The sequence below is a fragment of the Leuciscus leuciscus genome, assembly GCF_965113295.1.
Source record: "Leuciscus leuciscus genome assembly, chromosome: 13".
Classification (NCBI taxonomy): Eukaryota; Metazoa; Chordata; class Actinopteri; order Cypriniformes; family Leuciscidae; genus Leuciscus; species Leuciscus leuciscus.
This window is the reverse complement of record NC_138737.1, coordinates 21,741,769-21,885,947: the sequence shown is the minus strand read 5'-3', so window position 1 is coordinate 21,885,947 and position 144,179 is coordinate 21,741,769. Positions and strand designations below refer to the sequence as shown.

At 38.0% G+C, this 144,179-nt stretch overlaps 1 protein-coding gene and 2 long non-coding RNA genes across 4 annotated transcripts; all 3 read right to left on the bottom strand.

Annotated features, from left to right (window-relative positions):
* Positions 1-25,707: 25,707 nt before the first annotated feature.
* LOC309513242 lies at positions 25,708-27,238 on the bottom strand. Its single transcript, XR_014211377.1, has 4 exons — positions 26,953-27,238; positions 26,791-26,878; positions 26,642-26,712; positions 25,708-26,509 (listed from the first exon to the last, which is right to left on the bottom strand). It is a non-coding gene; the product is annotated as an uncharacterized lncRNA (long non-coding RNA).
* A 7,346-nt stretch (positions 27,239-34,584) lies between these two features.
* On the bottom strand, positions 34,585-35,799 carry LOC309513517. Its single transcript, XR_014211461.1, has 4 exons — positions 35,576-35,799; positions 35,414-35,501; positions 35,265-35,335; positions 34,585-35,132 (listed from the first exon to the last, which is right to left on the bottom strand). It is a non-coding gene; the product is annotated as an uncharacterized lncRNA (long non-coding RNA).
* A 13,868-nt stretch (positions 35,800-49,667) lies between these two features.
* On the bottom strand, positions 49,668-134,935 carry gfra2a (GDNF family receptor alpha 2a). 2 transcript variants are annotated; one of them, XM_082187504.1, is made up of 9 exons: positions 134,387-134,934; positions 132,380-132,685; positions 101,551-101,637; positions 87,373-87,778; positions 68,010-68,119; positions 66,821-66,961; positions 63,326-63,489; positions 53,829-53,873; positions 49,668-52,574 (listed from the first exon to the last, which is right to left on the bottom strand). In XM_082187504.1, exons 1-9 carry the CDS (start codon positions 134,478-134,480, stop codon positions 52,452-52,454), a joined length of 1,476 nt encoding a protein of 491 aa, XP_082043630.1. In that variant the 5' UTR covers positions 134,481-134,934; the 3' UTR covers positions 49,668-52,451. The 2 variants fall into 2 exon arrangements, with proteins under 2 accessions (XP_082043630.1, XP_082043631.1); XM_082187505.1 differs by lacking the exon at positions 53,829-53,873 and having other exon boundaries at positions 134,387-134,935.
* Between the last annotated feature and the right edge of the window lie 9,244 nt (positions 134,936-144,179).

Sequence of the window (144,179 nt, the reverse complement as noted above, 5' to 3'; positions counted from 1 at the left end):
AGTTTATAGTCAAAAAAGTGCTTGGTTTCCTGAGGTTTCTAGTTATGCATGCAGGATTCTGATGGTGTCATTGTTAAGGAAGTTTAATAAAAAACAACAACCTGTAATGGACTTTGCCATCAGCGAAATCAATAAGAGGCGGTGAGAGAGGATTACCACTTTAACATGCATGAAAGAAGGTAGTGAGTGGGAAGACCACAGCAATTTATCAGCAATTAATGACCGGGATTAAAAAGACTCTCCTCTCTGGACTAGAGCAGAAAACATTCAGCCTGCGGCCATCCATTCTCATTAGTGCAAGCAGACACTTCTGCACCACCATCTTTGTTTCTCACATGTCACATGACTGTAGCATGTAGTAAATGTGGTGGTGGCTTCAAAAATGCAAAAATGCAAAAATAAATAAATAAAGATTTTCCAGAATATTTTCACACACAACACATTTGGATTTGTGCTGAATGAGACAGTATGTAAGCCCAAGTTTATTTGTTTAGTGCATTTCCCACAATGTTACTTTAAATAAGTTTTTTAGGCTAGACGTTTAATGTTGTTTAATGAATGACATATCATTTATGTCTGTTTTATACTTATATTTTTTATTCCTGTTCTGAATACTGATAAATGTAAAGGATTTGTCGTGGAGTGATGGGAACTAAAATACATGTTGTGTTTAAAATGTTTGTAAACATATATATATATATAAAATAAAATGTGATTTATACACCAATGCAACTTATTTGTGTTATTTTTTTTTCTCTCAACAATGCAATTTGCAATTTTGACTCGACACTGCAACTTATGGTGCGTTCCTCCTGGGAAGTTTGTATTTATTAGTTGGGAAGTTGTGTTTATGACATCAGGGGCCCTATCTCCCTCCACAGACGCACGTCGGTAAACTGGGAAATGCATTTGCGCTCCCGGGGGCGGTTCAGCGAAAAGAGGAGGCATGTTCCGGCGGCAAACGTTCCCTGATGCTATTTTGCAGGTTTAGAAAACAATTCCGCCACTGACCAGGAAAAGCCTAGTAAATCATTGTTGTGTCCATGAAGATGTGAAAAAATAGGCATAAATCTAGCTTACACATTTACCCAAATTTTTATACGCCTGTTTAACCGAAGCTAAATTGGGTGGGTTTCTCCATCCCCAATGTCACTTCTCTGTGTTTTACGGCCCTGACGAGAACGTCGGTCTCCTCGGCTGTGAACCGCTCCTGGCAAATCCGCCGTTATAATAGCAATCCGCCTTGGAACAAGCGCACCTGCTCTTAAAGGGATACTCCACTTTTTTTGGAAATAGGCTCATTTTACAACTCCCCCAGAGTTAAACAGTTGAGTTTTACCGTTTTCGAATCCATTCAGCTGATCTCCGGGTCTGGCGGTACCACTTTTTAGCATAGCTTAGCATAGATCATTGAATCGGACAGGACCATTAGCATCTCTCTCAAAAAAATGACCAAAGAGTTTCGATATTTTTCCTATTTAAAACTTGTTTGCAGGCGTAATGATATGACACAGCGCCTGAAAATAGTCCCCAGGTAACTTCCAACGTGACCGGGACTAAGTTTGTCTAACCTATTAGACCTATTTTCAGGCGCTGCGTCATATCATTACGCCTGCTGGACTCATGGTACGGCAGCAAAGTTTCTTGATTATTACGCAGGAATGAGAGTATAGTTCCTAGCCATATCAGCCTAGAAAATCGCAACTTTTCATTTTCCGTCGGTCTTAGTACACGATGTAACTACAGAAGAGTCAAGTTTTAAATAGGAAAAATATCGAAACTCTTTGGTCATTTTTTTTTGAGAGAGATGCTAATGGTCCTGTCCGATTCAATGATCTATGCTAAGCTATGCTAAAAGTGGTACCGCCAGACCCGGAGTTCGGCTGAATGGATTCGAAAATGGTAAAACTCAACTGTTTAAGTCTGGGGGAGTTGTAAAATGAGCCTATTTCCAAAAAAAGTGGAGTATCCCTTTAAAGGGAACGTTACGCCCAAACCACACCTATGAATAATGTCGCTACTTCAGACCAACCCATTTTAGATTTGCGTCAGGCGCAAGAGTCATTTATCCCGCCGGTATAATAGCAACAGCGCCCAAGACCCGCCCACAAAGTTACTTGCGTTTCGCGCTTGATACTTGCGTTTCAGATCGTTAAAATAGGGCCCCAGGTGTGTTCAAGTCACTTTCGTCATAGCAAGATGGCGGTTTACCTTCTCTTATTTACTTGTTAAGGCTCTTTAACTCTACTTCAAGAAAATGAAGAGCTAAGAATTTGCATCAGGTTTTTTGTTTTTAATTCAATTATGAATCCACTGTAAACTTTATAGTTAATATTGTTATATTACAATGCTATCATATATTGTCCAGGCAATCGGCTTATTTTATTTTAAATAAAGAAAACCTGACAATGTCATTGCTACAAGTATTGTGGTCCATCATTTTTCTCACTGACACGCCCACAACTCGTAAACTCAACTCTCGTATTTACGACTTTGTGGTGGCGTTCATGTGCGTTCAACTCGTATACAGTCATTACAACATGACCTCAACGCACCATTATTGTCAGATGCTAAATATTTAGAAAAAATAGGCCTATATGTGTGGAAATCAAATTTTCAGGAACAATCCAAGGCATGCCCATGCATACTGAACTATCACAAAATAAAATAAATAAATAAATAAACAAACAACCTGAAAATTGCATAAAACATTAAGTCTTGTTGTTTGTTTAAAGCATAAATCTAGCATAATTTAATGAAGTGTATATTCCCTGGAAACAAGTCTTATAATTTTATACAATTTGTCTTCACAGGAGAGTGTATTTTATTTTTCATGTTGCGATATTTTGACTACAAGACAAAAACAAAGGGGTCATTTGCATTTACACTTGTTTGTATGAGTATGTGGCAAAATTATGGAAAAGCTGTATTCAAAAATACATTTAACTTCTTTAGTTCTTTAGTTTGAAAGTGAGACACAATCTGGCACCTTTCTTTAGCTGAGAGAGAGAGAGAGAGAGAGAATGCACTTGTGTTTGGTTCACCACCTGTGCAGTAATTTGCCAAGAGGCCAACTTCTTCCTGGGAAAGAGGCCAGAATACGGAAACACTGGGTAACAGTCACCAGGTTAGGTCAGAGGAGCTTGTAGTTTGTGAATTCGTTCTTAAAAGGCCACTGGAAGGTCGGACAGGAGAGTGAACTAAGACCTGGAGAAGTGTTAAAGTATTCAAAGCACATGTTGCTTGTACTGCCTCCAAATAAGCTTTTTTGACAGCATTGTACAGTGTTCCCAAAAGGTATTTGGACACCTAAGCTATATTTAAAAATGTATGAATGTCATCGCATTGTATTTAAGCAATATCATATGAGCAAGAGTAATGTGTTTTAAAATATCGGCATGGCTGAAAAGAAACATCCCAGCTAACATGGAATGTTCTCAGAGTTTTGGCTAACATTCAGGCAAGGTTCTCTTAAAGTTATGAACAAACTTTCTTCCAGAAACATTAATAGAACGCTCGTTCAAAGTTATACGGCATTGAACGAAGGTATCAAAACAACAATGTTATTTTTATCATTAATAGAACATTATTATGATTTTTTTTAATTTTTTTTTTTTACTTTAGTCGAATATTTTTAAAACGCTACTATTTACTACTTTTTCCCAGATGATTCAGAGAACAATTCAAAAGTGACGTTCTTGTAATACTTGCAACATGATGAAATACAGAAAACATTCCTTTAATGTTTTCTCTAACATTCACATAAATACAAATAAAAATAAATAAAAAATGTAACATTTAAAGCATTTTAAACATTAGCTGGGATAAAAACAAAATTATATTTGTTTGTTTTAATCAATTCAAATGACTAATCAGAATTAAATGACGCAACCTTGTTTGCTTCCATCTAAAATGTGGTCGGGGAAAAAAAGCACAAGGAGATTTGCCTCCTTCTGCAAACAGTATATAACAAATCATTACCAGAGGTAGCCAGCCAATCAGCTTTCAGAATCACCTTAATGCATCATCAAAAGTGCTTGTGATTTAACTTTCAAAGTGAGTCAAAAGATCGATGATATCCAGGTTGCAGATTAATCAATGATCTCAAAACAAGTGAGACTAAATGACAGATCCATATATAATTTGCCATAATGATGGAGTGGAGTTCCTCTTCAAATAGGTGAGTAGATGTTAGATGGAATGTGGTTTTCCATGTATGAATGTTTATCTGATATATGGCACTGCCCTGCTGCGTGATTTGTTCTGTTGATTTGACAAGTGCTGCATGGTTATCAGTGATATTATATACCTAATGTATTGTCAATTATCCAGACTATTTTAAGATATTAAAGGGATAAAATAATTTGTGTACCTGATAATTATTAGTACATATATAAAAACCAAACCTGCTACAATCTTTTATCAGTTTGATATATCAGTCTCTCTGACAAAGTCCACTAATAGGCTCCCACTGTAATCACAGCTAAATTCATAAAAACAGCATGTTTGTGAGTGTGTAACAATGATTTTATAACCACAGTTCAATAATAATAATAATAATAAAAAAAGGTAATACCAAATAACTTACTTTTTTAGACACAACATTGCCAGTTACTTTATCTGTTTTTCTTATATAGTTCAGAATTCACAGCAGACAGTGGTTCCTTTATAAATTAATCAGAAAAGTGAAGGATTCAATGACTCACTCATAAAGACATGCATTTATTTTGTTCATGAATGAATTGGCATTTTTGAAGGAGTTGTTTGAATGAATGATTCAATGACTTACTCATAAATACCCAGACTTGTGGTCTTGGCCACTTGACAAGAACACAACATGAAGTAAGTGTGTGCAACCGGAAGTAAGTGCACACATCAAGAAGTGTCTAAGACTGTTCCAGGTCTTAAAGATGCCAAAGCTCAGTGCCCTTAAAGCACACTAAAGCCACAGTAAATGTATCACATCATGCATCATGCATCAGTCTACTTGAGTACAACATCATTTTACATTAAACATCTGTACAGGCAGTTCAAATCTTAAACATATATATAATAAAAAGAAACCTATATAACACATAAGAATGTGAATATCTGCTCAATCTGAGCACTGAAACACACAATACACAATAATACAACTGCATGCACCAGGAACAGGAGCCCTATGCAGAATAAATGAAGCTGCTATGAAAAATTGCACTGTGCAAGCTGACATGTGTTTAGCAAGTTCAACGTTGTGTAACACAAAGTCATTTAAAGTGCAGTTCAACAGCAGGGGGGCATATTAACTGGGATCATGGCCAGAGTCTCAAAGTTTATTATTAAGCCACAGGATGTAATTATGGTCATGCAGACCAACAGTGATTGGCCTGACAGCAGGAATCAATAAAATCTCCAGCCTATGAAGTTGCTGATGCTGTGCAGGAGGTTGAAGAACAGGCTTACTCTGGTGTCAGGACACAGACGAGGGATGGTGTCATGTGCTTTGTAACCAGAGACAGCATTTTAAGGTATTATTGTGGTGCAACATACTAACATAATCTTAACTACAATCAAATCCCGTTGAGGCTCCATTGCATAGTGCTATTAGTGTGGTGGGCAGAACTGCTGCCTATTGGGAGCTTCAAGATAGATTAACTTAGTATATAGGGCTCGCTCTGTATCGGTCTGAATGATTCATTTGCATACGAACTGACACTGTTCAAGTTCAACTCATTTGCTAAGCTCTTTTAAAGACCAGCGATGCGTTTCCCGTACTATGATGTAACTCGCTGCTTAACTACCATAGTATGATGCATTGTTGAAGAAATCAACTATCCTACCTAGTCAAGACTGTTTCCCGAAACTGTATTGTTGCAAATTTGTCGTTCAACCACGTTGGTTAATGATGTCACACAGGTAGTGCGTAATAACTTCTTTTAGTGAATACGTTTGAAATCGAATTAATGCTAGATTTTTTTCTATAAATTACAGACATGATATCTGAGGACTAATTCAAATTTTAATTTGATTTGTTTTACGTACTAGCACATACGCAAACGCAAACTCTTAAAAAACAATGCTTTAAATCTCTTGGCAAGTTAAAAGACGTCAACGACATTTGTATGTATTCAAAATAAAATAAAAATATAGATTGTAATAAATGCCAGATTGCTTATTTTACTCAAGAGAACGATTTGTTAAGTCCATATTTCATGCAAACTAAAAAAAACGATGCTTCTAACCACAGGTCGAGAGCTGTCGTTCCAACCACACAACTTTGCGATGCTGTTTGCGAATGTTCGTTGGAACTATGGTTTCGACACGTTGAACTATGCTAATAGTTCAACTATCCAAATGTACTTGTACTTGTAACCAAATTTTGGCTAATGATGCTTTCGAGAAACACACCCCAGATAATGAGTGAGGAACAGAGCTAAAAGTTTTGTGGCTTCAAAAGATTACTGTCACACAGGTTTGGAACGACATGTGGGTGAGTAAATGCTGACAGAATTTCCATTTTGGGGTGAACCATCAGCCTGGGGTGCATTTCCCAAAAGCATCGTTGGCCAACTATGTTCACAAGTTCCGTTGTTATCCGCATAGTTCAACGAGTCGGTGTTTCCGAAACCAACGAACATTCGCAAAAGTTGTGTGGTTGGAACGACAGCTCTCGACCTGCAAGTTGATTTATTCAGTGATGCATCGTACTATATAGTTAAGCAGCGAGTTACATCGTTGTATAGGAAATGCACCCATGGTCTCATTGTTAATACGTAGCTATTAATATGTAACTTTCAAATACACTAAATGTACTTTTTGTACGTTTAGATAGATGCTGAAACATAAAATATGGACGTATTGGCAACATTTAAACGTGGCATTATTAGTTTTTACAGCTACAAAACATTAAATATTTACGAATCTCAGATATCTGTATAAAAAGTGCCCTTTTATTATAGATACATGTAAGATCCCTTAACCCTACTCCCAAACTTAAACATACCAATTTTATACAGAATATATAAACGATAAAATGTAATGGACAGAGATGTGTAGGAAAAGGAGAATTTTAGTAACAATATGCCATTAAAGGTATTTTGAGCTGCTAATCCTACTCCTACCCCTAAACCCACGAAGAAAACATAACGGACTGGCAAGTGTAATCACAGTAATTTATTTACAAAAGCGCTACCAAAAGTCTTTCAAATGACTGAATGAGTGTTGGAATCGCAGAGCACTCTGGCGGTATATAACAGTTTTGAATGAGGGACAGATCAGAATTTAAGTTATTAATCCATGAAAATGTTAATCCGGTGTTGTGCCGAATTTCAACCCCCTGCCAAATTATTACCCCCCTCGTTGAAGTCAGTACCTGATTGCCTAATCCTAACCCCTCCCCCACAACTAATCCTAAACCTACCAATGCTAGGGGGGTAATAATTTGGCGGGGGTCGAAATTCGGCATAACACCGGCTTCACTCCATGTCGCAATCTGTGACGAAGCCATAGACAGTATATAAACTGGACACAGCGACCCCATTGGATTCAACGGAGAAAAGTGAAGTCAATTAGAAGCACTCATTTCCTGATGGTTGAGCGTACTGCGCAGACTCAAACTGAGCTTGACGACGTAGATGTGACGTGAGCAACCCGTCTGTCTTCTAGTAGCTGTGTCAAGACAAATCTGAATCATTCCCTTCCGAAACTTGCAGAGACGGAGAGTGTGAGTAGGAGCTGTCCATGAGCTAGGAGCAGGAGAAACTTTTGCTAAGTATTCTGATTAATTACTTTGTCATTTTGCCTCCACGTCCCCCCGATTGCGCGCGAGCTTCTCCTCCTGTACATACGGTAATTTCTCTACTGTGCGACAGAGAGTCGCGTGGTTATGACACAAATGTTAGCCTATTTTTACAAAAACTGCGTCTACGGGGCCATACCGTAAGATACAAGGAAATGGAGCCTTTTATACATTTTCGTGTTTCTTTAGAAATAAATAATGGACAAATGGAGTCTTTAAACGCCTCAGATGTAAAGTTATTCGCTGTCAAAGTGACGCCAAAATGAATGGGAGTCAATGGAATGCTAACAGCAGGTGATGGTCCGCTAATCAATGGCGGCGCCCGGGGAAGCTTCAATATTTTATGAAACCCTGCCCCCCTGGACGAAGCAGGCGAGAGCCAATGAGCGTTTAATATCACTGCCGTAAAACTTGTCGTAACGCTTCTTCGGGGCACAGTTTTTGAATTTGAATGAATCATAATCAGCATTGAATTAATGCTAATTTGACGTCTGCACAGGATTTTACATTTGCGGTCGAGATGAATATCGCTGTATAAAGGGCTGAATTTGGATCTGTTCTAAAGATTTGGATTACATCGAGCAAATAAAATTGATGTCTTTTGTGAATTTATGTTGTGTTTTGGTGTATTTTATGGTTTTATCATCAGTCGCTGTATAGGAGAAAACGCCTTTTGTGTCTCACGAAAAACAAACAAGATATTACAAAATGGTTAAACGATTAAAGAAATGTTATTCATTTTAAGTTTTTAAAGTGCAGTCTTGTTTAACATTATGTAATCCTCCGAAACAAGTTTGCAGAAGAATTCACGAACCGAGCAAAATGTTATTATTTCTTATTAAGTAGATGAGTAAACTGCATTTAATAAATGCGACTGAAATCATGTAATTGATATGATAATTGAATACAATAGTAAAAACATCAATGCCACGATTTTAATATTCATAAATAGGAATACGTACAAATTTGTACCTCAGTAAAGTTGTTCATATGTAAATCATTTACGTTTTAGTGTTGTCAAAATGTAAATACTTAACATTTTAGTGCTGTCAATATGTCAGTATTATACATTTCAGTGTGTATGAAAACGTTAGTAAATGTACATGTGGTAGAACTTAAAATATACACATTTTCTCATGAGATCACACTGGAACTATTGCTTATACGTCCCTTTCTCTTTAAAACATCCAAATTACCAAATGAAGTAATTTTCTGATTTTGATTTGCTGGATATGTGAGATTCTTTGACAGCCTCCTACATGATGGGTGCCAGATTTATTGTAGAGCCCTAAAACTGAAAGCATCAAGTGCTCAAATCATTGAGCCCTCTGAAAGTCAGGCCCCCTGAAACACCAAGGGTGTGTTTCATTTGTCTTTCATTGGGAATCTGTCCTTTAAACAGAAAATCATTAACAGAATGCTGTCGAATCTGAATAGAAACATTGATGCCCTAATTACTAGATATTGAACTCGTCTGTGACAATCAGACACTTAATTGTGCTTCCACACTTAAGCAAGACTAAAACATGTTTAGGATCCTCTTTTTTTCCACAATCATAAACACTACATCATAATTTCTGAAGAATGCCTCTCACTCAATTAGATTTGGTCTATTATGACTCTGATTCATTTTAAAATCTACTAGTCAACTCAAGTAGCTTTTCATCACCAAAAAAAGTAGAATTTGGCTTGTATGGTATGTCTGATTTGTTTCTAGCTGTTTTCATCTGATCTACCGCACAAACATAACACAAGTAATGTATTCCTCCCACTTTCCTGCCTTTCTTGTTCTCTAAGAGTAAAAATGCAGAGCCTTTGTCATGGGGCGGTGCATGTTGTGTCACATTTGGGTAGTTATTAGCGTGTATTTAGCTGTCACCTGTAAATGGGCTGACAAGAACGTTTTATGCCACCCTCTTTCCCCTCCCTTGTGTCATTCATTCCTCAGAGCCATTGATGATTGTGTGTTTTTATATCCCCACAGGAAAGACACATTTATCAGACTTCCTGAGGCTCTGTGAATTTAATTAGTAAATTAATTTAATTAAGATCACAGTATATTATTTTTCTTGTTCATTAATCTTTTTTTCCCCTCATTTATTACTCCAACTAATCCAACAGACCTTTAGAAAATGTATTATGTTGGTACATCCACGATAGAGTGATGGTATCAGTTGTATCATGATACTGAATGATTACCTTATTCATATGCTATGGTATTTCCATGGTTCTTTTTTATTTTTTAGATAACATGCCTTTTTCCAATGTACGTAAAAGCATTGCATGTATGTAATATATCTTTACATAATATTTGAAGTTGATTTGTGGACTTACTTTTTTCTAATCAAAGAAACCGTGAGTACACCACAACACTGTCACAGTGTCAACTAGCTGATAATGAAAGCTCTAGGCGCTGTGGACTTCACAGCAGAAATAATTTACCTTAAATGTACCCATGAATCATCTTACATTTCCAAGCAGAACTTTATATAAAGAAAATGAAAGTTTGCTGCGAAACAATTAGCTCCTTTCTGCCCTCCATAATGACCACCAGAATGTTTTGAAAATGAAGTGCATGAGAGTGAAAATTTAAAAATTCTCTCATTAATTCTTACATTTATTTTCTGTTCTGTCTTCTTGGGTCTTTTCTAGTGATTATATTCACATGTATGTGAGCATAATTAAATCGAGAGATTCAGGGTGCTGACCTGTTGGAGATTAATTGCGATGAAAAAGAAATATATTTGGATGGAAATGTGCTGCATGGTGTGTAGGTGTATCCTGAACATGTCCAATATGTTAAGCTAAGTGGAACTCAGCCTGGTCCGATGAGTCCCCTTTTCCTTTTACATCACGTGGACGGCCGTGTACATGTGCAACGTTTACCTGGTGAAGTTACGGCACCAGAATGCACTGTGGGACAATGACAAGCCGGTGGCGAAAATCTGATGCTCTGGGTAATGTTCTGCTGTGTCCGGCCATTAATGTGGACATACATTTGACATATGCCACTTACCTAAACATTGTTGCAGACCAGGTACACCCCTTCATGACAATGGTGTTCCCTGGTGGAAGTGGCCTCTTTCAGCAGGATAATGCTCCCTGTCACACTGCACACATTGTTCAGGAATGATGAACATGATGAAGAGTTCAAGGTGCTGGCCTGGTCTCCAAATTCCTTGCAACCTACAGGATCTGCTGCTAACGTCTTGGTGTCTTCAGGAGTCCATGCCTCAGCGGGTCAGTGCTGTTTTGGCTGCACACCGAGGACCAATAGCATATTGGGCAGGTGCTCATAATGTTTTGGCTCATCTGTGTAGAAGAGGCTTAGTCGACCAAAATTGTATTAGAAAAAAAAAAAAAAAAAAAAATCCACACGAAGTGGCGAAGTCATGCAGTCCTTGAGGGGCAGATCGTTAACGGCAGGTCCTTGTGGTAATTACAGTATGTCGGGCAGGAAATCCAAACGTTTGCCTATCATCCACTAACCTCAAATATGGCTTAGCACTTGAAATTATGTTTTAATAACTAAGTTCGGGAGGGGCACGTTCAGATAATTAACCTAATTAGCACGAGAGCACGCCAAATACACATAACTTTTACTACTAATAATATAATATGTAAGTGTGAACTCGTGAAACATGTAAGTAGCAGCAACTTTACTTGGCCGCTCGCTCTAACGTTAACCTAGATAAATGTGCTCTATTATTATGTGCATAAGTGTGGAGTGTGGAAGCTAAAGTTTAACATACTTACTGAATGACATGGAGGCGCCGGCGCAATCCCTTGCATTTTTCCTGATAACAGCAGAAACAGCCAAAAATAGGCTATACTCCAAAATGTTTGGTCATGCAGATAAAATGAATACTTCATTCAAAACTTTGAAACTTGTATTCGTGTAAACTCACAATAACAACAAAACGCTGTGCTTTTGTAAAATAAAGAAAACTTTCTGCCGTCTCGGTCTCTGTGAACTGGAGCATGTCATAAAAATGAACCAAAACTCAGCGTAGGCCATTTTCCTCACAGACACGAGAAATATATCTATAGAAAACTTGAAATGCCTACTTTTAAATAAACCAATTCAAATAAAATAAAATAAAATAAAAAACTCTCTGATTATGTAATCCCTATGTGAGATTAATTTCTCTTTAAAGGCGCTTCTACTATATTGCAAGTTAGCATCTTCAACTTCATCTTCTCAGCTGACACTAACTCAGAAAACACTAGTTTTAATACATAATTAAAAAATGTCTTTGCTATTTTTTTCTGACACATTCATAATCATTATTTTTGCCAGTGCTTTGCAGCAAGCTTTATGTGTGCGCTTGAGCGCAGAATGAGCTATTTATTATGCCTATATTATAGGCTCATTATGGTTTAGTATTCCCCCAGTATTAAAGTAAATTAATTAATATAAATGTGCGATTAGTCGACTAATGGCTTATATGAATGACTACTAGTCAAATAGTAGACAAATCTTATAGTCAGGGGCAGCCTATATATTTATATATACAGTTGAAACCAGATATTTACATACACTTCAGAAAAAAACACAAACACTTTTATTTCTTTACTGTCATACATTAAATCAGAGTAAACTTTTTCTGTTGTAGATCAATAAATATTAACATATTTTTGGCATTTGTTAAATGTCAGAATCGAGCGAGGGATACTATTTATGTATTTTTTTGATAACTTTCATCAAAGTCAGAAGTATACATACACTTCCTTAGTATTTGGTAGAATTGCCCCGAAACTGTTTCACTTGGGCCAAACGTTTTGAGTATCCTTCCACAAGCTTTCTACAATAGTTTGCTGGAATTTTGTCCCCCTCCTCTTGACAGAACTGATGTAACTGGGTCAGGTTTGTAGGCCTTCTTGCTCGCACTCGCCTTTTCAGTGCCGCCCACAAATTTTCTATGGGATTGAGATCAGGGTTTTGTGAAGGCCACTCCAATACCTTGACTTTGTTGTCCTTAAGCCACTTTGTAACTAATTTGGAGGTATGCTTGGGGTCATTGTCCATTTGGAAGACCCATTTGTGCCCAAGCTTTAACTTCCTGGCTGATGTCTTCAGATGTTGCTTCAACATATCCACAACATTTTATTTTCTCATGATGCCATCTATTTTGTGAAGTGCACCAGTCCCTTCTGCAGCAAAGCAGCCCCACAACATTATACTACCACCGCCATACTTCACAGTTGGGATGGTGTTCTGAGGCTTCAAAGCTTCGTCCCTTTTCCTCCAAATATACCGTTTATCATTATGGCCGAACAGTTCAATTTTTGTTTCGTCAGACCACAGGACATGTCTCCAGAAATTAAGATTTTTGTCCCCATGTGCAGTTGCAAACTGTAGTCTGGCTTTTTTATGGTGGTTTTGAAGTAATGGCTTTCTTCTCCCAGAGTAACCTTTTAGCTCATGGTGGTACAGGACTAGTTTTACTGTGGATAATGACACTGTCTTACCAGTTTCAGCTAGCATCTTCACAAGGTCTTTTGCTGTTGTCCTGGGATTGATTCGCACATTTCGCACCAAAAAACGTTCCTCTCTGGGACTCAGAATCCGTCTCCTTCCTGAGCAGTATGATCCCATTTTTTTTATACTTGCATATTATTGTCTGAACAGATGAACGTGGGACCTTCAGGCATCTGGAAATTGCACCTAAGGATGAGCCACACTTGTGGAGGTCCACAATTCTTTTCCTGATGTCTTGGTTGATTTCTCTCGATTTTCCCATGATGTCAAAGAAAGAGGCTCTGTGTTTGAGGTGTGCCTTTATGCATCCACAGGTGTGCCACCAATTAACTCAAATGGAATCAATTAACCTATCAGAAGCTTCTTAAGCTCAGAATGGAATCAACTGGAGTTTTCTTTTTGTTTAAAGACACAATAAACTTAGTGTATACTTCTGACTTTGATGAAAGTTATAAAAAAAAATACATAAAAATTATCTCTCTCTCGATTCTGACATTTAACAAATGCAAAAAATATGTTAATATTTATTGATCTAAAACAGAAAAAGTTTACTCTGATTTAATGTATGACAGTAAAGAAATAAAAGTTTTTGTGTTTTTTTTTCTGAAGTGTATGTAAATATCTGGTTTCAACTGTATTATGCTTTTAGGCTTTTACATTTTACAAATTTATAGAGAATTAAGTGCCACTTGTACTCCTCCAAATCAATCAATCAATCATCAATAAAAAGCTATTACCAAATAGTCTACTAGAGAAGTTAAATGATCATTTGAAAACAGCTGAAAATCAATTAGCCGTACACCAGTACGCTATACGATGTTAACCTAACGACTTGCATAATAATGACATTTAATGAGGCACATATAAACACTATTACACATTCAAATCCTGGAGGATTCGAAGGCAAGCAGATTGCTATGATTTCAGCCCATGAACAGATAATATCTTTCTCCTTGGAAGCCCAGTGTCTCAGCAGTATCTTACCACAGTTAACACTTTTAATTTACATCATTATCGGCCCTACCTGTGAGCTTAGATTACCTACAAAGGCACAAAGTAACATTCTTTTGAATTTGGCCTTTAGTGCTGGCCTGCCCCAGAGCTATTCCTTGCATGCTGAGCATGTAGAAAAAGCCTTGCGGGTCTTGACTCTAAGTGTGGGGGAGTGGATTTGGGTGAAGCATACCTCTAACCCAGAGTTAATGAGGACCCTCTGGGCTTTTCCCTTCATTGGTGTGAAGGGAAGTTACTTAAAAAAAATAAAAATAAAAAAAAACAGAGGAAAAGCTCCATCTTACCCAGAGGGAGGAAGTGCTGGAGTGTAAAGTAGGTTTTATATTCTTGCATGGTTCATGAGGTCATTACTGTGCAGGGCATGTTGATGCGGTGAGAGTACAAACAGATGCTTGTTAATATTAGAATAATAGAAAATATATGACTGTAATAAAAAATAACAAAGTCAGAATGGCCATGGAAGAATGTGTTTTTAAATTGTATAAAATAAAAGAACGTTACAAAAAATAACGTGTACTATTGTGTTTGAAAATGAAATATGTATGTTTGAATATAAAGCAAACATTGACACTCCATGCATTTCCTGTGTTTCATTTGTTGCAGATGTAGAGGCAGTGAATTAGTTCAGGCAATTACTCCTGGTAGGCTGCGCCCCAGCTTTGCTCATTAATTTAGCCTAATTACCTAAACATATTTAATGGAGGGATGGGTAAGTGATAGATGGAGTTAGTGACTTCAGATCAAATGGGTCTCATTAATTGGTCCTTCCTTGTTCTCCTGTTGCAATGAGGGGTCTGCCGAGTCAAAAGCAGACATCTTTCTGAAAGACTTAATCACACAAAAGAACAGCACATTGCTTATGCTGCATTGCCTACATAAGATACAAGAATGTGGAGGAAAAGAACAAATAAAAGGTGAAGGAAATTGCAAGGCCGACAGAGATAGTAGAATGAAGGTGTGGTCATTAGTCGACGAGGCACGGAAAGCAGGAAAGGTTGCCTACTTTTTATAGCTGGTCGGGCCTTTGTGGAGAAAAAATTTGATCTTTCTGCCAGGCTGAATTCTCTCAACTTTGAGACAAGGTGTTCTGTTTACATGCTTGTAAAAAAAAATAATAAAAAAAAAATGTCTTTTTCATCGCCACTTGTTTTTTCCTTTACCTCAAGTTCAATTTAATAAGAGGTACTGTTTTTTTGCAAAAGGTCATCTTTGACCAGGACCATATTTTCATTATGTCAAGAGTCGATAGCTAATGTTCATATTTTGTCCGGTTATACCTACGAAACTACAGTTGATGTGGCGCTTTTTGTTCTCATCACGTTTAGCAGTTGTCTCTGAGCTTCTGTTCTGAAAAAATTGTTCAAGTGAATTCTATTTTTGTTATTTTATTCTAATCTCTTATTTTGATATCTTTATTTTTAAGTTCACTCAAGGCCAGGGGACTTAAGAACTATTTAAAATGGAAAGCCATTTTTTTATTCGCCAAACAACGTAAAACAGATTTTTGTTTTCTTCAAGAAACTCACAGCATCTCTGAGGATGTGCCTTTTTGGAAATCCCAATGGGGAAATTAAATTTTTTGTTCTCACTCAAGAACTTATTCGCTGGAAAACTTCCGTATACAGACTTCGATACTAATGGACATTATGTGTTTACATCATTACATTTGTCATGTTGTTCAAATTCATAACTTTAATCTCATTGTCATAAACATTTATGGTTACAATTCAAAGGCAGAAAATGATGTTCTTTTAGATAGGATAGAAGAGAGAATTGTTCATTGGTTAGCCAAATTCCCTAATGCACATATACTCTTGGGTGGTGACTTTAATATCACATTAGATTATGCGATTGATAGATGGCCTCCAGGATCTTGTTCTAATACAAATGCAAAGCTTAAAATGTTAATGCAAAGATTTGATCTGATTGACGCTTGGAGAATTAAACATCCTCATAACACAACTTTTACCCGGTGTACTAATTCAAGGTCTAAGCAATCGAGAATAGATTTATGGTTAGTTTCCCACGTGCTTGAAGACAATTTCAGTACTGATATTTTATCTACCCCTTTAACTGATCATAAAGCAATACAAATCAGCATTGATCTACTTCCAGTGACTTCTGCTAAATTGCATAACTCATATTGGAAACTTAATAGTTCTGTACTGAAAAGCAGAACATACGGTAAACATTGGGAGTTGCTTAAATTTGAATTGGGCAAATTTTTCAGAAATGATTGTAGTAATACCGCTAAACTCAAAAGAGCCCAAGAAGAGGACATAATTTCCACCATTGCATACTTGTCATCTAGATATCGTGATAGCTTATCTGTGGATGGAAATAGTACTCTCTGTGAGTATCAGCACAAATTGGACAAACTTTATAAATTAAAAGCTGAAGGTGCTTTTGTAAGGTCCAGAAGACGCTGGCTTGAAGAAGGAGAACAAAATTCAGCTTACTTTCTTAGATTGGAAAAGTCTCTGACTTAAAACAACATTCATCAGCTCAAAATTGGTTACTCTCTCTCTGAAGACCCACAAGAAATTGCCAAATATTGTTCATATTTCTATAATAATCTTTTCAGCAGCCGATTTTGTTATGACACGCAATCAGGCTTTCTAAAAAACAGACACATTTCAAACAATATTCGGCTGGTTCTTGACCTGTTAGACTATTCAGAGTTAGTGAGGGATGATAGTTATATGCTTGTTCTGGACTTTTATAAAGCCTTCGATTCTATTGAACATGGTTTTTATATTCAAAACTTCATTAGAACAGTTCAAACTTCATATGTCAACGGGAATTCTTCCATTAAGCTTAAACACGGTATCTCTCCAAGATTCGAATTGCAGCGGGGAATACGGGCCCCATTTCGCCATACTTGTTTATATTGACTACTCAATTATCAGCCAATTACATTAAGAATAGTGCCTTGCAAGGAGTTGGTATCATTGGAAAGGAGATCATCATCAGTCAATTGGCTGATGATACTACCCTTTCCTAAAGAATTCAGACCAGATTCGCTTGGCTCTTAATACTATTAAAACGTTCTCCAATGTTTCTGGGCTTCATCTCAATGTGCTCAAATGTGAATTAATGCCAATCAAACAATTCTCTGTTTCCAGTATATGTAATATCCAAGTCAAAGAGACAATAACCTACCTTGGAATAGTAATCTCCAAAAACTCAAAACCTAGGTGTAATTTAAACTTTTTGCCCATCATAGAGAAAAAAATAAAATAAAAATCTGTGGCTTCAGAGAGATTTATCTTTGAAAGGAAGGATTCTTCTCTCCAAGGCAGAAGGCATCTCACTTCTGACATTAGACCTTGATAGAGTAATGTGTAAAAAGATTGATCAACTACTATGTCATTTTGTATGGAAAAATAAGACGCATTATATATATAAAAAAATCAGTTTTGTCCAAACAGTTGATGGACCTGAACTATCCCTTTAATCTGAACAATAACATTACATAATAATGATATAGAACTTTCATAGTTTGTCTAACTTCTGTTTAGTTAGTTTAGCAAACCGAAAAGGTTATATTACTTCTATACACTGAAATAAGTTGTATGCACTATATGAAATGGAAGAAACTTCACCAAAAACACAACATAGAGCTAAAACATCAATTAAGCCTGAATAACAAATATATGTCATAGTACATCCCCATGCTTTCACCAAAAAACACAAATGATTAAAGTGCATTAACAGAGATGCTTAGCAGCCTGTTTGTTGTACCTTTGCCCTAAACTTAATGTTGTAAGTTGTTTTATATTTTAAGTTGCTCATACAAAATGGCCTACAAAATGGGACTTTATTTTTTTTTAAAGTAATTTTAGCTTTTTACATTCAACAATTCAGTCAACCTTTAAAATAGAGTTTGTCTGACAAATGGAAGTTACAGGGACGGGATCAGAGTGCATTTACTTTAAAGAGGCTACAAGCGATTTTCTGAAATTTAAACTCGCGACTGACACCTGTGGCCAAAAAACAGAACTGCTCTTCCTTTCTGCTCGCTCTCGTACGTGCACACTTCACAAGTCATCTGCTGCAAAGAAGTCAACATTATGTTTACAGAGGTAAGAACAGTCAAATACATATATTGTTTGAGAAACTAAGTTTGTTTGCTGACTAGCGGTGGTGGCAGAGTGATCTGAAACGTTTAACATGAACGCGCTTGACGTCACATCCGCAGACAGCGCGCGAAAAATCCGACCCGACAGAAAATAGGAAAAATAGGATACAGGCTTATAGGTGCACCCACTGTGAGCGGACAAGGTGTCAGTATGCTCATCAGGAGATGTTTGAGTCATACATGGTCAAATAAAAAGGCTATTGTTACGTTTATTTTGGGGAAAAAGTTGCATATAGCCTCTTTAAATGTTGACTAATGCTTCAATGGTTCAAGACCAGGTTAGGTCAACTTTATATTAGGAGTCTTTAACTATGCACTTACACACATGTACACTTACATGTAATAATAATCTCACAGTTATGTATTGTTGTTCAGCCTTGTTTAGTTAAGGTCATGGTTTTCATTATTTCTGTTGCCTTAGGTCTGTCTTAATCTTAACCCATTTTAAAACTTTAAAACCACAGACATAACGGCAGTTTCAACCGATTTTTAGCATTACAATCCTCCGCATTTTACGGGAAGGAGAACAAAGGAGAAAAAAGAATATGGGTGATCTTATTTTTCAATACTCCACTTTCGTGACATGTTTGTGGCTGCCAAGTAGCCTCGAATTGGACCATACCCTCCAGATCTTTGGGGGTTGCAAATCAGGCCTAAAATCTGTCTTAAAATCTTCAAGTGTGTGGCCAGCCTAAGGATACGTTTACACGACAGCGATATGCTTAAAACTGAGAAGTTTCCAGTAGCGCGGGAAGGGGGGTGCTGCGGGGGCTGCAGCCCCCTCGTCATAGCATCAGCATCCCCCAAGTGGGGGGCTGTGGACTAACATAATATTGTACTTTAAAGGGGTGATGAACTGAGAAATCTAAATTTCCTTGAGCTTTTGACATATAAGAGATCATCATACTATAATAATATCCTGTAAGTTTCAGAACTGAAAACTACCTTGTTAGTCCAATAAAAGCTTTTATAGACATCAGGCTCAGCAAACGACTCGTTTTTCAAAGTGGGGAACTATGAAATCAAAGAGGATAAAACCAGGGGGGCAGGGTTTCATATTATTTTGAAGTTTCCCCGGGCGCCGCCATTGGCTAGCGGACCATCACCTGCTGTTAGCATCCCATTGACTCCCATTCATTTTGGCGTCACTTTGACAGCGAATAACTTTACATCTGAGGCGTTTAAAGACTCCATTTGCCCATTATTTATTTCTAAAGAAACACGAAAATGTATAAAAGGCTACATTACCTTGTATCTTACGTTATGGCCCCGTAGAAGCAGTTTTTGTAAAAATAGGCTAACGATTGCGTCATAACCACGCGACTCTCTGTCGCACAGTAGAGAGATTACCGTATGGACAGGAGGAGAAGCTCGCGCGCAATCGGGGGGACGTGGAGGCAAAATGACGAAGTAATTAATCAGAATACTTGGCAAAAGTTTCTCCTGCTTCTAGCTCATGGACACCTCCTACTCACACTCTCCGTCTCTGCAAGTTTCGGAAGGGAATGATTCAGATTTCTCTCGGCACAGCTACTAGTAGATAGACGGGTTGCTCACGTCACATCTACGTCGTCAAGCTCAGTGTGAGTCTGCGCAGTACGCTCGACCATCAGGAAGTTAGTGCTTCTAATTGACTTCACTTGTCTCCGTTGAATCCAATGGGGTCGCTGTGTCCAGTTTATATACTGTCTATGGATAAAACACCGCCTCCACAAAAGAAGATCAACGCCTACTTCAACACGCCCTGTTTAGCCCCGCCCACCGATTCGCCCAAACATGCTAGATAACATAGGACGACATGATAATTGCTAAACCGGATCGAGCTACTTCCAAGCAATAAACATGCTGTTTACTAAATATTGTGCAGTGCCTGTTTGTGGAAGAAGACAGTCTGCATAAGCTTCCTTCGGATTCCAGCATAGTTAAACTTTATTAAATCAGTCAATCGCAATTTCCCGACACGGATCTGCCAGCAACATGTAAGTAACCATGTGTATTCTAATGCCTGATCTGCGATCAGTGATTTCTGTGTAATTATTCAAGTTCAGATATGTCTCTTAAAATCGTTCAATACTAGGGTGACCAGATGAGATCGGCTGAAATTCTGGACGGGGGGGGGGGGGGGGTCGTCTATGGGTCTGGGGTGACGGGATGGGGGGCTTCTATGGCATCAGACTGCGTAGCCTATAATAAAAGATAATGAATTTCAAACCTGAACCAAACATATTTTTATTCAAAGATCAACAGTCTGTCATTATTCTTTAGTCTGCCACAAAAAACAACAACATTAAAATCATGAACTCAAATCAAATGTCATTGTGAAAAGAAAAAAAAACAATGACTGCATAAATCAGACCTTTCAGTATAGCCTAACCTTAAGCTTAAACGACGTTTTGCAGTGCCGCGAACAATCAAGTGACTGTCCTCGCGGCTGCAGCAACTTGCGCTCTAATAATAGGCAAAATAGGCTACAGAATATTTCGGTATTGATAGGTGCAATATTTGAAAATCGATCATATATTTTTTTTATTACATTTATATCTGCATTTATGTAAAAACTTAAACTTTCAAACATCAAAATGTCATTTATTAATATGTTTTCATGTCAAAATGACATACAAACATCTTTTCCTATTCTATTTTGCCTGGAAACGCTTCCAACTGGCTTGCGTGTCGCGTGAAAAATAGGCGTCGGTTCTATTTCTAGCAAGACGCGCGTGTCACGCAGGCAGTGTGCAAGCTCTAACCTGTTAACATGGGAGCCGAAATAAAAACGGACACGCCACGCAGCCAGTGTGTCGCCGGCCTCAACCTCCGCAGACAGTTTTTAATGTTTATAAGACAATAACTACTCAAGATTTTGCTTTAGTATAATTTTCAGGACAATTAGGGCCAGATTCGGGATTCGGGACAACAGTTTAGATTTCGGGACTGTCCCGAATTTTTCGGGACGTCTGGTCACCCTATACTGTTTATGCATCAGTGACTAAACGATCAACTTCACATAATTTCTCGTAGTATTATGAAAATAATCTTTTTTAAACTGTTATTAAATTATATACAGAAAGCGATCAAAGAACGATCCCTTTCCAATCGCCCAAGCTGTCAATCAAACAGCACAGCACGAGCCGCGAGAGCTTATCTGGACACTTACCAAACTCGTGATGAAATAATGACACTGTTACACTACACAACGAAGCTCTTACTGTGTATTCACATCGTGTTTGCATTGTGATTTGGTATAAGCATTTGTGAGAGTGCAAAAATTGCGTTGCAATGATAAGATCTTTATTCACGTGATCAACAGACTGTCTGTCATCTGCTCAGTCAGTGCTCATCATGCTGCAACCTTTCATGTGATGAAATATATTTAAATATAATGCTTTAAACGATACTTTTCACGATTTGTTAATCTCGATAGCTGTAATAGTAAAAACGTAGTAAAAGTTTTCGAGAGAGTTCATGTAATACTAGCTATTTCATATGCAAGCATGTCAGCCAATCACAGCAGTGGGCGTTTGCACTGCAGTCTCACAGCAGACACGCCCCTTAAAACAGAGCGTTCAAATCTGAGGCTGAAATCAGGCTTGGAAAAATGGCTTTTATTTATAAATTATGAAAATTTTTGATGTAAAAATCATACTAACATTATAAGGGCACCCCAGGCAACATTATAACATAATAAAACAATCCAGTTCATGACCCCTTTAAAAACGTGAAATAAAAATAAATAAATGGAGAGCGTTAACTAACTCTCTTATGCCTAATGTAGTGAGTGTTCAAGCTACGGAGAAAATGAAATAACGTTTGAATTTGTCATGCTTTGTTCCGATCAGAGCACGTGAGCGGAGAGCGCATTTCTGAACATTCCGCTCCCTCGCTCATTCCGCTCAGGGTCGCTCGCTCAACCCAGAATGGCCTGCTGCTGGTTCGAAAATATGTGGAATAAGGGCTGCCTCCGACTAAAGTTTTTTCTAGTCGACTAGTAGTTGTTCATTTAAGCCATTAGTGGACAAATCGCCCCTTTATATTAATTGTATTACTTAAATAGGCTATATACAGGATAATGAGCATGTACATAATATAGCCGCACTCAAGCGCACGGCCGCACGCATAAAGACTGCCACAAAGAACCGGCAAAAGTATGAATGTGTCAAAAATAGCAAGGAGACATTTAATTGTTTATTAATAAACTGGTGTTTTCTGTGTCGCTGCAAAGATGAAGTTGGCGATGCGGACTCGCCATGAACGCCAGAGAGAAATGCACATTTCATATGGATTACATAATCAGAGAGTAGCCTAGCTTATTTCTTTTCATTTTGAATAGTTTCGTTTAAAAGTAGACATTTCAAGTTTTCTATAATAGATAGCCTATACTTCTCAAATCTGTGATGCACATGCTGAGTTTCGGCGCCCTCAAGTTCACGTGCAATGCAAGTTATTGTGCCGGCGCCTTATTACATTGTCTGCTATATATTTGCTTCTTATTTATTAAATACAGGCAATGGTTGATAAAACATTGATCAAAATTAAGATACAATTTATACAAAATGAAAATATTTTAAAAATAGTCTTTCTACAAAACAAAACTCAATGAAGTGGTCAAAACCATGTCTCCAGTCATATTGCGTATCTCATGATGTATCTTTATCTTTCTCATGCTGCATATGCTCACTTTCATAATCAACATTGATTAAAGGTCCCGTTGCATGCGATTCCATGTTTCAAACTTTAGTTAGTGTGTAATGTTGCTGTTAGAGCATAAATAATATCTGTAAAATTATAAAGCTCAAAGTTCAATGCCAAGCGAGATATTTTATTTAACAGAAGTTGACTACAAAAAACGGCTCGATTGGACTACACCCCTCTACATCCTGCATTAGTGACATCACCAGAACCGTTTCTTGACTAACCTCCGCCCACAGGAATGCTCCCTCAACTCTACTGGCTACTTGCGCACTTCTTATAACTTAGCCTACTGTGTTTACTCAGCTCTTACGGTGATTTTCTGAAGTAAAACTGACGCTTCATCTTTTGTGTGGTGTACAATAAACTTTATTAAACTCATCAGTACATGTTTGATCATCATTCAGACAGCAGACTTGTAGGCTATTAATAAATAATGGATACATAGCCTACAAGCAGATGACAAATAAGTTATAATAACCGTAATTAAACTACTAAACCATACCTGTTTCATCTCTATACAGCACTCTGACTCTGTAGGCATTATTGTCCGACTCGAAATGAACGCCGTTACAGAGAGTTTCTGATATTATCATCATTCCGTGAGATGAATTTTTCCTGACAGACTGAGCACGAGCTCATGAAGCTCCGCCCCCTGTGTCGTCCAGCAGCACCTCATTTGCATTTAAAGGGGACACACTGAAACGGCTCGTTTTTCTGAGCCCCAAAAAATGTCAATTTAAACATGCTGTAAAAAATGATCTGTTGGGTATTTTGAGCTCAAACTTCACATACACACTCTGGGGACATCAGAGACTTATTTTACATCTTGTGAAAAGGGGCATAGAACGGGACCTTTAAATAAAAAATAACATTGGCCAATAATATTTAAACATAAATGGCTACAACACATATACAGTACAGAGAAATTTCATGTCTTGACGTCAGCCACAACATAATGACGTCATATATTTTCCAACTCAGCCCCCAGCCCCCCTCGCATGAAACAGCTTCCAGCGCGCCTGGAGTTTTCCGTGTTTAGATGACACCATTATCAACACGGTCCCCATTCACATGGATCCGTGAAAACGACTAAAAACGCTGTATTCTGCTGCCGGGCCATTAGATGGCGATGAAACACTATAGACTGAACAAGTAAAACGCATGTGGATGACGTCATCAACTTCAGAGATTTGCGTTTTTATTATTTACACGGAGACAGTTTTCAAAAACGGTTTGCACTTTGAAACCGTTTCCAAAGGTTGCGTTTTCAGGCACCCAAAACGCTGTTGCCATGTAAATGAACGGCCAAAACTCATAAAAAGTTTCACGTTTTTAGTTGAAAACAGTGTCGTGTAAAGAGCCTCTTAGTTCTAGTTATTCATTAATTGCAATGGTCCCTGTCATAAACATAAACATAATGTTTTTATTGAACATTGATGGAGCAACAGGTTTAGTATGAAAGTCTCTCGTTAACGGCACAGAGCAAGAGCGGAGAAAGGCAAAGCCTGGCTGAGATGGTAAATGACCTTGCCTGTCAAATGAGAAAAGAGAGGCTTTGTCTTTGCAAGGTGCTAATTCTTATTGCAGAGGTGTATTGTTGACTAGTGCTGTGCTGTCACCTGCGTCTCTGATACTGACAAGCAGTGGGTGGCACTTCTCAAGAATCTGACTTCACTGAGATGTTTTACCATCTCAGCCAGGCTCTGCCTTTCTCCGCTACTGTTCTGTGCCAGCTTAAGGCTTTAGAAGCCTTTCCTGTGCCTCGGCTCAATAATTTGCACGTCCACACACATCCAGCACAGCTCTTTGTGCCGTCAGAGCGAAACACTCTGGCATGACGCCCACACCAAAAGGCCATTAATGCCGGTATCCAGTACACATAATGGACAGCTGTAGACATAAAAAATGGCCAAAGTAAGTCACAGGTGAAGCTAAGCAGGAAAATGTCTAACAGCAGTGCACATTTTTAAACTCTTATGCTCACCAAAGATCAAAATGCAATAAAAAACATGATATTGTAAAAACAAATATTACAATTTAAATAGCTTTATTTCTATTTGAATATATTTTAAAATGTCATTTATAAATGTCATCAGCATCATTACTCCAGGCTTCAGTGACACATGATCCTTCATAAATCATTCTAATAGGCTGATTTGCTGCTTAAGAAACATTTCTTCTTATTATCAATGTTTATTATAAACAAAACATTGTTTTGTGCTTAATAGTTTTGTGGAAACCGTGACATTGTTTAAAGGATTCTTTGATGAATAGAAGGTTCTAAAGAACTGTGTTTATCTGAGATCTGTTGTAACAATGAAAAAGTCTTTAATGTCACTTTTGAACAATTTAAGGTGTCCTTGCTGAATTAAAGTATTAATTTCTTTCAAAAAGAAAATACAAACTTTCGAAAGGTAGCCTACTAATATATATATATATATATATATATATATATATATATATATATATAACAGGGAGGATCCGCCGTCTATAATCAATGGGGGAATAAACCCGCACAAGTTGTTCAATTAAATGAAAGTATAGGCACTGGTGAGGTACACGGTCTCTTTATTTCTTTAACATAAATTTACATATGTCTACCACTCAAAAAGATGGACAATCTGCTGCTCCCAGCCGATGCTTAGAGCCCTTTGACGATGATCCAGGTCTTCAACCACTGCTTTTCCCAGTACACAACACCATATATCAAAAAAAAAGAAAAAAAAAGGAAAAACCATGCACCATACACCCAGGGCCTTAATACTAATATCCTGCCGACTACGCCAAATGTAACAGGGGGGATATCCGCCGTCTATAATCAATGGGGGAATAAACCCGCTCAAGTTGATCAATTAAATGAAAGTATAGGCACTGGTGAGGTACACGGTCTCTTTATTTCTTTAAAAGAAATCTACACAACATATAAACCTTAATTGAAACAAAACCCAAACAAAATAACCTTACACAAAGTACAAACAAGAAAAGGGCCACAATAAAAAGGGGGGGCAGATTGATTTGGTTAGACAAGTCTTGGCCTGGAAGTAACAGTCTCCACTATTTAAGTGCAACCCGAGAAAATTGTAACACACGTGCCAAATGTAATACACAACCATCAAATCAAAAGATAGTGCTATCACTGCATCACACCAACTCCTAATAAGGGAGATATAGTTGCATCCAGTACCAGGCCCCCTAAATGGACAAACAAAATTAAATAAAAAAACAAGTAAACTATACAATGCAACTAACAAAAATCAACTAAAGAAAACAAAAGAAAACCAATAAACTATACAATATTCACATAACAAAATCAAACAAAACAAATCCAAACAAACACACAATTGTAAATAAACTTTAAATACTGGGAAAAACAGTGGTCTAGTGCGCCATCCGCTGCCAGATGAATCTGTCAACACATAATACACATTCAGCACACCTACATTTGTAAACCATTAAAATATACAAATAACATTTGGACCATACATTTAATTTATACATCTTTATATAAAATACAAAACCACATAAAACATCTCATTACCTCCACAATGTGTCCTATTTTATACCGAACACGTCATATCACAAGTCACGGACGCGATACCAAGCTCGCTACTATAACACATACAAAACACATACTTAAGAACAATACTCTGCTTTTCGTTTGCACATGATAAAAATCAAATGACCTACCCAGGAATTGTCAGCAACATGAACAGGAAAAACTGAACGATATGAGACGTACAGCTCCAAGTGAATGACCACGATGTCAGGTTTGTTACTACAACACATAAAACACACATACTCAAGAACAAACAATACTCTGCTTTTTACACAATCAATCTAACGAGCTACCCGGGGATAATTGGCAACATGAACAGGTAAGCGATACCCTCAGCGTGCAGCAGCTCTTCACATTCGCAGCAATGCCACGCCAAACAAACATGTGCGTGTCTCCCACAGTATTGCGCCACGCACCTTTTAACTCGCTTAGGCGGAAATTACGCTGGATGCATTCTGCCGTGACGTCAGTCACAATAATAAAAAATATATATATTTACATAAACACTGCCAACCCACTACACACACCCCTACTTTAAAAAAATGTGCCGTCCCGGCAAATATCTCGTAATACTCCCTATAGCCATGGCCTAAATACTGTTAAATGTGAATTCACTACCGCATCACCGGGACCCAACACCTGAGATACAGGCTGAGGTAATCGAAATGGATTTGTGTGACATCCAGCAGTGGGACGTGTAGTACGCCTGACTGAGGAAGGGATTATATCCTCTCTACCTAATTCATTACCAGTTAGAGCAGACGGACCACCACACCCTGCATTTTCAGGTGAAGCCAAACTTTCACTTGGTGTAGCAACATTCTGGTCCCCAGTCCCCCTAACACAATCTACCCGACCTCCAGCACAAGAATATGGACGCAACTGTATTCCTGTTTCAATTGGCCCCTCACTTATTCGACCTAAAGTACTTGGGTGGGAGACACTAACTTCCACAACCAATCCATCACCTTCCTCCAATTCAATCTCCTCCTCCACTCCTTCACCACTCTCTACTCCTCCCTCTACCATCTTGGATCTTATTGCGCCCCAAATGGTGACTCCTACAATAAACCAACGTACCTGGAGCAAGTATAGATCCATCATTTGGTGGCACTATTCGCTGGTATGGGGCCTTCTTTTCCAGATACCTCCGTGCACTCTCATAAACTAAAGACAAATGCTCTTTGTGTTGGAGAATCCAGTCGCTCACATGGCCTCCTACCAACTCTTCCTCCGCTGCACCCAAGAGGAAATCAATCGGCAACTGAGGCTTCTGGCCAAACATGAGTTCGTAAGGGGAGTGCTGTGTGGATTGATGAACAGTGGTGTTATATGCAAACAACAGTTGTGGAAGGAAGTGTGGCCACTTCCCTTTCTTATCTGGAGGCAAAGTCCTCAACAAATCATGCAACGTTCGATTGAAACGTTCGCACTGCCCGTTCCCCTGAGGGTGATATGGGGTAGTACGACTCTTTTGGATCCCATAAATGTCACAAAGATGTTTAAACAACTCACTCTCAAAGCTACGGCCTTGATCCGAATGTATACGCTTAGGTACGCCATACACACAAAACCACTTTTCCACCAGTATTTTAGCCACGGTCCTTGCTCTCTGATCTGAGGTTGCAAAGGCTTGAGTAAACTTGGAAAACACATCGGTCACCACCAGAACATTCTCTTGACCGTTGCTAGCTCGTTCCATGAGAGTGAAATCAATTGCAAGGATTTCTAAAGGCCGGGATGCAGTTCCCATAAAGGTGCGGAATTTAGGCTGTGTGGCCTTAGCCAATACACACCGCTCACATGCACTACACCACTGTTTAACATCCTTCCACATTCCTGGCCAATAGCATCTTTCCCTTAGCAAGGTCATGGTTTGCTCGACACCCTGATGGCCATGGTTATTGTGCACATTGTTAAGAACCTCAGGCCGTAAAGCAAAGGGAGTAATAACTGCAAGACGGTCTCTCCTGCCGGTGGAAGCTGTACTTGACGGTATAATACTCCTTTATCCTCCCTAATCCGAGGCCACTGCCTAACCAACTCCCTAAGGCCTACATGGCTCTGATCTACTTCTCCCTTTGAGGGCGGTGTTCCCCTCCTCCAGTGTCTTAGGAAACTTACAATCACCGGATCGGAGGCCTGCAGTGCAAAGAGATCACATTTCTCTCTCACTGGTACAGCATTTATAGCCGAGGTCTTAGCGACATAGGGGTTTGACTTAAAAGCCGGCTGGTGTAAAACAACCTCAACTGGAACTACGGTCCCTGCATTGCTCATCATCTGACTACTCATAGTGGGGGAGGGAAGACGTGATAATGCGTCCGCGTTACGATTAGCCGCCCCTGGTCGATACCGAAGGTCAAAATCAAAAAGAGCCAGCTGAGAAGCCCAACGCTGTTCTACAGCTGCCAATTTTGCAGTTTGCAAATAACTCAAGGGGTTATTATCGGTATACACAATAAACTTGTTGCCCATTAGGTATTCCCTGAACTTCTCCGTTATCGACCATTTTAAAGCCAAAAGCTCCAATTTCATCGAGCTATACTTTGACATATTCGTTTCAGGGGGCCGCAAACCTCTACTGGCAAATGCGATAGACCTAATCTGTCCCCCCTGGTCTTGAGACAAAACTGCTCCGAGACCACGGTGACTCGCATCAATTTCCAAAATAAAAGGTTTAGAAAAGTCTGCGTACCCCAACACCGGAGTATGCACCAACTTCTCTTTAAGGGTCACAAAAGCTCTCTCACAATTATCACCCCAATGTTGTTCAAAGGAGCCTGTAGTTCTACGAACCACCCTCTTACCACCTTGCAGTGCTCCCACCAACTTATGCAAGGGTGCAGCAACCGAAGCAAACCCTTCAACAAATCGGCGATAATATGAAGCAAAGCCCAAAAAGGAACGCAATTCTATCACACTACTAGGCCTTCGCCACTGGGCAACAACACTAACCTTTTCGGGGTCAGTAGCTACTCCCTCTGCCGAAATAATGTGCCCTAAATATTTCACCTCAGTCTGGAACAGATGGCACTTTTGTAGCTTCAATTTCAAGTGATATTGCTGGAGACGTCTCAGCACCATTTCTAACCTCTCCAAATGCTGCTGGAAAGAAGTTGAAAAGACCACTATATCGTCAAGATATAAAAGCAAAGAATGAAATCGTTGGTCACCAAATATCCTTTTCATGAGGTGCTGGAAGGTACTAGGCGCATAGCACAACCCAAAGGGCATCCCAGTAAACTCAAAGAGCCCAAAGGGAGTGCAAAACGCAGTTTTCTCTTGATCTTGACTGGCTACGGGAACCTGGTTGTATCCGCTAGCTAGATCTAGGGTACTGAACAACCTAGCCCCAGCCAAAGTGTCCAATGACTCCTCAATCCGTGGGAGAGGGAAGGCATCCTTACGAGTTCTTAAATTCAGTTGTCTATAGTCTACACACAGCCTAATTGAACCATCCTTCTTTTGTACAACAACAATTGGAGACGCATATGGACTGCAACTCTGCTTTACTACTCCTTGATCTATCAGCTCTTGGATATGCCTCTTTACCTGATCGTACTGAGAAGGAGGTAACCTACGATAACGCTGTCGCACTGGAGTCTCGTCTATCAACGGTATTGTATGCTCAAACAAGGTAGCACAGCCCAAATCACCTTCCCCACGACTAAAGATGTCGCTATACCTCTCCAGAAGAGTACGGGCCTCCAATACTTCCTGAGAAGACAGATTAGGGCAAACTAAATGTGAAAAATCCACGGAAGGGAGTTCAACTGCCACAGCTTGGACTACAGCTACCTGTTCTCCAGTGGAACTCTGGGAATTGAACTCTACTTGTGTTGTAGATTGCACTGAAACTAGATGAAAGTCTCCAAGAACTACCTTAGGCCGAATCCACCGATCCTGAGTCCCTACGTTTACGACAGGTACCTCCAGCCTCCCCTGAGCTACTGGCAGAAAGGCAGAAGATATAATCAAATCACAGGGTAAGTGACAATTCTCCAACGGCAAAGGCTCCAACAAACCTGAAGAAAATGTACATCCTAATCCAGTGTGACAAATAGCAGGAACAAACTTTAAAGTACCAGCTGGAACCCGAACAGCAGGTCCGGGACGAACCCGAACGCGTCCAACTAACCCCGTGTCCAAGACACGGTCAAGCTGTCTGCATTCCGCCATTGCTTTCTTCCATTCTTTTCCTGAAGCTTGTACCCCTAGGTGTTGAAACAAAGAATCTCCATGCTGTATAAATAACTCTTGATGACACTGATTGATCACGTTCATTCCTAACAAGCCGACGATCCGGCCATGCTGCCCCTGACCCCGCACTCCCTCTGGATTCTTCACTACTAGAATTCCCATACCAGTAAGTAGTCTGCCTAATACTTGGACATCCACCTCCAAGTAGCCCAAATATGGGATAGCGAGACCATTAGCGGCCTTTAACTTTAGCCAGTTGCAAGACTGAAACTCTGTTCCCAAAGCCGGCTGAAGATGTTCCAAAAAAAATTGTTGGGTAATCGTGGTCACCATAGAACCGGTGTCTAACAAACAAGCTACAGGTAACCCCCCAATTATCATTTCTACTGTAGGACAGTTCCCTATAAGCTTAATACCATCATGTTCTTTAATAACCCGAAAACTCCCCTTCCGATGCCTGGGCACCAGCACCGGAGGGTTCTAGATTTCCGAGTGATCAACAGTGGCTCTAGATGTAACATTGGACTGACTTGAACTTCGTGGGCCATCCCCTCCGGCAACATGCTGAGATGACTTCAGATCTACCTTGCAAAACCTAGCAATATGAACTGCTTTATTGCAACGAATACATATGGGTTTACCATCTGGCTGGTAGGGAAAATTAGTACCACGTGGACGCACATCATACCTCTTAGGAAACACTGGTGGTTCAAGATGTCTCATAATAGAGTCTAATTGTGCTTGTTGCTTACGCAAGCACTCCTTTAATTCTGTTAACTGGCTGTACTGCAGCTACATTTGTTTGAATCTCCGCAGCACTGCCCTGAGCACTATACGACTAAGCATGGGGCCTTTGACTAGCCATGCGTTCTCCTTCTTCTACCCATTGGATAGCTTCAGTATGAATATCCAAAAAGGAGGCAGAATGTTCCATACGTTCCCTTCTCTTTAACTCTCGTCTCAACATGCTATCCCTAACATGCTCGATAAACTGGTCTCTAAGAACAGAATCAGGATTAGCAAAACATTGTGGATCTCTTCGCTTAACTGACTCAATAAGGGACATAAGGGCGTGAGAATATTCCCTCAGCGATTCTCCCTCCATCTGTTTTCGTTGAAAGAACTGAGTAGGCAGACCTATGTAAGATTTAGAACATCCATAGGTCTCCCGAAGGATGGAAAACATCTTTTCTGCAGTATTTCTTTCTGCAGGGGTCCTAAACTTTATCTCAGCCTTTGCCTCACCTTCCAGTAAATCAAAAAAAAAAAAATCTTGTTCATTGTCTGACATATGACGTAAAGTCAAAGAGCTACGCACCTCCTCTATCCAGTCCTCAACTCCCAAAGAATCCTGGGAAGCCTTTCCTGAGAAACGAGGACACTTTCTTTCCCTTGGGACATAAACATATCGCTCGGTTACCACCGGAAGAGATGGAATAGACACAGGAATTGGTAAAGAATTAGTTAAAGAAATAGGCACAGAAGAAGGGCCCTCCAACAAATCATAAGCAGGAACAGCTACAACTCTCTGAGTGGTTTCTTCTCTAAGCCTGGCATTTTCTGACTGCAATTGTTGTACCAATTCAGTTAATGCCTGCAATTGCGCTGCCATTTCCTCTGCCATACTGTAATAAAGCAAAAAAAATTAAAAATAAATAATAATAATAATAATAATAATTTACATATGTCTACCACTCAAAAAGATGGACAATCTGCTGCTCCCAGCCGATGCTTAGAGCCCTTTGACGATGATCCAGGTCTTCAACCACTGCTTTTCCCAGTACACAACACCATATAACAAAAAAAAAAAGAAAAAAAAAGGAAAAACCATGCACCATACACCCAGGGCCTTAATACTAATATCCTGCCGACTACGCCAAATGCAACAGGGCGGATATCCGCCGTCTATAATCAATGGGGGAATAAACCCGCTCAAGTTGATCAATTAACCCTCTGGGGACCAAAAACGCGCCCGCGCGTTTTGCTCGTTTTTTTTTTTTTAGCAATGAAAATAAACACTAAATGCTCTGTTAATTTTGATCTTTCATTTTCGTGTAATACATCAATCGATCCTGTTCAGTTTCTATTTTTTTTCTGTATACTCACAATAAAAATAAAGTGTTTTGCTTTTTGACAAATAAAGAAAAATTAACATGATGCGATTTCTGCCTTCTCTCTGTCAGTAAACTCCCGTTTGAAACGCGTTCGAAAATTATCTATAACTCCGCGAAAATTCAGTCAAACAGGCAAACAGACCCACGGGCATAAAGCTTGAGATCGCAGCTTTTAAATGAAGTCATTTATATAAAAAACAAATATTCTTAGTTTCTGTAATCTGTATACAAAGAGAGCGACTCCAGTCGACCTCATTACGAGATGATTCACAGTAATGTGACCACTCCCCGGAGAGCGCGTGCTTTTCAAATGCAAATTCCGAGAACCATTTCAGATCTGTGAAACGCCCACATCAGCTGTAAACAAAGCGCGTCGCGAGTGAGACATTATAGCCTTTATGGAGAAAAGTTTCCACAGTGCTGATGAGGAGAAATATCTCCTGATATGAGCAGCAGATCGCGCTGAGGAGTGAGGTAGGCTGTTTTCTTTTCTCAAGTGTGGAATAACGTTATGGAATAACGTTAGTGTAGGCCTATGTAAACCGCAAAAAGATGAATCGCATTTCTATAATATGACTCGCGTTTCTGTGAGATGAATGAAGGGTACATATTTGTAAAGAGTGTTTAGCCTAAATATGAATCGCGCGTCTGTGTGTGAAAGAATAAACTGCTTTGCTATAGCCTACTGAGATGAGTAAAATCGACTGGAATATGTTGAAATAAAATGTATTTGTATAAGCAACGTAAATTAACATTTATATGCCCTGATATTTCAATAAAACAACGTTAGTCAGGCGTTAGTCACACTATTTTTGTCAAAAATAAAGTCATAGACTAAGATGTTAGATGTTCCATTGTTGGCTATATTCAAACTAATGAATACATATGATAAAATGTAGGCCTATAATCTTTTTTTTCTTTCTTTTTTTTTTTTACAAAGAAAGAGTACACTTGAAATATTGTTGAAATTGTAATTATTGTTGTAATTGTAACATTTTTAATAAAATAGCTAAACATATTTACAAGATAGATGTAAGCGAAATCTTAAATGGTCAATATAAGTATTCTTCTAAATACATTGTCCTTGCATTGTGGCTCAGTCAGTGTCACACCTTGAATGAATGGCTATTCAGAGTCATTATGCAGAGTGGGTGGGACATCCCAGGTGTAAACTACTCCTTCACGCCCCCCTCGCATATTGGCTTTCCAAGCAAAACCTGTTTTACACCATTTAAATCAATGTATTTTTTTTTGTGAACGATAAAGCAAGACTATTTTCACATAATTTTGAAGCCAGTACTCAAAGGTACAACATCAATTAGACAAAAGTCTTGTGGACACATATTTAATATGTGTTTTGTGGTCTTAATTCAGCCACTTTCATTTTTATTTTTTCCAATAACCACGCATAAACATTATTCTCTTAAAAATACAAACATCTACATACACATTGCTCGCATATTTTGGTAGCCCTGTTTGTGCTATATAGAGTGATTTTACACCTTTGCCATTAACATGTTTATAAATAACAGAAAAAAGCACAAATTTCAAGGCATGTCAGAACATCTCAAGGGCTCCAAAAACACCTTGGTCCCCAGAGGGTTAAATGAAAGTATAGGCACTGGTGAGGTACACGGTCTCTTTATTTCTTTAAAAGAAATCTACACAACATATAAACCTTAATTGAAACAAAACCCAAACAAAATAACCTTACACAAAGTACAAACAAGAAAAGGGCCACAATAAAAAGGGGGGCCAGATTGATTTGGTTAGACAAGTCTTGGCCTGGAAGTAACAGTCTCCACTATTTAAGTGCAACCCGAGAAAATTGTAACACACGTGCCAAATGTAATACACAACCATTAAATCAAAAGATAGTGCTATCACTGCATCACACCAACTCCTAATAAGGGAGATATAGTTGCATCCAGTACCAGGCCCCCTAAATGGACAAACAAAATTAAATAAAAAAACAAGTAAACTATACAATGCAACTAACAAAAATCAACTAAAGAAAACAAAAGAAAACCAATAAACTATACAATATTCACATAACAAAATCAAACAAAACAAATCCAAACAAACACACAATTGTAAATAAACTTTAAATACTGGGAAAAACAGTGGTCTAGTGCGCCATCAGCTGCCAGATGAATCTGTCAACACATAATACACATTCAGCACACCTACATTTGTAAACCATTAAAATATACAAATAACATTTGGACCATACATTTAATTTATACATCTTTATATAAAATATACAACCACATAAAACATCTCATTACATCCACAATGTGTCCTATTTTATACCGAACACGTCATATCACAAGTCACGGACGCGATACCAAGCTCGCTACTATAACACATACAAAACACATACTCAAGAACAATACTCTGCTTTTCGTTTGCACATGATAAAAATCAAACGACCTACCCAGGAATTGTCAGCAACATGAACAGGAAAAACTGAACGATATGAGACGTACAGCTCCAAGTGAATGACCACGATGTCAGGTTTGTTACTACAACACATAAAACACACATACTCAAGAACAAACAATACTCTGCTTTTTACACAATCAATCTAACGAGCTACCCGGGGATAATTGGCAACATGAACAGGTAAGCGATACCCTCAGCGTGCAGCAGCTCTTCACATTCGCAGCAATGCCACGCCAAACAAACATGTGCGTGTCTCCCACAGTATTGCGCCACGCACCTTTTAACTCGCTTAGGCGGAAATTACGCTGGATGCATTCTGCCGTGACGTCAGTCACAATAATAAAAAATATATATACATAAACACTGCCAACCCACTACATATATATATATATATATATAGTTATTAACAGGTTTATATATATATATATATATATATATATATATATATACTCCTTTGAAGCAACTTGAAGGGAATTAATATATTTCTGTCAGGTCCATTAAGTCAAGAACACACAGACAATAAAATAATTAAGAATTTTTATTGAATAGATTGCAAACAAGTTGATGTTCCTGAATTTAAATTTGGCGGTATGGCTCTGTTCAGGGAGTCCTCTGACCTTTCATGAGCACCTTGAAATAGCAGAGAGTCAGAGGACAGCAGCAGCAGCATTAGGGAACGCTCACACAGTTTTAGGACTGTGAGAGCTAAAATATCCCCCTGTGAACAGAGCAGGCAACATGACAAAGCAAATGCCACGTTATGCATAAGGAGGAGCTGGGGAGGTGGCGGGCAGCAGAAGCGAGCAGCAAGCATGTATGAGCAACTGAATGCGTTTTAAATAGGGCGCCTTGTTTGAGCTTTGGCCATTGAGCAGCGAGGGGAGTTAACCAGCTAATGCAGCTCAGCTGAAGCAGATCAGCTGACGGGACAGTGTTGTTAGCAAATAGCATTAGCAGCATCTTGACTACCTGGCCTGCCAGAACTGACGCTGACGCTCAATTTCTGTCAGGTCCATTAAGTCAAGAACACACAGACAATAAAATAATTAAGAATTTTTATTGAATAGATTGCAAACAAGTTGATGTTCCTGAATTTAAATTTGGCGGTATGGCTCTGTTCAGGGAGTCCTCTGACCTTTCATGAGCACCATGAAATAGCAGAGAGTCAGAGGACAGCAGCAGCAGCATTAGGGAACGCTCACACAGTTTTAGGACTGTGAGAGCTAAAATATCCCCCCAAACAAAACCACACCTGGCAATCCTCTGAGATACAGAGGATGATTTATTTTAACAATTTATATGCTTCGTAATCTACGAATATACACGGATAATTTGCAATATGTTATAAGCATTACGTTATTTTGACCAGATGAGCTATCCCCCCAAAACAGAAATTGAGTGTCTCGAACGGTGTCGTCTGAGCCGCCCTAATTTAGCGATTTATATTATGGTAAAAATGATTAATTACTGAAATGACTATCAAGACCGCAATAGAAAAAACATGCTGTTACCTAGAATTATCTGTCTTTGAACTGTTTTGACGGTCTACAGTGTAAGTGCTATGAAGAGATGACTAAGCCACCTTCTGAGAAACAAGCTAGATGAAGGAATTAAACATCTGGTAGCGCATCCAGGGGTGTTATACTGAGCAGAGTGCGAGCAAATAATGATCAAATGTGTTTATTAGCGAAACAAATCAGAGACTTGAATTGAATTGAGACATCAGAAATTGTTAGATTGAGATTTGGGTCAAATGAACAAGTGCGTGAAGAAATTTCACCACCCCTTAGAAAACCAAAAAAGGCTGTGAGAATGACTGTTTCTAACAACTGATCGGTGTACGGCCCAAAACACCCATCCCGTAATTTTGATATGATTTGTTTAACCAAAGGTAGAGTAAAAGGGAGACGTTTATCATTCCCTTGTGGAGATTGTCTTTTGATCCCGTTCAGCAAATGGCGAATGGAAGGATTTTCCAAAATACTGGAGGCAGATGGATCCAGGCAGCGCATATGGAATTGAATGCCAGCGACCGTACTTTTGATTGAAGAAGGCTGCAGTTTTCGATCCTCGAAGCAGTGGACTATAAACGCACTAATATATGATATATTGACAGGCAGAGCAGCTATAGATAAAGAAGCACAAAAACTGATGAAATAAGACCATGCAGAGTCATACGATTTTAATGTAGAACTAGCCAAACCCCCCCGCATGTACTGCGCAGCAGAATGCATATAGGATTGAAGAGGGTTATTCAATCTAGAATGGTTTGGCTGAAAGGCAGGCATCCCAGGCTTGATTGTGCTGCAGCTGGACACAGGAGATGAAATTTCTGAAAATTGAAACGAGAAAGAATCGGCCACTTGGTTATTCAAACCGGGAATATGTTCTGCACGAAAATGATAGTTCCCCATAACTGACAGCCATGTAAGACGTCTCATGAACCTGTTGATAAATGGAACGGATGAACGCCTCTTATTAATTATATTAACCGCAGCTTCGTTGTCGCAGAAAAACATAATTTGTTTCCTAGCCCAGTGTTTACCCCACAGAATGCATGCAACGACGATCGGATACAATTCTAATAGGGCTGTCGAGGAATCACCGGCAGGTAAGGAACGCAATTCTTCAGGCCAGGCAGACGCAAACCATTCGTTTTTGAAAATCCCCCCGTACCTTACGGAAGGTGCAGCATCAGTATACAGATTAAGAGCTAAAGAGGATTCCATGAAATCATTAAGAAAAAGGGAAATGCCATTCCATTTATCTAGAAGCAAAGACCAAAATTTTAGCTCAGATCTCCATCCTGCATCTAAAGTAACTATATCACTGAGAGCTTTTGCAGATTTAGAAAGGTCGAGAAGCCTGGAAATAAATGATCTGCCTTGAGGAATTACTCTCATCGCGAAATTAAGGTGCCCCAAAAGAGAGAGCAAGTCCCTTTTTGAAAAAGATTTTGAATTTTTTGCGACTTTCATAACTTGTCTTATTCGGGATAATTTCTCGAGGGGGAGTGAAGCTTGCATGCGATTTGAATCGAGAGAAATGCCTAAGAATTCAATGACTTTGACTGGACCCACGGTCTTTTCCTCCGAGAGAGGAACGCCTAATTCAGAAAAAGTGCGTTTCAGAGTCGAGATAGAGAAGTCAGATTTTTCGGAAGGAAAATCTACCAGGAGAAAATCATCTAAAAGATGAAGGACGAATGATAATTTCTCGTTATTAAGAAGAATCCAGCACAAAGCCTCAGACAAGGTATCGAATATTTTTGGACTGCTACGACAGCCAAAAGTGAGTCTAACTGCAAAATAAAAAATTTTCCTCCACTGGACGCCGAACAAATGCCACTGTGAGGGATGCAATGGCATAACTTTAAAAGCATCGGAAATATCTGCCTTTGCAAGCCAAGCTCCACGTCCTGCTTTTTTAATGAAATTGATGGCATCATCGACAGTGTTGTAAAACAGAGAAAATGGGGCTAAAGGAATAAGGCTATTGATGCTGTCAGCCAAACCATTGTGAGAAGCAGAAAGGTCGATAATTAAACGTTTTTTACCCGAATATTTTCGAGTGGCTACCCCTATAGGACTTATCCTAAAAATCGGGAAAGGAGAATTATCAAATGGGCCTATCATGAATCCTTTCTTAACCTCTTTCTCGAGCAAGGTATCCACAGTTTCCGGCTCCTGAGACGCGGACAATAGGTTATGGCAATGAAAAGATACAGCAGGAAAATGCAGCAGGCCAGCAAAAAACCCCTGAACAAGACCAGTCAGTAAATAATCCACAAAACAGCGGTCAGGATGCTTTCTCAACGCCTGTCCCAGCTTGGGGACGTTTATGGGAGTTGATGGTTTTATTTATTTCGCTCCATTTTTATGAAGCAGGTTCTCCTCGGGCACACAGACTTTGGGTGGGCGTTCCCACAGTAGCTACAAACATGAAAATATTTACAATTATGCATCCTACAAACATTTTCATTGAAATTAAAGCAAATAGGAGTACCAAAGTTATTCACCTGGGGGCCAGATTTATGGCTCGGGCCAGGATGAGACGTGGAAGAAATAGGCTTAGATTTAGAGCATAAATTAGTAGAATGCGAGAGAGAGCCGCAAACGGAGCAGGACAGGATTTTGTGACCTGTGAAGTGTCTGCTTATGAGCGCGAGATCGACCACGGACCAGTCTAGTCTCTGATTGAAGCGTTGAATGAACATAGCTGCCTTTGCAGAAAAAGACTTGTGATACTCGTAGAACAGAATCCCACCGTAAGAGAGAGCTAGGTCAGAAATGATGGCCAGATAGGTATCTAGTTCGGCTCTGTGCACTGGTTGGACCTCACAAATAACATCCCTATAAACTCCAAATGCGGTACAGAACTCGGGAAAAGTTTGAATTTTTGAAAGTCTAGGGTCCCCATCTTTTAGCTCGACCTGTACGTCACCACAGTCTACTATACGCCGTTCACACAGCTCGGAGCCCAGCAAGAGTTTAACGAGGTTAATATCATTACCTGCCAATATCTGTCCCCTCAGCTGATGAGAGATGGCAGCAGCTGGTGGGAAAAAAGGCGAGCCAGTGGAAAGAGGTACGGCGGTTGCTAGGGTCCTTTTAGGTATAAATTCCGTGGTGACGTCATCACCTTGAGGCTGGCGCGGATGGTGATGCGGGTCGGAGACAGCAGCGGCAGTTGAAGCCGGGGTGGATGTCGATTGAGCAGAGACGGGGGTCGAGGAAGTGGGTCTGGAAATGGAGCCGTCTTCCAGTATTGATATCCTAGCGGACATGTCGAGGAGAGAAGATTGAATATCAGAAAGTGCCATAAGCACTGGATCATCTGCTGAAAAAGCACTTGGGCCCGGACGAACAGAGCAGCTGGCCCGTTTTTGTGCTGGGGCTTTGCTGGCCATCTCGGGATTTTTGCGCTTCGAGGTGTGCTTTTTTCCGGAGGACTGGGGAGGAGGTACCAGCGGAGATTCAACAACTGGAATAATTAGAGAATCGCAGAGGAGAACAAATAGGTCCTCGTGAGAGGCGCCACGCGGAGGCTGAATGTCATTTGTAAATAGGGTTTCTAGTATTTTTGCCACGGGCCAATCGCCGATGCATGGTTGGGATGAGGATTTATTCGCCAACCACCGAGAACTCCTACGAACGGTAGCGTTATCTTCCGGGCAGGCATCCTGCCCCTGGTCCGATTGGAATGATGATGGCCGGGTTTCCTCAGAAGAGTCTTGCCATTCTTCCTCGACAGCGGCAGAAGTCATAGCCGACAATAGGGTGAGTAGAATCAGTACTTTTGCGTTTAACAACATGAGTGATTTTACCAGCGTACAATTCAGCAGAAGCGAGCAGCAAGCATGTATGAGCAACTGAATGCGTTTTAAATAGGGCGCCTTGTTTGAGCTTTGGCCATTGAGCAGCGAGGGGAGTTAACCAGCTAATGCAGCTCAGCTGAAGCAGATCAGCTGACGGGACAGTGTTGTTAGCAAATAGCATTAGCAGCATCTTGACTACCTGGCCTGCCAGAACTGACGCTGACGCTCAATGAGTATTGTTTGTCTGAGTGCATGTTGTCTGATTGTTTGAATTTCATTTACTCATTTCAATTACAGTGCAGGTAACTGGCTCAGAAAGTTGAGCAAAAATGCCCTATTTTAAATGGAAAATTCTGTTTTTGGTCTATTTAAATATGTATGAGCTATATATTTTGAAATGAAATATATATATTTTTCATTTAATATAAATGAAATATATATATTTTTTAAGTGCAGATCCCCCCCCCCCCCATTCACACACATTCACACTGCGCTGTCAGACACAAGAGAGTGTCACCGATGTGGTATGTTGCGGATCAGAGGTATGGGGGTACAAAGGAGACAGAGATAAAGTAAATAAGAGAAAATGTGTTTAGTAAGCGGGACATGATAGGGCTTATCTCCTTGTTTCTGCACTAGATGGCTGACTCTAGTTACACGCTGATGCATCGTACATTCTTCTAGCTCACAGAGCTAAAAGAAATCATGACACACACTCCTCCCACGGGGGTTAAACGCAAATCAATTATTCACTACTGAGACCGGAATGCCTTCAGTAAGAGGACTGTTGTTTTGCAGATGTCATCAGACATTTATGTGACATTACAGGTGGAGAACCAAGAGGATCTTTCCCTTCCTTCCTCTGGTTGTTACGGACAGTGAAACAGAGATACATGTCATCTTTGTCAGCTGAAATCAGCAGTGTAGGTCAGGGGGTGAAGCTGTGACGGACCTTACAGGAAACATGCATGAATTAAAAAGCATGTACTGTATTAAAGTGATAGGTATTTTTATAATAATTCAACGGCTACCACGCCACAGACATTGTTTAGATGTTTTATTTCAAGAATTTTGCAAGGTATTTGTCCTTAAAACGCTCTTGTGTTTTGAACTAATTTCTCACGCTTCTAATCCCAAGCCTCCAATGCTAATTTCCGTATCGGTAAGCCCCACCTCCCTTAGTTACTGTTTCTAACTCGGACAAACAAACTGCTAAATGTCTTACAATGACAGCTGTCAATGTGAAAATCTTCTCCCATGATGTTTTTGATAAATCTTGGACACAGAAGGACCACCTCTCGTCAAGGAGCATTCAAGTGGGACTTAAATATGCCATGGAGGGATATATAAAAGATTTTAAAATAAAAATGGTGGGTACCAATATTAATTTGGAAGCGAGGGTTTACCGATCACAATGCAAGCGGGAGAAGCCTTTATGTTACGGTCGTCAATATGCAGATGATACTCAGCTCTTATCTCTTCGCGCCCCGACGAAACTTCCCAATTCAAGAAATTAACGGAATGCATAGCTGATATAAAAATTTGGTGCTGATATAAAAACCCATAATCATACAATGTTCGTTCATTGGCCAGAGGAGAACTGGCTCCCCAATTGAGCCTGATTTCTCCCAAGGTTTTTTTCTCCATTCTGTCACCTGATGGAGTTTTGATTCCTTGTCACTGTCGCCTTTTTACACCTTTGTTGCCATTGGCTTGGCTTGCTTAGTTGGGGACATTAATGTAACATTTAATTTAATATTCAACAATAATATTGATCTACCTGCATTGACACTATTATACAAGAACTGAACTGAGCTGGAAAATGACATCACGGTTTACTCCACAGCGGCTATATATATAAATTAACTAAATTAATAACTTTTTTAAAAACAAAAATGAAACATCACTGAACTTGCTGAACTGTAACTATTTTCTTCTGGAAACAAACTTTTTTGCATTATTTTCCTGTTATCTCTGTAAAGCTGCTTTGAAACAATCTGTATTTTAAAAAGCGCTATATAAATAAATGTGACTTGACTTGACTTGACACGATCGCAGATGACAACATCCAGGATCAACATGTACCGCAGGGTAAGATTAAATTAATTTACATTTAACTAGTTAAATATGGAGAGGAACTGAATTGTAGACCTACGTTTATGTGTTTTTACCTATAATATGGATGACGTGAGAACAGTTAGCTATTTAGGTTTGTACGTTAGCAAGACTCACTTTAATTGTAACTTAATGAGACCAGAAAATTTACGTTTTCGTCTTCATTGGGATTGGTGTCCTAAAGATGTCCGAGTTCCGGTCCCCGTGCAACTGTGTTCAAGGGGAGGGGCTTACAGATACATTTCAAAGCATTATTTAAGAGCTAGTAACGGATATTTGAGCCATTGATAGCATGATTATTGGAGAGAGATTGATACTTAAGTGAAATTAAGTGTGAAGTGAAGCTGTAAGTTTAACAGCAACGTTACTACCTCGATACTGAAAAATGTCATGCAGTTTTGTTGCAGATGCAAAATTATTTTATTGATAAAGTCGCAGGGCACCGCTGACGAAAAGTTTCTGTGCGCGTCTATACTGTATGTGTGTGTGTTTGTATGGGAGGGAGAGCGGGAGAAAGAGAGCGTGCTTTCCATAGATAATAGAGTATTATTTCGAGGGCAAAACAAGAAAACAGTTTGACATTTTTATTGTGTTGTTATTTTTTGTATCTTTATTTGTTTGATCATTGTTATTTGCTATTTTGGTTCTTTTGCTGTTTTAGCCTCTAAGGACCTTTGAAATAACTGAAATCATTTGGCAAAGTGACATGGACATGGAATGCGGTCAAGACCTGCCTGCAAGTACTTTAGAAGTCCATTTAATAGAAAATAATTACAGACCTGAGATTAAGCTTTCAATGACTTCCAGCAAAAATCTGATTTATTTATTTATTTTTTTTGCATAATTCAGATTGTATCTAGATGGGTTTTTGAAAGTCTGGACAGCCCAAAAAACACATGTAGCCTAATGTTTTTTTAAAAAAAAATTTTTTATTATTATTTTTATCTGATTCAAACCACATCTGGAGGAGTTTTAAATTGCGATTCAAATCAGATTTTTACATTCTGCCTGAAAAGATCTGATTCGAGAAAAAAAAATCCAATTTGCCTGCAGTCTGAACATAGACTCAGAGTTTATAACGTGCAAATGTGAGATACTTGCAGTTGTGAGAAAAAAAGTCCAAACTGTAAGAGATAAACTACAGTAATTGTGAGGCAAAAAGTCACAATCACCTTTTTTATATATTTATTTCATGGCAAAAATAAGCTTTCATACTATTTTACGTGACTTGTAATGTAATTGAAATGGGCTTCAGAACTTTCGGTCTGCAGTATTTTAGATAGTGGATTGGCCTGATAGAGAACTGCTGATTTTTGCACATGTGTGTCTGTGTAGCTTGTGTGTGTGTGTGTGTGTGTGTGTGTGTGTGTGTGTGTGTGTGTGTGTGTGTGTGTGTGTGTGTGATTGTGTGTGTGTGTGACCACATTATATCTTGACTGTGTGTGTCTGTCTGACTCAGCTCAATGGTTTCAGAGGGCAGATGAAGTGCTAATTATTTCAGATATGTACTGGATAAAACATGCCTAGTCCGCACCATTCACTACCCAGAATACCACTGCATTAATCACGTGCGTCAGCACATATTCATAAACACTCATTAAAGCCACAACATTGCACTTCCTCACACAACACTACTCCCTGTCAACGCTAGACACAGTTTTCTGAAAAGAAAGTGCAGTCATCTAAGAAACCATAAATATTGTCAGATGAACTCAGTGTGGGAAGCTAATTTTAAAGTCATGATCACCAGTTCTAAACCAATTTGACAGATTTTAGAGTATAATCTTAAAGGGGTGGTATAATGCCCTTTTCACAAGATGTAAAATAAGTCTCTGATGTCCCCAGTTTGTATGTGAAATTTTAGCTCAAAATACCCCACAGGTTAAAGTTGTCACTTTTTGAGGGTGAGCAAAAACGCACCATTTTGTGTCTGTTCCTTTAAATGTAAATGAGCTGCTGCTCAAGGCACAGAGGGCTAACCCGGGAGGAATGTCGTGTAGTCCCTACCAGTCTTTTGTTGTAGTCCTTAAAAAGCAATTTCTTTAAAAGAAAAGATCTCCCTTTGCTTTGAACTTTCAGCATTGTAACTTTGCAGATGTTGTTCATGCTCAAATCTGAAAATCATAATCAACCACCCCTTTAAATTATTATAAATGTCCCTCAAAGATAAATACAAATCAGATTTGGTTAGCAGAAAAGAAAATGTTTATGCACACACACATATATATATATGTGTGTGTGTGTGTGTGTGTGTGTGTGTGTGTGTGTGTGTGTGTGTGTGTGTGTGTGTGTGTGTGTGTGTGTGTGTGAAATAACATGAATCAAGAAGAAATATCTCTATATTGAAGATAATGTGTTTTCTGGAGCATGTTGAAGGTTGTTATGGGACTTTGCCAGTGGAACAAATTACCTCAAAGATTGAACCACAGGCTTTTCAGGAGATTGTAAAAAAAAAAAAAAAAAAAAAAAAAAAAATTCTATTTGGAAAGACATTGACTAGTAACGTTCCAATAGAGGCAGATCGTCAAATTATTCTAGGAGGTAAAAAAACCCTGGATTCGAAAGAATTGCTTAACACTTTCCAAGCAATTACACTTGAACGGAGACAAAATTCCACTTCAGCTCAGCCATAATCTTCATCTGTAATTCTACATCATAACAACAACAATATCTGTATCTGCTTCATTGAGATAAAATAGTGCAAATAGAAAATATCCAAGTAAATAACTTGTGATTTACACAATCAATTCAAAATGAATTGTTCTTGCTCCAGAGCTTAGTTCTGGTAGGTCTACGAGAAGATGGAATAGACATGGAAATTATAGAGTTTGTAAAGTCTATAAGCTGGCGCAAAGCAGAGGCAGAAACATGCAGAGCTTGGCAGATGGTAAGACATCTTAGGGAAGTCAAATGCTTAAAGCTTGTCACCGACTGCTCGCCAATATCAGAGGCGAAGGTGACTGCAAAATATTTACCCTTTCACTTCTTCAACAAGAATTAGTAACTTGCAGTGCTGAAATATTTTTAGAAATGTTTTGAAATGACTTCACACATATTTTGCGCGCTTTAAGATCAGACGTGGCAAATGCACTGACATATTGGATAGAAATGGAATGAAACTCAAAGTGAAAAATGCAGCTGTCACACGCTGAACCAAAGACAGCCTAAACAGCAGGGGGGTATGGATTGTTTTGTCTCTTGTTTCATCACATTTGACAATGTCATTAAACTCAAACACAGGCAAAATCTTGGGCCCTATTTTAACGATCTGAAACGCAAGTGTCAAAGCGCAAAGCGCAAGTAACTTTGTGGGCGGGTCTCGGCGCTGTTGCTATTTTCCCGGCGGGATAAATGACTATTGCGCCAGGCGCAAATCTAAAATGGGTTGGTCTGAAGTAGCTTCATTATTCATAGGTGTGGTTTGGGCGTAACGTGAAATAAACCAATCAGAGCGTCATCTCACATTCCCTTTAAGAGCAAACGCGCTTTTTCCATAGCGGATTGCTATTGAAACGGCGGATTTGCCAGGCGCGCGCCAGGAGCGGTTCACTGCCAAGGAGAGCAACGCTCTCGTCACGGCCGTAAAAGAGAGAAGTTACATTGAAATGGAGAAACCCACCCAAATTAACTTCGGTTAAACAGGCGTATGATAATTTGGGTAAATGTGTAAGCTAGATGTATGCTTTTATAATAAATAGTCTATCTATCTATCTATCTATCTATCTATCTATCTATCTATCTATCTATCTATCTATCTATCTATCTATCTATCTATCTATCTATCTATCTATCTATCTATCTATCTATCTATCGTAATAATGTATTCAAAAATGAAAACTGCTGCTTCTGTGTAGATGAGAGAATCAAAGTGTATGTGCGTTGTGCACACGCTACATTGATTATGGCCAAGCATGCGCCCTTAAAATAGCATATGAATAACATGCGCAACGCGCCACTGACTTTAAACTATTTTTTCCTGGTTAGTGGCGCAATTGTTTTCTAAACCTGCAAAATAGCATGAATGAACGTTTGCGCCGGAACACGCCTCCTCTTTGCGCTGAACCGCCCCCGGGAGCGCAAGTGTATTTCCTAACTTACCGACGTGCTTCTGTGGAGGGAAAAGTCCGCTTTGCGCGGGTGCAAAATAGGAATGATACATGCGTCGGTGTACAAAGTCACTTGCGCTGGGTGCAAGATAGGGCCCCTTGACTCATATTCAGTTTGGAAGTTTTGCGTCGCCTCTCGTCTCCTCTCTCCAAGACATTTAGCTTTGATTGATAAAATAAATAAAAGTCTAGATAAAAGAGTGTTATCTCTTCCTCCCTACTGCTGTCTGGATTATCAACAGGCTGCTTTATAGGGGCGTCACGTACAAGTGGGTGAACAGAGTATGAATACACTTAATATGCGGTTGAAACTGATTAGCCTCTCATTTATGAAAAGGCCCCATTTCTGCAGGAAATAAAAAGTGCTTTGTTGATATTCTACGAGTCTCAGTCTGGGTATTTTCGATTGCAGATGTATTTCATTTCGGGATTAAATGGTGAAATAAAATGACAAAGGATATATAACCATAACATACAGCACAAGCTATCCATTACAATGACTGGTACAAATTGTATGATTTTGGGTTGTCCCAGGCAAAAATGACCAATCGTGGCTCCTAAACGGTGGTCCTACGTCATACAGTGAGAGGTTCAAAGACAGCCATTGCCACGTTCTTGCAACCAAAGATAGCCTAAGCCTTCTGACAGTGCCAGAAATTTAGCATGATCATTTCACAGTGCTACGACCTACAGTACGTCTTCTGACCTCCAAAATTGGCATCCCAAGTTGGTCTCTTTTCCATAGTCCATATTCTCTTCTTTCGCTTCCTCCTCTTTTTTTCAGCACACATTAAACCCCAATTGCCAAAGTGCAATTCATCTTGCTCCAGTTTACCACTAGCGAATGCTGATGCCATTTTATTCTTTACTATTTTATACATACATGTCGTACCCAAGTTTATTAGATCCATGTTGTGCAGTGTGATTTGTAATGATCTTATAGGATTGCCAAACTTGCAGTCTGTATCAGGCATTTGACAATTACTGAGATGCAGCTTCAAATATAGACCCAGCTTGGACCAAATTCTGTATAATGAAGGTGGATCCCAAATGGATCTTTAAGGATATGTCAAACTTGTTTCAACAGTGTGTGTGAAGATAAAAAATGGCCAGTGAAGAAACTGCTCACAAATGAAAATGTCTCTTGAGATGAAGTTTGGACAAAATGACCTGATAACATCTTAACATTGTGCGATAAAGCTTATTGAGCTGGTGGATATAAAGGAAAGTGGGATGCAATTGTTCTTTGTTTAACTAGATGGAAACGTCTCAAAGGCATATATTACTCTATACCGGTACAATATAAAAAGCCGAGACCAGCAGTCATATAGTTGTATAATTTAGAACTGGTGGAAGACGTTGACAAAACTGGAATCTATCATGAACATCCTATCAGGCAATTCCAAAGACATGACCGAAAACAGGAATACTGATGAAAATGTATGTTTTTATAATGTTTAACTATAAGGTTATTACACCATATTAAAAACTATTGTATATTAAAGATAAAACTGTAATGCTAAGCTTAAAATACTGTTATTCCAGCTGCAGAGACAAAAAGTGTTGTACCTTCTTGCTCTGTGGTATTTTTAAAACATTGCTCTGTTTGTTTGAGTATCATGAAATGCCCAAAAACAGCTCAACAAATAGTGTGAGTTTGGGGCGTGGCTATTGTTTGACTGACCAATGGAATTATAGGGAATGTTGGGGATACCTGTTCATAAATGAAGACTTATTTTGCATGGTTCCGTGCACAATACTATGTTATGACCTCAAAACACTTTTATCATAGTGCATGATTTGCAAATGAATACATTTTTATGTTTGCATCACATAATCAGCTCCATATTTATGGCTTTCCTATGTTGCTCAGTAGTTCACCTGGTACAGTGTTGCATTTGTGATACAGAGCACTCAGGTACGAGTCCTGTGAAACACGAGTCACGGCATTTGATAAAAGAGCTCAAAGACTTGTAGAAGCAAGCTGAAATGGTATGGTTGCTTCAGTAAATGAGTTTTTATCACACATTTGTGACCATGGATCACAAAACCAGTCTTATGTTGCACGGGTATATTTGTGGCAATAGCCAACAAAACATTGAATGGGTCCAAATTATAGATTTTTCTTTTATGCCAAAAATCATTAGGATATTAAGTAAAGATCATTTTGTAAATTTCCCACCTTAAATATATAAAACATTTATTTTTGTGAATGGATGCAGCACTATCGCCAATAGAAATGGACAACTTTAAAGGCGATTTTCTCAATACCCTCAGATTCCAGATTTTCAAATAGTTGTATCTCGGCCAAAAATTATCCATAAGACTGGTTTTGTGGTCCAGGGTCACATTTGCTTTTGTTAACATTATTGGTTAGGTTTAGTGTAGGTGGTACGTTATTTTCAAACACAAACCTTTTAGCGTCACTCACCGAACATTTCATTTCCGAACTGCCGCGAATCGTACAACAACTAACATGAAACGTTGTCTGATTGACGTTCATCTGTTTTGGATAAATCTGAACCTGCTTTTAAAGCCGCTCATTGGACAAGAAGCAATGGATCTTGCAGAAATGTCACCACAGCTGAGTTTGTCATCACAGGTGGTAAATCTAACTAACACAGATATTTTTGCCAATCACCTTAAGGATCACATTTGCAACAAGCCTTTTATTGTTGTCCTCAACACAAAACAAATGTGGAAAGCAGTAAAAATTGAAGTGGCTTTATTGATCAGGAAACAAGCACAGCATTAGCATATCTGGAGCTCACAGCAGTCTACAAAGGGAGGTGACCCTTACATCAAAGCAGTGATGAGATGACGTAGAACTCTGCTAATTCCAGAGGTGATCAAATCACAATGGTTTATCAAAGTCATGTGACACAGCAAAAGCTCCATTGAATGTCTCTGTGAAGTGCTACTCTTTTTCATAGTTCATTTCTTTGCATCTGAAACTTACATTCGTCAAATGGTCTCATCTTGATACCAAATCCCCTACTCACCTGACCATAGCTAAAAATCTTATACACAAACGTACTGTACATGTAGGCTACACACACACTCAACAATCACACACCTCTGTATCAACCAGTCACAACATTATCCAAACCCCAGTAGGCCTTTTTGATATACAATACAGTATCAACACTGTTTTTGGGAGTATGTGGCGGATGCTTTTCATCTCAGGTACATTGAGATTCAAATTCACTTTGTTTTTTTGTTAAAAGGTTGAATGACTAAATGTGAACTGACACCTTTCAGAGAATTCACATTGTGTTTCTTAGATTTCATTCATCGCTACTTGCACCGAATATGACAGCACAGTTTTGAAAATAATTTCAAAGCAAGGATTGCGATGTCAGTGTCTGGTGACAGGATCATTTTTCTTTTCATTTGAATTTGTTCTTGTTCTCACTCAACAATGACTTTTGACTTAATACCTCCCTTAAAATATATATACTTTTTTTTCCCTCAAAAAAGCAGCATACTTCAAAAAATATACTGTTTATATTTCTATATATTCCAGATGTTTCAACAAAAGTAAAGGTCCTTGCACACTGAGTACAACATTTTCGTATTCGATATTCGGTGGCTCTGAATTGTCAAAACACCTCTTAAAATGCTAGCTATTTGACGTTCTGCGTCATTTCTGTTTATTTGCGGAAAACGCAGAAAATCGAACCCGATCCGAATTTTTTATGACAGACGAAAGGTTCGGAGGCAGTGTGAAAACGTGATTGACACAACGTGAGGTCGTATTTTTTATTTTTTACATGCACAATTTTCGGACAAGAATTTCGGACTCCGTGTGCAAGGACCTTAAGTCTTGGAACATTCACACGAAATGAGAAAATCTGGTAAAATAGAGCTGATTATTACATCACTGCGTCCTTTTAGAAACAATGTAATCTTAGAATACTCATACATCTTTTAATACTAAAAAGTATTTAATCTATTAATGTTTAAATTAAATTAAAGAGTTTGCCTGTTGATGTTTATCTGTTTTGACAGATGGATCCCCACTGTTACGACATTTCTTTAATGTGTTTCCATTGCATTATTGTCATATTTACACAAAGAATGTTCATATTTATAATTTGCTTTGCAATTGTACGTATATAACAAGCCTATAGGACACAATATATAAATCTTTTTAGTTTTGACCTTTACATTTACATATGTTATTATCGATGTCTGTTTGTTAATAACTTCAGTGTTTGGAATGTTGATAAAAGAGTCATACGTTTCTAGTGCATTTACTGAACCTGTGAACTGAGGTGAGTACATTTTTAGAAACATTCCGAACATCAAAACTCGGCATCGACCTTCTCCACACAGCGGCTAGAAAATAATGAGGAGGAAAAACAAAGAGTAAGGCCACATCAGAAATTGCACACAATGATTCACATGACGATGAATGTCCCAAAAAGGTTCCCTTTTTTTGTCAGGGTTTTTCTTGTGTAGAACCAGGGACAGAATATGCTATGACTATTAATGGTTAGTGGTATGAGCACCTCCAGGTTTTTCTCAGTCATGCAGTTCTTGTCACTCCCACTGCTCGTCTAGAACTTTCTCAAGGGTCTCTTCATCTTTCATTTAAAGACAACACATAATAATTAACAGCTGTACTTTTGGAAAGAAAAACATTCATATTCACAGACAAAATTATACATGTGTGGGCAGCCCATTGACATTGCGAACCCACACGGAAGCAGTTTGCAAAGATCTACTTCTCCTGTTGATCCACTGGTATGCTTTCATCAACTTCCTCTCAACATTCCTTTTCTTTTTCAAATTTGTCAAACTAAGTAGAGAATGTGACTAAGAAAGCTGTCGCCCGTGACATCCACCTTGCGCCGTGTCGACAGGGTACAGATTTAAACTTCAAACACTTCACATTTAAAAGAACCACTGGAAAGTAATTACTCCTGTTCGACTGGTGGACAAAAGAAGGAAAAAAGACGGAACTGAAAAGGAATAATCACAATGAGAAAGCTAAAGCAGCTGTCAAAGAAGAGCGTGGCAAATCCAATAAATGGGCAGTGGGCCGGGATGAAGAATGCCTCTCAGAGATGGTGTAATACAATGCTAATTCAGGCCTGATGGGTGCTGCAAGACGCCCTTTTTATGGGCGGTGTGGGCGGCAGGAAGTAGTACAGTAGACTGGAAAGCTTTGTGCCTGGGTCTATAGTTGCAGGTCCACCAATCAGGCCCATTACAGGTCTTCAACTTTGGAATCAAGCGGCTAAGTACGCAATATCTGTTTCTTGGCCGTTTGCTCGTTCGCTATGCAACTTTCTCAATCGGCCATGGCAAAGATGCAGCAGACTTTTCGATATGTGTCTCTGTGTTCTTTCTGTTCGGTGTTCATTTGAAAGAAAGAAAGAAAGCTGCAGTAGAGGAGAGAGGCGTGAGTTTGGTCTGAAGATGATCATGAGGGGGTTTCCATCAGCCTTGGCCTCACTGTGCTGGCTTATGAAGCTCAGGTAGTTCTACATAGTGAGGTTTCCAAGAGCAAACAACAGACCGAGCATCAAAACATCAGTTAGGGCTTTTGTGCCTGGACTTGAATTTGTGGGGACTTCTACTCTTGTGTTCGGTGGGCTGCCAGGAACCTGTGAACAAACAAACAAAATAATAGGTCACACTTTAGATTAGGATCCAATTCTCACCTAATTTTGCCTCAATATACTCCTAATTACTGCTTATTAATAGTTCGTAAGGTAGTTGTTAAGTTATTGGGTAGGATTAAGGATGTAGAATATGGTCATGCAGAATAAGGCATTACTATGAGCTTTATAAGTACCAATAAACTGCCAATATCCTAGTAATATGCATGCTAATAATCAACTAGTTAATAGTGAAAATTGGACAGTGAACTAAAGTGTTACCAAATAACCAAATAAGTCCAGGTCACATTTTACAAAAACAAACAAACAAACAAACAAACAAAAAAATATTTATAGTATTGTATAGCACTGTATATTGTATTGAAGGTTATTAGGACCATTACTATTATTATTATTATTGTTGATTTATTGACATTATTTTCATGATACTACAGTTGCATATTGTTGACAAATACAACCAAAATGCTTCAGTATTGTTTTTTTGTAATGCTAACTACTCAATAACTTTTATAGAATATTATAGAATAACTCATTATTTCATATTTCACATTATTTTCAGTGGTGATTGCCATTTCATTCTCATCACATTAAAATATATCAGTAATTTATTTATTTTACTTTGTGACTGACATTATGTTCATGATACTACAGATGCATTTAGTTGACAAATACTTTTATTAATACCACCATTCATATATAATATATAATTAACATATAATTATAATTATTTTCAATGGTCATTTGATTGTCATTCCATTTGATTGTTATTTCATTCTTATTACTCCATTTGATTGTTATTTCATTTTCATTCTTCATTTATAATTACCGTAATATCAATTAATATTATTATAAGTCATGAAAATAATGCCACAATGCATAGAATCCTAATGCTCCTTAAAATTGATTAATTTGTAAAGATGAAAATATAAAATATGCTAAATAAAATGTCTTATATCTTTCTCAGTTTTGGTGTATAATATGACCCGGACAAGTTCTTGACAGCTTTTGTGAGATTTACCCAAACCCTCTAAAGCTTTTGCAGCACATGCAAGTGACTGTACAAGGGAAATGTCTAATTATAACACATTTACAATAAAGCCACAATGCATGCTCTAGTGCAATGATGCTCTGGACACATGGTAGTCATCAAGCCTTTTCCCCCTCATGCACAAGCAAGAGATCCTTATAGATAATGCTTGAACTCACTGACTTGGATAGTTTCCTCTCTGCACTTCTTACCTCACTTTCGCAGATGTAGTCTTTTGCTTGATAGCAATCAAATTCCTGCAAGGAAATAAGGTTATCCTTAAAAAATTTAATTAAGTATAATATGATGGTGTCTTATTTGAAAGGACCTACTGTATCTGTCTGTAATGCATATCTATCTTCTCTATCATCTGACAATTAATCAAATGTGAAGAACCAGACTCTCTAATACTGTATGTCTTTCTTTTATAGATTTTTTGGGGGGGTCAACACCCCAAGCATATTGCAGTCCAGTTTAATAATTGAACCAGTTTGACAGAAGAGTTCAAAGTGTTTCTATGAGAAGTTTTAAGAACAAATTCCAAAATTGAATTCCAAATTGTTGAGTTAGACTATAAAATGTGCATAATAACACATGCAAATACATTGTAATCTTCTAAATGTGTCTCTGTGTGTGTTCTGCTCTGATGGGGCTCTTCCTCAGATCTGTAAAGGGTAATAAAGGGATTGATGAGGCTCTTGCAGAAGCATGATTTATCTGAACTACAGGGATATCAATCAAAATATGTCACTCAGTTTGCCAAAATTATGCCACTCAGTTCTAAAGCTTGCACTCAAAGAGATGTCATTCTGCGCAGTGCTGAAAAAAGGGAATATTGTTGTAACTAGCTGGTACTTGGACATTTTTATTTGTTTAAAGGTGGTACCTGGCTTAAAATATTCAAAAACCACTAGAACAATGTTAAATATTTTGTTGATTTGTGTACTTACATTATCCAAAATGTTTCTAAGGATGTTTAAATCCAGAGAAATAAGCAGTTTTAACCAGGACACGGACCGTGTCCATGCGTCGCCTATCAATGACATCATACCCGCGTTACCCTCGTTTTCTGGTTTTATTTTGTAGAAACCATGGAAACACCAAAGACGCTTTAATATATTATGTGTTTAATTAGAGAGGTGAGCGACTGTTTGGATAAATTCATCGACAGAAAACTAATCATTTTTATATAGCTCAAAAAAGTTAGTCTTTTTGTTTAAATCTCGTTTTCTTGATGTACCATGAGTACCATATTTACCATGCCTAATATCGATCTAGCTCACTGCAGTGTGCAACAAGTGACTCATATAGTAGCCGCCAAGCGAACGCACAGAGTAGCATTATAACAACTTTCAGCACACTCAAATGTATCTAATATGATAAAACAGCCCTGCGCTACCCCACATACGCATGTCCGTTAGAAGCGGAGTCTGCGGCATAATAAAAGCTCCACTGCTCTCGAGCTGTGTGTCGTGCCTGTCTCTCATTAGCAATCGCTCCACCGGCTTGTTCCGCTCCTACAACTTACGTAACTTTAATACATTAGCGGTCATCCATTAATATGATTTCTGCCCGAGTCCCTTCCTATTCTCCACCGGCTGTAGAGGTGAAGACAACAACTCCCATGATTCTGCGAAATCAAGGTGTCATCAAGCTACGCATTTGTTTTGAATAAATGACCTCTAGTGGCGAAAAGTTACATAGTGTGCCTTTAATAACGATTTTCCGAATTTAATTGAAATAAATAAATATAGTTCTACAAGAAAATACTACTTCAGTCTTTTTACTTCAAAATTTCTTTTTCAGTGCTTTTCACTGAGACCTAGAAATTTGACATTTACATGTCCTGCATTTGTGGTAAAAGTTCTGTTAAATAAACTCATATAATATAGACAGACATACATTGTCCCATTCTACTCATCTTGCTTTATTTTAAGCCAACGCTTTTGGCCATCTTCTTTTAATTGACTGAATTCTCATAAGACCTCGTACTTCTGAAGGTCTTTGCAAGGAGGTGCAAATCATTCCCTTCCTATTCACTCATATAACCATACATTTATTCCTGCATCTAAAGTAGTAAAATTCTGTTCCCCAAACAAGGTCATCAAAGCTTGTTTGTCAAGACGTCGCCGCGGCATTGTTTATGACAAAGAACGATGGAATTGAACTAGTGCACTCGCACAGACACAGACTCGCCCTAATCCAATAAATCTGTTTTCAATTATGTTAGAATAAAGACTGAGACCTTTCAGCTGGGCCTGGAGTACATCTGCGCGCCCAGGTTGGCATTTGCAATAAGCCCACTGAGGCTTAGAAGAGATGCAATCATCTCCCGACACCTTCAAGATAGGACAAAAGTATAGCGCGTGGACAATGACGATGCCCAGTCTCGGTTTTGAATTGTTTCTAGAGATATCAAGAACACCTCTCAGCGATTTGTAATTAAAATCGCATTCTTGCAGCAACATCCTGCATATGTTTGCCTCTCTCAAAGCTGTTGGTTTAATCAGGAGCTGTAGTCCCGAAAACCGAACAGCCACATGACACATGCAATGGCCAGGAGGCAGAGACTGTATCCCATAGGGATTTAGTGCCTCAATTTGTGTCCACTGTGTGCTGCTGCCTTAGTCAGCCTTCTCTCCACACAATGCTATTTACCCGAGACTCAATCGATCTTAATCTTCCCTCCTCTGATTAAAAGGTAGAGCATGAAGCACTATTAGAATGAGTGATTTCAAGATGTTTTGAAAGTAAGTGCATTATATGAGCTGTTAAATGCGTGTGGAATGGAATTTCACCGCAAACCCCTGAATCTTATTCATTAACAACCCGTAACCAGTATAAGAAAGTGTGATAATTGCTGTGTGGTTATTTTAATCAAGCCATTTTGATTCTTTGCAACACAGACACACCTCTTTCTATGTAAATTAGCCTTGCTACACTATGTGACATACTGTATTCAATTAGCATTGAGCTATTGTGTTTGATGCATATTCTGCTGATAATGGCAGTAACTCTACAAACGATGATCTCATGATGGAGTCATAACCACACATAAAAGTATGTGCAGACACTTGGTATAGTTGAGTGCACTAAAGAGCCAAATCAGTATGTACACATTGAAATCAGTTTCAATGAATCCATTTTAAACACTGATTCCTTGGTAACACTTTTGTTAACTACATTAGTTAACATGAACTAACAATGGAAAACTTCTAAAGCATTTATTAATTATGTTAATTTTGACATCTACAAATACATAATTAAAATCAAAAGTTGTATCCGTTCATATTATTTAATGGCTGTGAGTTGACATGAACTTCAACTAACAATAAACAGTTGTATTTTTATTAACTAATGCTAAGAAATATTAATAACGGAGTGTCTATTTGCACTAAGTGTAAATAGCCTCCCTTGTTGGCAAAGGCTATTTACACTAACTCTACACACCAATGTCTGGTTTGGGCCACACAAGATTGAAAACGGCACAAGCAACTTAATGTCTGCAGTGGGGTAGGCTGTAGGGAGTGTGGCGCTTGAAAGCAGCTTTTGACGCTTTCGACCCCCGAGTTCGAATCCACCATTTGCCGAACTCACTCTTCTCCCTTTTCCCATCACATCGGATGGGAAATGCATTTATTTTCAATAAAAATTAAGAAAATATTTGAAAAAAGGAAATAAAGTGCCTAACGACTTTAATAATAAAGAGTTTTATCAGTTAGGGGTAGGTGTAGGGAGGGCTTTATTATCCCAATAAGGCGGCATTGATTTAAATATTTTAATAAATATAGTCATTTACACTCTGTGTTATTACTGCATCCTGTTAATGTACAACAATACTGAGGTGTAAATAGTATCTGCCACTATTTCTAAGTAAATAGAATGTATCGCTATTTTCTCTAAGTACAAATAGCCACTGCCTATTGATAAATACTGTAACAAATGTATTGATCATTGTTAGTTAATGTAAGTTAATGCATCATCTAACGTTAACTAAATTTACCTTGTTGTAAAGTGTTACAGATTCGATAACACTTTACAATAAGGTTCATTAGTTAACATGAATTAATGTATTAACTAACATGAACTAACAATGAGCAATTTTGTTACAGTATTAGTTAATCTTTGTTAACGTTAGTTAATAAAAATACAGCTGTTCATTGTTTGTTCATGTTATTTCCAGTGCATTAATTAATGTTAACAAATACAACCTTTCATTTTAATGACATTAGTACATTTTGAAATGAATATTAACTAAGATTAATAAATGCTGTAGAAGTATTGTTCATTTATAGTTCATTCTAACTAAGGTAGTTAACTAATGTTACTAATGTACTAACTAATGTAAATGTTAGTACATTAAATGTTACTAATGTACTAACTAATGTAACTAATGCTAACTAATGAATCTTATTGTAAAGTGTTACTGGTAACACTTTGTTACAAGTATACAGTAATAAAGTACTTACAAATCATTAACAAACTATTAATTTATAGTTTAAATATTGTAGTCTCTACATTGTTAATATTTCAATAGGCTATATATAAATAGTGAGTTAATTCCTTGTCACTGTAATTAACACAATTATTATTGTTTAACTAATCAATTAAGTTCTTTAAACCAACTTTTATTGGACATTAATTGCATTCATATTAAGTGTTTCTTAAAATGTTTACATATATATTAAGCGCGTGCGCACACACACACACACACACACACACACACACACACACACACACACACACACACACACACACACACACACACACACACACACACACGTTAATTACAGTGACAGTGAATGAAGAACTCAACTTATCAACAAATGTAGATAGTACAATATATTAACTTTGAATTAATTATAAACTAATTGTTTGTTAATGATTTTTAAGTACTTTATTGTTATAGAATTACCTGTGAAATAATTTTATTTAATTTTATTATGTTATTTTAAATGATTTAATATCAATCCTCATTGAGTTTAATTTAATTTATTTTTTAAATGTGGAAAACTTGTTGATTATTTAATTTCATATGACTCAAAATCGGCTTGCAAGATTTCATGACATGGAATTGTGCCGTTCAGCACAGAGGTGTTTTTGCTGTGTTTTGCACCATTGCCTGATTTGCATAATTCATTAAGCGAATAGGGTGCTAAAACAACCCGTGCTAATAAACAACACTATCGGTAGGTGCAATTCAATCTTAGTAGATTCACCCCATAGTGTTTATATCTTTCTGTTCATGCCCATAGCCGCAAATCAGTTAAAAGTGAGTTTCGGCAAAGGAAATAATACTACAGTTACCAATATCTAATTATTTATCTGTGTTTGTGTATGGTAATATGTCTCTTTCTTTTGTTTTATGTGTCATTTCACCTGATGTATGAATAAAGTGATTGTGTTGAATTAGCGTTAGCTCATGCAGTGAACTTTTAGCGTCTCCTGTGTAAACATGCATAATTAGATGCAGGCTTAGGCAAAAGCCAGAACTGCCAGAACTGCAGCTGGCAAAGAGAGCGAGAACGAGAGCGAGACAGAGCGAGAGACAGAGGAGGGGACGGAAATTGTGTGTTGACAGGCGAGGATGTTGGTGGGGGTGAGAGAAACAGAGGACAGTGACTAAAAGCCAATTAATTAGCGAGAGCGGTGATGTGTGTCAGCTGCCTGTTGACATCAGCCCAGATCTCTGTTCACAGCTCTGCTAATGTCTCATCTCTCCCCTTTGCTTTTCAACATCTCCCTCCATTTCTCTTCCACTCATTCACATCTCATCTCTTTGCATTAGAACTCTCACACTTGCCCTGATTGTTTACACAGAAACACATAGAAAGACACCGACGTGTAGTCTCGCACCGCTACATACATCCCTGCTCAAACAAACCAACACACAAATACTCGCAAAATCATTCATCCTGGTACACAGGATCTTTGTGAGAACAAACCATGCTTCACATGGAACCGTAGGTGCACAGATCAGCAGGCCAATTAACATTGAATTTTTTTTCCTTGTAAACAAATTTCACTCACAATTGCTAGTACACTGTAAAAAATGTGGCTGCGATTTAGTTATAACAACTTAACATTTGTTGAGATAACTTAAATATCCAACATATCTAAAGTTAACTAAACTTAATATTTTAAGTCAAGGATGAACACATACTTTTTAAAGTTGAAACAATGTTGGATTTTAAGTTGTGATAAATAATCGCAGCTATTTTTTTTTACAGTGTACATTTTACAAATAATTACAAAGAACTGACAAATAACACATTCAATTAAATAAAAAATAAATAAAAAAGTATAAAGACTGTAAAACATACTTTCAAAAATCTTTCAACGGTGTATTGTGACACATTTAATAGCAAAGCAAAACATTCATCTGCAATTAGCATTAGCTCATGTAGCAGGGCGTGGCTAGATTTCATCCAATAATATTTGATCATGAAACGTCAGGGATTCAATTTTTTAATTTTTTTTATATTACTAGATACCACCTGCAGCCTTGGTTACATCAACATAAAATATGTTTCAGAATTTCATTTTGTGTAAGCATTATAAAAGCAAACACATTAACATAATAGGGGTGCACCAAGAGATTGGTCATCGTTTTAATTGGCCGATATTCTTCTATATTTAAATACATAAATAGTGAATGTGATGTTACGGCTTAGCAGGCCACAAAAGAGGAGAAGGAGAGGTGGATCTAATTGCAGCTGTTTACTTTATTAATAAACAAAAAAACAAAGCAGATAATTCAACAAGAAAAAGTATATGTGATTACGGACTAAGAGACAGGGACACAGGAACTATTTAAGTCATTACGGTAATTCACTGAGAGGAAAAACATACTAAGAATAAATGTAAAATAAATGAACAAATAAAGATGTGATTACAATTCAAACTATATTTATATCATGATTGGTATCAGCTTCACATTTTCTGATCGGGACTTCAAGTGGAGTCGAAAATAACATAATTATGAGTTCCGAGCACATGACCAAGTGAAGTTATATTTAATGAATTCAGATGTAGCTACATGGGTTTATTGTTCACAATAGAATCTACTTCCATGTTAAGTTTATGACTTAAATGTGGGACATATAAAGAATTTCCCATGTGGAGAAAGGTAGCATAATTTCAAGATTCTTTGCTGTCAGTTTGACATCATCGAAACATTCCTTTTAGCATCCCTGATTTAAATCAGAAATGTTCTTATTAAAGGAGGAATTGGCAATGGCAACCTCTACGTCTGTATAAGTGGAGAAAGCGTAACAGTCAATTTGGATTATGTGCGCCTCGTAAGCCAGTCATATTGGCCCTGACGTCAGTAGCCGTTTAAGGATTCCATCCTTTGGGGAAATGAACATTGGGAAAACCAATTTTTTAATGTCAAGTTTAAACTTTCTATTTCAAATTGATTCAATGTCACTGATTCCTTTGAGCCACTGGACTGTGTAGCATTTTTTACAAACAAAATGTTAGCAAAATTATAATTAGGTGAATATTGCTGTTTATTAGATGTATATTACATGTTTAGTACATGTATTGGTGCATGCAAATGAAAGTTATTCCTTGTGTTCATTTAAACATGCTTTGATTATTACTAATATTCCATTCTTCTGTTCTATTCTTTTCTAGCAGTAGAAACAGTATGAATAACTTGATGAATATCTGATAATTCATAACAATGGAGCACTGGAGACAATTTATAGTGCTGGGTGAAAAGAATCGCTCCCTCAGTTGTGCCCATGAGCGAGACATGTCACTTCTACAGGTAGATTCTGTGAGGGAACATCGTTTCTGCCTCAGGCAAACTTTAAGTGCTATTGGTCCTGCTAGATAGAGCAAAGCGCCCCTTTTGAATTTCACCTACAAAAATCACTGTGATGCCAAACCCTGCCTGGAATTAAAACACGGTAAACAGAGCGAGACTTTGCCCATTTTCTCTCTACCTGTCAGAATGAGAAAAATGGCCCATGGCAAACTATTCATCTTTCGTTTGAGTGGGACCAGAAGAAAAGATATGAGTTTCAGCAATAGGGTGAATCTGTGATGCACATCTGACACGTTTTTGAATTGCTGGAGAATGGTAAAGTTTGACAATGTTTCCCCTCAGGCATTCTCTGATTATAAACTTCCTGCTTGGGTAATGAACTAATTATAATGTTTTACAATAAATTAAACATTGCTCTACTGGCCCAGCACGTACAGTCTTACACATACGCACACAAACACATCATGCAGTGTAAATAGCGACATGCAGTTTTGTGGCTCCTTGGGGAAATTGTGAGGACACATTTTTCTGTCTTGTCTGTTTGTGCTGTTTTCTGAGGCGCACTCAATCACTTTACATTTTCAACTTTAATATGTTAATTACGGGCACATCAACATCTCTGGAGGGTTTGTTACACTCAGGTGAAAGACTGTGCAAAGCAACGTGTGTGTGTTTGTGTGCAATTAACCAAACAAAGGTACAAATGTCAACTAATTCATATCTTGTCAGTTGTTTATTCTACAGCTATTCATAGCTTGACTATCGTCAACTAGTCCAATCACTGCTAATTAAACAGAAAGTAGCAGTTAGCATACAATATTTCTATGTTTAAATATGTTGCCATGTTTTTTTTTTTTTTTACTACAGCATGTTTGACTGAAAATAATGAGTAACGTTTTTAATTGATGTTCTGTATAAATGCAGCTGTGTTAGTGGTAATATCTAAATATTTACTAAGCAACAAGTTCAGTATTTTAATTAGTTCACACAGCTGCTTCTTTCTCTTTCTGCAACAGTGACTAAGACACATCCATTTCTTATTAGACTTACCCTTGTGAAAAAGAAGTACACTTTTTTAAATCGAGTGTAAACTTAATGAGATGTTTGTGGACATTTAATTGCATGTTAATTGCCATTAATTGAACATATAGTTTAAATTAAAATTAAATGCAGTTAGCTACAATTTTGAGTGCTGTTTTGACCCACTTAAGTAGGACTTAAGTGCATCTTTATAAGTAATTTCATAATTAACTATATTGTCTTTAAAAATATGGCAAAAGTGTACTGCAGAATGTACTAGCAAGCATTTATGGTAAACTAAAATATACTTTAATGCCATTTCTATTGAAATTTAAATGTCATGTATTTAAATATATTTAAAATTATATATGTATTAAGTTTAGTACATTTAAACATTTCAATATAATATTAAATCAATATTAATAACGCACTATAGTTAAAAGTATTTTATGTTCTTTAGTATATTAGTCAACACATCAGATAAGTGTATTTGACAAAAGGAGCATGACAAAAGATTAAATAAAACAAAGATTTAAAATGTACTTTAATTAAAGTAAATATTTGAATTTGACATTATTACAAAGTGGACATAAGTGTGTTCAGAAACAGTCATGAAAGTGTACTCTCTTTAAGTACACGTAAGTTGCCTTTTATTTCATTAATATTATATTGTCTGCAAGTACAGTTTTTTTAAATATACTTGTAAGATTTTAAGTTTTACTGATTAACATTTACATTATCATTCAAATTTACGTTTGATCCTTGCACCTGTAATGGTAAAAGACTACTCAAAATAATTGGTTAAAATAAATTAGATAAACAATATAAAATAAGTACATTGCAATGAACTTACCTGTAATACGATGCAATATACAATGCTTAAACTTCCTGACCCCCTCAAATTTGACTTACGTTTAAATTCGGACAGGGAGAGATGATGCAGGGATCCTCCCCAGTTTCCATGGTTGTTTTAGGGACACTGGCAGTGGGCTCAAGATTAGGCTTCACTGAGCCTGTAGTAGGCTGAGGATCAGGCTTGGGTAGCGACCCATAGCCGAAGGCCTGGATGGCATTTCCTGCAGGAAAAGGGGAAAAAAAAGAGAGAAAAGAAATCATAGATTCAAAGCACATTTTCATAAGATATTTTTTTTGTAGGAAGTCAGAAAGTCAGAGAGACTTCAAATCGCTAGGTCCCTTGAGGAGAAGAATATCTGTCTTCCTCTCCAAGTTTGAGAGGAATGAGGCATTAGTTAGCTGTATAAGGGGGTCAGCAGTTCAGCTAAATGCTAATCCTGCAACGCTTGCAGATTTTGGATCAGTTAATTGCTAGAAAAACAAACCAGGACACACATCCACTCACCACACACACATACAGGCTGTCTCACAATTTAGTGAGCCTTCATGCCTTCATGCTTGCGCTCAAAACACGTTTAATAGGCAACAACTTCACTTACAGTACCTACACTATACGAATAATGCTGTTTATGCGAAGCAGACAGGAGATTTGAGTCACAATTAATTTCAAAAGAGTTTGCTAAACATCAAACATCAGGACCCAAATACTGTTTACTACTTTTCTGCATGTATATTTATAACATCCACAACAAGGATATATGTGATGCTGCCTAACAATTCACCCAAAATAAGATATTTTTGGAACAGCCCTTACGTCAGAAGTGTGCCTACAATTCCTTAAAATGCAGTCTACGAAAGCAGCTCGCTAGTTTTGGTAACAGAGCCATGATTTACATTCAATCCATGCAAATTATACTGTATCCTTGCTTGTTTTGACTTGAAAAATCTCTCTCAGCCTATCTCACAGTGGGATATCGGATGAAATGTCTCCTGTGCTAATGCCTGAAGCTCTGTAGCGTATTATCTTATGTTTTCGTTTCCGCTCTGTTATATCTTTCACTCTCTGGAAGATATTCATGCCAAACAGTCAAACATTTTTTTTGTGTGTGTGTGTGTGTGTGGAATTTCTTCATCTTAGATTCTCTTTTATTCGCCTCCTAATTGTATCTCTAATAATACATTTTTATATTAAATGTGATAAACAAAGTCTGTTGAAGGAGTGTAAAGTTCATCTTTCTTTAACAAATCAAAGTAAAAGAACCTGTTTTTTTTTTCTATTTTTGTTTCAGTATTTCTTTTCTTCCTCAAAAGAGCTTTCTTTACCAAAAATTATTTTCTTGAGCAAAACCCAGACAAAGAATCATGTACTTGCCAGTATAGAAACAAAACGTTTTCGCCAACAGCTACATCTATGAACCATGATTTGTTACATGCTATTGCTAGTCAGTTACCTGTATAAATGGTATTGAGTGTGGCCATTCTTATTCTAGAGAGCATTTGATTGGACAAAATATGATGGGCCATGAGTGCAGAATCAGTCATTAGATTTTTTGACCCATTTTTTCATGAAGAGAAAGACTGAAGCATTAATGTACATAAGTCTATATCTGCTAAAGGTTAATTTATTCACTGTTTAGGAACTATTATTGTCTCGAAGCTAAAGGTGTGGTCACATTAGAGAAATTTTAAGGTCTACTATCCATTGTCAGTAGTGTATCATTGTATAAAGCACAGCTCATACAGAAGTAAACCAAGCAGCAGCTCAAACCTAGCAGCTTCCTGTTGGTCAACGCAGTCACCAATTGTAACCCATTGTAAAATCCGTGTGGTGAAGTTTTTGCCCTGATGCGAAATTTCCAAACGCGTAGGCCAGGGCAACATCTTAAACTCTTGGTTCCTCAAACCATTCCTGAACAATGTTTGCAGTGTGGCAGGGAACATTATCCTGCTGATAGAGGCCACTTCCACCAGGGAACACCATAGTCAGGAAGGGGTGTACCTGGTCTGCAACTGTCACGGGTTGCGATGGAGAGACTAAACAAACCAATAACTCGAAGATCACAAGGATGATGAAGAAGGTTTAACAGGCTTTAATGCAACAGGTATTTCCACAAGGTACATCCAAACACAACTACATATAGACAAGACCAACTGAACTTAAGAAGTGGAGATTATGGCACACACCTGAACACAATGACGAAATCAAATCAGTGACCATGACGACAAACAAGGCATGGAGAAATGGTGAAAGAAAACAATCAGAGTTTTTGGTGGTGTGACTGAAACAATATTTAGGGAGGTGTTGGCACGTGTCAAATATACGTCCAAATGAACGGCCGGACCCAGGGTTTTCCAGCAGAACCTTGACCAGACCATCACACTCCCTCCACCGGATTGTCGTCGTCCCACAGTGAATCCTGGTACCGTCACTTGCTCAGGTAAACAGCACATACTGTACGTACACTGCCATCCACGTGATGTAAAAGAAAACAAGACTCATCGGACCAGGCAAACTTCTTCCACTGCTCCAAGGTCCAGTTCCAATGCTCACGTGCCCATTTTAGGCACATTTGATGGTGAACAGGGGTCATCACCAATCTCTGATTGGTCTGTGGCTACGCAGCAGAGTGTAATGCACTGTGTTTACATAATCCTCCCATAACCATCATTAAAATGTTGTGTGACTTGTCTCACAGTAGATCTTCTGTTGGCCTGGACCAGACGGGATAGCCTTCGTTGTCCTCGTGCATCGATGAGCCTTGTGCGCCCAACACCCTGTCGACAGTTTGTGATTCGTCTCTCATCGGACCACTGTTAGTAAATTCTCATCACTGCTGACTGGGAGCAACCCACAAGCCTTGCCATTTCAGAAATACTCTGGCCCATTTGCACTGCCACAACAATTTGGCCCTGGTCAAAGTCGCTCAGATCTTTATTCCTTTTCTCCTGCATCCAACACATGATTACGAGACCTGATTGTTTGCTTACCATCTAAGCATTATAACTACTAGTTCAACTAAATCTAAAATCTGTAAAACTAAACATCTTTCCGCATGAATTTAATTAGATTATAATTTGAAAATAAGCCAAAAAAAGTTTTAAGTGGTTGAAGTCACACATTGTCACCATGAAATACCAAAAAAGGCAGCACACGATAACAAGCCAGGGTGGAAGCCTTATTTAGCCTCAGCCGACATGTTTACTTTCTGCTAACAAGCATGACATTAGTTACAAAACAATCAGACTTTATGATTCCGGAGGTGGGTAGAGATTCCACACATGGGATGAGTTTTGTAAGGGAAAGTAAACACAAAACATGGCAGCTTTCAAACATCGTAACAGTAGCTGCAGCATTCAGGTTTAAAAAGTAGCAAAGAAACCTATTTCTAAACAACCGCATGCTCATATAAGTACCATATCCTGAATTACTTATCAAAAAGCTGAGTATAATTCTGAATTGAATGCAAATGCTGAAAGCTAAGAGGTGAGTGAAGCTGGAAGGGACAGACATTACAGGTGGAACACTTTAATAACAAAAGAGGAAAGACTTACGGAGACAGGTGTTTTCCACGAAGTCCTGTAGAAACTTCTCACAGTCCTCTTCCTGATTCCCGCTGCCTTTGCAGGAACACCAGGGGGAGATGGTGAAGTTTGAGTGACCTGAGTCTATGTAGTTAGGAGTCATGTCTGTACCTATAGGGAGAACAAATCAAACTAAATATGTAATTCTATTAACTAACAATGTATATCACATTGAATTAGGAAATTAACACAGGCATCAAAATTATTTCATTTTCAGAGGTAACATTTCCAAAAATGTATTCATCTTTTTGTTATTTATCGTCTTGATCAATGAAAAATATATATCAAATATTTGTTCAGCGTAGTTAATTATATTTGATTTTGATGCGCACAATGTTTTTTAAAGATTTAATATTAATAATTGAATCATTAATGAATTAATATTAATAATATAAAATATTATACATATTTAAAGTTATACAATGTTTGCTAAAATATTAATAGTGCTTTTAACCCTCATGTTCTCTTGAGATTGAATTTTCTTTGTATATTATACTATAAATTACAGTTCAAAATTGTGGTGTCGGTATGATTTTTGATTTGTTTTGAAGTCTTTTACACTCTCCAAGGTCAAAAGTCTTTATTTGATCAAAAAATACTATAAATCTGCAATATTGTGAGATATTATTACAATTTTAAACAATTTCTTTTTCTACTTTAATATTTTAAATTAAGTAAAATAAATGCATTTATTTAAAATAAATGCAATGTCTTACTTCAATACAAAGCTGAATTTCCAGCATAATTACTCCAGTCTTCAGTGTCACATGATTCTTCAGAAATTCAGATTTGATGGTCAACAAACATTTCTTATTATTATAAATGTTGAAAATAGTTGCTTAATGTTTTTGTGGAAACCTTGATAGTTTTTTTTAGGATTCTTTGAAGAAAATAAATTTGAAGAAATTATTTGTATCAATGTAAAAGTCTTTACAGTCACTTTTGATTCATCCTTTCTGAATAAAATTATTAATTATTAAAGTATTAATTTCTTTAAAAATAGCACTGACCCCAAACGCTTGAAAAATAGTGTATATGTAAAAATAATAATAGTAGTTTACATTTTTTTATTTTTTTATTAATTGTAATGTGCACTGCATTTTCTTCTGTTGCACATTTATATATCAAACAGAATTATGAAAAACATTCTTTAGCTCACCGATGAGTCTGGTGTAAGATGCAAGGCAGGCCTGGTAGTCATCGTTGAGGCAGCTGCTGATGGAGTGAGGGGTCATCTGACAGTTTGTGTGGAAATCAGCCAGTCGTGACCTTGGCAGAAAAACACAACAGCATCAAGCCAACATGAAACTACAAGAAAAAACGGAATGCAGTCAGTCTATAGTTTTGCCTAGGGGTGAAAAACTGGGGAAAGTTTGTGCATGTGTGTTTATGCCTGAAGAGGCCAGCTGCAATTCACAAAGGACAGCGTTTGAGTCTGTGCATGTTCAGAAGCATCTTCAGCTTTACACATCAATGCTTTTTCTTCAAGATAAGGGGAAACCATGACCATCTCTCTTTCTTTTGCTGTCTTTCATTCTTTCTCTCTCTTATCCATTAGTTAGTCATCGTTGCTGACTGTGACCACAGCATGTTTGTGGTTCAGAGGCATCCTGGGGGTCAGGCAGCAGACAGGACATCCTCTCTGGAGCATAAGAGCTTCCACAAACACTTTAATGTCTTCTTATAGTCATCTCCCTCTATATCTTAGCCTTTCATTGTCTGTCTGTGTAAGCAATTTGTTGTTGCAGAGAATTTTAAACATTGTCGGACAAGTTTACAGGAAATCTGGGAGCAGTGGCCGAACAAGTGAACAGACACAGTGGCAGTTTCTCAACACCCACAAACATCACCAGTCCAACCACACACATAGTCCTCTGTCCTTTTCATTTATAGTCATTTCTTTGCTGTTTGGTTGGCTATCTTATTCTGAACAGTCTATAACAGAACTGTGCATGATCTCGTTGGCTCCAGCACACATTTTAATACATTTGCACACACACTAATGCATACATTAATAACATATTGACAGCATCTAAACATTTTATGAATGACAACTGTTTATGAATCCTCGGGGTCATAGAATATAGAATTTAGAATATAGAATGCCCACCAAGACTGCATTTTTAAAATGAAAATGATTGTTTTTATTTATTCAAAATGTAATTTATTTATGTGATGGCATTAGCAAATCTATTACTCCAGCCATCAGTGTCAGAACTCATTCTAATATGCTAATTCAGTGCTGAAGAAACATTTACTATTATCGAGGTTGAAAATTGTTTTGGTGATTAATATTTTTGTGGAAACTTACATTCCTCTCCCAGTATTCTTTGACAAATTGAAAGTTTGAAAGACTTGAAAAGAAAAGCATTTATTTGAAATCTTTAGTTACATCATCTTTACTGTAACTTTTGATAACTTGAATGTGTCCTTGCTGAATAAAAGCATGACAAAATCCAATCCAATCATTAACATACTTTATTAAATATACATTTGTGGAGTGTGATTTTTGGACCATTGAGGATTTACAGGAGACTAAACAAGTGGTCAGTAAAATTATATAAAGGTAGCTACATAGAATAACTTGTTCTCAAACAGCCCTACTATTAAACATGATTACAAAAGTTGTCAGTCTTCATTATTCATTATTGTATTTTGCAGACATTCTCTCAAGTCTTAAAATCTTTTCCTTCAAAATCCAATTGGCAAACACGGTTGTTCAAGTGCCCTTTAGTGCACTCTAAAGTTGGAGTCAGACAGAAAGTACAGTTAGAAGTGGGTCTCTGTGGAATGTAGTAGCCTACTAGATACACTCCCAGCAGCATGCAGAGTGTATTTAATTCATACACCCTCCCTTCTTTGTAAATGCACCTTTAATTAGCATACCGCTAAAGACCCTGCTGTGATTTACATGTCTAATTACATCTGTTCTCGCTGCTGGAATCAAATGGAGAGGTGCAAAAAATATTGATGTACCAGCTGGGTTCCCAACAAGATATTAATACTTCAAAGAATAGGACCTGGAAGTCATACAACTTCACAAAACTTTCCAAGCTCCCAGTTCTTACTTTCTTAACTATTGTGCAATATGACAAACAGGCAAGATGTTTTATATTCTTTCCTGTAGCTCAGAGCATTGCGTAAGAGCATTGCGTTAACAACGCAAGGTTGTGGGTTCGATCCCAGGGGATTGCACATGTCTATGTATAAATGTATAGGATAATGCAATGTAAGTCGCTTTGGATAAAAGCGTCTGCCAAATGCATAAATGTAAATGTAAATATTCTGTAATACATTTACCATGTTTTTTTTGTTTGTTTTGTTTTTTTTTAAAGCAAAACCGCCAATGTCCAATGAAATAAATACTCAAAAGTTTGTCAAAAGCTATATAAGTTTATTCCAAAGCATTTACAGTAATGCAAAAGCTCCTATCATACATTAATTATTGTATGGGTTTCTGTGAAAAAATCAAGGATTACTCTTTGCCGTGAGTAAATACAAAACAAAAACAGTGAATGAACCTGTAATTTGAAACTCATTGCTCAGCAGTGGCATTTAGTAAAACTTCTCAAATGCAGAGGCAAAGTTCCCTCTCAGTGTTTGTTTCATCTTCAGTCCGATGTAAATTAATGTATAGTTACATTTGATCCCATACGGAAATGTAATATATGACATATATGTCCCTATATCGCAAGTGATGCCGTCATATATGCTAAATATAAGACAATATATTGCTATCACATATATACATATCTCCAGATATATGTTGATATAAGTTTATAACATTTATACATTTTCCATATTAAATGAGTATATTGTCATATATTAATATGATGTATATGATTATTATTTATATAATATTGTATGTTATGACCATATATGTCACCGATATGTTTAATTTATATATGCCAATTTATTTAAACAACATACATTTTACATGCCTACCCTACACTGTTAAAAATTGCTGAAAAAATACAGACAATTTCCAACAGTAAAATACTGTTATTTCAATTAACAGCTAAATTGTGTAAATTTACAGCTAATGGTTGTTAAATTAAGCACTTGCAGTAAATTTACAGCATTTAACAGTAAACCGGTTTGTTTCTGTGAAAAACGGTCGCGCTGTAAAAAAGCAGCACATGGGGGCGGGGCTACTTCAACGTCACCACACGAGCAGCACACGAGGCACGAGCTCTCTCTCTCGTCTCGTCTGCAGAAAGCGGTCAACGGCATCTCTTCAAAACTCTTACCGATTTGCGTCTAGTAAAGACGGCAATTGTTCAAGGTACGTTTTTTTCTTTGTTGTTATTTTAATATGTTGCACTCAACTTCGCCTTTTTTTTTTTTTTTTTTACTGTACCAACGTTAAGTTACTTGGCTGCGAATCGCGTGTTTGCAGCCAGATAGATCGTTCTTGGGTGAGGCATTTCACTAGTCAGTGTTCTCCATCAGATTATAACTCTAGGTTTGGAAATAATTGATGAAGGGCTGCTGAATTATTTGAATTATTTGAAAAAATAAAAAAAGTTCATTCTTCTGTTTGCAATCAAAGCATCGTTTTACTCACATGAGCATGCCTGCATACTTGCGTTGCACAGCTACGCAATGAATTTAGTGCAGACAGGAAGAGGTTTTTTGTTAAATCTTTATTTGTTTTGTTTACACCCATTGTTTTGCTACATAAGATATTAATTGATCAGGTTCATGCATTACTTTTGGACTTTCCAAATGATAGTCTTTCATTTTCATGGTATGCATCTAAAGATTTTGAATTTCTTTCTAAAAATGTTTGTCTTCTGCTGAATAAAGTCAGTTGTGCACATCTGGGATTATATCAAGGTAATAGAATCATGAGAATTACATTTCTGGACAAATTCTTTAACCCTCTGGGAGTCACACTTGTTATCTTCGCAGTCAAAAGTGAACGAAGAACACCAGAGAGTTAAAGGATTTGTGTTTGTTAAAGCAAAGTGCTATTTTCCTTTTTAATTTACTGTTTGTATTTAAGCTGAGATTCAGTTTGGGTCAGTTTCAGCCAATTTGTAAATGCATATTTTTTTGCTTGTGTTTTAATAAATAGAAAATGATGTACCATAATCTAGTTCTTCTGTATTTATTTTCTCTCCATCTTGTGAAAAATAGTTTTATGTCGGTATACTACATATACTAGAAATGTTAATTATGTTTTATGTATAATTTTTTTATGTATTGTAGAATTATTGCTGTAACCATTGCTGCAAGTACAATTTAAAACTCTATTGAAATGGTAGAATTATGGTAAATGGCTGGAACCACAGCTGCCAGTACTTTACTGTGGAATTGCAGCATTGTTGATACCGTAAAATTGCGGTAAAGGGCTGGAACCACAGCTGCCAGAATTGTACTTACAGTGTATGGTTTCCTTATTAATTCATTCCGTGTTTTCCGTATTTGAACAGCTTGAACTTTTAACAAGTCTACACAATCCACATTTCATTTCAATTTCTATCCCATTTTAGAATTAGCACCATTTTTTATAAATAAAATGTATTTATTTTATTATTTTTTACCTCATCTTAACTGGCTCATAAAAACAAAACAAATACTACACAAATTCTACTTGCAAACATACATTTTATTGTATGTGTTTTATTATTTATTTACATATATGCCACATGTATGTAAGCAATATATGCATATATGTGTTTGTATATTGAACATATATACAATGAAATATATGTCATGTATATTGATAATTATATATGTGACATATATATAAAAAACCTGTATTATACATACATAAAATATATGGGCTAGTTTTATATGTTAATATATGAAATTGTTCCATTTTCTAATAGGTTTTATATATGGCAGATATATATGTACATATATGTTTACATTTTATATGTGGATATATTTAATATATGTAAATTTCATATGTGTACATATATTACATTTCCGTATGGGATATTTTTCTTATTATTGTTATTATTATTATTACAGAGTGGTTGCTAAAAACCAAATGATTTGCAGATCATTTTGTGATACTTTTTTGATTCTGATGATGATGATGTCTGAGTGGGAGAGTTTTCTTTTCTTTTTTCTGACTCCATCCATTTTGACCAGTGTGATATGTGTAATAAGTTTTAAGTTTGATTGTTTACTGCTTTTCTGCCATAGTCTCTTGGAAATAAAACATTCCTGTTCTTCAGCTACATCCTCCTAGACGCTCATGGTCAAAGTGACAATTGATGGACACCCCATGTGTTCAGAAATTGAAATTGCTTAGACTCAATCAATAGTAGTATCTCTTATTCCCTCACGTACAGCTACAACTTTATAGCAGGACGATAGACTCTGAAACTGGGCCTCCTTCTCTTTCTACTGCATTAACCAGCTAATGAAGCAAATAATGCTTGTCTTATTTGTTCCATGTCTTATTTGTTCACTCACTCTTAGGGTATTAGTTGTAATTTCCTAGCACATTGCACTCTTCCTTTTTGTTTCATTGTAATGATTTTTTTTCTCTCTTTTCTCCATCTTCCTTATTTTTAAAATGAAGTACTCAGCCTGCTAATGTGTTTAAACCAAAAGGATAGGGTTGTTTTGTGTTTTCATATGTCTTGAGTTTAGAAAAGGCTTTCTTGGATTGTTTGGGCAGAAAGTGCTCTGGCATCAAGATAAAGCACATTTCACTTCTCGCCAGGACTCCTCTATTATACCTGAGCAGACCACTCACTGCTCAAATTACAGCCTGTCTGCCTCCAAGGGTTAGAAAAGTCCTTTTAGATTCTCTATTCTCAGAGAGAACCCTAATATGAGCACTGCTAACAGTTTTTCATGTACACACACAAAAAAGCATTGGACTGAGATTCATTATCATATATATATATATATATATATATATATATATATATATATATATATATATATATATATATATATATATATTAGAAATCTAACACTTAAAAGTCAGTTTGTGTGGTAATGAATCTTAGTCCAATGCTCTTCAGGCCTGTGGGGAATTCATATCTTTTAAACAATGCTTCTCGTTGCTATGGACGGCTCTTTTTCCGGAACATTCAAATATGCGTTGCCACTGCCGCTGACCCAGAGAAAGCAGTTAGGCTAGCTATGAAACAGCTTCACAAACGTTCCTCTTTTCCACCACACAATATTGTTATTTCCGTGGTACAAATATTCAAATTATCACAGGAGTACTGGGATAAAAGTTTATAGTAAGGATATAACACTGATGTCTTAATACTTGATGTAACGATTGGTGCTTGCAATAATGTTTGTAGATTACATCATTACGCCACGGTGGCGACAAGTGACTGTTAAAAAATTTATTTGTAATTGAATCATTCATTCAAGAGATTTGTTAAAAAAAAAGAAAAAAAGATGATTCATCCAGTAATGAAACAAGTGAAGAATTGATATGTGAGTCATTGAATCATTCATTCAAACCATTAAAAAAAAAAAAAAAAATTCGAATTATTTAAATATTTAGTCAGAACCTCTAGTAAATCGCATGCTATTTTTTTTAGTTGTCTGTTCAGAATTGTTGGAGAATCGTGATCTCTTTTTGAAACAAACAAACAAAAAAAGGGATTCTTAATTTATTCAGAATTGTGCAGCTCTAGTTGGCACTGAACCAAAGACATGCAGTTAGCATTTATCTTAGGATTCACAGTGTACAGTGGTAATTTGTGACTATTTATCATTTCTGATTCAGATATTCTTGGGTCTTCAGAAATGTCAAGAATATGAATGTGTCTATTTGCAAATGGTACTTATTTATCTAATAGTGAGAAGAAATGCCAAAATCTGGTGGCATAGAGTACAGGTTTTATTCAAACATCCAGTTGCTTTGCGACTAAAGATTAAAATCTGCTTTCATTGCACATGGACAGCCTAAATCTATGCCTCTCAATTGGAAAATGATGGAGTCACCCTATACTTGAGAATGAAAGAGCTCTCCTGATGCTGGCTTGAAGGACAAAGTACTGAGCCACTTTGAGACTAATGATTGACACTGAAAAACAAAAGGGCTCTGCACTTTTCGCCAAGAAAGCAATTGAAATGGTCCAATCTCTATTGAATTTCAGACTTATCGATGTTGAGGGCCATTACTGGGCCTTATTACGTTAGATTCATCTTCCAAACAGCGAGGGGGGCATGTTCAGATTTATTGATTTACCCCAGAGAGAAACATTTCTCCTCATAGTATAGAGTAAACTTGAAATATTTTTACTTAAAAGGAGACTGAGATGATTGTGTTCTAGAATAGACATCATGCTTAATCGAACACAAATGAAAATGAGGCTATGAGGAATAGACGAACAAGTCTGTTCAATAAGGTTGTACTGATGCATATAATGGTATGGACTGTTACTTTATCCTTGCACAAAAGAAGATATTTTGAGGGATTTTTGTTGTTTTTGCCCATAGCACGATTGCAAGTGAAATAGATTGAAAATAGTTAAAGCAACAACAAAATCAATTGTTCACATCTCTGAGGAGTGAAACAGGTTTCCTGAATGCATCAGGGTTTACGAATGATTTGTTGAGTGAATGATTCAATGGCTCACTCATAAATAAGAGGCCGCGAACAAAATTGCATACACTCTTAATAGCTACTTCTTTTGAATAAGTAATTACTTTCCAACCATTGAAAAGTACATTCTGTAGAGTGAGAATGTGTGTAGTATGAATGTAATGAATGTTCACACACTCTTTTTCTGCAACTACAGTATATAGTAGGTAAGTGTGTGATTTCAGCCAGTCACTTTTTTGTTCATGAATTAATCACTGCTTTTGAAATAATTGCTTGAGTGAATGATGACACATTATATTAAAAGCCACAAAACTCAGGTTTCTGCTCTATCACCAAATACATCCGTCCACTAACACATTAGTTAACTTGATATGTTTTATCTCCATCTGAAGTCCTTAGAACTATCTTGCTCCTCCTAGTCAGGGTTATGTTAGTGCAGAGAAGTGGGTCAGGGTACCCATGTTAAAATCGATCTGTTCTTTGCTTTCTCCCTGTGAGAGCCTATCCAAATCTCTCAGACAAATCAGATGCAGTGGAGGAAAAACAACAGAGTGGAGACTTCAAACATTTTGATGTGTCACATCGATCCAGCTTCACATCTATGCATGAAAGAGCCTCTGAGCTGAACAAGCCAAATGATTTGATGCCCAAGTGCCTCCAATGCCTTTTGTGTCTTTTATGGGTCTTCTTCCTCATCTATTGTGATATTTTAACCCAGCTGTATCCCCAAACAGAGGTTTTGGTTAAAACATTTATGTATTACCCTCTTAAGTAATGAAGAATGATTCTTGAATGGTCCATTGTTCTGGACATGTCTGTTCTGCTCAACCACTGTTGATCTCCACGGTCTCCAGGCATTTTTCATGGTTTGTCTATACTCTCACTTCATTATTCTATGTTTACAACAAATCACCTGCTTCTGTCATCACATGCGCTCTGTTCCAAAACCTAGTGAGCTGCCTAAAGATGCATTTTAAGTAATCATTGGAACGCTCCCAACACAAATTCTGTTCTAGTCATCTGAATTATGTTGCCTATGGTAGATATCTAGTTTGGAATTTTAGAATTCAGAATTTTAAGATATAATCACAAATACCCTTAGTGGGGAAAATCCCAAAATGCATTGTCCCTAAAGGCCCATACAAACCAAGGATAATAAGTAGCAACTATTTACACTTAGTACAAAGACAATTCTGACAATTCACTTAGTGTAAATAGCATCTATCACTATTTACACTTAGTGTAAATATAATTTAACGCTATTTCATTTAGTGCAAATACATTTTTTTTTTATGCTTATTAGAATATTATAATTTTGGATTAGCAACATGCTAATGCCAAACTGTATTGAAATTGTGAGTTGAGATGATTTGCAGAGCAAATCATTCACTTATTAGGTTCCTTGATGGAGGATAAGTAACATCATCAAATTAAGATTAATGCTGCTTTCTAAGACAGCCTATGTAAGGAGCATCACTTATCACTCTTATAACAATGCCAACCCATGTCATTATCTTTGTCTCATTTAATTTATCTTCTTTGATACCACTTCAGCAATTTCAGATAAGAAATGAACATGCCAAACAAACTCAACCACGAAAAATAATAACCTTCTCTTCCTCCCAAGGCCTAACCATCTCAATCTCTTCATCTCAATGTGCATACTACCTATACTAAATACTATGAGATTACAATAAGTGTGTCCCAAAGCATAGTATGTTGAAAAGAGTATGCCAAACAGTATGCCAAACGTCTCCAGATGGTCTACTTTTTCTGGTAGATTTTCAAAGTGTTGATCTGTGCACACTCTGATGGCTGATATTGACCACAACCCATTGCGCTTAGGAGAAGGATTTGGTTCAGAATAACAAACACGATCTAACCTTCTAACCTGATGAAAAATGATTCAATGTAATCTGTAATACATTCCATCTGCAACAACACTGTGAACCTTTATAAAGCTACGGATATCACAAATAGCAAAGCAGATAGGTTTGTCCATTAACAATTACGATGTGATAGTGTGCCTACTCTTCTGCTACACACTCAAAAGTATCAACTTTTCCTTCACACAAAGAGTGCATACTTTTAGGGTGTAGTATAATCAGCTGAATTAGTAAATGTCTTATCGTTTTAGTTAAAGGTACAGAGTAGCAGCCTCCAGGTATGCAAAACCCCTGCATTATTACAGGTGACCTGCTTTTGTAAAGCACATTATGGCAACTGCTGAATCATGTTGCTTACACAACAGAAATACAACCAGGTCCTTCAATGACACCATTTTAATTCAGCTCCTTGTCCAGGCTTTTATTATTCTATGAGTGGGTTAAAGCAACTCATTCATCGCAAACAAAACTGCATTTGCTACACAATCCATCAAGTGCATCCAAAACCCTTGACATTGTTTGACTTAATAATCTCCAGTTCCCTTTCGTTCTGTCACTCCGAGTTACGTCAGTGACTGACGAATGGGGAAACCCCCATTCGTCAGTCATGGACATAATGCCTCCGTTCCCTCCTCAAGGAACGAGGGTTACATATGTAACCGAGACGTTATTTTCACATTACATCTTTACTTGAGTTTCTTCCCTGGAAGTTGCTGCCAGAATCATATTCATAACACTGTTTCTAGCCAGTGCACTCAGTCACTGGCTTGGTGCCCTGCTACCTGCAATTCATTACCTAACCATACACCACACTCAGACTGATGTGACTGGCTACATCCAATTTGGTCATCTTGTTTCCTTATCCACATAAAGCCATTCACTTGGCCAGGTCAAGAAATCTTTCCAGAATGGATATTCTTTCCATACTTCACCAGAATGCACTGTGATGAGCTTAGTAGAAATACAAATCAGTGGAAGACGCAAGTTGATTGTATAGTTTTAAATGTTCAGTACTGAAAAGTATTTTATGTTGAATTCGGAAAAAATATTGATCCCGTATTTGTTGTGCTATTAGCTCAGTAGCAAACTAACTTCAATCTCTAAAAAATCAATTGCGAGTTGAGTCTCCTATGCCCTTCACATGAGCTTAGACTTTTCCAAATCACCATCTTTACTTTCCACTGCACTGCTTTTTGTTTTTCTATGTAAACATGTAATAGACAGACATCTTTGACGATTGCTCTGCATCTCATTGCTTTTAATTTCCCCCTATGAAAAAGAAGCACTTAAAGGTTCACCCACAAATTTAAATAATCCCATCATTTACTCACCCTGAAGCCATCCTAGGTGTATATGGCTATTTTCTATCAGCCAAACACAATCGGAGTTGTATTAAAGGACAAGTTCGGTATTTTACACTTAAAGCCCTGTTTACAGATCGTATCTGATGAAATAGAACGGTTAAGATAAAAATTTGGACACATGCTCCTGTCCCGAGAATTTTAGGTTTATTTCGCTTTTGTGGACCTATTTTGCCAAACGCGTCACACCCGTGATTCTTCCGTTGAGAGCTTGAATAATAGACACTCCAGCCCAGTTGGTGGCGATAATGCACCTTTGCCAATTGCAAGCAAACCACGGGCATTTCATTGAATACACAGAAGAAGCAGAAGAAGAAGCGGCGGAGTAATATCGTAAAGGTGCTGCGGTCTCACAGCACGTCCTATTAAGTCAATGGAGTTGGACAAAAACTACGATAAAACCTGTTGGAATGCATCTTTTTCAGCGATTTTTGAGGGAACATATCAGTGAACACCCCTGACCACTCGGTGAGTTTCACGTCTTTGTAAACGAAAGTTTAATGTGTTTTTAGGTCGGAATCTTCCAGTGCATATAGACAACCATTGTGGGGGTGGGGGGGTGGGGGGGAGCGAAATAAACCTAAAATTCTCGGGACAGCAGCATGTGTCCAAATTTTTATCTTAACCGTTCTATTTCATCAGATACGATCTGTAAACAGGGCTTTAAGTGTAAAATACCGAACTTGTCCTTTAAAAAATATCCTGGCTTTTCCAAGCTTAATAATGGGAGTGAATGATACATTGTTTTTTGAAGCCCAAAAAAGCACATCCATCCATCATAAAAGTAATCCATACGGCTCCAGGGGGTTAATAAAAGCTTTCTGACGTGAAGCAATGTGTTTTTGTAAGACAAATATCCATATTTATAACTTAATGACTGGCTTCGGTAACAGCAGTACGCAAGTCTATAGCTCCGGTGGAAGAGTGACCTCTGTCTTTCAATAGAAATGAATTGAAAGTCTTCTTAAATGCTTGTCAGTAAATTCAGCAGTACATTTTACATTTAGAAGACAAGAGAAGACATTATAAAATTACACATATAAATGTATTTAAGTGGTTCAAAAAAGTACTCTAAAGTTCAGCTAATTGCCTTAAATATACATTTAAACTATATTTAAACTGTGCACTTACTGAGAGTGTATTCTTTTTAAGTAGGCTATATCATTTCTGCAATAAGTACTGTTTAAAAGCATGCTAAAGTGTACTTCTTTTTCAAAAGAGCGCCACATTTATGTTAAGCTAAAACATCTCAAATACTTGCGTACTTTTTTATTCTGTTGTGCTGCATGTCACCTTTATAAACACAAGAACACATTCTTAGTGAACGGCCCCTTATGTAGACTGCAAGCATCAAGCTGCACTACGCAACTTCTTGTAAGTCATTGTGGCATTTTAGAGTGTCTTGTAATGTCAAGGGTCAACACAGAAAATTGACTTAGAAAATTTGTTGATAACTCTTTTATTCACTTACCTCAGTTACTGCAACATGCATATTTAAGCCTTTCTCTCACATCTGGAATTGCTGTGCAAAGATAAATAAACTCAGCAGTGGGACAGACTGCTCATTTGGCATGTTACCCGTGTTTGGAAAACACACCACATCCTACTGCACGAAAGCCTGTCAGATCCATACTTCTCCAGCAGAACCATGACCCGGCTCCTATTGTCGAGGGATCGATAGCTAACCCTGTCAGTCTGTGCTTTATTTGCCTGGACTGTATGCACGAAACCAGTCTTGACTGCTCCTATTTGGCCTTCCACCAATCCCCATCAAAACAGATAAACAACATTCCTGTACTATAAATCAGGACAAAAAAAAAAAAAAGCAAGTTTTTTGGAGCTAAAAAAAACAAAAACACTCAAGCAACTGCGTCAGATACAGAGCAAATGGACGCCCAGAGTGCTAGATGGATATCCTTAAACTACATTCTTCATTCTGAGAAAGAAAAAAAAAAGAAAGAAAAGAAAATCACAACCAGTTTCTGATTTAGCTTGTCACGACCGTCAGCAGTGTAGCGTCACAATAGACACAGATTCAAATATGGAATGAAAATGGCAGGCTTGAAATGCTCCCAATCACAACAGTAAAGAGTAGAAGCTACAACAACAATCATCCTAAAACAGACCTCTGAATACATCAGAACTGGAGATACTGAAACACTTTATCTGACGGATCAAGCGGGTCAGCGGGCTGGGGGTCTAGCTGACTGATCAGCTAAATGATCTGAAACCCAGCTAGACCAGTTCAAATCAGTTAAGACCAGAAATCTTTGCTGGTTAAAGCTGTTATTTTTTCTTTGACAATCCTATAGACAATTTGGTCTGGAATGCACAGCCATTCGTCTACTTAAAAATCAATTAAAAAGCCATCATCTATGAATTACACCAGAGGATAATAACAGTAACATTAATCACAAAAATGACAGTATAAAACAAACATAACAATAAGAGAAATATAATCTCTGAACTGCCATTTGTAATTACATTTATACCTCCACAAATATAATTGTGGTGATACTGCCTCATATTAAAGTCCAGCTCACATCAAGAAAGATAAAAATGTTAGTGTCTACACAAAAGCACGATAAAATATAAGCTGCAGTTATGTTTTATGGCAGTTTAAATGCTTAAGCTCTTTAAAGTCAGGTGGATTTCCCTTTAATAGAATCATAAAGTCTTGAGTCTTGCATCAAATACTGCATAGACAAACTCTAGATAAGTCAATTGAGGCAGTATGTGAACATTAAACCTTAAAGGGATACTCCACTTTTTTTGGAAATAGGCTCATTTTACAACTCCCCCAGAGTTAAACAGTTGAGTCTTACTGTTTTCGAATCCATTCAGCCGATCTCCGGGTCTGGCTGTACCACTTTTAGCATAGCTTAGCATAGATCATTGAATCGGACAAGACCATTAGCATATCTCTCAAAAAAATGACCAAAGAGTTTCGATATTTTTCCTATTTAAAACTTGACTCTTCTGTAGTTACATCGTGTACTAAGACCGACGGAAAATGAAAAGTTTTGATTTTCTAGGCTGATATGGCTAGGAACTATACTCTCATTCCTGCGTAATAATCAAGAAACTTTGTTGCCGTACCATGAGTCCAGCAGGCGTAATGATATGACGCAGCGCCTGAAAATAGTCCCCAGCTCGGTAACTTCCAACGTGACCGGGACTAAGTTTGTCTAACCTATTAGACCTATTTTCAGGCGCTGCGTCATATCATTACGCCTGCTGGACTCATGGTACGGCAGCAAAGTTTCTTGATTATTACGCAGGAATGAGAGTATAGTTCCTAGCCATATCTCTAATTTTTTTGAGAGAGATGCTAATGGTCTTGTCCGATTCAATGATCTATGCTAAGCTATGCTAAAAGTGGTACCGCCAGACCTGGAGATCGGCTGAATGGATTCGAAAACGGTAAAACTCAACTGTTTAACTCTGGGGGAGTTGTAAAATGAGCCTATTTCCCAAAAAAGTGGAGTATCCCTTTAATAAACAAATCATATCAGTACTCATGCTGCTTATTCAGCCTCTGAAAAATGAACTATGCCGTGAACTTTCACTCTGCTGAACTGCTTAAAATGCAGCTCCAAATGAAGAACAAGTTTTGCTAAAAAGCTCAGTTATTCCGCAGCAGAAACTATTACATAACATGAATAATACCAGGACTAGGATTTGGGCTAAAAAAACAAATGAAATTTGTTGTGTCATATTGACATAAATAGGGCATGGTTAGGGGCAGTCAACTCAAGCTCAACATGCTTTATGAAAGCAGGAATACAAACTACCAAAAAGAGAGGGAAGACATGTAATGCCATTAACTCTATCATCCATACATAATTTTTTAACCAAAATCATGTTAAAATTAAAGTATCTAATACTACAAAGTATATTATATATATATATATATATATTTTTTTTTTTATATTGCAAATTATTGACAACATTTATTACAATTATACATACATTTTCATTAAACAAATGTGTTAAGTCATTGCATAAATGTCCTTCTGAGGCATCCAGGGGTATCAACTAAAATCTAGATCTGTCTTGTTCTGGCACAAATTAAGCCCAGAAGAAAGGACAGGAAATGAGGGGAAGAAGAAAGAGTAACAGGATCAGAAAATGTTGCAAGCCAGGATTCGATCTCATGTCCCCCATAACACAATGCACACACATTTCAGATGCTCCTTGCCAAGACCCAAAGCCATTGACCTAAAGTGACATTTGAATGGAGGAGATACAGACAGTGAATGAGGCTATTGACCCAAACAGTGTTGAATCAGTGAGGTCGTGGGGCTGCCAACTGTGGCTTTAAATAGTCAAGCTCTGTATGAGCCCGCAGTGTCATTCATTACCCAGTTCATCTTGTATTCCTCTGCTAAGACAAAGCCATCCCTCACAGCTCCGATCGCAGCACGGCCAATGAGAGATGATGTGAGGCCAATTTCCACTGCAATGGATTCAAGCCATGATGTGAGGACGGATGGGGGTTGTGGAGATGGATGGGGAGGCAGGCTTATTGTTAGTCGGCCCGGTACAGTTGAAGTACTGGATTAAGCTGCCTGTGACATTCATGTTTAATAACGCCAATCCAAACAGTGATCTGTCATTCAAGATGGGCGAATTGGTAAAAATGCAGAGAGAATTATATGTGAAAATAGTGTTGGGGCGTTTATATATAATATAATACATATTAGTAACCTATTATAAATAAAATATAAGTAAAACATAATTTGAATGAATGCAAGTATAATAAAAAATATGAATATTCTCTAAAAAAATAAGTTGAAATAATGCAAATTGATTTGACTATAACAAACGTATAGACTATCGATTAACAGCCTTGGATAGTTACAGAAGGTCTGCTTTGGTCTTAAAAAGTTTATAGCCTTAGTTTTCATTCAAATAAATGTTTCTATAGAGAAAATGAAATACTATGAAAATAGTTTCAGTTATGACTTTTTTCACTTGATTTAGTCTAATTAGTTTTGTTTCAAATACATTGTGATTTTTGTTGAACGAGATCTGTCAGCAACAGCAAATTTTTGGTCATGCGCGAGCGATCCTTGGACAGCTTTCCCTGTGCATGAAATCACCCGTATGCCAGCAAACCATTGAAAACGTGGGACAATGATGACGATACATAACAACAGAGTGCTTACCTGAAACCCTCCGTAACTGGCAGATTTGAAGAAAATGATCGTCGTTTGGCAAATAAATAAATGACGGAGAGTTACATATGCATTACTAACATTTTATCATGTAAGCTTTATGGTACGCCTCAAACAAGGGAATTTCTAGTAATTTAAAGTGTTACTGTTAATTAGCGAGTCCACAAATGTCTTGGGTATGCAGAGCATTCACAGCTTATATGGACCGCACACCCTGGATATATTATTATATATATATATATATATATATATATATATATATATATATATATATATATATATATATATATATATATATATATGTGCTGTATATATATATATATATATATATATATGTGCTGTATATATAATATAAATGCACACACACACACACACACACACACACACACACACACACACACACACACACACACACACACACACACACACACACACACACACACACACACACACAAAAGATGTATATATAAATATATATATATATATAAATATATATATATATATATATATATATATATACACAGTGTATACCCTGGATCACAGTCATAAGTCCACAGACGGTCCAGGGTCACACGCACACATGTATATATATACAGTACATATATATACACATACATACACACACACAGATATATTATATATATAAAAAAACCTTTTATGTTAGATGTGATTAATCGATTTGACAGCACACTTGCAACACAATATGGATATTCTTTTTACAATAATTTATGATTTGTAAAATCCTGATAATTTTTTTACACTGTAATTAATATTTATACATATAATTGGCAGCACTATTGGTTTGCGTGGCATTGGGAAAAAGTAAATCCTGTTGCGATTCATTGATCCTAAACACGAAGCAGTCAACAAGAGGGAAGGCCTTTTCTCGCTAACGTTATCTGTCTTTATATTTCACATAAACACACACCCACATGAACACCTCCACAGACGTGCCTCCACACGAAAACACGGAGCAATGAAGAGATTTATGTCCATCCTCTGCAGTCTTGACTCTATGACTGTTCGCATACATCGGGTCCAACAGAGCACTAATGTTAAAAATAGCACATCCACACAAGAACAAATCAGTCTCCTTAAAAATCCTCATTAATGCTGCTTCATATCCTTAGTTAGCTTACATCTCTGATCTCTCCTTCAAAGTGCTTTCATACGGCTTCAAAGTCAAAAATCAGCAGGGAAACATGCAGTACAGATGATTCCCAGATTGAGCACTTGAACTACGCATTCACTTATTTAAAAGCAACAACAGGAACAGTGTGTTCTGTTCTATAAGTAATGTGTACATGTGTGTCCTTGCGTGATTATTTATTTTCAATCGTTCAAGGGAGTTTTCATATAATTTGTCGGCATTAATGCTTCAGCGATCATTTGGTTATGTATATGTGTTCAATGAACCTATCAATCATTGCTAAATGCAAATTACTACCAAAGGCCATGTTAACATTACAAGACGAAATTGTCTCAGTCTATGAAAGACATTAGCGTGTATCAAATCGAATGAATAGTTTTCTTTGAAATGCAATATTCCGACATATCAGCTTTTCACACTATGTGGCTATTTCTGCTACATTGCCGAGAATTACAGATAACTGCTCATCCACCCACATCTTCCAGCGCAGCCGTGGATTAAGCACCAGGATGCTTCATGGCATATGTGGACTAAAAGCAAAATACATGTTCGATGCCACTTCTGTAATTTGCATATAATAAGCATGAGCCTTTCAGGCTTGTGAATGATCAGGGTTACGTTCCTTCGGTGTATCAGCACCAAATGTTGAACTAAATGCATTTAAACTCAAAATGAAACTTTACTACAAACCTAACTAAAACAAATTAATATTAGTTTTTGATGCATGTACATAAAAAAATGTGAAACCTTTACAGCCCACCTGCATTGCACAGGAAAATGGCAATAGATTACACCATTAAACGGTTTTAAAAGATTTTAAATGAACATTGGCAAGCCTAAAATTTCAACAACAACAACAACAACAACAAAAAAACCTCTACTAAATCAAAACTAAATGAAAATGAAAAGACAAAATAATCTAAAATAAACACAAACTTAAAAAAAAAAACGAAAAAAAAACCGATACTAATCTGTGTGGAAACTTCATTTTACAGAGGCTTGATTTCTTGACAGGTATTGACTGAAGTAATCCAGCAATGGTCCACTGGTAAGTGGTAGTGGATAGGCTTGTGTTAATAAAATGGTTGGCTATTAAATCCCAGGGAAACACAGTAAAAGTGATGTACTAATGTTCGGTTCAGCCTAATTGAACACTGTCTTGTCAATTAAGCAGAAAGTCTCTTCTGTTTCTAAAAGAAGGTTCTTAAAATGTCTGCAATTACATTCCTGGCGAAGGCTCAAGGCGCTAATAGAATATGGTGGAGGGAAAGAGCAGACTTTAATTTCAAAGCAACATTAAACGCTTTGGGAGTAACCTAAAAAATTTAATGGAAAATGAATGCAAGGTATATGCTTAAGTAATTATCAAAATATTTACTTTACGTTCAATTTAACAGGTACTTCAAATGTAGCATCTGTTTTCTGGTTTGCTGTAGTGGTTAAAGAATGAAAGCAGTTAACTGGAAGGATGCTGGTTCAGCAAAGAGTGAGCTGTGAGCGGACACCATTGAGCCTTTGAGCACAACACACATACTAAGGCCCTGAGTAAGGCACTTAAAGGAACAGTTCATCCCAAAAGATGTTCCAAACTCATATGACTTTCTTTCATCCTTACAACCTAAGAGTGGAGTTTTTGTAGAATATCTTGGACAGTTTTTTTTTTTTTTTAAACAAAATGAAAGTGAATAAGGTCTGTCTCTAAAATATCTTTGCTATAATCTTCTAAAGTCAAACTGATTGATAAAGAACATATACATTTGTATAAAATTAGCATGATATATAGAAACGAAAATAGTTTTATGAAGCCATATAAGCCACATATTACAATCATTTATTTTTTAAGATTTTCAGTGAATAATGACTTAAATGTTATAGGTAACAATGCAGAGAATATCAAAACCAGCACACAAGTGGTCTGGATTACTTTTATGATGCTTCTATGTTGCTTTTACGTCCTTAATGAAGCTTGATGCTTTTTTAAGTCTCGGTTCATTTTTATTGCATGTAAAAGAGCAAAAAGCACATTATTAAAAGGTCCCTTTTGTGTTCCACTGGGGGAACAAAAATCATACAGACTTGAAATGACATTAGGAGAAGCAAATAATGACAGAATTTTCATTTTTGGATGACATATCCCTGAAACCCTATAAGGGGATTTTCCCTGTAATAAGTTTGTGGTCACTGTTCCATGGCGACATTGTGGTAGAGCTGTGGTTATAAATAAAGATTCAAGAGTTGCAGATTTATGGAAACTGTTTTTTTTGTGTGTTTTTTTTACGTTACAGGCTTTGGATGAATCACTTGTTTTTCTATCTCTGGTGAGTGGTTTTAGATAAAAGCATATGCTAAATGAATAAATGTCAGTTCATTTCAGGGCTACATTATAAAACGCATTGACTTGCCTACCTGCAGTGCACATCCATACGGCAGGTGTTGCGCAACAGAAGACAGTTGGGTTTGCTCTTGTCTAGGTATGAGCAAGAGGGTACAATGGTCTGTCTCCTCCTCTCAGCACAGGCCTGGTCCTTGCAGGAGCAGAAGAGAAGCCCGTAGGTGTATTGCGTTTCGACGCGCTCAAAGAACTGACGCAAGGCTTTATGGCAGCGCTTTCTGTTGCAGCTGTCCTGTGACTGAGACTGTGAGGGTTGCTGGCTCTGTGTCTGTGCACGGGTGCAGGTGGAGATGTAGTTGGAGCGCTGACGCTTGCAGTTTTCATTGAGGTTGCAGGCTTTGGTGGCGTCCAGACAAGGGTTGCATGGGCGGCTGGGATCTGAGCAGTGTGGCTGGCCTTTACTTGTGCCAGAATGTATGCCTAGGAGAGGAGAAGAGAGCAGGAAAGACAAGTGAGATTGTGTTTGTGAGAATGATATAAAGAGAGTGAAAGGGGAATCAAGAGTGGGTGTGCATAAGAAAAAAGAGTTGCACAGATGTATTGGACATCTCCAGCACAACAATGAACTCTTTGATCTGATTCCAACTCAATGTCCTAATAGGAATGCTTTCCTAAACATAATCCTGCATTTGTTCATTTTTAATAATAATAATAATAATAATCCTTATTTAGTGATTCAATTATTTGGACAGCTGCATGTCCTCATAATGTAGGGAAAGTGGCCTGAAACCTGAGGACATTGGGTTATCTCTGTGTGTGTGTGTGTGTGTGTGTGTGTGTGTGTGTGTGTGTGTGTGTGTGTGTGTGTGTGTGTGTGTGTGTGTGTGTGTGTGTATATATATACACACACACTCAGTAGCCATTACTCCAGTCTAATATGTGTCCATTCTAATATGCTGATTTGGTGCTTAAGAAACATATCTTATTATTATCAGTTCGAATGGGCAATGCACTTTCGCTGTGGATTATCCCATGTAATCCCGACCTTTTGGCTGAACAAGGTCCTGACAAAAGAATGGACATGAAACATTAGCTGTGCCTTTGCTAAAACCAAAAGATGTTTAAATGAATTATCTAAAACCCTCCTGAAACCTTTACATTATTGAAACCTCAAGTGATATATACACTGTGCACAATCCGATAAGTAGCCTACATTCAAGATAAAGAAAAAGTGGGAAAAGGGAAACAAGGGCATGTATCCAGCTGTGCGACATCTGTAAGTGTTCAGCTGAAGGCATCTGAATGAAGCATTCAGGGGATTGGGGAACTGTCAGCTGGAGACTGTGGGGAAGTTCTGGACCTCTAAAAGTGTATGAAGGTCGGCAATGATATGTTGCCCTAATGGCGTCTCTAGCCTTGACGGCAGCTCTGGTGATTGGAGAGAGAGAGGGAGAGAGAGAAACTAATAAAACCCAGTGGGTGTTGGTATAACTTTGAGAACAGATGGTTTATCAGACCCCTTGTGGAGAGTAAAAGATGAATTTCATTCCGAATGGGTTTTTGTTACTTATGAATAAAGTGCTAATGATCTAAATGTCTGAACTGTTTACTCTAAATGAGTGGAAATATAATATTTATGTAAATAAAAAGGGAGTCGGCATATAAATTACCTCGTGCTATGGCAGCAAACGACTCAGGGAAACATTAGGGATTTTCATGAAGCCCTTTGAAGATATTTTGAAACTGATTGATATTAATAACTATCTTGATGTTTGTTGGGAGTAATCTTGGTTTTAGAGTAGACATCATTGCTCAGAGGTCTTGTATTTACAAATCAATGATTAATAACACATGTTCAAAAGTCTGACATTAATAAGACATGGGAATGTTTACATCAAACATATCCTTACTTATTAAAGACTCAAACATATCCTTACTCATCTGTGTTACAGATTTATACATTTGATGTAGATCTGGACTCGTGATTTTGCATGGCCGTCCCTGCTAGAAGCAAATACAAGCATTTGTCAGATATTTGAAATAACACAGATTGCCTCTGATCTCAAGTATCACTACAGTTAAATACAGGAGGGACTCCTGAATGCAATCAATACAATTTGTAGCAAGTGCAATCAATGCATGAAGCCTCTCTTCCTCGTAACCTTACTCCCCAAGCATTTTTAGGCTTAACAAGATTCATTTCCCGAGGACAAAAAAAAAAACCCACCAGAAGTACATTTACTGATCCTCTCTGAATTTGAAAATACAACCATATTGATATGTTTGCATATCAATTGTTATTTTTGTTAACTCACCCCATTGTTGTTTTTTCCCCAAATATTCTTGTTTTACACATACATGTGAAAATAGTTTCTATCAGCTTAAAAAAGGTAAAAACAACTGTCAGAATAGCTTAAGGATGTTATTGAATATGGGAATATTAATGTATTTGGTCTTGGCGGACTAGATCTTCTACGCTGCTGCTGCTGTTGATTATCGCTGCTGCTGCAGAGCTAGTATGTACTTGCTACTGCTAAATACACAGACATGATGTCAGGGTTCTGCCCTGGCAGCCTTGTCTGTGTTGTCTTTGTTTCATGTTTCTATGTTTGTCTTGTGTTTGAGCACATGGCATGAGCATATGTCTTAGTTTGTGTTTGCCATGTCCGCCTCGTGTCCCGCCCCCTTGTTTAGTCCTTGTCCAGTCCTTGTTTTTACTAATTGTGCTCACCTGATCCTCATGTGCTCTGGTCCCTTTAAATTGTGACTCTTTCCCTCATGTCCTTGCTGGTGTGTTGTGTAAATGTTCTTTGTGGTGTTTTCTGGTTTGTGCTCGTCAAATTATCCTAGAGCTTACTCTAGTGTTTATTACATTTTTTATTTTTATATATATATATATATTTTATTCCCAGTATCAGAGTATTAGGGATGGGCAAATGAAGCCTCATGAAGCACTGAGGCTTTCCCCTGAATGTTTCGGGAAAAGATTCGAAACACCAAGAGTGTCGAAAACAGCGCCATCTTGTGGCAGGTCAAATTTATAGCAGCAATGTTTATGAGCAGCTGAGAGCGCCGTTGTTTTATCCATTAAGCAAATAAAAGCCTGACAACGCTAAATGTTCAGTTTACTGATAATATAATTCACATATTAAAGTGTGGCAATAAAATAAATGTAACAATTATATTAATACTATACAGATATAAAAATACTTTGCTTAATGCAAGTAAATGTTGGTCTAATTATTTTATGGTTTCTATGCTGTTTATGTGTCAGAATATATGATCATGTAACATAGGCTGTAGGCTTATTTATATATATTACACAACAACAACAACAACAAAAAAATTTAGTAAATGGACTTAAACTTCCAAAAACCTGTAGAGTGGTGGTCTGGGTTCAAGCGCTCCGACACGCAAAGTGAAGCATTCACATGACTGGAAAGAAAGTGAGGCTTTGTTTTTCGTTGATCACGTGTTTCTCTGAAAACAATACGCGCTCCGACACGGAGCTTCATGAGAAATTGCGCTGCGTACTCGATACACGCTTTGAAGCTTCAGTGTCAAATGTAACATCACTACAGAGTATCCTTGTTGCTATTTTGTTTTTCTCTGCTTGTTTTTTTTATTTTTTATCTTAAATCTTAGATTTTTCATTAGTTTGCTATTGTTATTTATATTTCTGTTTTTTGTCTCTCTAGTCATTGATCTTATCAGTTTAATTTTGGTTCTCTTAATTGTTGCCATCTCTTGTCTGTCTTGAGTCTCGTCTTGTATGTTCTTCTGTGTGTTCCTGCCCTGTATCCTGAGTTCCCTTGCCACTGACTCTTAACTGACTGGTGCAGCTATCTAACCCCTATGTCAAGCCTCTGGTTCTGTGAGCCTCTACCTGGTGGCAAGACTGGTGCAACATCTGAGATCTACGTCAAGCTACGAGTTCCTTGTGTTGCTGCCTGGTCTTTCCTTTGGAGCTGCTTCTATTGTACTCTCGTCATCACCATCTTATACTGACGGTCTCAGTGGTCATCCGTTCTGCCTGTCGTCGTGTCGTCTGTCCTGCCCTCCTGTTTGAACTGGTTCACACTTCATTTGCTCATTTGCATCTGGGTCCTATCTCTTGCAGAATTGTGACACATGATGCTGTGAGCATGTAAGATGCTGCTGCTGCATAAATAGACTTCCATAAATCCAATAGCAGATCTAGGCAGGTGGAGCTGGGGGAGGTGGATGATTTCAGAGGAACTTTGATAGTGTGCTGCAGGACTAGCTTACAGCAAACACTGAACCAGACTCTTTAAATGTTGAGCAAGAAATCTCATTGGCAGCATGATCAGCAGAAGCCAATCAGCTTATGTCATGCGGTAATGATGTGATTGCTTGAAAATTGAATGTAAAGGACCTATCAGGCCCTAACTATATATTAACAATAATATCAATATTGTTTTAAATGTATTTTGTTTAGATGGTTTTTATTGGAAAACCTGGAAAACATGACAAAAACACTGAATAAGAAAATGTTTGCAGTGCAACTGACAGCTATTTAGACTGAGGTCAAAAAAGTATCCTGTAATTCATTGTATCCTGTAACATTACGAGGTTGAGAAAGTCTCCTGCAATTGGTGCAATCTTGTGTTCCCATAATAATAATAGCCCTTTAAAAGTTCTTACTCTCAATCGACAAAAGCCATTTGCAATGTTCTGAATGTGCGGCAAGCAAAGGTTACCCAAATCTAAAAATACTGTGTGGTTTTAGAGTGTTTCTAAATTTGATTCAATAGTCCTCTGTCTCTTGTTGTGTGTATGTGTGTGTGTGTGTGTGTGTGTGTGTTTGTGAGAGAGCAATTTTAGGTGTGTCTCACAGTGGAGGAAGAAGCCGTAAATGAGGTATGAAATTGGTTGTCGAGAATGTACATAAAAAAAGCGTCCAGCGTCTGGAGGTCAGAGGATGCTGCGGCACAGACTGCGCTCAGCATGCACAAACATTTGCCTGGTTAAAGAAGGGATAGGAACCGAACAGAAGGAAATGGGACAAAATATTGGGAGATGTTCAGATATCCTGCAAATATCAAATACAGGAATCCGCAGTAGCCCAAAGTCCGTGCCAAAAGTGGTGCAACTGTTTTAGTGAATTGAACCAATACGTTCCTTACATTCAAGTCATGACATCAAATGACACTTGGAATTTTATTTGGCATCAGAGAGAAATAGAAAACCATAAACCTCCTCTAGAGAGAACCATTTGGGTCACAAAAACTCCATACTGAGATAAAATAAAAGTGAAAATGACAATGGAATAAAAAGGATTTACAGCTTTTTTCTTTCTTTTCTTCCTCTCAAGCAAGAATGCTGGAGGGAGCCCAGTAATTCTGTAACCTGTAAAACAAATTGTGACCAAAAATGACCTGCCGGTAGACCAAAGGTCACAAATACTGTATTATAACCAGTATAATTTAATGAATTAGTTTGAGTTTATAAGGCATGTGGGTTTATTTAATGTGCAAATACTCATACTACACATAGGCTACCTACAGATCACTCACGGGCATATAATGTGTGAATAATGCACAATTTGTGTAATGGACTGCTAAAGGGACAGCAGGTTCAGTCTGGGTTATTCACAGCTCTTGGCACTGACTATGCTGATTGCAATTAGGAGAAGTGCCACAGTTTAGATGTAATCTCCTCTGAGGTGCGTGAGCTCGTTAGAAAGTCTTTAGCTTCTACTGTTGCTGCGAGGAGAATGGGAGGCCTTTCTTTACTTCTCATTACTCATTATCTCCTTCTATTATAATACTTGTTTAGGAGAGAGAGGAAGAGAGAGAGAAAAGCAGCGATGGAAAGAGAGATCCAAACTTTTTCAGTCTGCTGTAACAGAATGGGTCCCTGAGGTTCACTTATAAGATTAATTAATAAATTAATAAAAACAATTCGGCAACAAAATAATCCTTATAATATGATTTTTATTACAATGTTCAATCCTCTTACTGACCTCAGGAATTAAATTGCTTCTATATATTTTTTAAAGAAATTATAAAAATACATAACACTTTACAATAATGTCCCATTAGTTAATGTTAGTCAATGTATTAACTAATAGAAATAAGCAATACATCTGTTACAGTGGTAACAATAAGGTTCATTAGTTAACATTAGTTAACTACAATAGTTAGCATGAACTAATAATGAACTGTACTTATACAGCATTTATTAATCTTTTTTTATGTTAATTGCAACATCTATTAGTTAATGCAATGGGAACAAACAATGAATGACTATATTTTTATTAACTAACGTTAACAACAATTAACAAATACATTAACAAATGTATTGCTCATGGTTAGTTTGTGTTAGTCAATACATTAACTAATGTTAACTAATGAACCTTATTGTAAAGTGTTACCGTTACAGTGTTTATTCATCATTGTCATAGTCTGAAACACAGAATGGGTGTTGATGATGTGCAAATGTAGGAGGTTGTGCATTCAAATGTATTCATCTATTGCAGAAGTATGAAACAAGTTTTTGCTGTGAATTTCTGTAAACTGTTTTTTTTTTTTTTTTACTGAGAGGAGGTTTTGACTGTTCAAAGTTACAGTAATAATCTCTTTTATCTCAAAAACATCCAGGAAAATGTGTCTCCTCATTATTATGAATTGTTTGATTTGTGTGGACATTTCTGAAGTCTAAAACCGGTTTACTTTCAAACTTTTAGCATCAGCAGGGACCACAAAGCGACAGTCTTGTTGTTGGTTTAATAATCAGTGGCTATGACCCAGGCTTGTTTGTATAACGCAGACCATATCTCATGCCCTGCTGACAGGGATGCCACATGGTAAACAGTCTCATTACATTTCTCCATTGAAGGGGCACAAAGGCAACGGTGAAGTATGAATTTCAAATGTGCTTTTACAGTTAATATAGCCAGCAGTAAAGGGGAAATAAATAATATATGTGCAAGGAAATAGGAAGAAGAGAGAAGATAACAATGTCTTGAACTGAGGTTGTGTTGGGTGTTTAACAGTGTTTTCCCTTTGAAGGGAATGAAGGGGGACGAGAAAGAGGGAATTGGTCTCAGTGGCTGAAGGTTACGTTTTACACTGTAACTTGTAAAAAATCTTTACAGTTTTGCACAAGTTTGTCAAAATGTTTGTGTTCTCAGATAATGTAATGTAATGTCATTATCAAACTATGTGTCCCTTGACTTTTAGTCCAGAAACTCCTGTTTGATATATATTTTTTGCACGTATACATTTTATACTACAGGGCTGTTGAATGCTTGAATCTGATTGGTTGACGGACATTCTAACGTGTGCAATTATTTTCCGGTAAATGCACGGCTAAAGTAGATCCAGGCAGGTGTTGACCGCATTACAGTTCCATATCATCTCACCAAATGGTTTTGGTTATTTCAAAGGACCTTACAGTCTACAACAGCAAAAGAACCAAAACCCACAACGAAACTGACCAAGCAAATAAATATATTAAACAATAGGATAAAAAACGACAAATTATTTCCATGTTTTTTTGCTACAACATTACGTTTTATTATATATGGAAAGCAGATGCTCTCACTCTCTTCACCCGCTCTTTCCACCTCAAACACAGTAATGCACACACATATAGTACAGACACACACTTGCACAGAAACGTGTTGCTAGCACTGCTCTGACGATTTTATCAGTCAAATAGTTTAACAACTTAAAATCTACTTGACATTTTTCACTAGCGAGATAATAGCGGTGCTGTTCTTGGAGCAGATCAACTTACAGTTTCCACCTCAGGTGTGCATTGTTTTTCTAATAATTCAACGGCTGAAAATTTTATTAATTTGCTTATTTGTCATATTATATATTTAAACATATCATTAGTATTACATTGTTTAGTATTTGTATGATAGATTTCTATTGAATTATTATTATTATTATTTAATGTTTTAATTTATTGATTATGGGGATATTTATTGATTATTTATCTGATCAGGGGTAGGTATTTTGATATTGACACTAACTATGAGAATATGCCACTGTGATAGTGTCACCGGTGTTACAACTCTTTCTCAATTTGTTCAATAAAATAAAAAGAACAAAAATAATCTAAAGTAAAGTTGCCCTTTATAACTGATAATAATTACAAGAAACTGCTTTCAAAAATGTACTAAATTCAAACTCAACATTTTGTAAGTTGGAAACAGGCGCGGAGTTTGCGGGGGGGCAGGGGGAGCATTGCCCCCCCTGGTGAAACGGGTAATTGCATTTAAAACATTTTTTTTTTTTAAATTGCATTGTTAAAAAAAAAAAGATATATTATAAATATTTTAAATAACACAAAACAACTAAATGGTGGTAGGTAATACATCTGATTTCATATAGGCCTACTGCTTTAGTAAAAAAACATTTGGGGCTCTGGGTCATGTGACTTCACATCGAAAGCGACATTACGCCCAAGCTCTCACCCCTATGCTCTCACCTGAGACCATTATCGACGCATATGCAGGACGCAAAAAACGAAAATTACTGTTGCACTAGTCTGGACAATGTCTATAGGTCTGTAAGTTTTATTTCTCTGCCAAATAACTGCTTAAGCTGGAGAAACTCAACACACTGCTTTCAATATGCTGTTCAATATGTTTCAAAAGTGGAGAGTATTGTGTTCATTTTTCCCTCTCAAAATGTTTTAAATGTTTCATGAAGTACAACAAAATACGAAATATAACTTGTTTTTTTAATCACTCTCATTGCCACAATGTGTTTTGAAAAAAGGAAAGAAAAACCTTAAAAATCTTTTCGTTTTGGTTGAAGATAATATTTTAACAGTGCAAAAGTGGTCCACATTTCATTGATCCTAATTGTGTCCGAACGAAGATGCGATGCGAAGTCAAGTGGCGAAGTTCTACCTGTTTACAAATATGATTGTATTGTTGTAGCCTACTAGCCTGGCAAGCCAGACGTACATCAAGATGTTTAGTCTGGCAACTCACCATAGACACGGTCAATCTGATGGGTGGGATAAACGGCTGTCTTTCAAATTCCCTCTGCACACAATAGGACAGCGCTTCAACCAACCAGAGCGTTTTCCCAACAGCGGAGCTAACGTTAGTTGATAGATTCAACTTTTAAATCTGGCCGACAAAACTACGAACACATCTTCCTTTTTTTAAGAATGACTTAAGTGCCGTTCTTTGTTCTTTTCCGCTTTGTTCAAAGCCGATTCGAAAGACCGCTGTTCTCCATCCGCAGCAGCTGTCATTCATTGTTTTCAAGTGGCAGGAACCGTCGCAACTCTGTCGTCATATGTTAAGCCCGCCCCCGCCTACTCTATACACGACGTGATTGGCCTGACCCAATTTAGGTTTTTGCAGCAAAAAGGTCTATTGAGAGTTGCTAGACCCACCCTGGCTGCAAAATAATTTTGCTGCCGCTAGGGTGCGTCTAGATTTCTAGGCTAGTAGCCTACTGTTTTTTCTTGGGTTAAAAATAAATATGTGTTTATTTAGCATGTTTGTTTTGTCCATACAGTATGTGCTAGTGCTGAGTTCCCCAATTGATAGGCCATGCAGGTCCCTATGGAAGCTTGTTTCCGCCACAAAATAAAACATTTTAAAAGATAATTGCGACTTTTTATCTCACAATTGCGACATCTTGCAATTCTGACTATATTTCTCAGAGATATAAATCAGAATTGCATGAAATAAAGTAGCAATTGCGTGTTATAAAGTCAGAATTCTGACTTTTTTTCTCGCAATTGCGACTTTATATCACGCACGCAATTGCGACTTTATTTCACGCAATTCTGACTTTATATCTCTGAGAAATAAAGTCAGAATTGCGAGATGTGATGTCGCAATTGTGAGATAAAAAGTCAAATTCTAAGGGGAAAAAAGACGGACTTTTTATTATTTTTTTTTACCTCAGAATAGTTTATATCTCACAATTCTGACTTTATAACACGCAATTGCGACTTTATATCACGCAATTCTGACTTTATATCTCCCAATTGCGACTTTATATCACGCAATTCTGACTTTATATCTCCCATTTTGCGACTTTATAGGGGTCGCAATTATTATTATTTATTTATTATTCAGTGGCGGAAACAAGCTTCTATAGGTCCCAGCTGCTACAATGATTTTTTTTTTTTTTTTTTTTGCCCCCCCTGGCTCGAATGTCAAACTCTGCCTATGGTTGGAAACTCAACATGAGCTACAAGAACTGAACATATTCAGTAAACTCTAAAAAATGCTAGGTTGTTTCAACCCTTGTTTGGGTCAAATATGGACAAACCCAACCGTTGGTTTAAATTAACCTATATGTTTTACCTTTTTAATTTAAACCAACGGTTGTATTTGTCCATATTTGACCCAAACATGGGTTGAAACAACACAGAATTGGTGTGAGTGTCTTTGCTAATGTCAGCCAGAAATCTCTATGTTTCCAATGCCAGGTGTGAGGAACTCAGTGCTATCATTGGCTCTGCATGCTGTCAGATCATCGCAACATGTAGCTATCGCTTCATCTCCCCAAAGGACTTAGCCTGGCAAATATACCCAATCATTTCCAATGCTGAACTCAGAATAGAAAAATGCTTGAGGCAATAAAGACAAAGTGAATCACAAAGATTAAGGTGTTTTTAACAGGTGAATTGCATAACTCATCTCGTCTTAAATCGACTTTAATGATTAACAGCAATATTTAAATTTCTTATTTACATTATGCATGAAGTAAGGTGTATTATCATAAAATCGTCAATCTCACTCATGTATTGTCCCAGTTCCCTTTGCACACATATTTTCATGCATTTCATGTGCACTTCAGATTCTGAATATGAGCAGAAAGCTCATAAAGTCTTGCTTTTATTACTCACACTATCATTACCTTCTTCGTCTGCCTGTTGTGACAGTAATGCTGGCCATGACTGTAAGAGTGGACCTCCATTACAGCAAAGAGCAGCAAATAAACACTACATGAAGATACTAAACCCAAGAAAATGATTATGAAAGAGGCCGCCATCATTCAAACTGTCAGTCTGAATGCTGTTTTATTGGTCCAAAAGATTTGATCAGAAGCTAGTGTAAATCTGGAAGCTACTATGAGTATAATAAAACTGCACAATCATACTATTCTGAACCTGCAGAGATTATGGTCTCATGCCACCATAATCTCTTTTCAAACCGTTTTAGACAGAGTCACTGAATTTCTTTCAAACAGGATTTTGCAGGCATTTTTGAGGTGGTTTCTCACTAAAAGTTCTTAGTAAAAGGAACTTATTTGAACTGAGTGTATATTTATTTGTGCACTGACTGACATTTCTTTTTTTTTAAATTTTTTGTTTGTTTTTTTGTCAAAATGATTTGACCATATTATAAAGATCTCTCATTTTGATCCAACACAGAATGCTTACCACCATTTTGTCATATGATTCGGTATTTCCTGCATATCCACAGTGTTTACTGTGCAAAACCACCAAATCTCCTATATAAAAACGTGTAGCATGATTTTTTATCAATTCTATGCAACATAACATTTAATAGGAATGGTTGAAAAAAAAAACGAACTAGTTTAGCTTTGATTTTTCAGAAGTTCAAAGAAACTGCACACCCAACTTTGGTGAGACACAAAATGTCACACAACGGAAAGATTCCTTCTTTAATGCAAATTGAAAGGCGAGAAAATAATAGGTGATTTCTCACAGACCACTGTGCCTGAAAGGGTTCATCTAATTTATATTCTACTTTTTCTATTCTTCTGTTTGTCTGCATTTCTTTTTCTAGTGGCTTATTCTGTTAGAAAGTATTTCTGCTCGCCAGGCTTGAGGGATTTGTCAAAAGAAATGAAAAAGAAAGTGAACAAGCAAGAGAGAAGATTCTCCTGTTAATAGACTCTTCACCGCCACCTGAAATGACCCATGAAGAGAGTCTTATGTCATGTCATAAAATGCTCTGTCATATTTCAGGCAGACAAATATTTTTTGCCCTGGCCTGATATCTATCAAATTGAACACAGAGTGTAAACCACAACATGAAGTGGTATGTTGAAATGCAGTATGCAATTTTTTACAGTGTATGACTGTATATCTCACAATTGTGAATTTACTTCTCGTAATTGTGACTTTATAAACCACAATGCAACTTCTTCCAATTGTGACAGTTTCTTGTAATCTGATGAATACGTCAGAATGGGACTTAACAAATGTACAAAATCTCATTGTAACTTTACATCTCACAATTGTGAATTAGTTTCTTGTAATTGTGACTATAAATCACAATGTAACTTCATATCTTAAAATTGAGACTTTATTTCAAGTAAGATAAAGTCATATTGAGATTCTGCACGTTTGTTAAAAGTAATTCTCAGATATGCAGTCAAATTACTTCAAATTACAAATTACTATCAAATTAATTTAACAAAGTCTCAATTGTAAGATATAAATTTTCACTGTGATTTATAAAGTCACAACTAAGAAATACATTTAAAATAGTGAGATATAAAGTCATATTGAGATTTTGCGCATTAGTTTGTTAAAAGTCATTCTTAGATATGCAGTCAAATCTCACAATTTTACATTTATTTTTTATTGTGATTCTTTATAAATCACAGTGTAAATTTAAATATTGCAATTCTGACTTTGTTTCTCGTAATTTGAATTCATATCTCAGAATGTGACAAACTAATGCGCCAAATCTCAATGTGGCTTTCTATCTCACAATTGTGAATTTGTTTCTCGTAATTGTGACTTTATAAATCACATATATGTAACTTCATATGTCGCAATGTGGCTTTTAACAAATTAATACGCAATTCACTCTTATTGATTTCCCTCGTGTGTGTTTTAGGATTTTACTTTATACTTTCCACTTAGAAACATCAGTAACACAATAGTGCTTCCAGGGATATATGAATCCAGGGTTGTGCATCACAGCAGTCGGAGCACTAAGGGATCACAATTAATGTTGCCTGATCCTAAATATGGCACACAGGGCTGTTCCACTTCCAGATTGGGAGAGATCCCCGCCAGGGAGTGGATACGGGCTGAGCGGGTCCGCCAGCTTTACCCTCAATATGTCAGTGTTAGTGCTGCGGTCCACTTGTTCCTCTCACCCTCTGTAGTAAATGAACAGACACAGCCAGTCTAGAATAACGACTCGGGCTGTCACATCAAATCAAAAGATGCCATCTCAATCTGCGAGGGTTGTGAGTGAGACGCAATGAGACGTATCTCAGGCCTCCCTTTTATCAGCAAGGATTTTAAAGGTTTCTTTAGAGAGAAACTATAGCCTTTTGTTCGCTGTAGGAATGACTCTTGCTTTGATAGGAAGAAACGGTATAAGAAAAAATGGTTTGGAAAAACATGATGGTGAGTAAATGATGATAGAATGTGAACTTGTGGGTGACCTATCCCTTTAAATCAGTCTCCAAACTCATTTTCCCCATTTACGTTGTCATACAATCAACTGAAGATGTGATAACCATAACAATACATACAATTATACAACAAAGACATTCAATCATACTTAACTCACCTCTCTGTGAAATTACATGATCAGCTAATGTTTACACAATCAGCTAATGGAGGCTGTGTCCACATTTCCCATCAACAATGTTTATTTATTTTGTATAAAGAAAGAAAGAGAGGAAATATGCAAACTCCAAAACTCAGTTGCTACTCACAGCAGGCCTTTCAAGACACACATGGTATTATGGCAAGAAGATGGATCTGACAACCCTGTTGAATTCAATATTTCTATAGTGCACACATGAGATTTGTCATTCACTGGCTATTATTTTTTTTCCTTCATATCAGAATAATAAATAAAAAAAAGAGTTATTCTGGTTGTTCCAGGCTCTGTGAGGCTGTGATAATGGATTGGATACAATATGTCTGTCCTCTACTGTCTGTAATGACTGCTGTCAGTGAATTAAACATTACACTTAACTCATGCCAAGGTGACAAATGCCTAGAAAGGTTTCTATTTCACTGGAAAAAGCGCATGCTCCTGTTTCTTTTTTTCCTAGAAAGGAAAATGACTAATTTATCTTCACTTCGCCCTTTATTATGTTTGGAATGTGCTAAAAGAAACATTTAGAAAGAAGAAACTTTTTAAACTTTAACTTTTCTGTATTGGAACATAATAATAATTAATTTAGTACTGGATTTTCTGAGTTTCATATAAGAGATGGCAATAAAAAGAAGTCAATATCAACAGCGAACAGTACAGCACATTGCCAGAATGTATTAGTAATGGAAATATTGATAATTACCTGAGATGATTGACGCCAGGCGAAATGCATCTGAATGCCGATGAGGTGTCATGGGTTCATAAGGAGATGGCTCATAAAAATCCTCACCTAAAAAAAAAAGACATAATTATAGACCATTAAAATAATGTTTAGCACTGTACATACCCACACACTACAATGCTACACTGCATCTGTATGCTAGATTAGTACATTGTGCTACATTGTTGTCACATGTCCTTATTATGTTGTATGTTTATTTCAATGTGTGGCATCCAATTATCATCTGAGAATCCAACTTTGTGTTAAAAAATGCTGTCCGATAAAATAATAAGCCAAAACAACTAGGATACAACCTCAGCTTATATTACTTAGAGTTCATCACACTGGAAATGGAAGGTCAAGTAGAGCCTTAAATATTCTCTGTTGTATACTGCACATTTTTGGTTCATGGTATCAGGTCATTTTCAGTGGTAGTACACACTATGCACTTACACTATACTCTATGTACTTTGCCATAGAATGTATAAAGATACTGTTGTACCAAATGGGGCAATTACATTATTTTATTTATTTTATTTTGCAACACGTAAGCATTTGCTACAAGTGCATCATCTAGGTACTCATAGTGCACCAGGCCTTGCTGTGTATTTGAGGCCTTTTCCACATAAATTCGTTTTCATTTGAAAATGTATCTTTTTCTCTCCGTTCTGGCCTTCCTTCCACACTGAGACGGCATTTCTGTCCTGACAAAAATTTTGATTTCCCAAGTGGATCAATTTGAACACGCTGTTTTTTTTAGTGTGAACTATGAAAACGGGAGGTATTTGAAAACGATGACACGTTTAGTTCTGTCATGACAACTCTTGGAGAGACTGGCATGGTAAAGGATATGGCAATGCTAATGTATTTGGTCTCGGTGGAATAGATCTGCTACGCTTCTGCCGCTGCAAAGCAAGTATACCGTGACTTGCAACTGCCAATACATTCACAGACATTGCTGTGAACATGTAAGATATGCTGCTGCTGCACATATAACATACATGAATAACCCCCCGTAGCAGATCTATACAGGTGGAGCTGGGGAAGGGGGAGGGAAGTGGGCTGCAGACTGTTAACAACAAACACTGCCAGTATTTAAATGTTGAGCTGCAGCTCATTGGCCTCTGATGCAACAGCAACCAATCAGGTGAACCTGAAAACCTGTAACCATATGTCAGAGACAATTAAGTAATTATGAAATTTCCTATAAATATGTACTACTATTTAAATACATACTGTACTGTAAGTACACTTAAGTGGCCTTTTTATTTCATTAAAATTATATTATCTGCAAGTGCAGCTTTTATATAAAATATATACTTTTAAAATTTGAAGTACACTAGAAGTGCATATTCAATACAAATAAGCACACTTCTTTTTCCACAAGGGTTGAAAGGCCCCTGTGCCATGAAAACCCATTGGGAATTATGTCATATCACTGCTACTGTTCACCATCAGATGTCCCAAAAACTGTGTGTAAACCATATTAAAATAAGAAGCTTTGTGACTCTTGAACTGAGTTGGGGAGACAGTAAAAACCCTCAACGATGAGTGTGTGAAGATTGTGCCTGTCAAAATTAAAAATTAGCCTGCCTGCGGTACTCCCTTCTGAAAGTCTCTCGGGAGCTTTAATCCAGAATTCGACATTCACAATCATTTCATGTAATTCACACACCTGCATACTAGCAGGGGGCACTCGGATCCTCTTTTCTGTTGGGGAATGCGGATCATTGGAGTATTTAAGCTGTGTCAGTCTCGTTTTATCATACCGCGAGCTTCACTGTCACACAGCAGTTTCTGAGGCGGATGGGCTACACATGGATGTGTGCACATGCAGAGATGTGATGAAAGATGGCATATGTCTTCAGACGGTCCCTAACTCACATTAGATCACTAACATGGAACAGTGCGTATTAAACATCACTCCACCTGCTGACCGAGTGTCAAGGATTCACTCTGCAGTTAGACAGACAGATAGAATTGTATGAATTATCCAAACTAAAATGAATAGACCAAAATGTCTGGTACAATTAAGTCTGAAAGTAAAATGACTTGATTATACATTTAAAGACTTCTGAAAGAGATTAGAAGGATTCTAACTTCCACTGCAGATAAACTAGAAATATTAAATATTAAAAGGTCAAAAAGAAAAAGAAAAAAAAGCGTAGTTAAAAAATATATCTGTAAGCAAAGGAAACATATTTAAAAAAAATTCGTTTTACAAAAACACATGTCAAGTTTTTAGAAATGTTCTGAATTTTGAAATATTTTCAAAAAGGATTTTTTTATATATATATATATATTTTGAATATATTTTCGATGGTATAATTATTAAATAGCATTTAAAAAATCGAATTATCTGAAATGTTAAGATACACGACCACAAATATGTTAATTCTGAAATTAAAAACATGTTCACCATAGAAGAGGTGCATTCATGTCATTGAATGTATGAATTGCAATATATTTTTTAATAAATTAATATATCTTGAGAAAAATTAATCATGCTATTGACCCAAAAGCTTAATACAAGGGTGATAAAAAAACAAAAACAAAAATGTTTATACATTTATTAGAATAACTGTATACATGAAACAGTGTCTGCAGGGCCTGTCTCATGACATTATTTAAAAACGTTATCTGGAGATGGAAAGTCCAGTTACTTTTAGCCAAATTATAATAGAAAAAGTAATATAATAAATAAAAAGTCAACAGAGCATAGGAGTGAATGACTGATGACCTTTTATGATGTGTGTCACAGTGTCAGGTACACTAATAATGATTTTAACATTCCGGAAAACCACCGGAGTAAAAAACATCCCAAGGGAATGAAAAATCACAAATGAGATCTCTTTAATATCTCAACTGTTTCCCCAGTATTGACAATAAGATCAAATGGAGAACAAACTGAGACATCTGCTTTCTTAGATGTTTCCCCTGAAAGCAAAAACAACTGGATGTCGAAATGGTCACATTTAGTTCTATTACTCCTAAGCAAATTTTACGAGCAGCATCAGAGAAAGTTTATACTTCAATGGAACATCTTCGTTACATTCCCCGAGCTTTGACAAAGCAACTTCTGAGTGATCAGTTATGTTTGAACTTGACAACCCAAAGCACAGTATGAAGCGGTTTTAAATAGCACGTACTAAATGCACAGAACTTAAGAATTAGCATATGTCCTTTCCCGAGTGACATTTCAATCTGAATAAGAGCTCCATCTTTCAGTCGTTCTCCCTTTGCCGTTCCTTCACCTGCAATCATCGCAATGTGAAGTGAACTCTGATGGTCATTTGGAGAGACAGCCTATTACATGAGTCCACAGGGAGTCTGTCTCTGTTTTTTCCCTCGTGTCTTTCTCCCTCTCGCTCTTTCTTGTGTTCTGTTTCTTTGTCTCTGTTATGTGTCTGTCTCTTTTTGTCAGTAAGCCCAGCTCAGGAGTGCCGAGGTGACAGCAGAACAGACAAATGTTGTCTGACAGCTTTCTACTAGAGAACACTCACCGTCTCACTGTTGCATCAGGTGAGAGATGCCAAACGGCTTCCACAGCTGCATGCGGACAGGGTTGGCAGGATTTTAAAATGCCTTCCACTACAGGGTTGGAATTTTTTCTCCAGCACTGGGTTTTACAATGAGTGGACACAAAAGTGAATGAGGAAAACACAGCACTAGTCTTTCAAGTAGACAAGCTAATCATTAGCTTATCTTTCTCACATAATTGTTCAAATCCATATTTGGCCTAGTATCAAATGACTTGATGCTAGAAGACATTTATCATAATGTATAATTGTGCTTGTAGACATGTAAGCGCTACTCATAGCATTTTAGCTTCCCTTAAAAAAAAGAAGTTTATTCAAGTGTGCTATTAGTATACTTATTTCAAACAAAAAATGTAAAATGTCTTATTTTTTATGTACTAAATATAGTTTTTTTTTTTTTTATAGTTAAATATACTTTATGTACTTCTCAGAAATATACTTTACAAATGAATTACAATTAAGTATAGCTACTTGACTTATACTGACAGAAAAGTCTAAGTTTATTTGGTATATTTACTTGTACTCAATCTTTTGATCGATATATACTTAAAAGTATAATTAAGTATCCTAATGCCGGGTTCAGACTACACAAAATCAGCCAGATTTTGGCACAATCCTTTTGAAGTAGGGTGCTTTGGTGATTCGTAAATGACAATTGGCGTCGGGATGCAAGAATCGACCGTTTCACCTCATATAGTGTGTCATAGTGGACGACAACCGATGCTGTGTCTGCGATGCTTCACGTTGTCACATCAGAAAGACAAGCATGTTTAAAGGTGCAGTCTGTAAGAATGACAGCTAGTGGTTGAAGTAGATACTGCAGTCCAAATTCAAAATATCAGAGATCGTTGTTTCTCCCGCCCCCTCTTCCTCAGACTCGACGCTCACGCGGGTTGCCAGTTTGAGGACACGCAACAGGAACAAACACAATTGACAATGAAAGCCGAGGAGATCTGCGTTTTAATATGCTCTCTCTCATAGAGATTGTCAGATGGATACCGATATCAGATTTTTAGGTTTGGCAGAATCTGCAATCTCTGCCCCAGTTTGTTTGCTGGCTGCAATACGGTGTGTTTCCTGCCAACTGGCATCCCAGGGTGTCGGAATACTATTGGGTGAACTGGCAGTGGACGAGATCACACAGACCAAAACAAAAACAGACATTCCAACACGGAACGCACATTTCAAAGTAAAATAACTGGCTGTAGAAGTGTTGTTCAGATAAACTAGTATGTGAACTCAGTTACTCATATTATGGTATTTTTATGCTTTAGTAGAGGGAAAAAGTTACATACAGCACCTTTAATTTTTTTTCGGCCTTCCACAAAGGGTTCTGTCATATCTGTGAAGTTGACCAATAGGAGCACAGAAGCTCTTCCATTCACAGTTTCAAACTGTACTAACCGATTCTGCGGGAGTGTGGGCAGGACCTTGATACCATGCGGCTCTGCTTTAATATATTTTAAAATGTAATTTTTTCCTGTGATGGCAAAACGGAATTTTCAGCAGCCATTACTCCAATTTTTCAGAAATCATTTTTGTTTACGGTCTCCTGATGGAGAGACAAACTGCATCTAAACATGGATTTAACACTATACAGGTGAGGCTCATCATGTGCTTTCGTTTCCACTCACTGTTTTGCCATCCCTTTCTTCAGGATATGTATACCATTAAAAAAAGAGCTCAAATCCTGAGGTGATGAAGATGAATATTTAAAATCTCTCCTGTGCAGGGAGCAACCACTTTGATTGATGTTTGTTGGAAGACCATAACCGTAAAGAATCATTCCTCCACAGTCTACTTTCCACCCCAGTCTGTTCACTGTGAAAAATAAACACAAAATCGATGAGCACAGTATAATGGAGGAAGTAAACTCAAAAATCGCCTGCCCTCCTGAAAGAGGACTTGTCACAAAAATTAATATTTGTAGTCAGGCTTCAACTGCGGGCTAATTCGCCTGTGTAGTTAGTCGTAAAAATACAGAGAGAGAAATTTTTAGAACGGAACAAAATGATGATAGCAACAGAGATCCCAATCTGCAGCTAAATCACAGTGTGCTACGCTTCACTGATGCATGCTGGATAATTGCTTTTGTATAATTGTTTGTGAAGGACTAGAGAATGAGGAGACCGCACCATTATCGTTAGATATTCAAAACATGTGTGACCTCTACTACATCTCCTGACAACATTTTCAATCAATGTCACATCATTAGGCTCTGCAGACCCTTTTCATACTGTTACCGTAATGAGTTTATACTAAAACAAGGGATTTGCTGATACAAACTTGTATATTTATCTATAGTCTCTTTTCTTTTTCATTGGCATAAGAATAACAGAATGTAGTTACCAATCCAATAGCAGTCCTTAAACGAGACATTTCCCTTCAATACTGTCACCACAGCCTTTGTTCATAAAATTGATGTTTGGGACACACACTGTGTCTAATAAGCCTCAGCCCCCCTGTTAATACTCCATTAGGTCAGCAGGAAACAAGTAATTCAAGCAAAGCAAGCACTAATGTCCCTAAAGCATCAGCCAAGACATTCAATATCAACCTGACTGAGAAAGGCCTTTGATCCTGTTCCAAATAGACACGGGATATAGAAACAGACTGTGATTCAATCCACAACATCCAATAGTTTATTTTAGAGACATCCTGTTAATAGACTAAAAGAGCATGAATATACATAACCTGTGGGTGTGTGTTTTGCATAGCAATACGAGTACAAAAAGTGTCCACAGAAGTGAGCTAAAACGGGCAAATCCTCCCTGTGGGGTCATTCAGAGACACCATTAAATGGAAAAATGATTCATGAACATGGTAAATCTTCTTCTTCTTATAATAATAATATTATTGTTATTATTATATTTTAATTGTAAAATGGGAAAATTAGTAATTATACGTATTTAATATATACTGTATATATACTGTATATATATATTTACTGTATATATATATATATATATATATATATATATATATATATATATATATATAAGCAATTAAAGTCTATGGTATGTCATTTACAACACATATACCTAATAAAATGCAACTAATCATAAAACTATGCATTTTGTATGGCAAAATAAATATCATCTTTTGACAGGAAGATTTGGTAACACTTTAACACAAAATTTTACTGTATCCCTGTTATATTTGTACTTACTGTAGTAATAACAGTAAATTATGCATAATTACATGCAACCCAAACCCTAACCCTAGTACTCAGTACTTAAATGTATAATTACATTGTAACAAGGGTACGTTAAAAACAGATTGCATGACATTATGTATTGTTTAAAAAAAACTACACTATACAGTTTATAGGTAAAATCTGAAGCAAAACCAGTTAAGAACCACTGAGCAGACTAAACACGAGACAAGGGGAACTTTTCTCTAAAATGCACTTGTAAGGAACTTGTAAGTTTATACTGTATTAATACAGACGTCACAAAAGTCCTGTGAGACGACTGAATGAACAGCTGCCTTAAATGCCTATTGTGCGTTTCAAAATTCTATACATTAATTAAAGAAACAAACTTGTTTATCAAGAGCACTTGGCACTTCAGCCACGACACCTCTAGGGAAATCAAGATGGTAATTAGGAGAAAGATCAGAGAGTTCTTAAGGAATAGTGCAGCTACAACATGTACACTGCAACACACACAGTACAGAGACACACTAAAAACCTGCATCAATAAACACAGCTGAAAATACTTTAAAATCCTCTCTGATACAACTGAATCTGAGTTATACTTCTATGAGTAAGGCATTGCAGTCTTGCAAAAGGATTGCATAGTGTTTCCCAATGTTTTTTTTTTTATCTTCCCAACCCAACTAACTTCACATACTCATCGTGTTCCTACATCACATCAGAAATGTGTTATTTTTGAAACACTTATATAATAAAAAAAAATAATATATGAAAATACTATACTGTAGGGTGACCAAACGTCCTGTTTTCCCAGGACATGTCCTGTTTTCAGGTCCTGTCCTGGCCGTCCTGTCTGTTTTTTATAAAGTGATGAAAATGTCCTGGTTTTCATTATTTTTCATTGGGCCATTAAGCGTGTACTTTAAATACATGCTTGCCTTTGCACACAAAACATATGAAACCGGCTTTGCCCCGTCTTGTTATAATCAGCGCGTTCCTCAATCCGCAGCGGCAAGCAGAGAGCACGTCAGAATACAGAAGCCACTGTGTGTTTGTGTGTGTGTGTTCATCTCAGCCTCATTGGTCTGTCACACTGCTCCTCAATGTCAGAATATTTGAAATGACCAATCAAATCAAAGTAGGCGGACTTTACGTTCACAGACACAGAATTTCAATTTTAGCAGCGTGACTCGACCAGGACTCGACGGTCGATGCTTCAGTTTACGGTCAAGTGCGAGATAAGATGTAAGTAGCTAACAGCAAAAAAAAAAAAAAAAAAAAGCCCAAATGTAAATTCACAGATAATTTACAGAGAAAATTCCTGTTTTTTTCGTTTCGGTCGGGATCCGTGTAAAGCAGAATGCATGAACTGCAAAGCTGGAACGTACTTGTCAGTGTCAAATAAAGGTGCTAGCGAAGTAGAAGCCCACATAAAGAAAAGGCTACAAGAGAACATCAGGAGGATTGAAATTGTTTTTTTACTGAAATAGTGTAGTAGATTTTTTATTTTAGTGGTAGATTTTTAAGCTATGCTATGGCTATGAAAAGAAATAGTGTCATGTAAAAGGTGTTAAAAGCTAAACTTTTTTTTTAATAGTAGGCTATTGTTGTGGGCCAAACATTGAATGGAAAGGATGTATTAGGCTACTTTTATGTATTAAAGTACAATAACATAGTTGCAAGGTTGTGAATGCATTTGTCAAGTATTTTTTGATGCATTCACCCCAACCACGCCCCCACCCCTTAACCACGCCTCCCAAACAACGCCCCCGTCCTGTTTTCTGAAAACTAAAATATGGTCACCCTACTATACTGTATATCATTAACCATTGCCATTATTAGACATGTTTTTCTCTTTGTGCCAAAAATTAATATGCACCAAGAATGCAACTTCATCATATTAAATTATAAATTAGAGATTGATGATGAATTACCCCAACAAAACCAGGGTCTTTACATTTTCCCAGAGAGAAGTGGATTAAATTGGAATCTCACCACATTGTCCTTTTTCTGTTTGCAGCAAATTGAGGCAAATGAGAGATTTGGAGGGCTCAATCAAGAGGGCTGAGGACAATAATCAGTCTCTGGATGGCTGACATATTTGAGTTAATTTAATTTCACTTGGCCGCTCCTCCTGTTCAACCCAATGATCATTTACTCCACCCTGATTCATTCACAGCTGGGGTATTAATCAGGCTCAAGTATGGATTTACCTGAGATATGCCTTAAGGCGGGCATACACTGTGCACTTTTTGTCAGATTTTGAGCCGAATTCTGACTCGTGCGACTCTTTTTCGGGTCGGGACGATTTTCAGCTTTGCAGTGTTTTGGCAGTGTACAGGGGGAAACGAGAGGCGATAAACCTTTCGCGACCGGCAATCGGATGTTCGGAAGAATTTCTGGTATGTCAGAAGTTTTGGTCGCTCCTCGTGACTGTATCGCACAGTTGAAGCAAAGCTATGAACCGATTGCCCTAAACTCAGTGTTTTTTCCCTCACTGTGCCTGCGCAAAATCAGAAGTTTAACCGTTTTATCTGCAGCAAGAAAGGCTGCGTTTACACTTGGCATTAACATGCGACCTGTATCCAGATGTTGTCCACATACACATTGAAAAGACAAGTGTAAATGCGTTTCTGATTGGATTGTTATCCGATCAGTGTGTCCAGGTTCTGAGGTAGTCGAGGACGCATTGTGATCGGATCTCAGTGTAATGTAAACGCAATCCAGCCATCGTGTCTGCATTCACAGGTGGACGTCACACAAAACCTCGCCCACTGTCATTGTTCCTCCTCCTCTCTCCAGGAATTACTACACGTAGCTGTGTGGTTTTGCGATACAGTCGAGTGCGAAGTATATCGCAACTATACTGAGATGTTTGCCCTCGCAGCCTAAAGTTGCAGAACCATTAATTTTCTGTAAAGAAATGTAAGCTTAGCGTTAAGTTCTGCCAGGAAGACTCAATCAGCGCGTCATGTATTAACTCACTTCTAACCAATCATGTGTTAACACTCTCAGTATAAAAGAATGGTACTTACATTCGTATGAGTTCGCAGATACTGATGGCGCCAATTACCTCCATCCTCCCCAACCACCTCCTAGATGGTCCTTTCCCTCCATCCTCCCCACCACCACCAGGATGGTCCCTTCCTTTACCTCCAGGGGGTCGGCTGCGCCCCTGCCTTCATCTTCAGGCGGGATTTGCAGATTCCGTTACCCTCGCATTGCTTGCTAAGGACGGGGCCTACGCCAAAGACTTTATAAAATTATGCTTGCTGAGCTATTAATAAATTTACACTTGTTATATCATTTTATCTCCCGAGTCTTTCTGGTAGAACATGCATTTTTCCCACCACAGCTGGCAACGTTCTCGGATATGTTTCTCTGTACCGTTTCCATTACGGAATCTATCCACATTATTAGTACTTGCAGCCTCCTCATCCTCCTCATTTTGCGAGATTTGTAAAATGTACCCTGACTGAAAACTGTTTTTTTAAAGAAAACCCTTCACTTTAGGTCGACTTTGCACCGGAGCCATCCTTTTTTTTTTTTTTTTTTTTTTTTTTTCGGGAATGTGAGATCCGATCTGTTATCCAGATAAAGAAGCTACTTGATGTGGACAGGTGTAAACGCACCGTGTCCAATCTGCTTGATCGGATCACGGTGATCGCATGTTGATGCCAAGTATAAACGCAGCCAAAGAAAATGAAAAGAGGGAGATCTTAATTTCTGTAGCTATCAAACTGTTGCTTACCTCCAGTTTGTGTTGCAAAATGGATAAACCATACATTACCAACGTCTTCCAAGTCACCTGCGATGTAGCCACCGTGCCCCATTAATTTGTTAAACAATGTCCGTGTTAAACAAACTGTTTTTGAAATAAAGTTTTTGATTCATTATTGCTGTGTTACGGAAATATTATAGACTGTTAATAATTTTAATTATAGGCCTATAATTCATTGTAATCGACCTAAATGTTTTTGAACAATTTTCAATGAGGAGGAGTAAGCTTCTATGTAATCTTTTATTATCCTCACAGTGCGTTGGTTATGCGGTGGCAAATTAATTATAAAAGCCAATCAATTTAATAATAAAAGTAGGCCTTCCCTAATAATACTAATAATACAATAATACTAATAATAGTTTAATACATAAATTGGAAATGCAAAATCATGTTAATATTGATAGCTGATGTTTGTTTTGACAATATCTCTGGATACATGATATCGTCTATTGGTGCAACCCGGCACGGGGGTTTATCGCAGATATTTCACACGTATAGTGTGAGCAGTCAAGTCGCAGTTCGACGTTCAGAACGTATAGTGTGAGAACATAAATCCTGAGCTTTAGTGCAATCCATTACATCGCATGAAATCTATTCGTTCAGTGTGAGTAGGTATACCTTGCTGAAATCGCACATACATCGCACAGTGTATGTCTGCCTTTAGCTTAATGCTAAATTAGGAGTACAAGACAACAAAGAAGATATTTGATTATGGGAACAAGACAGAAAAAGGCCCAAAAAAGTCTCTAATTGAGATCCTCATTGTTTTGTGCCTTTCTCTTCCTGTCTTCCATTCATGCTGTAAAATTATTTCAAAATGACATGCTGCAGTAGGCAAATACCTGTTCTCTTAATTTGTGGTCCATTTTAGTTTTATTCTGCAAACCCAGTGGGACTGTATGTGCACAGAGTGTACAGTGCATTTTTCGATTTAAAATCCCTGTTTAAAGAGCAGGATATGATTAAAATGCAATGTTTGTATTGGAGATTAGGGAGGTGACATATAGCTTTCAAGCTGTCTGTTGTAGCAAGTTTCGTTTTGCATATATAAACTATAATAGTGAATCAATGATAGTAAAATATCACTGATCCAAAAATAATGTCAACGGCAGTAGACATACTAAAAGAAATTAATAAAAAATAATTGTAAAAAAGTGCACACTGAAGGAATATCAAGAACTGAGAGAACTAAAGGCTTAACTGCACAAGGGAGGCTAATCAACAGAAAGTAGCATAATCAGTAAACAAGGAAACTAACTAGTGAATACAGACAGGCAGGCAGACAGGGCTAACCAAACTAAAACACCAACAAACTGAAGATACATTTACACGAAAAGGATGTACTAAAAATTGAAATGTTTTTCCTTTCCGTTTTTTCCCCCCTTTTTTTTTTCTTTTTTTTTCGTACAGACGACAATGATGTCAAAACGATCTCCGTTCACATGGATCCGCAAAAACTATTAAAAACCCTGTATTATGGATGCCAGGCAGTTGACGAGGTCACTTTGTAAAGAAACACTATGCGCCTACAGACTGAACACGTATTATGCATATGCATGATGTCGCTGTTTTCACAAATTCACCACATTTTTGTAGTTTACACTGATACAATAATGGTATTTTTCAAAAACCTGCACATTGAAACACGTTTTAAAAAGTTTGCATTTTCAGGCCCCCAAAATGTCGTTGTCGTGTAAATGAACGGCCAAAATGCATAAAAAGTTGACGTCAGACCCAATGAGGGTGCTTCGCGCCCACTGCGTCACGTCCCGCCGAAACGGGCGTGGCTTAGGCCTATAAATACAGCTCGCAGGCAGCTGATATCTGATTTTTCATCTCTTCAGCGAAGCACACGCATCGCTGGATCCGGAGAGAAGCCGCGCCGTCTGAGGAAGCACTTGCAGCGGGACGAGTCGTCACTGAAGTCGCTGGCCGCGCCGCCTTCAATCGCCTTCCCGCTGCGCTATCCGGCGCCTATATCCTTTACACTCTCTGTTGTGTGTGTGTTCGCCGCCGCGACACACACTGTCTAAAAGAGCTTGCGTCTTTTTAAAGATGCCTTCCTGCGGCTCGTGCAGAGCCACACTGAGCGACGGGGACCGCCACGTTATCTGCGTTTCCTGCCTGGGTGAGGATCATGCAGCTCTCGCGCTCGCTGACGGCGGTTGCCATCACTGCGAGCTACTGCCTATGGCGACTCTGAGGACTCGCCTGGCATATTTCACTGAGACTGCACCTCCGCCCGCTGTAGTGCCGCGCCGTAAAAAGCGCCGTGCTCAGCGGGTCCCGGAACCTTCCCCCACCCGTCAAAGCTCGCCGGTTCGCCCGCCAGCTTCACCGGCTTCGTCAGTGTCTCTTCCTGACGGACAGCGGCCGCCATCTGCCGCCGCTTCCGTCGATGACGCTGATGAAAAAGCCGCATTGGGGAGGATGATTCCTGCTCTCTCCTGGCATCGGGCAGTGAGGATTGGGCGAGCTCTGTGGATCTCGCGCCCTCTGTCCGCGCATCGTCAGGCAAAAGAGCTAGCATCGAGTCAGAGCTGATGCGCATACTCGCACAGGCCGCGGCGAGCCTCGGCCTCGAGTGGTCTAAGCCTGAACAGCCTGCTCACAACCGGCTGGATGGATATTTTCTTCCCGGGGAGCACGCTTCGCCTGCGTCCAGACCAGCGCCCTTTCTTCCCGAGTTACACGAAGAAGTCGCTAAGTCTTGGAACGCCCCCTTCTCAGCTAGAATGCGCTCTTCTGTTTCGCTAGCATTCTCCGCTGTTGACGATGCTAAAAACAGAGGTTACCATTCGCCGCCGCCGGTCGAAGAAGCGATAGCAGCCCACCTTTGCCCGCCCTCCGCTGGACGGCGCGCTAAGCTGGCTCTACCTTCAAAAGCTTGCCGCATGACGTCAACCCTGCTCGGTTGCGCTTTCTCCGCCGCTGGGCAGGCTGCGTCAGCGCTGCATACTATGGCCACACTGCAAATTTTCCAGGCCGATCTCCTCCGAAAGCTGGACGAGAATGGACCAGATGCAATTTGCGTGCCAGACTTGAGAAGTGCTACGGACCTCGCTCTCCGCGCTACTAAGTCTGCTGCACAGGCCATAGGACGGAGCATGGCCTCTCTCACTGTGACTGAGAGACACCTATGGCTAACGCTCTCTGAGATGTCTGAGTCTGAGCGCGCCACGTTCCTCGACGCTCCGCTTTCTCCCGCTGGCCTCTTCGGAACTTCCGTCAAAGATTTCGCGGAAAGATTCGCCGAGGTACAGAAAGCGTCACAGGCTATGAAGCACTTCCTGCCGAAGCGCTCCAGTTCTGCAGCAGGCCGTGCGAAACCGTCTGCTCAGAGCTCACAGTCTTAGCCTCCGCCCACCGCCGCCACTTCGCAGCGCCGACAGGCCCGAAGCGCGAGACCGCGCTCTCGCTCATCTGGCCGCCGCCCCGCCCCGCGTGGGCCGCGGCCCAGGATTGAGGTAAAGCCCGAGGCCCCGAAGTCTAGCACGCCTAGGGAAACGACGGTGTCCAAGTCCCGCTGTGGCCGGACTTCCACCAAAACTCATCGCTCGTTCAGTTCCAAGAAATGTGACTGTTCCAGTGTATTTTGCAGTCAACAAGCCGGTTCCACTGCCCGCTTGCCTGCACACAAATGCCGTTTTTACGGCTACCCAGATAAATCCCATAAAGAGTGTATTTTCTGGTGTCCCGGCCACGGCCGATGGTGTTATGAGTGTAGACAAAATGCCCACTGCCCAGTGCCCATTCCTACACACAAGCACAGCCCGTCTCACAGGGCTCGCGCACATAAAATCGACCCAGTTCGATTGCGCATTAAACGTAGCAGATGTGCCCACTGCCCAGTGCCCACAATCACTACGTCCTGCATGTCTCGAGGTTTCTGTAAAAACTAAACCAACGTGCATTCGTTCTGCTCAGGCGGACAATGCTCTCGGTGTGGTAAATGTGCCCGCTATCCCGCGCCCACATTCACACACAGACATGACAAGTCCTACGGGACTCGCCCAGCCCTCCCCCTCTCGGTTAACCACCACAGAGGAGCCGAGCGCGGGCAATCTGCCCGCTGTTATCAGCGCGCCCTCTGCCTCGAATGTCATAAGCGCGACGCTTGTGTTACAGCACACCGAAGCCCCTCTGTCGCTGAGCGACCAGAGTGCGCTTCGCATTCAACCCCTAGCCATTCATGCAGATGCATGGGCGAGGCTACCAGGGGTTTCGAAGTGGGTGCTAGACATTATAAAAAGAGGCTATTCGCTACAGTTTCGCCGGCGCCCTCGTCGCTATGCGACGCGCGTCGAGACCATGGTAAAAACAGAAGTAGCACACCTACTTCGAGACGAAATTTTGAAACTATTGAGCAAAGGGGCCATAGAGCCGTTATCTCTAGCTCAGAGCGAAGGAGGGCTATACAGCAGATACTTCCTGGTACCGAAAAAAGACGGGGGTCTCAGACCCATACTAGATCTAAGGCAACTGAACAGAGTGCTTGCAAAGCGACAGTTCAGAATGCTCACGACCAGAAAAATCCTCGCGCAGATTCGCAGAGGAGATTGGTTTGTGTCAATAGATCTGAAAGACGCGTATTTTCAAATACAGATAGCGTCACGTCACAGGCGATATTTGAGATTCGCCTTCGAGGGCCAGGCATATCAGTACACAGTCCTACCGTTCGGCTTGGCCCTAGCACCCCGTACATTTACGATGTGCATGGACGTGTTGAGGGTAAATGTGGCTGAGTTGTCGTGAGCTGATGTAAACACTCAGGAGAAGTTGGATGAGTTGGAAACAGGTGGGATCTTTTTATTTACCCCAATTAAGGCCAAAGAAAGGCAATAAAAATTTACAAGAAAAAAAAAAAAAGAAAAAAAATACTGTTTAGTAAATAAAGTAAATTGACATGAGAGTAAAAAAAAAAAAAAAAAAAACGCAATAAAATTTTAGCAGCTGCTTAGAAATTGACCTTTGCACAAGCCACTATACATAGAGCATCACACAGACTTATGTCATCTCATCTCACGCTCCTCCCAAGAGAATGAAGCTACTAGTCTTTATAGAACTGAAAGCACCCCTGAAATTGGCACATACCAACACAATATTACAATACAGGGGTGGCTCAGGTGAATAGCCATAAATGCTTAAAAACAGCCGAAATGCTACAACTATACAACTAGAAAATTACAAAATATTATTTATATGGTTCCAGCTAACATTTGGCAAAGCCACAAGTCATATTAACAGCCAAAAAATGAATAACTCAAACTCCGGGTCACTTCCAATTGACCCGGAAGTCATAGCGTCATTTAAACCCCACCATTGCGGCAAAAATTCCTTTACACCAACAAACCGGAGACGCCAGTAAGACACACAGATGGTATGTCAAAGCTATGTTCCTTTTAAACTAAATAAACAGATACATAATTAACGAAAACATATGTTGCGTGGTTATTGAAACTGATCATGATTGTGAAATAAATGGCATGGTTTTAAACAGTAAGATATGTATTGATAGTAGTAGCTATAGTAAATAAATCACCGTAGTATTAGATATTATAAGTGTGCACCCGAAAACTACGGGATTACTGTGGGGGTTTTGATAATGGTTAGGTTACCGCTGATTTGAAACAGTATAAGGATTAACAAAACACATTGACATGCTTGACAAACAAATACAGGCAACATTTGCACTCAGTCTTTATGAACTGGAATAGGTAGCGCGTCGCTGCCGTGCTTCGTCTCAAGGTCAATCAGAAATGCATCGCAGCTCTGAAACCTTGGAAAGCAAACGACTGGTACCAATCAGGTGTAAGCCTGGGGACTTCCTCGAGTGTGAAGGTGGTGTCCACGGACGCATCCACCTCGGGATGGGGAGCGCTGCTCGAGGGCAGACCGTTCTTCGGCCAATGGTCAGAACGGGAGAAGCTTCTGCACATAAACTGCCTCGAAATGCTGGCAGTAGACAACGCGCTGACGCGTTTTTGTCCCCAAATACGAGGACACCACGTCCTGGTCCGTTCGGTCAACATGTCAGTGGTGTCCTACATAAATCGCCAGGGCGGCCTCAGGTCCTGAAACCTGCACATGCTGACAGAACGCCTCCTGGTGTGGGCTCAGCGCAACCTGCTCTCGCTGAGAGCAGCGCATGTGCCAGGGCTCCTAAACGTAGGACCGGACAGACTGTCCAGGAACAATGTTCCGACAGGCGAGTGGTCTCTACACCCACAGACAGTCCAGCTGCTGTGGAAGAAATTCGGTGTGTTATATACCTGTTCACGTCTCAAGAAAACGCTCACTGTCTGGAATTTTTCTCCAAGAGCGGGGACGCGCTGGCTCATGTATGGCCCCGCCGCCCGCTCTATGTCTTTCCTCCCGTCTCTCTCCTGCCTCAGGTGATAGAGCGGATCAGGGAAGAAGGATGCTCAGTGCTACTCGTAGCGCCGTTCTGGAAAAACCAACCCTGGTTCCCAGTTCTGATGCAGCTAGCGAGCACTGCCCCATGGCCAGTGCCAGTGAGGAGGGACCTCCTCTCTCAGGCCAAGGGCTCGATTTGGCATCCGCGCCCAGAGCTGTGGTCCCTTCATGTTTGGGCCATCAACGGGTACCCGCTGACCTCCCAAGCGGAGTGTTAAACACGATCACGCAGGCTAGAGCTCCGTCTACGCGACGTCTCTATTCCTCGAAATGGTCAGTGTTCTCCAGCTGGTGCACAGCTCGTGGCGTGTCGCCCCCAGACTGTGGCGTGACGGAGGTTCTCTCCTTCCTACAAGAGCTGTTGGACAAGGGCAGGTCCCCTTCCACGCTCAAAGTTTATGTGGCGGCCATAGCAGCGTTCTCAAAACCAACGCTTGGTCAGTCAATAGGAAGGAACGATTTAGTCATCCGCTTCCTTAGAGGAGCTAAGAGACTGAATCCTCCCAGACCTCCCTCAGTCCCTGTATGGGACCTTTCTGTGGTACTGGAGGCCATGAAAGGTGACCCATTCGAGCCTTTACAGACGATTGATCTTAAACACCTGTCTTTCAAGACAGTGTTTCTTCTGGCTCTCGCTTCGGTGAAGCGCATAGGGGACTTACACGCGCTCTCAGTAAGCGTGATGTGCATGGAGTTTGGGACTAATGACTCAAGAGTTATACTCAAACCTAAGCACGGTTATGTTCCAAAATCCCCCAACACACCGTTTAGGGCGCAGGTCATTTCCCTGTCAGCCCTACCGGTCTCTGACGAGGAAGGAGACGCGAGCTTCCTTTGTCCAGTCAGGGCATTAAGAGCTTATGTGTCTCGCTCATCTGTCTTCAGACAGATGGAGCAGCTCTTCGTTTCGTTCAGCGGACGTTCCAAGGGACTAGCCGCGTCGAAACAGAGCCTATCCAGATGGATAGTTGATGCCATTGCGCTGGCGTACACTTCCAAGGGTATGCAGTGCCCGTTGGGTGTCAGAGCGCACTCCACGAGAAGCATGGCTTCGTCGTGGGCCTGGTCAAGTGGGATTGCCTTGCAAGATATATGTATGGCGGCAGGCTGGGCCTCCCCGTCTACATTTATAAGGTTTTATAACCTAGAGGTTCCCGCCTTACAGGCCAGGCTGTTGTCGGTCTAAATATACCAGTACTGTCTGTTCTGATGCTATCGGTTCAGAATACTGTGTCTGCTGAGCACTGCTCGATGAACACTGCCTGCTGATCGACCGCAAAATGCTTATGGGCAAATAAATAAGACCCACAATTTTCCATCAGCTCAGGCCGTATTGTCTGTATGATGTAATTTGCGTCTAAGGGACGCTGCTATATGTGGAAGAGCGCGGCTCCGCCCCTCCCTCTTCCCGGACTCCCTGTGAGTTCCCCTGGTGATTATGCACTATATGAACCCCGGGCTTTCGCCCTTGGGTCTTTGGTGTCAGATCCCAGCACGCACGGCGTTTTACATTGGGTCCCCTAGCGTAAGATACTTACGCAGTACGAGAGACCTCTCGTAAGAGAACGTACTCGGTTACTAACGTAACCTCGGTTCTCTCTAGAAGAGGGAACGAGTACTGCGTATCTTACCCGTGCATGCACACGCTGGTTAGCTTCGGCGATGAAAAACCAGATATCAGCTGCCTGCGAGCTGTATTTATAGGCCTAAGCCACGCCCGTTTCGGCGGGATGTGACGCAGTGGGCGCGAAGCACCCTCATTGGGTCTGAAGTCACGCTAGGCCTCGCTCGATAGGCTGCTGCAGTTGCCACAGAACAGCCAATAGGCACACAAGCCGTCTTGCCTATGTCTGTATGCTGCCGCAACGCGTTTTACAATAATACAAAATTAAGGATAATTTTTTGGCTTCAATATCTCGCGGAAAAGGGATTTTCCCCCTAGCGTAAGGTACTTAGAGAGATACTCTCTCTTCTAGAGAGAACCGAGGTTACGTTAGTAACCGAGTACGTTTTATTTCATTTTTAGTTGAGTTATTTTTGTAAACAAGTTAAACTAAATGGAAAAAAGAAAAATTACTTTGACAAATAGCTGGAAAAAAACAACAACAGTATATAGTATTCAACTCTGGGCCATATTTGTATGCTCTATATGCAATCAAAAATGAATAATATTGCAAATGCACTCAAAAGGTTATTAGAAAAAAATCCCTAGGCTCATAAAGGTCAAAACAACTATTTTCAATAAAGAATTTTACTTCTAAAATGTTGTAGGTACGGTTTACATCAGTTGCACATGTAATATTGCCTTACAAACTGCTTTGCTGGTATTTCTTCAGTGAGTACATGGTTACTTCTAAAATAAAATCCCAAACAAGACACACAATGTGCAATTGATTTTAAATGCTTCTTTTGTTAAGAGTAAATAATGGATTTGGCTGCATTTGCTGCTGTTTTTTTTTGTTCTTTTTGTTTTTTAAACTGAAAACAGTTGTTGCAATGTGAGACCAGGAATTTTCAGATCTTTGATATGATTGACATAAAGTGTTTAACATTCTTTTACCTGCCAAAATACAAACTCCACAACTGCATAACTTTATGATCGAGACTTTCATAATGGGGCCAAATAAAAAAATAAATAAAAAAAGGGTAAAAGTAAACAATTTGGCTATTCAAAAACATAATTAGGCCACCTACTAACATCTACGTTTGGCCAGCAGGTATAATTCAGTTGGGTTTCAATTCTTCTTTCAGAGCAGCATGTTAATATGCTGATTTCTCATTGTTTACACAACATTTTTTTCCCACACTCTTTATGGGAAATCTTGCTCATATGGGAGTTGCAAAGTGAGGTGAAGAATAACCCTCAGCATATTGCAGAATAATTGCCTTTTTCTTTCATTACATTTTCTAAGAGCACATCCATTTCCAGTTTAATGAAGCTAAAACAATCATCTACCTGTGAGTCAATATTCCTGCCAGCAAGATTACTTGTCCTTTTTGCCTGGCACCAATGTTCAATAGTGTTGTGGTGGCATTTGTTCCTCAAACTACATCATTCCAGATGAGTGGGACGATTGAACAGCAGGAGGGAGATTCTCTGAAATGGAAAGTGCCAAAAGGCATAACTGAAATAGAAAATCTTAACTGGCAAACAAGAATCGCTCCCATTTCATCTCTATGTTGAGGGCATGGGTGGGTATACATCACCATTGTTGTGGTTGTTGTTGTTTTATCCACTCAGTTGTGTCCGACTCTTAGTGATCTGAAGGATAAAGTTCTTCCAATTGTCTCAGTCAGTGAATACACCAATAGCGTACATTACTGAACCTTTGTTTTGCAGTAAACTCACTTTTACGTTATGTTACGTTCATGTTGTGAGATTTGTCTCTGTCCACCCTGCTGAAAAGACTAGGGTCCTTTTCTTACAATATCACGTATTGAAGATTGTATAATTGTGTAAATTCCTCTCTGGATAATTACGTTTTCAGTATAGTATCTGCATGGAGTTAGACATTTTTGGTCAAATATAAGATTTTATTTGATTGATTGATTATTGATTGATTGATTGATTGATTGATTGGTTGGTTGGTTGATTGATTGATAGAAAGTAGTACTTTTATTCAGCAAAAATGTATTGATTTGATCAAAAGTGATTAGACACAAAAGATGTCTATGTCAAATAAATGCTGTTCTTTTGAACTTTCGATTCATCAAAGATCCTAAAATAAATTTAGCACGGTTTCCAGAAAATTATTAAGTAACACAACTGTTTTCAACATTGATGATAATAATAAATGTTTCTAGAGCACCAAATCAGCATATTAGAAGGATTTATTTTAGGTAAATGTTCAAAAATGTTTTTGAAAAGCCTGCTATGCCAATGCAAAACTTTGTAAAATAGTTAGTAAAATAGTAAAAAGTAGTAAAATGGCCTTTGTCTATTATTAATACTAATATATACTATATGATTTAGTTTTCAATTATAATTTTAAATATTATCATAATGCTAGATTAATGGTGAACAGCATGGTTGTGGTGGTCCACCAACTAAAGACCAGCACATAACAATCACTAGCCAACATAAACCAGTCTGGATAATGACGCTGGTCTAAGCTAGCCTTTTCAGGGAAGGGAATACAATATGTTGTTCTATATCTGAATGTAGTTTTGCAGTGGTTGCTGGTTCTGGATGCACAGTGCGGTACAGTCATAAGGTATTTCCCCATGCAGTCTAAACCCTGGCATTTTCACACCGCCTGCTCAGAGTCCTAGCACAGCGCCAAGACTGTTTTAACATTACACCTAGAGCCTCATCAATCTTGCACTACTGTCTCGCTGCATCTCCACTTACAGTAATGGAAATCATTAAAAAGGGATTCACAAGGAGATACAAGTGCTGTGCCTGTCATCGTATTTCTTCTCCGCTGTACACATAAACACATGCGCCGAAATGTTTCTAGGGAAAATGTGGGAGCTTGTGTGTGTGTGTGTGGATGTGGGTCCACCCGGCTGGTCGGCAGTTTTAGAAAGCGTCTGTGATCCAGTGTAGAGCTATTGAGCTGCCCTAGGGCCAGCGCTGATGATTTAGTGGCTGTAGACTAGGGGTGGGAGGGGGGTGGTGGGTTGGGTTCGGGGCAAAAGGGAGGAAGCAGAGGACAAATAGACCAGGTGGGGGTGAGGCATCCTATCGCCTCCCTGTGGCCAGCCTGTCCTTATGAAAGTGGATGACTGAGGTAATAGACTTTGACTGCTGCTATCGGTCATAGAGTTAATAGCTAGATTCTGGGGAAAGATACTTTGTGCTTGGCGTTAGTATCAAAGCTCGAGAAAGAGCCGGCACACAGAGAGGGGAAAAAAATGCCAGAAAGCAATACATACTGTTTTTTTTTTTTTTTTTTTTTTCTTCCTTTTTCCTTTTACTTGCTATGGTACCATTGGGGAAACCACAGACCCTCCAGGGTTTGAACTCACAAGTCTCCAGCCATCAGGGTTCCCATACATTTTAATCAATGAATTTCCATGATTTTTTTCCAATGGTTCGTGACGGATAAGGATTTTTTAACAATCATTTTATAGAGACCGCAATCACAAAGAGCAATTTCAAGACCATTAAATATCTTAGAGCTCAGCATAACTAGAAAAATGTATGCTCATTATAGAGATTTCAACCTTTCCTTGACTTGTTTGAAAATAGCAAATCTGTGAATCTACCAGTATTTTTCTAAGCAAAAAAAAGATGTAATTGCAAAAGTATTTAAGTATTACATTAAATATTTAAAAATACTTAAATACAAAATTGTTCAAGAACATGCTATCAATTGAATATGCAATGTGTGTGTGTGTGTGTGTGTATTTTTATTATATTATAATTTTATTATATATTATACATATCAGGAGATGGGTTTTTTTTTGCAGCAAAAGAACCTTTCAAAGAAAGGTTTGAAGAACATTTTAACCTTTTCCCATTATACAGAATCTTTTGTGCAATTGATGTTAAAGGAACCTTTATGTATACCCTACTACCATTTTTTTCTCTTTTTTAAGCATAAACTTCATTACGTTTTAATAGATTTATGCTCAAGCCAAAATAAAGCAATCCTCCAATGAAAGGTGGAGAAAAAACTCTTAATATATCATATTAATACATATATTTACCTTGTTTTAATGTTTAAATATGTATTGTTTTAAGCATAAAGCTCAATAAAACATAATATATTTATTCATTCATTATATCATGAAATGTCAAGATTTTCTTAATATATATTGGTTTTGTTTTAATGATGTTTACATATTTGTACAAAAAAAAAAAAAAAAAAAATGCAGTGTGATTGTGGGAACCCTATGCTGTTACAATTCCATCGCTAGCCCCGGTAACCTTGACCTTGAAGGAGCTCTTAATAATTGAGGCTGGACCTTGCTGCTGAAATCACACTGATTTTGTTCAGCTTATTCACCTGCTCAGGTAACTGTCAACCTGTGCTCAAAATACAGAGACCTTGAAGCAAAAGTCATCCATCTTTGGCTTCCAAATTGAAATTTAAAATGAACTAGATTGTAAGTCTCAGAAAAAAAATATATAGGAAGACATGAGGTGTCATTCCATCTAGTCTTGGACGTCCCCTGAGGCGATGGATCTATTACTGTGGACCAGCAGGTTATAGCGAATTACAGACATTTAATTTACAAGATGTGAATCAGTCTCCTCAGGTATTTATTGCATATGTAGAGATTGTAGAGTATCCATGGGAACCAGAATAAGATGGAGGCTAAGGCTGACATTTAAATTGAACAGAAGTCAACTTCCATAAAATAAAAACAAAAGATCACAGGAACATGATAATAGAACTGGAACATGATTAGGGAATTCTTCTAGAACATGTCATTCAAATTAAACATATTATATACATATTATAGATTATAGTTTAGCTGTTTATAAACTCTTTCCCTGCCACTGATGGAAATATCTGTAATTTATGAGACATCGCTTCCCCGCCATTGCATACAATTTCCGTCCTTCCGTGTTTTCACTGTTATACAGTAGGGGGCGCTATTTCGTATCTTCTGAAAGAGAACTGAATCTCCTGATCAAAAGACATGTGAAGAAGAAGCAGAAACAAGCAATAGCATATGTAAGCAGATGCATATGTCAAACAACATGATCAACAGCATATGAATCAAAACTGCCTAATGTTACCGAATGAAATGTCGACCCAGGGCGAGCTATAGGACTGTGAAGCTTTGGGAGTGTTGATGGACCCAATCTACTCCATCTGGCTTTTGATCATCATTCTGAATCCCATCCAGACATAGTCTTTGACAAAAACATGATTTTCTCAGCTTTTTGCTCAAAATGTTTTTTTATTTTTTTATTTATGAAAAACATATTTTTTTCTTATATCATTTTTAATCTGTTTGTCCAACCAATGAAAGACATACAAACAGTGTCCAGCGCAGTGTTATGTTAGTTTCTGTTTTAGGTATTATATATAATATATTTACCTTTTTTGTTGCTGAATATTTTTAGTTTTTGTGTTAATTTTAGTTTGTAAATTTTTTGTCATTTTGAAATATGCTGTCATTTTAGTTTTTTATAACTATTTATGTTTAATTTATTTTTATTTCAGTTTTAGTTTGTTTTAGTTAACAAAAAAAAAAAAACCTGGTTCAGGGAAATCCCATTATATATAAAAGTATGAAATTTGCATAACATTCGGAGGTTATTACGTGGATAAAAGATGGAAATCCTCTACATTTTGAATTGGAACTTCAAAACTTTTAAATCTTTACTTTGTTTCTTGAATTCTCAAAAGGTTTCTGCCTTAATGTTTGTCACGATCAGCAGCACTTAGCCAACATAATAATTTGATGTACCGTTTAGAGTCTCTCTTAAGTTCTCAACTTTGAAGAACAGATCTGTGATCGCAGTAACTCCCCTAACCCTATTCATCTGTATCTTAAGACAGAACCTCCTTCAGGTATACAATCAGATCACAAGCCTTTCTTACTGCTCAGTGGCTTTCTCTAGTTTTCCCTATGGTAAAATTACTTACAAAGTGTTTGTCTTTGGTAAGACAACCGGGGGAGCTTGTGTCAAAATCAATTAGCCTCCTGTTAAGTTGAACCTGGTTCACTGCACAATGGTTCAAATTAATGTTGACTGATTCTGTGCCATACTCTCAGTGTCCACAAGAGCACAACTCAAGCTACGGCGGGTGAATAAGCATCACTAATGCTGTGTTAGTACTGCAGTTCAGGGAGTACTCAATCAACATTAATTCTTAATTAAAAGACCACATAATGCATGCTATATTTATCACAATAGTGTACTTTGCATCATTCTACTTTGTACAAGTCTAATTGTCTTACCTGCAGTGATGACATATTTTTTTAGGCCAACCCAAAGCAGTGGTGAGCTCTTTACTCAAAAATTATTTATTACTCATTCCTCATTTAAAAAGTAATTTGATTAATGTATTAATTCATATTACTAATTTTACTTATCACTCCCTGTCAACAGTAATTTTTTACACTTGTTATATTACTTTTCCATTACACTCCACAGAATTGGTAATTGCGTTATTTCTTCTCAAAATTCTGACATTGCATGTGCGCCTCTCAGTGCATGTTATATTGGTATATTTACACGTTTAGTATCTCTTTAGTGAGTCATCGTTTCTATTCATTTTCCACTGAATTATGTGATCTCGTAAGCATATTAGTGTGCTGTCTCCCTGTGTTTTCTCTACTGGAGGCACTGTTATGATAAAGAAAAAGATCATATGTTGCACATATGCCACTCATATTACGTGTTCATAACCAGCCTTGTCTTTTCCGATGACGAAGTTCCATTACATTTCCACGTTACTGTATGTCTCTGTTTAACTAACCCATAGAAATATTTTTACACAAGAAACATGAAGCTCATAAAAAGGAAGACTTTTGATAGGTGGGTATTATGTATATTGGGATCTAAGGGATGTGGATGGGCAAGCCATGTAATGTCAGAGTAAAGTAATGCCACAACTTACATTTGACCGCAATGCTCTTGTCATATTTTCTCCCGACCAAAAAAATAAAATAAAAAACAACTAAGTAATGTCAATATTTCTAGCCACCGAATGTAAGCTTTTCCATATTCCAAGCTAGCTTGCTGCAATGGTGATGTCACGTGCACGTACGAGTCATACAAAATTATGATAATGAATCAAGGAATTGGATTGTTTGATTTCAAATCAGTAGAGGTTGAGACTTCAAAAATAACATTGAAACTTGAAATGCCTGAATAAAACTTCAGGCATTTCACCAAAAACCCATTAAAAACTGACTTTGGGACAATGGAACCACTTAAAGGTGCAAAAGGTGATTCTATACAGATTTTTTTTTTTTTTTTTGTTATGCTGGTTGAAAGTCTCCTCATATCCTGATAGCAATCACCATGTTAAGCGGTCTGTATTTTTATAAGTATATATCCTCTGTGGAAGGACCATAAAATGTATATCGTCGGTAGGACTATAAAATGTATATCGTCGGTAGGACCATAAAATGTATATCGTCGGTAGGACTATAAAATGTTCGTTCAATCATTGCATTCGGTCCGAATGAAATAAAACCATGAGTTTTTAATGTCAGTCAACGTGTGTTTGCATACCACTGCGCAGCCTGTTCACGCAGACATCATACATCATCAGAGTGTTTCACGTACGCTGTGCAGACAGAACGAGAATGGCAGGCAAACAGCAACAACCTTTCCTTCTGAACCGACAACAAGTGGCAAGTATATACATTTGTTTGGCAGTACAGTTCTATGAACCGCTGACTTTGCCCAATCCAAATAATTCAGTGAGATTTGACTGTTTTGCTGCTATAATCGCATATGAATAAAGCTGAAATACAGTGCATTATTTCCTTTATGTCAACAGGTCAACTTCTGAACTGGAGTCATTTCACAATCGCATACTTGTGTATGCAAGCAAGTGGTTCTGTTTCTCCCCTCACTGTACTCTAAAGTTTTCTCACAGGTGAATGACACATGATGTAATCCAATAACGTTGTCTCTGTTCATCTCGCTTCTAGTCTGTGTGCGTTCATGTGTTTTGGACGAGGTGTGGCTTTGGACGGCGATTTGCAGGGAGGGTGGGATTGCTAGCAGGCGAAAGTTAGCATTTCCCAGATCACAACTCATTTCCACATTTTGGCCTACAAAAGAAATGTCATCCCTGCAGCACTCTATTTAGGCCTAGTAAATTTGTCTCATTTTAGGATGTTTAAAAATCAAGTCATTTGAAAATGATCATTTCCAAGCCTGTAAAATTCATAGAAAAGGATTGGAAATCTCGATAATGAACATAAATATTAATAGGCTATAAATCACTCGGATTGTGATTGCAGTCCCTGTTAAATGGTTATTAAAAGTCCTTATCCATCACAAAATACTAGAATACCATTTCTTAGGCGCCGAAATAACACCACAGACACAGTTTAATCACCATAGGAAAATCTCAAAGTAAAATTGGGAGTTGTGAAAAATATGATACACCGGTGTTTTGCCAGATGAGAAGTTTATCTATGTATCATCTTTTTACTCTTTAAATTCATTTTATAACTGTAACTTATAGTCAGTAGAATGTCTGTTGGGAGATCATCACAATTAAGAGTTAGCAGATATTAAGTAGACAGTCTACTTATAATACTAATACTAATAACAACTTCATGTCTACGCGCAAAGATTCATATTCAATATCAAGTGATGCTGAGATGAACGGGAATGCTAACAGATAGCTTTCACTCCGTGAAGTAGTTATGTGTGGCCATTTGGAGGTAGTTAGACCAGCTTGTTCCGTATGCAAACATTATTTTCCCTTGTGTTTAAATTCAAGGTATTCATGATTAACCTCAGACAGGCTGGACAACAGAGCTTGCATAACCTTACATAGCAACAGGGGGCTTTTCACCAGTACCATTGAACTGCACACACATATTCATCCTACAGAGGATACAGGGCCTTGAAACACTGGAGCCTTTAAATGAAATCTTATACTATTCCCAGATCAGGTCATGCCTCTGTACTGATTTTCCACCTCACCGTTGCACACACACCGCAGAAAGCAATTACTCTTTGTCAACTATCTAATCTATTGTTATGATGTTGGTGGAGAATGGAATGAATTCGGCTCTCAAGACCCAAAGGTAAACAGTATACACTTCCCTCTACTCTGCCATGGAGTGTTCTCGTGCTTATTTAGGCTTGGCAGATACAATGATGGATGAATGGATGGATCGCTATAAAGACGACCAGATGGAGAGTGAAAAAAAAAAAAAAATGAGTGAAATGTGTGCACATACGGATTTTAGCGCTAAACCTTAAGGTAAGGTAAAACCTCAATGCAACTATTTTCGATGCCGGGAACATGCAAACAATATTACAGATCTTGACACATAAGAGGGGAAAGAGTTGAGAAACTGTTTGTCAAAATAGCAATATCATTTCATATTTGGTTTCAGCAATGAAATATGACAACAACAGTATCATAAAAACAAAACAAAACAAATACTTTTTCTACAAGTAGTCCGTCTCCTCCTCCTTATAATGTCTCTGGTTTAGACTACATGTATCCACCTCTGTGCATAATGCTAATGCTGCACCTGACTGCATTTTCAGCATGTTTCCCATGCTTTGCCCTGCTGGGAAATGTATCTCTAAAGCCATGGCAAAAATAAGATTTATAAAATACATTCAGCAGAAAATCAGGTGTTGTAATGATAACACTCAGCTATTACTGTAAGTTCTTAATAATTCAAATCTGAAATGGGAAATCCAACACACCAAACCTATGAGATCGACACTGTGAAAACATGCAGTTGTTACCTTAAAAAGCTATTTCTGCCTGATCTGACCCTTAATATGACCCTTCATTGGTGTAACCTAATGTAGTCCATGTTTACACTGTCAGTTGTTGGAATTATTATAAAAAAAAAAATTATCTTACCGAAACTAAATATTCATATATTAAATGATATTTAAAAAATGAAAACCATATAATTAAAATTTTGCCAGAAGGAATACATTTAGGTTTATGGACGAACATTTATTTCACTGTAATGATCACGATCGAAAACGATCACCTAAACAACAACGATCGAAAAGATTTTGCTTGCATTGGGTTTGTAAGCTTGCATTGGGATACGACCTCTAACGTAATGAAATACGACAAGAACAGTGCACAACAAGGCAATAAGGGATGCATCTTCATCTCATAAACAATCTATAACAACATCTAGTTAACAGTATTGAGGGAGTACAACCAATAAGCTGTGAACACTCTGTTCACATGGGGGTTGGTACTGTATGCATGGCTGCTCAAAAGGAGGTCAATCAATCGTTTTGACTCCACACGGTTCAGTTTGCATCTGCTTGATCAGGGCAGAGATAAAGTATATTCCATAACCACAGGGCGCATGAGCCACGCTATCCACACAGAACAACACTGGTCACTACTGTAAAACTGCTCAGAGAGGCTCTAATGTTTCTTGCAGTGCAGCGTTAGATCAGATGCAAAGATCAATTGCTGGCATCACATTTCACATAACCAGAGTGAACATCTGCGTTATGTTCATCACAGTGAAAGTGTGCTCAGTTAACTGTGAGTTGAGACATACTGCTACATCCTGGCATTTAATGACTCCTCTGTTCAGGTCCAAAACGATTCTCAACTAGGCTTATCACTGTGCTTTCTATTTCAGTGGAAAACATTCTGAACATATGAAACTATAACAAATTAATGGGGGGAAAATGCATCAGTGATGAGAATATTGGAAACACTTCCATGCATCAAAATCTTGCTTGACTACAAACCAGAAATTACATTCCGGCAGAAAAAGGAATGTTGATTGAAACTAAAAAAACAAGATGCAAACTGAATTGTGTTTGCTTTAGAGCAGCTGCAGGAATGAAGAAGACGAGCTGAATGGCAGCATCACATTGAGGTGTTTGGCCAAAGCTGATCAAGTCATATATATTCAGCTCATGCAAACATGACACCACAATGGCGCGTCCTCACCCTCCTCCTGCGCCGCATTACTTCTGGCTGTTACCCCAGTGAGGAGTAATGTCAGTACACAAGGACCGTTTTCTCTCATTCATGGGCCTGACAGCACTACCAGCTAATGCACATCCCATCTACTGCCACTGGACTCTACTTGCACTGTATAAATGAACAGTGAAGGTGTTATGTAGGGATGTTATAATAATTTCACAATTGTGTTTTCTTTAGCACTGGATTTGGGCAGCTAACTAAATCTTCTAAAATCTTCTAAAGTCAAATAATTACATCAAACTTTTAAATGGATGTTCAAAATACACACACACACACACACACACACACACACACACACACACACACACACACACACACACACACACACACACACATATATATATATATATATATATATATATATATATATATATATATATATATATATATATATATATATATATATGGCAGCAAGTCACTGTTAATGAATGAGCCAATGAGATTCAACCGATTTATTAAAACGTCTGATTCATTCAGGAACTAAGCATTTGACTGTCTTAATGAGTGAGTCATTGAATCATTAATTCAACCGATTCGTTCAAAAAGTTGATTCATTCAGTAATGAAACCCTTGTTTCTAACTATTTGCATTGGCAAAATGGAGCAAAAACAGAAAATATTGTCTAAAATGTAAGTCACTTAATATTAACTTCTTGTTTACTGAACTGTTGTGTAAGATCAACATCACATTTGTAATAGTGCTGATATTTGGAGAGAAAAAAAATGCACTCTTCATGTGATATTAACTATATTAAATGATATAAATATAAAATAAATTTTTGCCCATTATATTGAGTTTTGGGGGCATTAAAAATGCATTTTAATAGACTAAATCATGCAGTGAAAGTGTGCACTCTAAATGTGCAAACACACTTCTTTAACCAAGACTACATTACGCAGAGTATGTCCGCTCTCTAGTTGTGTTTTGTAAAGTGAGGGATATACTCGACAATGTCAGATCGCATATCATTAAAACAACAATTAAGATATTATCGTAGACGATATATATCGATATATATCGCACACCTATAATATATATATATAAAATCATATAAAATGTAAATTGCTATTTATTTTTTCTATCAGAACACTCTTTATAACAGTGGAAATGTTTAATTCAGTTCAATGTTCAGTATAGCTTTGTTGTAGGCAAGACTTTGGCGTCTACAGAAAATTACCATAAACTAAATCTACTCTGAGAAATATTAACTGGAGTTAAATGTGTGACTACTAGCCTCCATCTCCCCTACTGCCTTCCTGGGATCAATCATGTGTATCTATCCGACTATCTTATCCATTGATCCATAATCCCAGAGAGCTCTTACCTTCAGTCAGGCCTATGTTGATGCTCCAGTAACTCTGCAGACACTGCATTTCCTTCTTCATTCCCCTCTTGCAGCGGCAGTCGAACAGATCCATCTCCTGCAACACTTCCAGGGCTACCTGGCAATCCCTATTGGCCAACATGGTGTTCCTGTCCTTGCCTGCCAGACACTGCCTCATGATCCTGAAGCGATGGCTGCATTTTTGGTCCTGGTTACACTTCTCGGTGGCTCTTAAACAGTCCATTGAATCTTGGTGCCCAGACTCAGAGAGAGCGGAAGAGCCCGACATGGAGAACACTAGCTCATCTATGTAGGAGGGTGGAGAGGAATGGAGGTTCAGGTATATATTTTTACATATGGACTGAGAAATGTCACACAAACACAACTCTTTAATTAGATAACAGGACAGAAGTTTACCAAATCTGTATCTATTTATGACTAATGGATCTAGAAAGACATCACTGACTGCATCCACAAATTTTTTCAGAATAAAAATAAAGTAATTTTGCAATGACTATACAGCAAAACAGTGCAATTTAGAGATCAAGCCAGGGGCAATGACCAGATGATTATGAGATCCTTTTAATGACTCACAAGGGGCGCTTAACAGCTCAGAATGGTGTCAAAGTACGAAATACATCCCTCGAAGAGTCAAATGTCCCTCGAAGAGTCATATGCATCGCACAAAAGACTTCTAATTAGCATGACGTGAGTCACCAGTGAGTGACAGTCTTTTTTTTAGCATTTGTTTAAAAAAAATAGATAGACTTTCTTCGTTATTTTACTACTAAAAATGGCCTTTGATCAATTCCTCTTTTTCCTATGTGTGACAGATTTTAAAAAATAAAAAAAAATTGTACATGTATGCACATTTCTTTTTTTGGTCATAGGGTCATTGTAAAGGAGGTGCAACCCACCAGTGACACCTACAGGTGTAAATACATCAGAATACTTACCAATCTATTTTTTTTTTCTTTTTTTTTCTTTTTTTTTTTCTTAAAACTGTTCAGAGCATGTCAGTGAGAAGAACCAGAATGAAAGATTCAGACACACCCTTGGAAAACGAATCACCGATGAATGCTTTGCATATTTAAAATAAATACATACATAAAAAGACTGAGAAATACTGCGAGATGCTCTAAGAATGCAAATGTGTGAAAAGAAGAAAATCAGGAAAGTAATACTTTACATTACATTTTATTATAGATATTAATAATACTTACTGTAGTATTAATTACAGTTCCACATATACACTGCAACATTAAAACTATGTAAAGCGTAACTGGAGGTTCAATATCTATTTCAAAATGTGTAAATGGTTAATATGTTCTGCGGACTGTTTAAATATTCAGCCTATTTTTCATCATATGGTGCGCAGAAAGGATCAAGTCTCGTCAGTGTGAAATGGCCAGTGATAAATCCACAAAGTGACCTTGATAATTCTCAGCGTTATTGCAAAACATTTAATTTACTGTTAATTATTTTATATACACTGACTCGTAATGAGTCGGATTATATATATATATATATATATATATATATATATATATATATATATATATATATATATATATGAGTGGGATACTAATTAGATGCCATGTAAAACTATAAGACAACGTGATTAGTTATATTCATTCATAAGGAACGAAATGCAGCTCATGTAACTTGCATCATCATACATTTCAATACGCGAGTACCACGAACTGATAAGTTCTTATGTCTTCAATTCCGATTTCCTTAAATGAAAACTGATAGCCTATTATGCATAGGGTATCTTTGCTTTCCTGCTCGTTATTGAACTTGACCTCCGCTTAATTTCACGTAACTTCATAAACTATTATGGTATTAAAATGTAGTAATCCCGCCACATCATTAACGTTGTTACCAGAGGAAAGTGGATAAATAGCAACAATGAAACTGAATAGTAAATTGACTTAAATGCCATGAGGAGATTCACTTCGACTACAGAAAAAAGGCAAATGGGTGTACATTTAAACAAAAACTTACCTAAAAAGAGCAGAAAGCCGTAGATATAGATATACATGTTTCTGTTTCTGAAAGGGAGTCCGCGTGCGTTAAAGGAAGCCGCTCGTGCTGTCATATGTTCCCTCCAAATTACTGTATTCTGCTTAGTCCTCTTAAAATACCGATGCTGCTCTAAACGCTCTATGACCTTAAAAATCCCAAATTGTATCCAGCGTTTGTCGGACCATGATTCTTTTCCCTGTCTAAATAATCCAAAGCCTCATATACAGAGGGAAAAGTTCTCTATTCCACTCAGGAGGGGAACTAAACCCCAGGTTTCCGTAGGAACCGTTTACTCGTGGTGGTTTCGGGTGGACAGACGCATATTCCCAATGCTGATGTTCTACTATTGCAAAAGGACGCAGAATTGAAACGTCCGGCTTACTAAAGCAATGTTCCTCTATATGATACTCCCGTTTATGTCCGAAACGAAATTCCCAAGCAAAGGCAGTGAGAAACTTCAGATGGCAGAGCTCTGCGGGCAGACTTCTGTCTCAGGCGAAGGCAGTGCGCTCCTGTGGAGCAAAGCATAAGCGAACGCACGTGCCCCCGTTACGCGCTCCAAACCACATGGTAAATGATCCGGAGACGGATGAGTTAATCAAACAAGGAGTCAAGCTGAATCGCCATACTATGCTTAACTAATAGGTTTTAGGGCTAATATAAATGCAACTTTTGACAATATAGTTACTGCTCTTGCAATTGTGCAACTACAATACAAACGGATACTTATCAGTGAACATTCAAGAAGGACTTAGTTAAATCTCTCTGTATGACCAGGATGTGGCTGGTTTGGGGTGGGTTTTTGACACTTTTGAGCTGTTCGGGTTTATGATGTGTTATGCTTTGAGCATTTGAGTTATAGGAACATACTTGTCATTCACTGGTGTTACCTCTGTAGAGATGTCACACCATCATCATCATCATCATCATGTCTGGCACAGTTTAATGCACAGAATCATCGGATAATAAGCTACACACTGTGTGAAAACATCATAATTAGGCTGTTTGCAAGACTGATGTGAATATTGCTGGGAGACAGGAATCTGATGTCATGTAAAATGCATGCCTTTCTAAAAACAGGTGGCTGAAATAATGGTGTGCAATGGATGTGGTCAATTACAATTATTAAGCACTAATACGGATTTCACAAGTCAATGAATCCTTGCCATCCTTTGTCTGCAGTGTTTGGTTATACCTACTAAGATTCAAAGCTTTGCTGATTAAAGTCAGCATGAAATGGAAGTTGTGATGGTATTTTCTTCCATATTGTGACATAGCAGTGTAGCCTATATGAGTGAAACGCTTTCTCGAACAGGAAAAAATGTACAGTAGGGCGGGTTTGATTTTGTTCATCAGGAATTTATTGGATGGTTGTGGTTTGCTATTGCAGTGATCTCATGTGTGACAGGTTGTCTTGCCCTTGTACCAGTAAACATGTCAACAGAGAAGAGAAGAGAAGAGAAGAGAAGAGAAGAGAAGAGAAGAGAAGAGAAGAGAAGAGAAGAGAAGAGAAGAGAAGAGAAGAGAAGAGAAGAGAAGAGAAGGGGGAGGAGAATTTTGATTAAAGATTACAAGGGCATTGATTAAAAAATAAATAATGATGAGCACGGATGAATTATTTATAATAAATACTGCAATATCTCCCCCCCCCCCCCCCCCCCCCCCCCCCCCCCCCTATATTTAAGGTGGGGTAAACAAAAATAAAAGAAGTGAGAGTACAGTTCTATGAAAGTCACAGCATTTTGGCAACAAACATTGACTGTTTATTGATGGCATGATGCATGTAAAATAGTACTCAAACCAATGTTTAAGATAACTTTCCAATGTCTTTAAAAGTTATATTATAATGCCTTTTATAGATGTTCAGTCATAACACAAATGGCTATTTTAAGTAAAAAAAAAAAAAAGAAGTCTCTCAGATCAGGCCAGTCTTATAAGGCAAGTGTCAACTTTAATCCTGTGCTACCAAAATGTCAATGTCGTGACATTTTCACCTTCAGAGGATTTCTTTAAAGCCTTGCAAATCTTGTGTTTGAATGGGACAAAACGCAGAAGTGTGTTTAGCCTCAACATATTTTAGCATTTACTAATATATCCTATGTATGCCTGTTGCTAAATCAATCACTTATGCTCAGCAAAGCTGCATTTGTTTGATCAAAAATACAATAAAAACAGTAATATTGTGAAATATTATTAAAATAGTGTCACATGATCATTCAGAAATCATTCTAATATGCAGTTTTGGTGTTCAAGAAACATTTCTTCTTATAGTTAATGCTTTGATTAATATAAAATTCAAAAGAACAGAAGCCTATCTTTGTTTGAGAAAAACGTAACATTGAAGCTGTCTTTTTTGTTGTTGTTTGTTGCCCCTTCCAAAACACACACACACACACACACACACACACACACACACACACACACACACACACACACACACACACACACACACACACACACACACACACACACACACACACACACACACACACACACACACACACACACACACACACACAGAGAGAGAGAGAGAGAGAGAGAGAGAGAGAGAATATAGGATACTATAGGATACTGTTGATGTGCTTTTGTCATTTTTAGCGGACATTCAACTCCACAGATAAGAAAAGGAAAATGATTAATTAATGAGCAAATTATAACAGAAACGCCATTCAATCCATTTCAACATTTAAAATTTTAGCCTTGGAATCTACTTAAGTTTGAATAGGGAACAAGGGTGACATTTTAGTGGTAATGAGTAAAAATCACTAATGTGCTGTTTCTTTATTAACTTCTCCAGCAGCAGGCAGCATATGTGGTGTACTGTTAAAGATATCTCTCATTGCCTGTTCAATTACTCCCGGCACAGAGGAGAAAAGTTCACAGGAACAAACACTGGCTAAAGGATTAGATAATAATGCTAAAATACCCTCCTAATGTCCTCAAATTTCATAAGAAAAGATGGAATTCCCCAGTGTTGTGGCTCATCAAAGGCTGTATAGATCACTTGGCATAATAGTCTCACTGTATGTCACTTCTTGAACACATTCCAGACCACTCATTAATCACAGAGCAGCTCTATTGAAAGACAAGACAACGGACTGGTGAAAAATGACCCTACTATAAGTTTTTGATGAAGACATGTACATGTTGCTGTCAAGCCTTTTCTTCTAATACTCGAGTTGTCTTCCGAGTTCAGTCGCGGAATTGCCATGGATTGAGTCTGACTGATGGGTTAGCTGTCATGCTGGGACTTTGTCTTTTTTTTCCACATATACTAGCGATGAGAAGCTAAAGCTGGCATGGTCAGCTCTGGGTTTGGACCTGCACCATCCTTCATCTGTTTTTTCATGTTAATTAATGTCTCTTTCCAATCCCTCTGGTGTCTAATCTGTCAGGCTAGCTGTGTCCTTGGTTAGGCCAATGTCCTTCATTTCAGCATGGTAAGAATCCCACCGATTTAGTGCTATTAAGTCTCAGTTGGGTCTAGTGAGCCACCGAGCCAAATTTAGACCACGCCAGCAGACTCACAAGAGGATTACACACCGCCAAGAGGGAAAGTAGATGTTCTTTGATGTTGTAGAAAACACCTTCTGGCTGTATTGCATTTTTTTTTTCTTTTTTCTTCAGTTTTATTGTATTTCTATGGTGTGTTTTTTTTGGGTGTGAATGGACTTTCAGCTTAATGGCAAAGCTTGTTTACAAGCACACACGCTCAGTGAGAATTTCCCAAAATGTAGTCTGTGCACTGGGAATAATCTGTTGTATATTAATGTAGGAACAGCTGCTAGCAGTCCAGAAATGTTAGCGATGTTAGCGGCAACCCAGTCAGTGGGTTAGTTTAATCTGCAGATTAGTAGGAATGTTTTCAAAATGCCTTTGGTTTAGATATCAAATCTTAGAGTTATACATAAGCTTTTGAAAGCAGATAAAAATAGAGTCCGTGTAAACAAACACCCTTATTCCTATGTGTATTATGTTTCTTAGAAATATAATCATGTCTAAGCAGTAGACTTGTCATCATCCCAAAGTCATTTATAGATGCTTTTGTCAGCTATTTATATATGGGTCAGTAAGGATGTCCACGATAAACAAAAACACACTATTTCTTAGAAATGTACACTTTTAAAATAAAAAAAAGAGTAACTTGAATGACTTGAATGTCATGTCATGATCATGAATGAAAAATGTCATGTGGTGTAACCATGTAAAACATGTATATATTTCCCTTACATCTTATATATATTTACAGTACCACTCAAAATGTACGGTCACCAAGATTACTTTCAGCAATGATGCAATAGAGTGATCAAACATTATACACACACACACACACACACACACACACACACACACACACACACACACACACACACACACACACACACACACACACACACACACACACACACACACACACACACACACACACACACACACACACACACACACACTTTATATTTTAACATAATTTTCAAATGTCCTATAAATGTAAATTTAGTTTTAGTCAGTTTCATTAATGGTTGTGTTAGTTTTAGTTTAGTTTTTATTTTGTGAACACATTTATATTTAGTTTTTATATTTTTACTTTCAGTTTTAGTTAGTATACTTCCAGAATACTTCCAGTTAAAGAGATTTATTTTCATCTAAGTTTAATATTTGCAGTTTACAGTTAACTCTTGTGCAAACCTCTTACAGTTTTTCTCAATTGCTTAAACACATTTCTTGGAACTATGCCTCGTATTCTCAAAACTGTAAACACAAATCCATAACGTCTCACCCAATTTCCCGAACATCCTATTTTCAGGTCAAAATGAAGCTCTAGACTCAAAACCATTCACTCTTGCTGAAAAACCAAACTTTGCCCTCAGACAGGACACACAAGACCTCAAAATCACACACACTACAACATAGTCTAACACACTGGTGCGATAAATTCAAAACAACATTTCCAAAACTGGTAAGTTATGTTGCTTGTGGTCTTTTATTCAGTGATAGAATTTTGTTTGCCACCACACCTCCCTGAAGGTTCTCGAGGCGACGGTAAGGCGACTCAAATTTGGCCTTACTCGTAGCCCAGCCTCCCTCATAGTCATACCATTGATAAAGACATGGGCAAGAGTGGCTTGAATTTCATCTGAGACTGCTTGTCTTCTTGCCCTTGCCCTTCGTCCTCCTCCTCCTCCTTATCCCTCCTCGATCTCTTCCTTCATGTCTTTCTGGATCCATTGTTCCAAAACACAATAAACTGATTCGGGCCCTTTTATCTATCTATTGAAGGATCTGGTTGATGTGTGTTCAATTTGGACTTTTAGTGTTTCCACCTGGGTAATTGTGTGCTAACTGAGCTGACGCTATGCTTACTTGAGTGAACAATATTGAATGCTAGTGCTTTATACATGACAACATGTAGGCAATGAGAAATGAAGGGATTTGTGTGTAGAGTTTTGCAGTGACAGTTCTACAAATCTGACTCATGATGTGTCAAAACAAGGAATAGTATTTATAGTTTAGGGAAATGGGTGTGCTTTCTGATAAATGGCATTATGGTTTTGAAAATTTAGTTCAAAAGCCTGATTATAGTGTTTAAGCAATGGAGAAAAACTGTAATAATAGATATAAAATAATTGTTTGAGATTGAACAAAGAACCAAACAAATGCAATTATAAGTATAAAGTAAAAAAAAAAAATTCATTCTTACTCATTCATATTCATATTACTGTAAGATGAAATTTTGTTAAATGTGGTGTATAAGAAAAAGAAAAAAAAAACATGTGTATGATTATTCTTTTATGGTTATTTCTATGATTAATCCTTTCAAATATTATTATTTTATTGATCCATTTATGCTTTTTTAATATCATATACTTATACTCATGTCATATTCATGTGTTCTATTCAGACCAGACATTTAATTTACTTCTACTCTGAAAATGTATGTCTATTTTGGGCTAGACATGCTATTTTTTTTTTTATTTTTTTTTTTCTGCTCAGTGTGGTCTTGTCTAATAGGCTATGTGTGATAGATCTTTTAGTTTCACATGAGATGGTTATCTTACCTGGAATTACAGTTTCTTTCCGATTGCTAACACACAATTTTACAAACTAGGCTGGTTATATCCAAAGACTTAACACAATTCACAAAACCACACACCCAAACTGCTAAATACCTAATATATCCTGCAAAATGAAGCAGTGCAACCAAAACTACATTTAGCATTATCAAAATCAAACTTTTGCACGAAATGGCAGACACTTCATTTATATTACCAGATTTTTGTCTAACCAACTACACACTGTTGGGCATGATGAAAAGCACTCTCATATTTAGTATGCTTTGCCATAATACTAAAATCTCATCTTTAGTATGCTTTGCCATAATACTAAAATCTCATCTTTAGTATGCTTTGCCAGCATACTAAAATAGTTCAAATTGTAGAAAATTCTTCAGATTGTTCACATGCACAGAAATATTTGCAGATATACACACATGCTGTTGAAACATTTATTTATTTAATTTTTATTTTTTTTCACCAAACAAGTCAGTGCAACATATGCACAGCAGATATATTTACATTGGACTGAACAAAAATATGCTCACAAAAAAACAGTAAACTGAAAAAAGATTGAACCATTAACCATTGAGGTGTTTGGCCAGGTGGCACATGTATTGGCCAATCAGCTCATGTAGTGTCATTTTGAATGGAAGTGTTTTGAAATGGAAAACATGTGACTTTATGTCAGATTGTTGTGTCTTATGCAGAGAACCGTGTTCAGTGCATTTAAAAAGTGCCATTTTGAATTGCAAAATGTGTGTAGAGCAGAAAATGTGTTTAGACTTTTAGAGACTTGAGAAGAGGTTTTGCTCTCTGAGTGGCAGTTTAAATAATTGTGCTGTGCATGTCATTTCAGTGTGTTAGCAATTGAAAAAAAAAACTATAAGGTACGGCTGTATTTGCATAAGGTTTAGACATGATGGAAATACTTATTTGGCCATTTTCGCCTCTTAAGGCTGGTTCACACAGAAAGTGGTTTTGCTTTGAAGAAAGTGAGAAGTGGGCAGTGGGAAAGGGAAAAAGCGCAAGATCTCGAAAAAAACCCCTGTCTTTTAAAAGCTGAACTTATTTACACACACACACACACACACACACACACACACACACACACACACACACACACACACACACACACACACACACACACACACACACACACACACACACACACACACACACACACACACACACACACACACACACACATTATACCATTCAAAACTTTGGGATCTGTAAGATTTTTGTTATGTTTTTAAAAGAAGACCCTTATGCTCAACATCACCCAGCATCATCCGATCCCAATCACCCAAATTCTAACGCACTGCACCTGCACCTGCAGCTCATTATCTCACCCTTCTTAAACCATCACTCTCCACACTGTCATGGTCTCGTTGTTGCTGTACGCTTCAGCTCACCTGGCTACCTACCTGATCTCCATTGACCCGTCTTCTGCCCGCCGTCTTCAGTCATCTGTTTCCTTCACCCAGCGTTTCATGCTCTCACCTCTCACTGCAAAAACAAGAAAGCACAATCAATGTCCAGCTAAGTGTCTGCAATCTATATGACTATCTTATACTCACCATTAATCAAATACATATACCCGCTTGTTTGAATTACCTGTGTTGTCTCCTTCTGTAGTTAACATTTCTATTGTAAAATGTATTTTTATTCCTGTGATGGTAAAGCTGAATTTACAGCATCATTACTCTAGTCTTCAGTGTCACGTGATCCTTCAGAAATCATTCTAATTTACAACAATTATTAATGTTAAAAACAGTTGTGTGTGTTTTTTTTTGTTTTTTTTTTCAGGATTCGGTTCATCAAAGAATCCTGAAAAATAATGGTACACAACTGTTTTCAACATTGATAATAATACATGTTTAGCATATTAGAATGATTTCTGAAGGATCATGTGACACTAAAGACTGGAGTAATGATGCTAAAATATCAGCTTTGCCATCACATAAATACATTTTATATAAGAGAAATATTTGGCCTATGCCAAGCTACCTAAACTTTTCTTGAATAGCCTAAATAAATAGACAGAAAAAAGAAGCCCTCTTGGCCAGTCCTGCGCCAGACCAATATAATCCTTTTGTAATTTAATATCAGCGAAATGCAATCAGATTCTCTTAAATAAGAGAAATTTGATTTAGCAAGAGTATATCATGGTGGTTTAAACCAGATTCTGCTACTGTAAATGATCTAATGTGAACATCAGGCAGCAGTGTAACTAGAGGAGAGAGCAGATGTCCTCAAGCTGTGCTAAGCTTATTCAGAAAGAGATCTGGGTTTAATGTCCAGTGCTATACTGCAGCAAAGGAGCAAATTAGTCAATATCAAACCGAGAAAACTCTCCTTTTGCAACTCTTTCTCAATTGAAATAACCTCACACCTTCCTTCCTAATTTAGAAGTGCTGCTCATGTTTCGTTTTCCAGTGGTTTAAACCTTAAGGCTATGTTCACACTTAGCGTCTTTTTTGACAAGAAAAAGTTGACAACGGCGTTTTTTTAGCAAAAAAAAAACGCTGGCAGCGTTCGGTTACAAATAGCAGCCGAGCGCGTCTTTTGTGGCTGGCGCATATACTGACGCGTCTTGACCATGCGTCAACATACGACGAAAAGGGTACCCCCATAACGTCCATATGTGACGATTCGGGTTATGGGTAGGTTTAGGTATGCGTTAGGGTACCACTAGGAGGCGCTGCTGGTGCGCTTCTGTCTGCGTCTCATATTGACGTTAAAGGGGTACCCTTTTCGTCGTATGTTGACGCATGGTCAAGACGCGTAAGTATATGACGTTTTGGGGTGAGACCGGGCTGCTATAACAAGAGCTGGAACAGTAGCCTAGTGCTGTGTGATGCAAAAAATGTCGAGAAAGAGAAAGTTGGCTCTTGCGTTGGCTTTTGAAGTTACCGGGGAGGAGAATGTCGGTTCACAAAGACGTTTGTGGGTGCACGACAGACAGTTGTTCTTGTTGTTATGGAAACGACAGGTCTCGCTACTCGCTTGTCATTGGTCAGCTGTCAAAAAGGCGCTTGACGTAGGGCGTTCTTTTCAGAAAAGTTGAACTTTTTTCAACTTAAAAAGACGCTCTGAGCTGCAGAAAAAGACGCCGGCGGTGGCGTCTAAAAAAGCGCTCAGGACTTTTTTGAAAAAACGGTTTACTCCATAGTGTAGAACAGACGCTGGCAGTTTGAAAAAAGACGCTAAGTGTGAACATAGCCTAAGGCTCCTTGTAAGAGTCATAATCATGTAAACTACTGCAACACCCACCCTCTCTCCTCAGATGCTGGCCGATGGAGAATTGTGGTCTGCTCTTGAACTATCCTCCTCTGCAGGACCGCACGTGGTCCGGGCCAATACAGACAAGGTCATGTCAGGTACACAGTTGCTGCTGCATGTGCACCTACATGGAAGACCTCTGTGATCCTATCTCTCTGTGTATGTGGAAGGACTCTGATGAATTCCAATTTACCGTCTCTGACCTTCTTTATCTCTGGGAGTAAAATGAATGCACAGTTCATCTGACAGCCAGAGGAGGAAAATGGAGAGCCACAAAACATTGTTGTTTGATCTTAGATTTTCGAGTCAAACACATTCGCGCACACACACACACACACACACACACACACACACACACACACACACACACACACACACACACACACACACACACACACACACACACACACACACACACACACACACACACACAC

Coding starts and splice junctions, on each gene's coding strand:
- gfra2a (XM_082187504.1), bottom strand. CDS start 134,480: ATGACAGCACGAGCGGCTTCCTTTAACGCACGCGGACTCCCTTTCAGA. Junction 68,120..87,372: donor CGTATGGATGTGCACTGCAG/GTAGGCAAGTCA, acceptor TTTTCTGCCAAG/GTCACGACTGGCTGATTTCC. Junction 63,490..66,820: donor CGTGGAAAACACCTGTCTCC/GTAAGTCTTTCC, acceptor CTTTTCCTGCAG/GAAATGCCATCCAGGCCTTC.